We start from the raw sequence: 117510 nt of genomic DNA, 5'->3' as shown, positions 1-117510 counted from the left end.
CGTGGCGGAGGCGCTGGCACTGGGCGCGCAGCTGCCCGCGCTGCACCGCCTGCTCGGCGCGCCGCTGCCGGTGAGGGCGCCCGGAGCATGGGGCACCGGGGCGGGGAGGAGCTGGCAGTGGGGCGCCGCGGGGACACTGGGGCTCCACGCAATGGGACATCGTGCGGGACGGGCACCGGGGAACCGTGGAGACGRGCAGGGAGTGTTCCGTGGCACCCCCGGGGACCGGCATGGGGTTGTTGGGACGCTTCAGGGGACAGGGCAGAGGTAGGGACATGCAGCAGGAGATGGTCGGAGAAGAGTATCAGAGCTCGAAGGCACCGTGGGGGCACTGGCATTACGTCACCTCACCATGAAAGCCTGGGACCCCAGTACACAGCAGGGGACAGAGCATGATGGCACCACAGGAGGCAGGCACTGGGGTGCAGCGCACCAGGGAACCACTTGACACTGGAGCACTGGGAGTCTGTACAGGTTTGGGGGCCTTGAGTGCCCTGTGGGTCTGGGGGCTCCTGCCACCCAGCAGCTCTGGGGCTTGCCAACCCACATGCACAGCACATGGCAGTGTGTGCTGGCCGTGATTGGCATGGTGCTGGGAGCTAGGCAATGCAACTGTGCAGGGACCTGGGTGCTCCTGCCGGTCTTCAGTGCTCTGCTGCACAGAGTTTTAGCTTCGTCACTACCCTAAAATATAACCCTGGTGGTGGCCAGGTGAACCAGGGTCAGCCTTCCTCTCAGCATGAAACTGCAGTCACTTAGTCATGGCACTATTCTGCTGGAGTGTGCAGAGAGGACAGCTATGAACTGAATGAAATTGCCCTCAGAAGGGAGGCTAGTCCTCACCATTCCAGAAACATCTCTCCTGCTCCTGTGCATGAGGCTGCCAGAGAAGTAGGTGCACACGCCTGCCTTGTCACAGTGCTTCTTGCAACAGGTTGTGTCTGCAGTACTGTGGCTGGGCTCTGCCCCCTTGCCTGTCCTGGCAGGGACGGACCAGTCTTGGTGCCCAAGTCAYGTCAGGAACTTTTGCTTTACTGTTAAGGAACTAGCTCCACTTGTGAGCACAGTTCAGGGAGCAGTGGAATTCACCTTCTGCCCTGACAGAATGCTCGAGGGCTGTGTAGTGCTTGGACACAAGATGTGCCCTAGGCTAAATGCCCTGCCAAAGAGAAGGTTCTCAGGTGGCGTGGGGCAAAGAAAGCAGAGTGTTGAGCGGACAGTTAAAACCTGTGGGGTTTTGGCTGAGAATAAGCAGGGGAAAGCAGAGGATGAGAGCCTACAGCTGCAAGGGGGGCACAGCTGGCAAGGCTGATATCTTGCAAGGTGGAGTTTGGGAAGGACTGGAGAAAGCTGGGTTAGGATGACTTTGGGAGGATGTAGGCAAAACTGTGAGACATTCCCTGAAAGGAATGAGGGGTTGGTGAGAGCATCTGAAGGACACGGCTTTCCGTGTTTGTGCTGTGGCAGGACTTTGAGGATGGGGACACAGCTACCCAGAGGGATGGCTACAAATGAGTTCCAACCGCTGGCAGGAGCCAAGCGGTGCCTAGAGACTTGCAGAAGTGATCACTGCTATACTCATGCAAGTCATGGAAGGGATTCGTGAGCCCCTGTGGTGAGGCCATTTCTTGTCTGGCTCTGACTGAGTCGTCCTAAAGGAAGTGGATATGCTTGTTTAGACCAGTCCAATTTAGCAGGAGCTCTAACATAGCAAAAGCATTAGTGTTCACGTGCTTCGGGAAGTAGGGACAATGGCTAGGCATGAGTTTGTCTCTTAGACTGAGCTAGGAAACRTAGTATTACGTCAGCCTCCCTTTCCATACTGGCTATCGGGAGGATGACATAGCTGAGCCTTATTTAGTCTGCTTTGCCTCTCTGGCATGGAGACTGCAGTGGGCTTGGGGTCACCCTGGCACTTTTTAGCTCTGTGCAGCCACTAGGTCAGTGAGAAATCCAGCAGTGAAGGCTTGCTGAAGAAGGTGAAGGAGCTGATGTCTCCATTGTACTTTAGTGTCTACCCTGTATGGGTCAGGGATGATAGAGATGCATGCTGCCTGCAGTGGCCTCTCTAATACTCCAGACCAGAACCTAGCCTACTTGCCAGCAGCATGCAGGGCCTGAAAAAGTGATGGGGAGAATGAGACTGCACCRAGAGCTGGAAGGCCACCTGCCCCTTATCCTGCAAAAGAACTGGTTTCCTTTGGCAGCAGAGGTGAATTTGCTGCTTGAGAGCCACAAAGAAAATAACACACACAGTAAAATGTGCTGAGCACTTTCCTTTCCTTTGGTGTGATGAGCAGAGGGCCTGTGCTCCACGTGCAACCACTTTCTCTGTTACAAGAAAGAGCAGTTGGGAGGAAGGGAGGAGACTGACGTGAGGTACTGGTGCCTTGCTGGTTATCTTGCTTGCATTCATGTCTGAACTTGGACTGGTATTATGCCCTCAGGCTGGGGGACAGGGAAAGGGGGACGTGAAGCCCCCTTCTCCCAAGGGCATGGAGAGCGGAGGAGGTGGGGGACACTGCCTGCCTCTTCTGCAGGGGTTTGGGAGTCTCTTCCAAATGCATGATGCTCTCAGACCATCCCTCATGGCTGCCTCCTGCTAAGAACTGAGGTGAGAACAGGCTTGTTTTCCRTCTTACAAACATGTATGTGAGGTATAGAACCTGGCAGCATGCTTTCCCAACTTTGGAGATGGCCAAATATCTCTGTTCTGCAGCTCACAGGGCCATAAGAGTGAAGRCAAGAGAGGGGAATGGCAGGTGTCCAGCCAGGCAGAGGAGAAGCATTCCCTTCCTAGAGCCATGGCTRTGAGGTGAGGGAGTTGGAGGCAGCATGAGGGGGAAATCGGCTCAGTATGCCTGACTCCCACGCAAGTGGAGCTTTTTGGTCTGCCAGGAGAAAAGGCCTTGTTGTGAGACCTTTGCCTGCACCAAACAAGCTCCCTTTCATCTGGATTTTCATTTTTCTTGGAGCAGAGCAGCAGCGTCTCATGTTGTCACAGTCATGGGATTTTTAGTCAGTGACTAAACGGAGTTTGTATGGGAACAAACAGCCTGAGACATGATGAATGGAGCAAACTCAAATTTCAGGCATATGTTCTCCTCCCTGGGCAGGAGCTATCTGTAATGGGATCGCCATGCTGGAGCGCCGGAGTGGTGCATTGCGAGTGGCATAAGAGGCTGGAGGTTGAATGGAAAAGTTCCTGAGGGCTGGGGAGCTGTGTGTACTGTGGTGAACACCTCTGTCCAGCAGAGATACATTGGAAGTGGGGCGAAAGATCTCCTTTGCCGCACAGATTTAGGTTCTGCTCCCTGCATAAGGCAAATGCCAGGTGCTTCTTCTGTAGTTTTTCATGATGCACTCTGTGGTCCTTGACAAAATCATAGAAGGGCTACTAACACCCTGCTCTGGGCTTATAAATCAAGTTCTTATCCCCTGCTGCCTTCATTTCATGGAGCCTTCCTKAGCCAGCAAGAACTGTGTGGTGTGACAGCTGTGATGTATCCTGATGCGACAACAAGCAAACTAGGACACTTGCTAGGGCTTATGTGAGCTGATGTCTCTGATGAGCCTCTCACTATGGTCATCAGGATCTGTGTCCCATGGAGCAAGGCTACCTGAGCCATCTGTTTCAGTCCAAATTAGRAGCTGGCACTCAGGAGACTACAGGSATCATTACCCTGGCACAAGCCCCAGAAAGTTTTATTCATGTGGACATGCTCTTTGTGCCAGGTAATGCTTGGAGCTCAATTACTTGATGTGCTAAAATTAGCAAATGAACAGCTAGATTTTCCTTTCCTTTTTAGAACCTCTTCTAAAAATTCAGATGGCAATGCCCAATGCTAGACTTGTCCTGATGTGCTGTGTGTTGGGCAGTGTACCTAATGATGCTGGTTGTGGAGAGCCACCAACATACTGCCTGGAGGAATACGCCCCACAGTAGCTTTCAGGAGGATTAGTGATGATGGGCAGGAAAAGGCCAGAAGTGAGATAGCCATCATTGGCTGGTCAGCCTGGAGGAGGACTGAAATGCAGGCACTTGGRGGATAATGAACCATAGGGGAAAGACTGAGGTCCTGCAGAGGAGCTACTCTTCCTACGAACAGTGAAGATGCTCACTGAAGGAGCAAGGCCATGGGGTAAAGCTGGCATGTGCTCCAGGGCAGAAATGTGCCATTGAAAACAGCTTCTTGCATGGACATCACTGTGCATCCTTGTGCCTGGGCCTGCTGCCTCAGGCCATTGAACAGCCTCTCCTGCTCCCTGTTCAGTGACACTTAAGTGCTTCCTCTTCCTGAATGGGACCCACAGCTAATGACTTTTTCATGCTCTCCGGAAAGTGTGTTTGTGCCTGAAATACCTTCCCATTTTATTTTCTATGTTGGCCAGCTGCATTGTTCTGATTCAGACTGATCRTATCTTTTTTTTAGTTTCCAGCACTTTTGTAGCATATTTGGGTGGCATTCACTCAATTTTATTTGGATGTTTTTAAACCCAGCAAGTCTATGTAAGTGGTTTTCTACAAACATGTAACCTGCTGAGTCATGGGCTGTAGCTGCACCAGCCGTTTGTGACTGCAAACCAAATTGTGAGGGATAACAGAGATACTGTCTGCAGTCAGTTTGTTTTYCTCTGAAGGCTGATTTTGGCAGGGCTGACGTAGTACAGCTTTAGTGCCAGAAGCGARCTGTGTCTGACTACCTGCCCTGGCAGGATTCCCCGTGAGTGACCCTGTTTTCTTGTCCCCTTGTTCTCTAAAGACCACTGTGCTCCTGTGACCTGTGCGCTGCATTGGTGTCACAGCAATGCTATCTCAGCTCTGAATCTACAGATTTTCCAAACAATGGGAATACCGAGCTGGCTGGAGCCTTCCTTCCCCTCCTCTCCCGGAAACCTGGGGAAGAGCGAATGGCTCGCCTGCTTTGGTGTGATAGGTTGTGCTTCCACTCACAGAAAACACTCTGTACTGATACAAAAGAGAAAAGTTATTGGAGAGAGGAGCTCTCGGTGCATGCTGGTGGCATGTGTATAGTATGCAAACTCCATTCCACCAGCAGTGGTGAGGTTAGTTGTTCTCTGTTTCCTAATTGGCCAAAGGGAGGTTGTGAAGAGYGACTCCTGAACAAGAAAGGAGCTTTTCTGAGGATCTTTGCCCCATTTAACTGAGCTCYCAAAGACCTCACATATAAGACAGCTTAGAGAACTACTTGCAGTGGTGGCATGGAGCTTTTGTGGGTGAATGATTTGTGAATGGAGAAATCGGACCCCAAAGCTAAGGGGAGCTTGCCTGGGACTGGTTTGAGAGGGCAGGGAGGAGGCAAGTTATGTAGGGCTTGGAGCCATTATGCTTTCCTATGGATTTGCTTGGAGGGCTGTAGTTTGATATGCTCATCTGGGGCAACTAGCATGGGAGGAAAAGGCAGAGTGTGCCTGAGTGTGCATCGGAGATGAGCAACAATGAGCAGGATGGGTCAGAAAAGGCAGCATCAGTATATAAACATAGCAGTGGAGAACAGGCAGGTTACAGCCCTCTTGGAGAATTTGTTTTCAGAGCAGCCAGCAGGATGATGTATGTCCTGTTGGATGTCTGGGGAATTATCAGGTCAGCTCTGTGCTTCTGGTAGCTTTTCTGTACTTTGAAAGTAGCGGAGACTGGGAATTATCAGCAGCACTGCCTCCCCACTAATTTAACTACTTTGAAATGTTTCTCTCTGCAYCCTTTTAAATATTTAGACCAAAATCCTACTTCAGAGGAGTTTTCGGTATTCCYTGGTTCCTGACAAGGTCCTCATTGTTCACATGGGTCCCAAGGCAGGAGCTGTATCTGGGTGTTCATGCTGAGCGTTGCAGCTTACTGGATGCCTGGTCGTGCTGGGGTGGCTGCTAGGTACCAGCCGCTCAGCAGAGCTACAGCTCCCCTCCATCACTACTTTTGTGCTGTGGAGCAGTGCTTCTCGAGAGGATGGTTGAACATGGGTCCTGCAGCATGACAGACAAAATGGCATGGTATCAGTTGACARGAAAGAAGTCTATCCTAGGCCTCAGATGGAGGAGCCTAGGAGGGAAGTGCACAAGAAGGGGACAGTTCCTGGGCCTGCTTTGGGCAGGAGGCTGGGGTGAGGTAACCTCCAGAGATCTCTCCTAGTCTGCTATTTTTCTGTAATAACAGACTGGGCAATACCAGCACTTGCTCCCATCCATCACGTGGAAAAGGGCAGGAAGCAGTAACTGAGCAGCCTGGTAATAAACACTSTTGTGGCACTCTAAGGAGACATAACCCTGTCCGTTCATGCTGCTTCCAGCTTTCACTAAAAAAGGAAAAGCTGCTACTCCTCTAGCTTGGCTGAGAAAGGATGTGGGTGTAAAACCATGACCCTAATCTGTGATCCTGGGAGAGACTGGGTCAGTAAACCACCCTATTAGCCCCAAAAGCGAATCATGGCGGTTGAAATGTGAATATTCTTGCCTGCCTGGTGGGGCTGCTCCTGCAAGGACCTTCTCTTACGTCTGATGACCATGGTGCCAGCTTCAGGCTGCTGCTGACTGCAGGCTCCCTTTCACTTATTTTTGTCTGTCACCTCTGGATGTGAGGCAAAGAGAGAAGATATAGAGGGACTGTGTCAGATGCCTGTGTGGGGCAATTGCACTGCTTGGGTCCAGGTGCTGCTGTATCTGTTTTAGAGCTTTTTCAGACATACAATAGGACATGTGTCTGAGAGTGAACAGTACTGCATCGCCTAGAGTGTAAGAGATTTTTACTTGTATATAAAGTGGACAGGGGTGAATGCCCTAAACACATGGGGAACAATGCTATGAGTTATGGGTGCTACAAATATTTCTGTAGTGCTCTTAGCTCTGGTATCTGACTGTACTTTAGGTCTAATAAAATTAATCCTGAAGAGGCTTCATAGAAGTATAAACTATGAATCCAGCCATGTTTTGGAAGGATGAGCAGAGATTTGTGATGCTGGTTGTTTCTGACTCTCTGATGCCTTGTGTTTWGCAGTGCCCTACTGTCTCAAGCTTGAGTTCTGCCTCAGCTGAAATAAATAATAAATATTTCAGTAAATTCCCCAGATCCTTCCTAGAATAGCTATGTGGTGTATTTCCAAGCACTCAACACTCCAGGGCTGACTAACCCCCACCCCAGCTGGCCCTGCTCTCACGTGGCACATTTTGTGTCTGTTTTGCAATCCTGGCATTCCTCTGGCTCTCCTGCCAGCTCCACTCCACCCTAAGCCCTGGTTTCCACACAACAGCTTCTGGCAGTGTGTTTGAAGCACATTTGACCCTATGGGTTTCTTCCTAACCAGCTGAGGCTGATTTGGTTTGGAAACCCATCTAGATGCTACTTGTCTCCATCCTGAGGACAGCTAGCTGCATCAGGCCTGGCTGAGTGGCAGCATGAGGAGGCATAAAGCGGCATCTCTGCATCAAGTGTTGTCACCACAGTTCCTTTAAAAATGTGCTTCAAGGGTTGAGAGAGACGGAGAGCGGACCAGATCATTAAATAGCTCAGTAATGTTGGTAAATTGTGGTTACTGGGGAAAAAAAAGTGTTGGAAAGGGAGAGAAGTGTTTCCTTTACTGCCAGATAAAAAGGATATTCACTGTATGTCCTTGGAGTGTCCTCTCACACTGGTATACACCATGTCTTGCTGTGATAGAGGCTTAGCAGGAAGAGTATGAAGCTGTTGTGGGCTGTGGGAATATAGACATTGCTTGACCCTTTCCTGCCTTGCCTGTRAGCCTTTTCTGCTACTGAGACAGTGCTGGGGCCAGCTGTAGCTSCCAGGAAATTGTGGGGAGCAAGAAAGTGCAGAGCATGGCAGCATTCAGGGTCAGGCTGTAGGAAGTGAGGGTGGAAGAAGGAGCTGGGATGATGCTGGCTGGGAGAAGGCTTATTTCTGAGGTAGTGGCTGGTGCTGCTGTTTGGAGGTAAGTAATTTAGGAGGCGAGAGCCTGCTAGGATTTCTGCAGAAGTCATGTTCTTGAAATGAGATGGCTCTGAAGCAGCCTGTCCCCATGCCACTGCCAGTGCTGATGTTCATGAGAAGAACTGRCTCCTCCCAGGTGTACTTCTTGCTCTGTGGGAAAAGGAGTCCTAAAATGCACATTCTGCTGTGAAAGGGCAATGAATGACATGCAGGTTCATTGCCCTGGAGGCAGAGGGGAAAGAAGTCCTGGCAAGYCCTCTGTCCCTGAACACTCAACTCACTTCTCTGCCTTCTCCCCAGGACAAAGGACAACATGGCAGTGCTTCTTCTTCTGCTTGGGGCCTTCTCTGTTCCAGAGAGCTGCACTAGCTTAACTGAGCCCCAGGGTCCTTGAATTACCTTGCTAGTTACTAAGCATTKTTATGGCACTCTTGTTTCATCTTGAAAAAGTCTCCCAAGCACTGCCTCTGCAGGGGGTAAGCTGTTGTTGTGGCCAATGCTGCAAGCTTGAGCTGCTTTGGGGACAGTGGGGAAGATGTGAACAAGTCTGACTTACTGGCCTGGCAGTGAGACTCGCTTACTCAAAACCCCGACTTTTGCAAGGAAATGCATCACTATTTCTGATGAGCAGAAAAAACACCCTGCAAACAGATGCTGTGTTGCTGTGTAGCCATAGGCAATCTGGGACGTGTAACAGATTGCAGCTTGACTCATAGACCCAAAAGGGGGTTGGAAAGCACTGAGGTTTGTAGAGTCCCTGCTTAYAGGGTGTAAGAAACCAGAACAGATTTTGTCTCCAAGCAGCACAAGACTACTGCATCCAGAGGATTTTCTCTTGATCTTAGCCATGAAGGGTCCTTCCCCATCAGCTGCACCAAACTCAGGGTCAACTTATGAGCAGCCCAAAGCTAGTTTGAAATGACCACTGTGATATATGGCTGATGCATATAGAAACCGGCATTTTACAGGAAGCATTAGCTCTATAGAGCAACTTTGTTTCAGTCTCCAAAAAGAGCCAAGAGAAGCCATGTTGCTCCCTTGTGTGGTCTCACTTTTTGCTCTGTGGCAGGGTTGAAGTGTGGGTGTCACAGCAGCCTTGCTGGACTGCAAGTGCCCTGTGTAGCCTGCTGGCTTTTGCCCAGCATCATCATTTCTACCGATTTCCACAAAGGCAGATGATACCAGCACCTATTGATGTGAGCAAGTCAAGGCCAGAAAGGCAACTAGCTGTGGGGTTGCCCTGGGGTTGAGAATGGAAACTTGGGCTCACTATAACCTAGTGTTAGATGTGTCTGTTTGTCTGCCTTGGCTATAGAGGACTCTAGATATGCTTAGGTGGAGACATCTCMATTGCTTGCCCCCACAGTTTGGGAAGGATAGTACTGCTCCAGGGGAAGTAGGCTTTCCCTGAGAAAACACTTGCCAGTTATGAGTGTCCTCTCTGATCTTCAGGGTGGCTTCAGTGCTTGGCTTTACACGTGCTGGTATGATTAGAGACACCTGTGTGTTTCCACCTTCTCCATGCTTCAGGTTGGAGCCATCAGAGTGGAGAACTGGATTTTAACASAGACAGGAAAATCCTCTCTAGGCCTTTGGGAGCCTGGCTCCTGCACAGGGAACTTGTACCCCTCCAGTGATGGACCAGCCCAATCATCTTGGTCTAAAGAAGTCTTATAAACTACCCTGTGCTGTGGATGGAAGATGTCTGAATCTCTGTGGGGCTAGCTAGGGGTCCCAGGAGCTGCAAGCTAGAGGTCTGAGCATGGGATGCTCTCCCACTTTTCTGAGCTCTGGTTTGTCTGTAACTCACAAAGCCCAGGTTAAAGCACAAACTATTTTAAAAGTGTTTTATGCTCGTGATGCAGATGGATCAAAGCAGCCTTCTGGGGTTTTGGAATAGAGATACAGCTGTGCGCTGGGAGCTATCAGTACCSTGTGGCCCAAACTTGCCGTCCCCAGCAGCGTGACCACAAGGCCTGGGCTCAGGTCTTGCATATCTGTGGCATAGGCCCATGACACATCTCAAGACCTTGTCTAAGGGCCCGGGAGTAACCTCATTTCAGGCTCCTCTGGCAGTCAGTATTCTCTAGCACAGGAAGTACTGCCCCAGGAGGGTTCCTAGGGCAGCCCAAGCCTGGAACATCTTGTCTCCATCCCTGGGGRGGGGGGGGTTGGGGGGGGGGCTAGTGCTTGCAGACTCTCTCAGCTTGAGGGTTAGCATTCAAGTCCAGGGCTCTGCCTTTGGATTACCCCTTGTGGGGAGCTCCATTGCTGCCAAGCTCACGTGGGAAACTCGCAGCTGCATTCCAGGGACTTGGCCTCCACAGCCAGCTGGGACATGTAACTGGGTTCCAGTAGGAGTCACGAACATTAACCCTGACTTGTCTGGGATTTGGCAGCCCAATAGAGCTGACACTTTTGTATTGGAGCTGTGTGGGAATTGCTACTCTCTGTATTTGATTGGAGCTGGCTGCTGGTGCAAGCCACAGCACCCATGTGATCTCTGACCTTAGAAAGGTGCAGAATGATGCCCCAGGAGAGCACAGCCSTTGTGGTGGGACTTTAAGCTTTCCTTAGCAAGAGAACTTTTTTTGGTGTCATCGTTAGCAGTACCTCCTTACATAGCCAGAGAGCTCACATCCAGGAGCTCTTGCTTCAGACTCCTGGAGGGCTGGTGCAGGAAACACTGCTTTGGTCTCCCACGATGTGCTGCTGAGCAGCAGCAGTTCTGCAGGCTCTTCAGGCTGTATTGGAATGCTGGCTGGCCATATCCTTCGTGCAGTGCTGCCATGGCTGTCTGATGTGGCCAGGACTGTGGTGATTTGTTGCATGTGCTTGATGCAGCTAAGCAGCCCAGGAGGTAGCATGCGATGCTAACCGGGTAGCAGTTGTGTTTGAACCAACAGCAGTGCCCTGACAAACTGCTGGTTATCCTGAGCCTTAGTCAGGYATCAGATCATTAATTACCTTAATGCACTTTGAGCTTTTTCTTTTCCCTCTTGTTTTGAAGTTGTGCTCTTACTGAGGTCATATGCGCAGTCTTGTGCAAACTTGTGATTCAAGAAACCAGGGTTTTAATGGAAAACAAACACAGTGAGATGCAGGAGCTGCATTCAGAGGTGTTAGCCAAACTAGTCTTTGCCAAAGGTATCCTCAGCTTTCCCCGACCTCAAGGAGTAGGAGGGACAGCTGTTTGATGATAAAGCCAGAGGAGTTGTGGTTATCTGCATCTGAATACCATAGTCACAGAGGTGCACCCAGAAGTTCCTGTAATTTGAGTCTGAGAAGAGATGTATATTTAGAGGGCTGACCAGTCCCACTTCTCTTCCTACATGTAGCATGTGCTGTTTGCTCTTTTTGCAGTATTAGCTCTATTAATAGTAGGGTTTTATTCCTGTTCTATGGTCCTTGATTCCCCAGGTAGTTATATAACACTTCCGTGCAGCCTTGCTGCTCTGACTGCTTCCTGCAGCAGCAAGAGCTTAGGAAAGGCTCACAGATTACTCTGAGATGCAACAAAGGTGCAAACATTTTAGGATCAGGACCAGACACAATGCAGCAGCAGAAATGCTGGCAAAGTCAGGCAAATACTGCTATCCTTTTGGCTTCAGTCAGGCCTGTAGGGCAAACTGCTCTGTCCCAATTTCTAGTGTGCAGTGAGGCTGTGGGAGATGCGAGCTTGTGAGCATCATGAGACTAGATCTCTTCTGCAGGGCTGCTGGTTGTGCGAGCTTGCTCAGGAGCCCTGYCAGCTCTCTTGGTGAACCCAGAGAGGTGATGGGCCCATGTTAATGGGAGGGCCYGGGGGAAGACTGGAAGGAGAGTCAACATGTGGGGCAACAAGGTCTCATCCAGGCAGGCACTGAGGGTCTTGTGTTATGATGGGTTGAGTGTCTAGTGGCTCAGGCACTTTGTGGGTGCTGTGCATGGTGGCTCGGGTGCCTGGTGGCTCACCTGCTGTGGGTGTTGTGTGCGGTGGCCCAAGTGCACTGTGGGTGCTGTGCACAGTGGCCAGGAATCCTGTTCATGCTGTGCCTGGTGGCTAGGGTTCTAGCAGGTGCTGTGYATAGGCTGTCGGGGAAGATGCTCTTGCCTTATCCTAGCTTGGCCTCAGACTGTGCTTTTCCCTGTCTCACAAGAAGGTAGTGCGTAGCAGCCTGATGAGCTAGAGGCTGAGTCAGGCCTTGTGAGTCACCACTCTGCCTCYTGTGCCAGGCCCAGCATGTGCTGTCCCTCAGCTGGCTGGCCAGGGTGGGTTTGCCTGAGGCTGGCAGAGCTCTTAGTGCTGGGACACCCATGTGGGATTTGCTGTGGTACAGGGTCTCTGTGTGAGCTGGGTGGTCTGGGTGCCTTGACAGTCACCAGAGACTGTACAGTCAGAAGCAATTCATCTGCCCTATCAAGTAACCACCCCTGGGGCARTATAAACTGGACCTTGGCTGCACCTCTGCTGACTAAAGGGAGCCTGAGGGAGTGGATCAGATGCGTCAGCCTCCAGCACTAGCTCCTGGGCTGAATCAGTCGTATCCTGCCCAAGCGGGAGGTCTGTGAGCAGCAAGCTCTTCAGTACCATGGCCACTGTCTGTGCTGGGCTCATTTTGCATTTTTCCTGGCCTGGTGCTCTGCATTGCTTTCCCAATCTGGCACCAACACCTTGGTCTTCTCAGCTAGTGTCCTGGCGCCACGGGCTCCAAGGCATTTCCCAGCAGGAGACAGAGCTTAAGTGCTGGCAATGTCAAAGGGAACTAGGTAGGGACCTATGTTCATGGGTCACTTGAACCTGGCACTCATGGTAGAGCAGAGCAAGAGCCTCAAGCAGGCCAGCACTGAGTCTGATGGCACTTGGAAGTGCTGGTGAAGCAAAGGTGCAGGCAGGAGGTTTGGTAGAGGGAACTCGCTTCCTCCAGGAACCAGAGCTGGGCTGCAGGGAGGGATGTGTCTGTAGCCATTCACACTAGTGGCACATGGTGGGTGCTGGGCATGCAGGCACGAAGGCTTGCTGCTCACATGAGTTGTCTGCTTCTCCAGCTGGAAGACTGCACCCTGCAGATTTCACCGTCCGGACATTACCTAGACCTTGACCTGTCCCTGCTGGAGCARAAGGATGATCTGGAGGGTTTCTATGAGGAGGTCAGGTGAGTGATGTGGGGCAAGTGGGCCCTTGGGCCCTCCGGTGCTGGCTTAAGGTAGACACAGAGACCCTGTGTGTTCCTGCCACAGCATGCGAGCACTTGCCATTGGGTGCTGAGAGAGAGGAGCTCCAGGGGGGGGGCTGTGGTAGGAGGATGGGGACTCTTAATGTTGTTGGCRTTCACACTGCATTTCCTCTCATCCCAGAAAGGGAAGACGGCCAACTCTGATTCTGCGCACACAGCTCTCCGTCCGAGTCCATGCCATCATTGGTGAGTCAGGGGATGCCCTGCAAGCCTTGCTGCATGACCACCARCTGAACTGCTTGCGATGCGGCTGCTTGGACTGAGTGAGCCCTCACATTGTTCCTGAGGGCCAACATGAGTCCAGATGAGCACCAGCTACTCCATGCAGCTCTCCAGCCCTTCTCTGTGACAGAGCACAGGAGAGGCCTGGGAGCAGGGGCTGCCTCATTGAGTGTGGAGTGGGTGCCCCAGGGATGTGACATGGAGCTGTTGCTTGGATGTGACACTGGAGATAGCTACGTAGGGCTATTTGACCCAGCTGTAAGTAGGAATTGAGTCCCAGGAAGGGCAGGCARGCTCTGCCACCATGTTCCCTCACTCTGACGGCAGAAGTCAGTGTATAGGAGCCAGTGGCATCAGGGAGGATTTGATCTGAGTTTCAACTAGGCTTTTTGTTGGGAAGATAGCAAGCAGTGCAGTTGGGGCTGCTCCAGTGCAGGATCCACAGAGCCTGCCTGCACTGACTAAACTCCAGGGGCAGCAGAGCCTTGCTGGGGCAGGTCTGTGGGTTGGAAGGCTGGGACACATCTAGAGAGGCAAAAATTGGAGTGCTGCTTCATTGGAAACTGGAGCTTTCCAAGGCCCTGATGCTTTGTTGTGACACRAAAGGCTCATGAGAGCAGGGGAGCATGTCAGCCACCCAAAGGCAATGGCAGCTGTGGATGAGGCTGCTAGGGTCTGTTTTGCACATCTTCCAGCAGCTCCTTGCCTGCCTCGTGATGATGGCTGTCTCTGCCGGGTGGTGGAAGGCAGAACAGGGCCTGCCACTCCCCATGCCCCTGGGCTGTAGGTCCAGCASTACTGGGTGAAAGCTCCCAGCTCAGTCCATCACCCCTCCAGCACAGACCACAAAGGTGTCTGGTGCAAGCTGGGGCTGGTGGTGCCATAAGCACTCAGTGCTGTGTCCTGTGGGTGACCATACTGCTAGCCAGGGTGTCATGGCAGCCCGGGTRGGGCATGCTGAGGATGCAGGGTCCAGATGATGCAGTGCATCCCCTGCTTGGGAACTATAGGGAGAAAGTGAAGGCTGTACACACTCAGCCTGGTGGCTCCTGCCAGGACAAAGGGGCTTGTGGCAGTGAAACACATGTTTTGGCAGGAGCRGGGGCCTCCCAGCCCTGGTGGCAGCTGTCTCCTGCCTTGAAGCAGTGATATAAACCCTGCTAATGGTGTGTGAACTGGGAGTGGGAGGCTACCTGGGGCTGATGCTGCAGGTTAAACTTAGGGGACATGGAGAAAAGCAGCAGGGAGGAGAGGACCATCCTGGAAAGGGACTGTAGAGAGAAGGGRCACAGACACACACTTCCCTTGGGAGTGAGCAGAAAGCACAGTAAAGGGCATAAAAATATGGCAAAACTGCAAGAATTGTTTCTGGACAACTGTGCCGTGTTCCTGGAGTGGACGGCATCCTGGCCTTTTTCTTCCCGGTATAATTTTGCTGGTGGAGGAAACAGACTGCCAGAACAGACACCCTCTGAAGGGTCAGGAGCATGTTTCCACATGGGTGTCCTGGGTAGTGCTCAGGAAGACTAATTTCAGGGAATTTGTAGTTCAAAAAGGGAGCAGCTCCCCAGATACGGGTGTCCCAAGAACGAATGTGCTGAAAGCAGCTTGGTTGTCTCCTCCAAAATGGAGCTTGTGGGCACAGTACCTTTGCTGAGCATCAAGCTYTTGTCAAGCTTGATGCTGTTGCCAAGCCCTGTGCCATAGTTTGRCTGCCATTTGCAGAGGAGTGGGTGAGCTTGGGCTGAGGGAGATGGGGCATCCCAGGACTGCAGGTGCTATTCCTGCGAGTGTGTGGGTTTCCATAAATCTGCTTGGCCTGGCAAGGCAGTTTGGCATTTCCAGTGGGTATCTTATAGGTCTATATAGCTCAGTTTTGCTGTAAGAAAGAGGGTTTGAGTCATATTGTTGCCTTGGGCATGACGTGGAGTTGTAGGGCCCCCAGCCCCCAATGGCATGTTCCCACCTTAGCCATGGCCAGAGTGCTACACACAGCTGAAGGGTACTTTTTCTGGACACCTTTTTCTGGACAACTTTTTCCATTTTCCTGGCCCTGATCCACACTCTCAATCTATCTGTAACCCTCTGGTCCTTCTCAGAGTCCAAGTGCAGGGGAAATTTGCCCAGCCAGCCTCACGGGGAACCTATGGGTTAATCTCTTCCACCCCCAGAGATCAAGACTTGTGCTTCTTAGGCTGAGAGCCAAAGGTTCACACACTACAAATATTCTGGGTCATTCAGGCAAACTCTAAATTTAGTTTTAGAGAACACAAACAAATAGCTCGTGTGCAGAAGAAAGGCCTGGTTCAGACATCCTGTTTGGAAAACCAGCAAAATACTTGGAAGTCTCAAGTCTTTCTGTCTTTAGCATGGGAAAAAAAAGAGCATTTGAACAGAGTGTTGTCAGACAAGCATCAGCTGGCCACACCAGTCTGCAGCCTCTCTGCCTGGCCAAACAGTGACTGTGGACATGGTTGAGGAGAGGATCCCTTCCCTGCCCATGAGGCATGTCTGCACCCTTTGGTCCCTGAGCCAGGCATCGCTATTGGCAATGCTGAGTGAAGCTAAGGCAGGGAAGTGTGTGCAAGTTCTTCAGGGCAGGCACATGGATTTGTGCCTTCTGGACCCTTATTCCTTTTCAGCTCTGCAGCATCTTGCATACCTGAGAGCTGGGATTCCTCACTGGGCTTTGCCCCCCATCCCCAGCATGTATCCCCTTTTCCTTTCCTTGCAGGAAGGCTAGGGTCATGGCAGTGCTCCTTGCTAGTGGTTCCCAGGCACCGGATGAGGTCCAGGCTGCTCTGCTTTCTGTCTTTGTTGCTCAAACAACCCAATAAATAGGAGGGGGTGGGTGCTGGGACCACATGTTTTACAGAGCCCTAATCAGCATGTCTTGAAACCTTTTTGGACTGGCTTGTTTTTGGCTTGTTAAAGCTCATAATCTGACCTAAATAACTCAGGATGCTATAGAGGGGATGAGCCAGATTCCAGAAACCAGCACCACAGCTATGCAAAAACATAATAAGTCTGWGCTCTGGTCACTGCTGTGTGAGGTGAGAGAAGCAGAGGCTATGTCCAGGGTGCACTGAGCCAGCAGCACTAATGAGTGCTGTCTGGCTGATTCAGCACTCTGCGCTGGGCAGAGGTTTCCATGCTGGCCAAAGAAAATACTCAGCTGCACAAGGCCATGAGGTGAGCTTATGGGACCTCAGCACAGACCCTCTTTAGGCAGGAGGGGCAAAGCTGAATGCCTGGTCTGGAGCAGTGTGAAAGGCTGTGTGGTGGTGGCAGTCAGGGGACAGAGACCACTGTCAGCTCCATGCGGGCTCCTAATGACATCAATCTCTGCTTGTTCAGAGCAGAGGTTTCCAGTTCTTCTTTTGCCCAAAGCCCTTCTAGCTGTTGCTGCTGACTCCTGCCCACTGCTTCCAGGCAAGGAGGGAGCCAGGTCTCCTAGGAAGCATCTTTCTCCCAGCACATGCTGAGTCTGACGTCTATGGCCGCTCAGGCAGGAAAGCAGCTAAGGCGTTTTAGGTCAACAGTAGCACCTGGTCTCTCTGCCCACATGTAGTCTCCATCTGGCCTCGGCTGCCTGGAGATTGGTGGCTGTCCTGTTGTCCCCAAACAGCTGGTGTGGTGCTGTCTGCCTTCTATTCCCTTCCTGCTTCTCTTTTGAAGCTGTAAGGCTGCTGTGACGTTGGGGCACTGAAGAAGTTCCTGTATGTACCTGCAAGAATGCTAGCTACCTTGGGGCTAACTCCTGCATGAGAGCCACAGCAGGCCAAGTGTGCTGTGGCTCCTCCTGCAAGTCCCCTGGTAAATAACTTGGTTTCTGCTACCTTTGATAATGCAAAATTTGAAACATTTTCTCTGCAGCATTGCAGGTAATGCTGGTTAATAGCAATTGCTCTGGCTTCCCATGAGGGGCTGTGGTGCAATGATGATGCACCAACCTAGCCAGGACTTGCCACATCCCATGAGCTTCTGTGGGCACTGTGGCATCTCAGGGAATGTCACTGCAGGCTGAGTCACCTGGGCTGCTCCTTGCAACGCTGCAGATGTCTCCAAGACTGTTATTCATCCCTGGGGTGGAGAAGAGAGCTGATGAACACTCCTGATAAGGGTGGCAAGCTGCCTTTGCTCTACTCCCAGCCCTCAGCATGTGCATGCCCTTGGGGAGCAGACACAGCTGAGTGCTAAAGGGATGGTTCACAGCCACTTTGAGAATCCCTACACATGGTTTGGGAGGCCCTTTTTTCCATCCAGATTTGGGGACTCTCTTTCCAACTATGGCTTTGATTTGCAGAAGAATTAGCTAAGCAAACCAGCACCCTCTGTGCCTATTCTCTGCTCATTCCTTCCCTGGGGAATCACATTACAGTTTCAACTTGATGCTGTCCCATTTTGCAGCCTGCAGCTGCTCTGGTGCATGCAGCCTATTTTTTGGTTCATGAGCACCTCTTTCCATGAAATCAGTTTTGGTGACCTGGGGCTGCCCCACAAGCATGATGGTGCCAGGCTGCTCACCCTCTGCGCTGTGGGCTTTCATTGTCATAAGTGAACATATCAAGGAGTTCTCTGCACTCTTCTCTGTGCTTGTGATTATCTGATCTAGTCAACTTATTCAGTCCAGTTATCCATCCTGCTGTCCATACAGCTTTTTATGGGATTTGTGAGTGGTATATGTTCACCTGCCTTCTCTGAATGTGTTACTATGACTGGGGCAGCCATAAGGAACCCCTCTTCTGGCCATGGAAGAGAACTAAAGATGAATGTTAGAGAGGCTGTAAAGCTGTCCATAACCTCATAYTGCCAGGGCTGGACATCTGTTGAAATTCTCCCTCCTTCCAAACCTCACACAGGACTAAGCAGACTCATAGATTAATACAGTCAAGTAACATTAACCTTTGTTTTGAAATAAATCCCTGGAAGSCAAGTCTAGTCAGCATTTCACAGCCCATCCCACTGACTGTGGTGGCAGTCCTGGGCTGGATTTTGTGAGCTGCTAGGCTATCCCATGAGACAGGTGGCCCAAGGACACAGRGGTGCTCCCTTCCCTGTGCTGCACCCTGAGGTGCTGCATAATTTGTCTTTTTGCTCCTGCATGAAATCTTGTTTTTTTTTTTTTTTTTTTTTTTTTGGGGGAGGGGGGAGGATCTAGTGATTCATCCCAGGTGCAGCCACCAGTGGAAGAAGACCCTGGCCCTGGTGTAATGGAGACCTTGAGCGTGCTATATCTCTGACCTCACATRCTGGCTTTAGAGATATCTGGCTGAATGTAGCTAGAAAAGGCCCCTGGGGAAATTGAATTTCTAGTGAACTGGATTTTTAGTTCACTAGTTCCACTGACCTGAACTTTCCTGGARAGGCAAGGAGTGGGAGCAGTCTCCTCCTTGCTGCAGTACATTGGCAGCAAGAGGATGAAGCTCAGCACTCCAGAAAGTGAAGTGCTGGTCATAACAGTGTGCACCCGTGGGTGTCATCCTGCAGTCTTGTTCCTAGGCAAGGGCTGCTCAGCTCTGGGCAGCACAGAGTGGGTATCTGGGGCTGTTATCCCCACAGCTTGTGCTGGCACTAGAGCACCTCGAACAGCATCCCCACTTTAAGAYTGTGCCACAGCTGTGCCCAAGTTGGATCAGACCTGCCCTTGCTGTGAGGTACAGTTAAAAGTAGCTCTGCCTCCTGTCCAAGTTCCTGTTTCGGTTCTGCACAGGAAACCAGAGGGGATATTTATGTCATTGCTGGGCAGAAAAGAAAAGAAAAGAAAATAGGAAGGTTGTGGGGGCTGGGAGAAGCTGTCATTGTAGAGCTGCAGCTACTTCCGCCGTGCCAACTACTGTGTCTCCAGCCTCTGGGCCTGGGCGGCCACAGAAAGGCAGTGGGGCAATGGGGCAGCCCCTTCATAATGCCGGGGTCCTGGGTGATAGCTAAATGCATAAGGGTCTAGTGGGGCCATAGAGCCCAAGGATGCAGAAGGAGCTGGCACCTGCACTTTGGGAGCCCTTCAGAGGCTGCAGAAAGGTGGGAAGCATAGTGGGGGGCTGTGTGTCCAGCCATGCTCATAGCATGGTTGGTGCCAGTGCTGCTGGTGCTCCAAAACCACCTGTGGAACTTCCTTGAGCAGCTGTGCTTTTTTGATCAACCCAAAGATGAGCTTCTGTAGGCTGCCCAAGCAACATCGGTCCAGTGACACTCTCTCTCTTGCTCCCTTCCAGAGAAGCTGTACAACTCCCAGGGACCGGAGCTGCGGCGATCCCTCTTCTCCCTCAAGCAACTCTTTCAGGTATGCTCTCCCCAGGTGCATAGAGCTTGCTAGGACCCTGGCATTCTCATGGGCTGTGCCACGCTGGGCAGCCAGGGCAGKGCTGGGTGGCTTAGCCAACTCCTCCATGGCGTGCACTACCCCAGAGCTGGCTGCATGTCCTGCCTCCCAGGGCGGGGGTCAAAGCTGGACCCTTTGAAGCCTGAATAGGARGTGTGGGATTTGCACTTCTCTCCTTCACCATCCCCTTTTCCAAAGTTCAGCCTTTGATTTTGGAACAGGATACTCTGCTGTGATACTCATGTACATAGTAGGTTCCATCTGGACTGGCTTGCCCCAGTGCCCCTTGTCCCCCATATCTTCCATACTTTCCAGGGGAGTGGGATGGGAGCCACACGCAAACATGTGTGCTTTACTCCTCAGGAGGACAAGGACCTTGTGCCAGAGTTTGTGAACATGGATGGGTTGACATGCCTGATCAAAGTGGGGGCAGAGGCCGACCAGAACTACCAGAACTACATCCTCCGGGGTTGGTATTTGGCCCAGCATTGCCTAGGGGCCAGCAGTGAGCTGGGCATGTTGCTCCAGGTGGGCACTAGCACCTCTAATGCCAGGGAAGGGAGGCTCRCAATTAGGCTGGTGAGTAAGTGAGTTTGTTTGGGCTACGTTGTGCATGGGGCTCTGTAGTCAAACCTTGAACTTTACATGGGGAACTGTGTTGTGCAGGAATAGAAAACCTCTGACTCTACCTGCTGCAGCTGTGCCCATCATGCCCTGACCCTACCTGCTCTCTACCTTGCAGCATTGAGCCAGATCATGCTCTTCGTGGATGGGATGCAGGGCGTCATCAACCACACTGAGACCGTCCAGTGGCTGTACACACTGTCAGGAAGCCCAGTAAGCCCTCACTCCCTGGGAGGACTGGCTGTGCCTGCTGCCATGCCCCCTTTTGCCATCCCTTCCCAGCCTCACTGCCTGTGGCTGTCCCACTGCACCACCCCTTGAGGGATTTACCCCACTTTTGCCTTCAGACTGGGCTTAGTGGCTCATTACCTTTGGGCTTGCTAGGTCTTGTTTCCACCTGCCCTGAGGGAATCATCTGGAGTCTCCAAAGCCCCCCTTCCTCATATGACCATGTTCCTGTCCTATAAGACAGTATCGTCTCCAAGCCCCTTCTCAGTGCCCATTTGCTATTGGGACCATGGCTGCAGAGCTGAGGCAGGATGAACCCTGGCCCTCCAGGGCTGTGACCTGCCCTCTAGGCTGCCTGCAAAGCCAGCAGCACTGGGGCATGGGCATAGCATCCCTGTGCCTGGCTGTGCCACCCAGCTGCATGCAGTGCCCAGGCTCTGCTGGGCCCCTAGTTCCACAAGGGAGCACCAGTGGGCACTGGCAGGGCCCTGGTGCAGCCACCCTCCCAGCTGGCTTGCCTCGTCTCAGTTTCGCCTGGTGGTGAAGATGGCGCTGAAGCTGCTGCTGGTGTTCGTGGAGTACACAGAGCCCAACGCCCAACTTCTTATCCATGCTGTGAATGCTGTTGATCAGGCAAGAGGTGGGTGCAGCTCTATTTGCCCGCAAGGCCCCAGGTCAGGGATGCTYACTCTGCAGAACCATACTAAGCTGGGGGCTGTTGTGGTAAGGGTGCCTCTATGCTGTGCCAGCTGTGGTACATGCCAGCTGTGGCCTGTGGGACACACTAGCTCATGTAAGAGCACAGCTGGCTCATGCAGTGGCACAAAGCCTCTGGAGAAAAGCACAGGCCATGCCAGGCATGCTGTGGTGCATCAGCCAGCTTGTGTGTGGCGTGTGGTCCAGTCCAGTCTACCAGGAGTCCACCAGTTGGGACAGGAAAGGGGCAGAGACTTGGAGTTATGGGTGCAGACACTTGGGAGAGGATGCAGCATGCTACATCACGAACCCATCTGAGTTCCTACTACCCACTGTGCCAGTGCCAGTGGTGCAAGTAGGCTGGCATACCATGTCCTGTACCTGTGTGCCACCTGCACATGCTGCTCTCTCCTAGGTGCATGTCCGTGGTCAAACCTGATGGCCATCCTAGAACAGCGCAATGGGGCTGACACAGAGCTGCTGGTGTTTGCGATGACACTGATCAACAAGGTCAGTGCAGAGGAGATGGCAGGACTTCACCACAGTGCTGCACTCTCCCAAAAAACAGGCTTCCCCCAGTAGCATCCCCAGTGCACATGATGGGGCTGCAAGGGCAGCCTGGTGGCAGGGCTCAGCACTGGAAGTGCCAGTCCCAGCTGGTTCTTTCTGATCCTGCTCAGACGCTGGCTGCCCTCCCAGACCAGGACTCCTTCTATGATGTGACAGACTGCCTCGAGCAGCAGGGCATGGAGAGCGTGGTGCAGCAGTACTTGAACAGCAAGGGCACTGACCTCGACTTGAAGCAGCAGTTCATGCTCTATGAAGTGAGCTATGCTCCATCATGTGACACCTTGCATGGTATCTGGGTGCCCAAGATGTTGCATGGCGTAGGCGAAACATGTTGCCCCAAGGCATTGCATTTACTACAAGTGCCTGGGGCTTTGCACCTGCCTAATGCAAGCTGAGGCTCTGCCCAGCTCTCTCTGTGCTGACAGCCGTACCCAACTCTCCATTCAGACATGGAGAACATGCATGCATTGGGTGGGAGGCCCACGGGAGTGCCATGCGTGGGGGGTGTGGCTCACACATCCTGCCTCAGCCYGACACCCACTTCACAGAGTGCACTCAGGCTGGAAGATGGTGTTGACGAGGTGCAGCCAGGAGGACGCAAGGAGCGAAGGAAGACAGATGAAGGCCGGCGCGGGTGGCGTTCCCAGGGTGGTGGTGTGGAGCCTGGGTCTGGCACCAACTCCCCAAGTGCCAACCATGAGAGCCGGCAGCTGCTGGGGTCTCCTGGTGCCCTGGAGAAGCCCCCTACTGAGGATAGCCAGTCTCCCTTGGAGGCAAAAGTGCCGAGCAGCCTGACAGAGTAAGCATGGCTTTAGAGGATGTGTGGTAAGGGCATGTTGTGGGAGGATGTAGCAAGATAGCTCTACAGCTGTTGGCCAGCCAGGGGGGTGCACTGTGGCATACGGGGTTGTGGGAATGCAAGAAAGCTAAGGAGTCACATTAGCTTGGACACAGTTTGCCATGGGGAACCTGCAGGTCTGTGAGCCCTAGCTGTTTTTTTTTTTTTTTTTTTTGTCTCTTGGCTCCTTCATGTTTCCCAGGGACCCAAGGGTGCTAGGATGAGATGTGAGGAGCGTTCTCAGTGCCTGCAGTGGGGAGCCCCCTGGTGCAAAGGACTGTCTGTCATTCAGTGTCACCTCATCTTCCAGGCCCTGTTCCAAGAGCATCTACAGCAGTGCATCCAGCATGCGTCTGGCTCTGTCATCACCCCCAGCTGAGAAGGAGCAGCTCTTGGGCCTAGGCGAGAGAAGTATTTACAAGTAAGCAGCCAGTAGAGGATCCACCACACTGCGAAACCCTGATCCTAGGGCATGAGCAGGGGAATCCATACTACCATGTCCTTTCTGGGTTGTGCATGGGGTTCTCAAGAAGGTGCCCATCTGAGCAAGTGCCAAGGGATGGGGAGGCAGTGGGGTCTGATTGGGATCTAAGGCTGTAGTGAACTGTGACATAGAGGGAGAAGGGTGGTCTACATTTCAAGAYGGCACAGAGGGTCTAGCCAAAGCCTTCACAGCGTCCTTCAGCCCCTCACACCAGTGGGGGTCTGGCTTAGCGGGTTGTCTGAGGAAGGTGTCCTGAAGAGAAGAGCTGACAGTAGAGCCTGTTGGAGCTGTTGCTGCCTGCTCCCTCTGCAAGACTATCTCCTTTGTAGCATTGGCTCTGCCTATCACTCTGTATGGCTAAAATGTACTGGAACCTGGGAGATGGGGAGGTGGGCCATGGCTCTTCTTCAGCTCCTGCTCCAGCTCTAGCTCTTTCCCCCTCATTCCTCCTCTCTAGTCATGCTGATTCTCTTCTCTGCCCACTCTTTCTGTCTTTCCTTTGCAGGCTACACCAAACAGCCCCTGTGTGGTAAGTGCCTGGGCTCTGCATGTGTGTATGATCCCTTCTGGTATGCTACCCCTGAGCCAGTGGGAGCTGGGACCTGCCCCATGCTGCTTACTGCACCCAGCACCTTGTTTCTACTCCATGAAGTGTTTGCATGGAGCTGGACCTGTCAACCCCATTCATTCATCTCCTCTCAGAGCTCTGCTTGTACGACCCCTCCTCTGGGCAGGGCTGTGTGTGCAGAGGAGCAACAGAAGCTGTTTCTGCACTCCTGCTAACCCCAGCAGTGTAGCCTACTCTCAGCACTGCCAGCATCCTCTCCTGCATCCCCTTTTGGGTAGCATGACCCTCCAGTGCCCCAGACCTCCTGGTGTCTCCTGGGGGTGGGCATAGTGCATGCGCACAGGCATGTRCACACTTCCACACTGCCCTTCTATCTGCAGTCCTCTGTCTTTGACAGGGATGGCAGAGCCCTCCCCAGGGCAGGCAGACCCTGCTCTGTCCCTGTCAGATACTTGCCATCATCCACAAGAGCCATTCTGGCAGCAGGCAGGACTGCTCTAGCCCAGAGGGATGGGTACTCACTGGTATTGAATGCCACTCAATGACCAGGCAGGAGGTTGTTCTCCTGAGGCTCTCCTCAGTGGTGATGCTGTCCACAAGACCCTGGGACATGCCTTGGGGGACACAGGCAGTGTGGACAGAGATGATGGTGGAGCTTGAGGTGTGCTGGCATGGTGTGGATATGAGGGCAGGTTTGCACTGTGGGGTTGGCAGATGTAAGGGCCTTGCTCTTGGGAGACTCTCTACTGCTCAGTGCTGGCTCAGACCCATGGCACTGCTAGGTGGACACATGCAGAAGGCATGAGCCACGGTGGGGCTGCTGGCAGTGAGGGCTAACTCCTGTTTTCCCTCAGGCAGGAGGATACCCCATCCTTGCATGGGGACAAGCCTATTCTGAGGAAGTTTGAGTGAGTAGAGGCATGTGTGTGTCTCTAGGCATGTGCTTCCTCAAGCTGGAGCCCCGCCAGACACATCCAGCCCTTCAGGCTCTGGATGGGCAGAGAATGAGATGCAGGAGGGTCCCCCAACAAGTTTCAACCCTGCTGTGCTGTGGATGCATCCCTGGGAGCCTGCTTTTTGAACCTTTTGGATGAGAGCTGTGGTGAATGCTAGCTCCTCATGTCTCTTGGGGCTAAGGGGAGTCTGCAGGACAAGAGCAGCACTCTTTTCCGTATTTGTAGCTTCCCATTGTCCTTGAGTCATGATTGCTGACAACACTGTGAATGCTTGTGTGAGCTACAGGGATGCTGGGCACCTGAGAAGGATGCTGCATTCTTGCCGCAGTGTTACCCTGCTCTCTGAAGGGCTTGGAGGAGATGGGGTTAGTTCAGATGAAACATGCAGGCCTTTTGTTCACCATTGCAAGAGTCCAGCTGGTTTGTGCACAGTGCAATGGCACCCCCAGGGTCACTAACAAGTGCTGGTTCCACTTGGTCAGTGTGAGCCCTTCAAGCAGAAAGCTGGTTGCTGCACAAGGGAGAGAGGACCCTTGGTTTTGCTGGGCTCTGTGGCATGCTGTCAGTCCAGCCCTGCGCAGCCAGTTCTTCACCAGTCAGTGCCTTGTATATAAAATATGCCTCATTCCCAGCTACCTKTGCTGCTGAGGGGCAAACGTATTGGCTCGGGACCACAGGACACTCAATACATTGGTGCCCAGCAGCACTCAGTCTGCAATGCAGATTCGGGGGTAGCTGCACCTCTGCAGTGTGTCCCAGGTGCAGGGCAGTTGGCAGCTGGGCACGAGAGTATGTGCTGTGCAGCCAGTCTGGCGCAGTGATTTTCTGTGTTTCTGTGTGTTTCTTGCAGGTAGTTTCTGTAGCATCCTGTGGTTTGTCCAGCAGGAGGTTTCTGTGCTGGGCCTTGCTGTGAAAGTGTGAGGGTTTATATGCAGTGCAGTATGGTGTGGTTTGTCCAGTTCTCCCTTCCTATCTCTGACTTGCTCTTGGCCAACATCTGCCTCTGTTTTTATAGAGCTCGCTTTCTGGAGAACTTGGCTGCAGCCCAGAAGGAGAAGATCTCTTCCATGACCAAAGAACGACTCGATATCCTCAGTGATGCTACACAGGAACATCCTGCTGTTCTTGCTTGGGATGGGAACAGGAGCACTCCTGCACATAGCACAGAGCCACCTGGCATAAGTATGTGCAGGGCTGGGGTTGATGTGAGTGTAGCAGGGCATAAGTTTTCTCTGGACCCGTCAGGATCACTGGAGCAGATGTTAAAGTCCCCCTCTTGGCCCCAGCCCTCTCATGGGCTATCTGGAGCTGTGTGCCACTATCTGAGCCCAGTTCCAGAAGGGAACCAGCCCCAAATTCTATGTTCTGCCCAGCAGCACCTTTCCTCTCCAAGCAAATTGTCTCACCTCTCTTCCCATCTCTCTGCAGGGTCCTGGGTGGGCCAGAAGGATACCACTGACTCCTGCAGTGCCATCTCCTCTGATACCAAGTTTATGCTGGATATGCTATATGCCAAAAGCTCCTCTGAGCCAGGGCAGGAACAGGTCTTCCCCAAGGGGCCAGCATCCCCCCAACCGCAGGACAAGGCAGAGAAGGAGGCTGAATGGGGCTGTGTGGAGGGGCATGGCCACTGGGAACAGGAGAACACATGGCTCCACAGCAGGGCTCCTGATGGGCCAGTTGCTAGTGCCCATGCCAAGTTGGTACGTGCCACATCAAGTATTGATGTGGAGACTCACACACAGAAATTGGAGGACACCCTGATGACACCCATCAAAAAGGACTCAGAGCTCACTTGGGAGCGCCTGGAGGCCAGTCCCGTGCAGCTAAAGATCAAAGACCTGGACTTCACTGACCTCGGGGAAGAGGAAGATTTTGATGTCCTGGACACAGGGTCCATAACCAATGGCTCCTTCCTCCCTCATGGCATCGAGGCAGCAAATGCTGGCACCCTCATGGCTCCACCTCCACCTGTCACCAACACTGGCTGCCCACCCCCCCCACCTCTACCTCCTGCAGTCCCTGGCTGCCCACCACCACCACCTCCACCTCCACCTCCTGCGATCACCAACTGCCCTCCCCCTCCACCGCCTCCAGGGCTTCTGGGCTCCGTGATGCTGGATGGCCCTTCTCAGGCCAAAAAGAAGAGGACAGTGAAGCTCTTCTGGAAGGAGCTAAAGCAGCTGGATGGCACCATGGGGCCAGGCAAATTTGGCCAGGGAACACTGTGGGCATCTCTGCAGAGAGTCGAGGTCAATGCTGCCAAGCTGGAGCATCTTTTTGAGTCCCGGGCAAAGGAAGTGCCAACTTCCAAGGTACCAGCAAGCTTGCGGGCACCTGTCAGCTGTGAGGGGATTTACGGGCATCGGGGAAGGCAGTGTTAGCTCCTGTGTGAATTGGGGGCCCTGGTTCCTATGAATACACTGTTGTTCCTGAGGATGGGTACCCTCAGCCCAGAGGCAGGCAATGAGCAGGCCTTGGCCTGCCACCAGGTCCCTAACCTGCKCCCCTTGCCCATGGCATTTTCATGAAGGTGAGCCCTTCACCTGGCTCTCAGCCTGCATCTTCTTCCCTTTGCAGAAAGCTGTTGATGGGAAGAAGGTGGTGGTGGTACTGGACCCCAAAAGGAGCAACGCCATCAACATTGGCCTCACAGTGCTGCCACCTGTGCATATCATAAAAACAGCTGTGCTCAACTTTGATGAGTTTGCGGTCAATAAGGAAGGGATTGAGGTGAGTGTGGCAGGATCTCTGCCCTTCCAGGGTCATAATGTGGGTTGTCATGTGGGTTTTCCTCCCTGACCAGACCACAGTGCCTGCACTGCCAGTGTGGTACAGTGCAGGTGATCTGCTTGCCATTCTCTGAGGTGACAGATGATATCTTAAGAGTCTGACACATCCCTCTTTACCTGCCCTAGAAAATCCTGACCATGGTCCCAACTGAGGAGGAGAAACAGAAGATCCAGGAAGCCCAGCTGGCCAACCCTGATGTTCCACTGGGCTCTGCAGAGCAGTTTCTGCTTGCCCTCTCTTCTGTCAGTGACCTCACAGCAAGACTCCAGCTCTGGGCTTTCAAGTTGGACTATGAGAGTCTGGAGCAGGTATGAAGCAAGGCCTCATCTCCTCTTTGCCCTCCTATTGCTGCTGGTCTCAGAAGGGTCCTTGGGGTGAGCTGGGTGTGTTGCTGGGGAGGGACCAGCCAAATCTGAGCATGGGTGGTACTGTCCTGGCTGGGGACAGGATGCAGGTCCCAAAGGCAAGTGGTTTGGGTAGTTTCCCTGTGGGAGGTGGCTGTTCTCATTGGCAGGGGCAAATGCTGAAGGAATGGGAGAGGGGTCTCACTTGTCTCTTTCCTCATCTAGGAGATTGCAGAGCCTTTGTTTGACCTGAAAGTGGGCATGGAGCAGCTGGCTAAAAATCATACCTTCAAATGCATCCTGGCTGTGCTACTGGCCACAGGCAATTTCCTAAATGGCTCCCAGGTGAGGAGCAGGGTGCAGGCCTGCTTGAGCAACTGCGCCTTGTCAGGGGGTAAAAGGTCTGTCCCATCTGAGTACTGTAGGAGGAGGACTGACCATGGTACTCAAGAGACACCAAGATATGTCTGGGAGGGCACCTCAGGTAGAGGTGGCATGGGTGCTGGCATGGGCCCAGTTGTTCCTTRTCATCTATGGGAGGCTGGGAGGAAGGATGGAGGGCCCTGCTGAATCCACTGGGGTTTCAGAGCAGAGGCTTTGAGCTGGGCTATCTGGAGAAGGTCTCAGAGGTGAAGGACACAGTGCACCGGCAGTCCCTGCTCCATCATCTCTGCCAAATGGTGGTGGAGAAGTTTCCAGAAACCACAGACCTCTACTCGGAGATTGCTTCCATCACACGCTCAGCCAAGGTGAGCCTACGGCCCTCACCCCTGCTGACTTCTTCTCCCTGCTATGTTGTTGTTATGACCTGGCAGGGTAAGGATGTGGATCCTGCACCTGGGCAGCTGGCTAGGCTTCCTGGGTCCCTGGCACAGTACAGGATGGCTGACAGCTGATGTGTTGATCTCCTAGGTCGACTTTGATGAGCTGGCCAACAGCCTCGTGCAGCTGGAACGAAGGTGCAAGGCATCCTGGGACAATCTAAAGGTGATTGCCAAGCACGAGACTAAGACGGTGCTGAAGAGCAAGCTGACGGACTTCCTCAAGGACAGCACCCAGCGCATTGTTGTCCTGAAAGTTGTGCACAGGCGTGTCCTCAACAGGTCAGTCGGTCACTCAGCAGGGTCCTGGGGATGARGGAGGCCCACCTAGGTCCTGGGGATGCATGAGGGAGCAGTGGACACCGGACTCTGCTCTCTGCCAGTGGGAGGACAGTGAGTGCCCTGAGCAGTCCATTAGCCCTGTGGGTTCATCTGTGCCAGGGACAGCCCTGGTGGGACTGGTGGGCTATGGGTCTGTCCGGGCCAGGGATGGTGATGGCACTGCTRTGACCAGCAGCTCTGCATCATGGCAGGTTTCACTCATTCCTGCTGTACCTGGGGTACTCGGTGAGTGCTGCACGGGATGTGAAGGTGACTCTCATCTGCAAGCTCCTGAGGGAGTTCGCCCTGGAGTACCGCACCTGTAGGGAGCGCGTCCTGCAGCAGCAGAAGAAACGAGCTGCACATCGTGAGCGCAACAAGACACGGGGCCGGCTCATCACAGAGGTATGTGGCCACTTGGCTCACCACATTGCACCCTGCCAGGGCAGGCACCAGCCACCCACCGCCCTCACACTTGTCTCTCCTCCTGCTGCAGACCGAGAAATTCTCCAGTGTTACCAGCAACACTGAAACTGCCTCACCACCTGCAGTGGTGTCCACCAACCCTGAGCAGTGGGAGCAGGCTGAGGCAGGCCATGAGAACATGAAGAACATGCTGATCTCTCCTGCAGATGCTCCTGCACGCCGCAGTCGAGCCAGTCGGGGTAGGAGTGAGCTGGGTTTGGGAACTAGAGCATTAGAGCAAGGCACTGGGAGCCCCTCAGGGGATGAGGCTCGAGGGATGCCCAGCTGTCAGGACACGGCTGATGTGGGTGTCTGCATGCCCTTCGTGTAGGGACAGGGCATATCACCCCAGCCCAGGGGTCCCCAGCCCAGGAAGATGTTCCCAGCTCCCCAGATGATGCCTCGGATGAAATCATGGACCGCTTGGTAAAGTCAGTCACACACAACACCAACCCTCGTCCCTGTACCAACAAGGAGCGCAAGAGGTCCCGTGGAAACAGGAAGTCCTGTAAGTCAACACTGTGGCAGATGCCATGCCCTATCCCATCTTTCTCCTTGTCTCCATGCTCTGTCCCATCTCAGTATCCCAGTCCCTGTCTCTGTTTCCCTGTCCCCATGTCCTGTCCTACCTCTGTTTCCTTTTCTCTGTCCCTATACTCTATCCCATCTCTATGTCCCTGTTCCTGTACTCTGTCGCATCTCTGTGTCCCTGTCCTCATGCTTTGTCCTATTTCTGTCTCTGTCCCTGTGCCCTGGGGAGGCCCTCACTTGCTGGCTGATCTTGGCGCCCTGGTAGTCAGGGCTCTAAGTTCAGCCTAATGGGCCACAGTCACAGGGAGTAGGGGGCACTCCAGGATGAGACCATGCCACTGTACCCTACCAACACAGACCTCTCCTTGCTTTGCTCTTAACATGGACRGATTGTCCATCTCAGCATAGCAGGCCAGCTTGTTCAGGCAGTTGCTGGATATGTAGGCTTGCTCACAGCTCACACTGCTGTTTCCTGCTGTAGGATAACCTAGTGGTGTGAGCTGGGTYTGCTTGGATGTTCTAAAGGTCTCCTTTTCCCACAGTGAGGAGGACTCTGAAGAGCGGGCTTAGCGACGACTTGGTGCAGGCCCTAGGTCTGGGTCAGGCAGCCAGCATGAACGTTTGAGGCAGCCAGGGGAGCAGAGCGTGCCACTGCGGCTGGGGCTCACACTGCTCCCCTCTTCAGCTGCCAGGGCTGGGGCTGGCATCCCAAGAGAAAAGACACAGCCATTTGCCAAGCCTCACAGAGCACTGTGCTAGCACTGCTGTGCCCARTGCAGCCTGTGGTCCTCCTGACACCAGCACGGTCTGCATCTTTGGCCTTGTCTTGCTTTTCCTCAGTGACCCTGAGCTCCAGGAATAGTGGAGGGCAGGATGGGAGTAATGTCTCAGGAGCTGCTCTGTGGCAGCTTCGCACCTGCGTCTAGTGTCGACAATGGAGGGTGATGTGCAGCAGGGAGGCCCTGTGTGCTGTGGCAGTGACCATGCACTCAGGGACCGTGTGTGTGTGTGCATGGAGGCTCAGGGTTTGCCTTCTGAACAGTATTAGAGGGGGCAAGGGGTTGGACCCAGATCTTCTCCAGGAACTGGGTCTGGCCAGAGGCCACTGTGACAATAAAATGATCTAACACTGCTGCTGGCTGGCATTGTCTTTTGCACTGGCGTGTGGGTTGGCCTGCTTCTGAACCTGGAGGCCAGGAGGCTCTTGATGCAGCAAGACAGAGCAGGTGCCTCTAGGTGGTGCCAAGGACAGAAGCAGGAGAGAAAGGTCAATACTCCTTCCAGCATTCCCAGGGAAGCCATCTTCCTGGTCCTGAAGAGTGKGGGGGGGTTGAGCTGCCTCAGAGATGGAGGTCAGATCACAAGGCCCTGGCACTGCTGGAGATTTTCCAGATTGCTTGGCCACTGCAAGGGGATGGGACATGCATTGCGTGTGGATGTATCTGGTGCTGGCCATGTGTCCCTGGACACATGGCTGGGTCCTAAGCCTCGAACCTCCACAGGAGCCACGGGAAGGGCATGGCAGCCTCCACTCTGCCTAACAGTCTGCCTACCGTGAAGCTCAAGAATGGAGTGGGCACAGGCAGTGAGGAGCAGCCACAGCATTTGTATACCCATGCCAGAGGCTGGCTAGTGAAATAGACACCCATGTGCATGCAGGAGCCCTACATCCAGGCAGAAAGCTGATCATCCCTTGCCAAGACTCTCCTTCACAGAGGATGGAGGACTGTAGAGGATAGATTTTGTAGGGTGGCAAAGTCCACCCTGCTTGGCTGGCTGCTAGTCTGTGCCTCAGGGTGCTGTGTGCCATCGCCTGTGCCCTTAGCAAAGGAGTGGGGCTGAAGAAGAAAGGTACTGGTGTGTATTTGCTTCCAGAACAGCCTTGGAAAGATAGTTTTTCCTCCAAATGTCTACATCAGTCTTTGTCTGGGCCAGACTGTCAGTGTCCTGCTTCCCCTCCTTGCTCTCAGGCTGGCCTGGGAATGGTGCTCACACAGGTGTCTACTAGGGCTGGTCTGGCAGGAGCCTCTCATTGGCTTGCCTTCACTCTGAAGACCATGCTGCCACGGAAAATTGGAGAGGCTGAAGTTGTGGTGGGAGCACAGCCAAACTGCACATCCAGTTCCAGCATCTCAAGGCAGAGGTGGTGAAGCTGATGGGCAGGAAGCCACTGTGCTAGGCCCCACTGCCCACACCTGCCTGGAAAGGGCAACCTCCATTTGACCAGGCTCACCCATGGCCTCCCTGGCCCCCTGCAATATCTTCAAAGGCTACGTCAGGCCCAGAGCCCTGAAATCAGCTGGGTTATAAACCCTAGGGATGAGGAAGGCACGGGGAACTGGGTCTTTCCCCTCTGTTGTTACCATATAGCCCCGTAACAGCCAAATGTCCTGCATGGCTCTACAGCTGCTGAGGGCACCCAGCTCTTCTCAGAGCCATGGGCACCCTGCAGAGGGTACCCTGTGTTCCTTCAAGTGTGAAGGGGGAGGCAGCCCTCTCCCAGGTTTGGATGCTGCATTGCTCTTACCTCTAAGCTTCTTGGCGTCCTACAGTTCACTGTTCCTTGGGGAGCCCAGTGCAATGCTCCCATCATGGTGCTAAGYTACCCTCCTCCCCCCCATCAGTACTTTTCCCTGTGCTGCACCCTACTGCTCAGTTCTTCTGCCCTGCTCTGGGGCAAGCATGCCTGGAGCCGAAGCAACCAGCCCCTCTGCCCCACCATGGCCAGTGAGCGGGGCAAAGCCACACACTGACACACAGGGACAGCACATTCCCCATTCATTACGAAGGCACCCTGCCAGACGAGACTGAAGGCTGCTGCCTGCCTCAGAACCAAGCCTGTCTCAAGGCTGCAGTCTCAAGGGCAGGAGCAAGCTGTTGGGTCCAGAGCGAGGCCACAGTGTGATAAACACAAGGGCGGCAATGGCAGTATCCCGCTGTCTCAGGGCTTTCATTTCCCAAAATCCAGCATCTCCCTTACAAATCTCTCCCGGGTTTTTTTTTTTTTTTTTTTTTTTTTTTTTTTTTTTTTTTTTCTAGATTTTTTTTTATTTTTTTGCAGATCTGTTTTTTTTAGCCAAACGCGGACCCAAGCAGAGCAAACATTACATGACACAGTTTGAGGCTGGACTTCCTGCTCATAGAGCAGGTAATGCAGGGCATGGCAGACACAGGACCCTTACAAATGTGGGCAAGCTGTAAGCCTCTGAAGAAAATCTTCATTTACCTGTGCTCAGCAGAGAAGGGCTAGTTCACAAGGTAAATTTTCCAAGAACAGCATCTCCCAGAGATACGCCTCATCCTTTTGTGGCCTGTGAGATATCCACACAGGAACATGCCATCTTGTGGCCCAGCACAGCTCGCATCACCCAGAGCATGGATTAAAAACCATGCTGGGTGTCGAGAATTGGCTCTAAGTATGTGTCAGTGCTYGCTGTGGGTCCTATAAGCCCAACGTTTTGGCCTTTTTGTACCATTTCTGAGCTACCTGGAAGATAAGCCCTTTTGCTCCTGCAAAAGGAGGACTTCCAACAGTGGCAGCAGGAGTCTGGAAACCTTCCCTCCACAGGCTAGAGAGCATGAACCTGATGCTGAACACAAGGGTGCAGGCACATCATGGCTAAAGCATTTGGGAATTGTGGCATGTCATCCATCACAGCAGCTCCACCTAAGTGCTGCCCTGGTGTTGCCTCCAGCAATGAATCCAGCAAAGCAGGTCTTCTGAGGCTTTGAAAGAATGAAGAAAAACTCCATCTGGCAGGGCAGCTTCTTCCTCTTGGTTAACCTCTGTGAGGGGGCTTCTTCCTACTGTGAGGCACTCATTAAAGGTTAGACTCAGCCCTGTTCTAGGGGGAGCTGGGTAGTGCCGACCTGCCACAGCTAGCAGCTGAGACACCTATGAAGTTTACCCGGATGTTTTTGGGGATAGCAGGCTATCAGGTCCAGATCTGCATGTGTCCTGTTCTGTGCTCCGTAGCCCTGCTGAACCAAGGGATGCTGAAGAATATAGCCCAGTTTTCCTTGCTCCTAACCTCAGCATACAGATTTGACAACAAGAGAGGCCTGAACTGCAGGGATGGATGCTCTTGGTGCTGCGGGCTCTGGAGCACCCCTGTGTGCTGAAGTCCTGAACCCAGTGGCAAGAAAACAGAAATCTAGGGACCCTTGGAGGCAGAGCATTGRATGTGGGGAAAACAGGTTGGCTTATCAGGACAGAGAATATGAACAACCCCAGAATCAGCCAAGGAATTCAGCAACAGAATTTTCTTAGCAAGAAAAGAAAGGTACATTAATAAAACAGAGAAAAAAAGCTGCAATGACATAATACTGCCCCCCAGGGACTCCTTGGCAGCAGCAGTAGAGCTAGGAGCAGCATGAAAGGCTCTGGGGATGCATGGTCCTGCTCTTGGCATTGGGCTGCGTGCTCCTGCAAGGGTTTAGGGTATGCACCCCTGCTGCCATCCTGGTCTTTGGGTACATATGGCAAGCCATTACAGGAAGCACTGGAGGAGATCTCACGGCATGCTGCTTCTGTGGCTGGCGATCCCTTCTCAGAAGCCCATTTACCCAGGGATGAGCACCATCCTGCTGTTCTGTGGTGACCTCTGTGCTCTGCATACCATCTGAGAAAGGATTCAGCTGCCACTCAGTGCATGAACATCCTGGGAGGTTGTGTCCTTAGTGAAGGCCTCCGCCAAACCATGTTTATTTTTTTTCTGACTGTTTTGGGATTTACAGCCTTGGTGACATTTCCAGGATTTCCAGCCTGGCCCCAGGCACACACTGCCCTTGAAAGGCGCCTGAAGTACTTGGCTTGGCCACAGTGCAAGCGAACCTTGCCAATAAAACATAAGGCCCCCCCCCCCCCGAGAAGGAGAGAAGAAGATGTCACAATGTATGAGGCTCTTTCATGAATGTAGGCAGGTTCATGGGCCACTGCAGGCCTGTGAGATGCTTGATCAGGGCCCTGGGCATGTGTGGCCTCAGGCTGCACAAGCAAAACTGGCACTAGGATATTCTAGGTGACTGTCCTCGCAGGACTGCACTGGAGGAGACCACTCACAACTTCCAGGCTGGATGAGGCTAGTGCTGGTCTCTGTTGGACCACTCTGAGGCACTCACAGCCTCTCCCTGACTCCATCTCTGCCTGTGGCTGAGCTGAACCTCTGTGTGGCTCTGGCTCCAGCTGCCAGCTGAGGCTACCCACTACATCTGCCCAAGGCCTCCCATGCCTGTGGAGTCCAAGTCCACCTTGCCAGGCTGGTGCATCTCCATCCACCCTCCTGGCTGACTTCTGCTGCCACGAGGGGGCATGGCATCCACATACATGACACCCCAGAGAGACAAAGCAGTCCCACAGCTTCTATGGCACATGCCCTCATGCTTTGTGTCCTGCAGATCTTCAGGGAATCACATGATGGGCTTCATTTTGCTTTTATCACCTTCATTGTTCTGGGGATAGAAAAAACAGGCTCTCAAAAGGAAGTCCTGCAATTTGATCATCACTCTCTTGTTCTTATATTAGGTGAAAGCCACATCCTCAATCCCAAATATTCTTTCACCTATTTGGAGGTAGCTCCCATCTCCCAAGACTCTGTAGTCTCTCAGGCTTCTCAGATTCATCCTTGGACCCCATCTAGGTTTTGTCAGAAAGCAGAGGTGTGCATGGGACATCAGGGACAAGCCTAGACTGATTTGCTGTAGTATTTACCATTCTCTTTTGTAACAGTTAGCCTATTTGGCATTAGGGCAGGAGGAACTGTAGGAAGCACCTGGTCGGCTCCTTTACAGAGCTTATGCTGGAGGATGCTCCCTGCCTTCCCTATCCCACTCTAAATCTGTAAGACCTTTCCATGGGAAACTGTTCCAGCTATAGAGAGCCTTTGACATCACTCTCCCAAGGTGATTGGCCATATTAGCTCCATCCTCTGTGTCCACAGAGAGGCCATCTCAGATACAAACCTCATGGCATGGGGATCTGTGGTGGTCATGCCAAAAAGCAAGTCCTGGGAAGCTTTAGATCATCCAGCTGGAGGGCATGTATGCCTTTCTTCCAGGGCAGAAAGCCAAGGTTTGTGCCAGTAAAGCAATGCAAGGTAGGCATGTGGGTCTTCCGTCCTGAAAACCTTTCATCTTCAGGCATTGCACCAGGTGAAAATACCCAGGGCACTTCTGTAGACAAAAAGGGCTAGGCTGTGGAGCACAGTATAAGAAGATGGTGTGGGCAGAGGTGGAGCAGGGGTGGCAAGGCTTCCTTTTTACTCAGACCATGCAAAACTGTTGAGTGCTGAGAGATCAAAGGCAGGAGGAACTCCAGCTGAGTATGGTTTGCCTAGTCCATGTGCTGTTTTGCCTGTCTGCCTCTGCATCATGGCTTAGGCCATGGTTTGGCTAAATTGGGGCCTTGGGAAGGCAGGCAAGCTGTGCCCTGGGTGAGAGATGGGGAATCACTGCTTGCCCCAGTTAAACACTGGCCTTTGTCCTAATCCATCAAGGTGGACTCTGCCCACCTCACATTGCATGGTTTTTCTTAGCTGCTTGGTCTCCAATCAAGCTGCAAGCTCAGAGCACAACCATGGACCTAACAGTCTTTGTTACCCATGTTGCTGCATGAATGCAGATCACTAGCCCACAACCAAGGTTTGTGCTCAGTCAGTGCTCTCTGGGGTCTGCCTGTTCAAGCGCTTCATCATGAACTCAGCAAGTATCTTTGTGGATGCTGGCTTGTGAGCCATGTGAGGCTTCCCAATGGCCAAAGCTCTTTGGCCTGTTGCATTCCCATCCTGAAATCCGTTACAGGCTGCTCTCATGGGAATGTTTCCATTGTTTTTCCTCAGCCCAGGTGGGGAGACCTGCAATCCTGTATGGGGGAAAATTATAGACTTTTTAAAGTGCTGAAGATCTATTGCTCTGCAGGTGTGCTGGGACACACAGGAGGGGCCATTCCAACCAAGCATATAACAACTTCACTTTTGTTTATGGGCTCCAGATGCCAGAGCAATTTTTGTAACACTCAGCAAGCCTTGGCCAATTTCCAGATGCATAATTATAATCTGTCTCCCTAAAATTCCTCCTGCTGTCTCAGCTGGAGGACTCATCCTTTGCCTCCTGTCCCYAGAACTCTTGAGCAACCCTGGGCTGGCAACATGCTCTGCTGTGCCTTCSCCAGCACCATAGGCACGGAGACTTAGGATGGGAACTAGGTCACAGACGTTTTGACCTACTGCCCTCTTCCCTCCAGGCAGAAGAGGCTGAATGTCACCTGGAGCACGACATGGCAAATGTCTCCTAGATCTGTTTTGTTGGCTGTCTTAAGGCCAAGGGGAGGCCACATCTGTCCTGTCCCTGTCACACTAATAGCTAGGCAGAGGCCCTGTGACAAAGGCAAAAGAAAAGGGACAYGGTAGAATGATGTAGGGCTGATAGTATGGAGAAAAGAGCTTAGCCCTGGGCTTGACAAGGGGGCTGCCCTAGGGCAGGGGAAGTTTAGCTGGAAGTGTCATCCAGCTTCTCCCCTTCCAAGGAAGGATTGCTTGAGGTCAGAAGAGAAGTGAGCCACAGGACCCCAAAAAGCTACAAAGAAAAGTGGAAACAAGAGGAATATAGATGAAGGGGAGATGCCAAATTTGACCAACGGCAGAGAATATCATCCACATGTCAGATTAAGGACACATCTACTCCTCTCTGTCTGGACCCTGATTCAAGCAGGAGAGAGATTTCTCACTTTCTTAAAATGAACAAGAAATGAGAATGGAGGCATGGGGCAGAGGTGCTCCCAGCTACTGGCACTGGCCAGGGACTAAGTCCACAGGCTGTAGCTGTGTGGTCACGCAGCCTGGGCTCAACAGACTGATGCCATCAGGCTAGACTTGGTGCGGTAGGCTCAGGCCAGAGCATCCAGCACTGAGCATGACCATGTCCCACATTCCGCATGCAGCCAGGCACCAGGTCTCATTTGCCTAGACCCTATAGCACTGCTAAACAGCAGTGCCCTGAGAACCACATTCAAAACCCTGTCCATAAAAGGTCCCAGCTAGCAAAGTAAGCCTCACATAGGTACCAAGAGCCTCCAGTCAGATGGGGGTGCAGAGCCCAGGTACCCCTGCCTGTGATAGCAGACCTAGGAGCACTCTAGAAGGCCAATGGAGATTTCCCAGCCACAGGAAGAGAAGTGTGATCCCTGCAGTGCAAAGTACTGCCAGTTTGCTTGGGAAGTTCAGCCTCAGCAATCTGGGGAACTGCACTGCAGAAAGCCCAGCTGGTGAACGGGCTGCCAGGTCTCGGTGGACAGAAAGGCATGATAACATGTGATTTTCACCTGGTCAGGAAAGCTTAGCATCAGAGCAGGGAATGGAAAAAGATGAAACCTCTCCTGGAGCCATGAATCTGGCTGGAAGTGTAAATGTGTTTTGTAAATGCCTGAGGATCGCTCACAACCAGACAAAACCAACCAGGGCCAAGAATTTCCTGAAGGTGAGAGGATTTACTAAGAGAAGGATCTGGTGTCAGTGTTCAGCTGAATGCTAAGCTACACTTTCTTGAGTAGCAGTTCTTTTATTCCCCAAAGGCGTTTGCTGGCTGGAGAGCCAGTGAGAGCCCAGGGCTGGAGCTGCTCAGAGAAGGGCACCTCAGGAGCAGAGATTCAGCCAGACCCCATCACAGAAGTCAAAGGAAGGGCTTTTGTGTCCTGATCCCTCAGTTGCAGGAGATGATAGGGAAGCAGGAGGTTTGTGTCCAGTCCCCATAGATGGAGCATAAGGGTAGACCACAGCCAGTACAACACGAAGGCTAAAAACCTCCCAGGGGCCTGGGACAACGGCTGATTCCCACTGACACAGCATTGGTCTGGGAGATGCCAAAAGGCCAGCAGGCAAAATGTCCCTCTTTTGCTAAATCGAGACCAAGCCTGTGTCTGTGCCACCACTAGCAGCCCAGCACAAAAATGGGTGTTCCCATACGTAGTGGAGAGCTGTGCAGAGAACCTTGCACTTTCCCTGACTGAGGCAGATTTTGGTACCATCTCTTAAAAATCCCCAAATCGACAAGCTGCCTATGAAACAGTTTGAAGTCTGGTTGCCTGGCAGCTCTCTGAAAACAGCTCTGAGCAGGGAATGAGGTCTGAGCTGGTCTCAATACTCTTGCCCCTCAATTAAGTAAAACATGTATCAGTGAGCTGGGAAAAACAGGCAATCACTGCTGAGGAAGCCTACTGACAACATAAGGGTTGGAAGACATCAGAAGATGTGGTGGTTGCACAGATACTAGGGTGCATAGGATGCTGAGTGCAGTCACTTGCATTTTATGGCAGCAAAATACAAAGAAAGCAGAAAACAGCCCTCAGTCATAATCCAAAGGACTGTCCCTTTGAAACAAGACCTGAAAAGTCCTGGGGGCAGAAGAAGAAGATCTCAGCACAAAGAGTTGGCATCTGTGTATCAGGCAGCTGTGCCATGAGAAGTACATGGTTTGGTGAAGCCTACATTCAGCTTTCAGACCCTCAGCTCAGGGAAAAATCACAAGGATTTTAAAGGATTGGAAACATTTGTTGCAGAAAAGGGCTCCTGGAATTGAATCAGATTTAGCTGAATTACAGACATTTAAGGAAATGACTATCCTGTGGATGAAAGTTTTGATAACAGAGATCTCTTCATTCTGGCAGCCGGAAGTACAATCAGAACCAGTAGTACAGCACAGGCTCAGTGATATGACACAACTATTTAGTGCTGAGAGTAATTAACCATTACATTCTGAAAGATGTTTTTGGTCAAAATGAGAATGAACTCCAGTCAGTACATGGGCTTGTGTCGTATCAGGACGGTCTATGGCCCAAGATGGCAATGGGCTCCACACCAGGGCCCTGCATTTCCGCTGCAAATAAAACTGCCTCCACATCCAGCACTCCCACAGGCTTTTTGGGGAGAAAAGCCATTGCCCAGGAAAAAAGGAGCTGCTCTGCTTTAGGTAGCAAGGCATATTTCCAACTCTTTTTCCGTTTCACTATCTGAACACCCAGGTGTGTGACTGACAGCCCACAGCAGATACCTAACCCACAAGTGACAGTTAAGGGGGTCAAAACCCCACCACTCCCTGTCCCAGGACAACTGCTCCCAGGGAAAGAACATATCCTGTGGTCCAGGAAAGAGACCAAGTGCTGGCACAAGTCTCCATCAAAGCTGAATAGACAAAAGTGTCCTGTTAAACGCTTACCTGGGTGGTGTTTCCTGAGGAGATAATAGCAGTGGAAGAAGGATTTACTGTTTTGGAGAAGATTAAATACCTATGGGAGCAGTAGGGATGAATCACATCACTCATGGGCCTCGAGCCCCTGGAAATGGCTCATGGCATTTTGAAAACAATGTAATGAATCTTCTGCAGATGAGATTAGGGAGTGGAACAATTATCTCAAAACCTGTTAGTCATGGGAGGCTCCACTGAGTTATAGGAACAGCCTAGGGCAAGGGGAGCACTGAAAAGATGTGAACCCCCACGGGGATCTGCACAAGAGGCTGTACTTCAGCCTCGGGAAGGGTGTGGGAGATGGCTGAGATAAACCAGCCCCACTTCCAGTGTGAAGAAGGTCAGCTCTAATTAGCAAATTAGGTAAGGAAGGTACCAAGTAGGTCAAAAGGTAGTGAGGCTATCACCAGCATTTCCTAACCCCACAAARCAGTTGGGATGCACCCTCTGGTGCTGAGCAATGGAAAGCTTAACACAGCCAGCCACTCTCTTTAGAGGAATAGTCACCAAGTTCACCCTAACCACATGGCACTCCATACTTTATAACAGAGAGCTGGGGAACAGCTAGAGCATGCAAAGGGAACAGATGTGATATAGCTGGTCCAACAAAGAGACAGCCCCACACCACCAGACCTTTGCAGAAGACTTTCTGGGCTGCACCGTTCTGCTGACAAAATGCAGCATGCTTCACCCTGAGAGCATCCGCACAGTCTCAATTGTAGCTGCTCAAACGTGGGCTGCGCTAGGCATACAGGTTGGTGGTGCAGGTACTTCACTCCCCTCCTGGCTGTATGTGAGTTCTCCAGCCCCATGAATGGACTGTCCCTGAATAGGATGGTTAGTTGATGACTTGTTGACAGCTTCTCTGAAAGGAGTACATGTTTTGCTTGGGGAGCTATCCCTAGACACCTCTGCTTTGTCCAGTTTTCACCCTATGGGTGAAGCTTTTCTTTGGGAAGATGATAGCTGGAAAGGTGATGACAAAATCCCTCTATGGCAGGCAAGCTCTTTGTCACAGAAGGCATGATGTTGTTCTACAACTCATTTTTAGATATCCCACAAGATATCTAAAGTCAAGAAGGAGAGCTCCTGCTCATGTGTGATGTGCTTTTGAAGGAAAGAGAATCTGACATACAGATTGGCTCTGAGAAAGATGTGTGAAGTCATACCGCTATTTAGGAACAGTCACATCTGCCTTTTCTGAAACAAGGTAAACTGTTCAGTCTGATCTGGGCTGCTTTACCACATGCTAGCAGCTTCATAGGAATAGCTGGCTGCTGACCCAGGTGCCAAACATGCATAATCCCTCCCTTCACATCCGTGTAGGCTCTGGAAGTGAGCGTGGCTGGTGGGACCATGTGGAGAAGCAGATGTTTCACACAGTGTCGCCAACCAGTCCCTCGATGGGCTCTCAGCTATTTGGCCAAACCATTTTAAGTTGACTTTACATTCCAAACCCCACTCCCACATGTGTCCCAGCAGCTCTGGCATGTCCAATGTGGTGAGTGATACTCTCTTTGGAGACCATGTTTCACAAAAGCCTGTCTGGGCCCCAAGCATGCAACATTTCACCAGGCAAGTGTGACTGCCAGCGAGAGCCAGAAAGGCACTCCAGGGTACAACAAACAGCCCACTGCCCAGAGTGATCTGAGAGTAACATGGCTGTCCCCCAACCTGGGCTTTCCGGGGCCGCAGATCTGCATTAGGGTAAACGGTTCATAACGGTTTCCAGCACCACAACCTGTCCCTGAAGCCTTGCTGATAGAAGGAATTTGTAAGGTGCAGAGTGGACACATGGAAATACTTCTGCCTAACAGAGCAATGGGCCAGAGCAGCTAGACATTGTGGTGCTGTCTTTAATTGGGGTATGTGAGCACAATTGGCTGCTTGACGAGTAAACCCTTAGTATTAAGGGCTTAGTACAGGGACTTTAGTATACCTGGGTGTACATATCTTTCACATTTCAGAGTAGGAGAATCTCTAAACAATCAGAGATTATGAAAGTTTTTTAAAACCTCAAGTGACAGTACATAAAGTCTCATAAAAAAAAACTGTCTTTAGGGTTAGCTGGATAAATGGAAATTTGTCAACAATATAATTCTTCTCTTTTGGAAAGTGATCTTTCTTCAATGAGATTTTTTTCAAACTTTGGGTGAAGTTACAGAGTAGAGAAAAAAAGGGGACCAACCACACTGGTGTTAACAGACATATTCACAAGAAAAGGAAGAATGGCAGAAACATCATTTATTTTTGCATAAAATGATGCTCAAATTTAAAAGAATCCATTTCAGAGCCCTTGTGTGATTTCTATTGCTTTCACTAAAACGTTAAGCTCAGTATCTCAGGAGCTAGTTGGAGCAGCAAGAAAGATCCACTATACGCAGAAAGTGGTACTCCCTCATGTCACTACAATGTCACCATTTCCAGCCTTGCTGAGGTTCATCTGGTCAGCCCCTCTTCCATTAACTGAAATGGTACTTGTTTTYTACCACAAATGAGGGAGATGAGGAGGTAGATTTTGTACCCAGGAACAACTTCAGGCCACTTCGGAGCTTTTTAAAAAACTCCCAGCACAGCTTTATGGCATAAGGGACCCTACCAATTGTACTAACATATTAAAGAACCCAAGCACCACCAAAGGAATAATCACAGAATAATCATGGAATGAGTAAGGCTGGAAGGGACCTCTGGAGATCATCTAGTCCAACCTCCCTGCTCCAGCAGGGCCACCTAGAGCATGTTAGACAGGGTTGCATCCAGGCRGACYTTGAATATCTCCAGAGAAGGAGACTCCACAACCTCTCTGGGCAACCTGTTCCAGTGCTCTGTCACTCTCACAGTGAAGAAATTCCTCCTCATATTCAGTCAGAACTTCCTATGTCTCAGTTTTTGCCTCTTGTCCTTTCACATGGGACAACTGAGAAGAGTTTGTCCCCATTCCCTTGACACCCTCCCTTCAGGTACTTATACACATTGATAAGATCCCCGCTCAGTCTTCCCTTCCCCAGGCGAAAGAGGCCCAGCTCTCACAGCCGTTTCTCACAGGGCAGATGCTCCAGTCCTCTGATCATCTTTGTAGCCCTACGCTGCACTCTCTCCAGTAGCTCCACGTCTCTCTTGTCCTGGGGAGCCCAGAACTGGATGCAGTACTTGAGATGAGGCCTCACCAGGGCTGAGGAGAGGGGCAGGATCACCTCCCTTGGCCTGCTGGCAACACTCTTCCTAATGCACCCCAGGAGATCATTGGCCTTCCTGGCCACCAGGGCACATTGCTGGCTCCATAGTCGACTTGTCATCCACCAGCACTCCCAGGTCATTCTCCGCAGAGCTGCTCTCCAGCAGGTCAGCCCCCAGCTTGTACTGGTGCCTAGGGTTATTTCTCCCTTGCTGCAGGACTCTGCACTTGCCCTGTTGAACCTCAGGAGGTTCCTCTCTGCCCAACTCTCCAGCCTGTCCAGGTCTCTCTGAATGGCAGCACAGCCCTCAGGTGTATCAACCATTCCTCCCAGCTTGGTATCATCAGCAAACTTGCTGAGGAGGCACTCTGTCCTCTCATCCAGGTCATTGATGAAAAAGTTGAACAGGATGGGACCCAGTACTGAGCCCTGGGGAACTCCACTAGCCACAGGCCTCCAAAGACTTGGTTCGCATTCCCCCTCGGGAATACCATCGAGCCATGCAACAGGCTCAAAGGATGCAGCAGGAGGATGCTGTTGCACTCTTCCTGTGCAAAGAGCTGGACTGGACTACACCATTTTCAGGAGGGAATGATTGTTTTATTCCCATAACTGCCAGCTGCAGGCTTGCAAAATCCACTTCCTCACCGTGGATATCAGAGTAATACCTGTCAACAATGTAGACACTTGCAGTGCCCCAAAATCATCTGAAAAAGACAGTAGGGCTGCTATGGCCTGCACAGTCTGTCCAAAACACAGACACTTTGACCAGAACTGGAACTTTTTTGGCAGAATTAAGTTTGTGAGTGTCCCATAAAAAGAATGAGAATATGCAGGATTAGGAAAGAAGCCTCAGATGGAATGTGCTTTTGTGGCATGTGGCCTGCCTCTGTAGGATACTACCCCAAATCTTCCTGTCCTACTGCTCCAGAAATATTGCGGCAGGGAAATCCCCTCCTGGCCAGCCTACAATAACTGTTAGGAGCAGAGTGGGTCAGACATGCCTGGCCTTGTCATTGCAACTCACACATCCAGCCATCACCACAGCTACTCCAGTCTGCCTCAGCATTCCTGCCTGGCACACTGCTTTGTGTCATCCCCACATCTGCTCCCATCTTACCCCCGGGATGCCAGGCTCCCCACATACGCCCCTTCCCGGGCTGCATTGGTCACACTGGGGTGGCACTGCCAGTCTGCATGGCCTAGGAAGGCTTCGGGGTTTAGCTGGCTAATCCAGAACAATCGGGGGAGTCAGAGTGTTCAAGGCTCGTCATCCTCTCCAGCACGCTGGAACCAACAAGATCTGTCCAACTGTGTGCCCCACATACAGAGAAGAAGTGATATCTGCATACTTCATTGGAGCCATGACAGCAAAATTAAGCCCTGCCATGCTCAGAACCAAGGCCTGCTCCATCTCACCATGATGGATTGCATGGACTTGGCCCACAGCTGCTCAGCACGGGCCCACACACCTCTGCAATTTGACTAGCCCAGCATCCTCTACACACACCAACTCAAGTCCCATCCAGGCAACAGAAAAGTCCTGTTACCCACTGTAGGATGAACAATAGCAGAAGCACCTGTGCAAGCACATTTGGCCATAATGCAATGCCCCAATGGGGATAAGACGGAGCAGGGATCAGTTCTGCTCACCCTACTGTTGCAAGTATTATATTATCATTTTGAAGAAGGAGCAAATTCCTGCGGGAGAGCCTGCAGCCGTGCTGTTGGGAACATCCCTCCTCTTCTACCTTGCTGGCATTCCCTGAATTCCCCTGCCTGGAAGAGCAGGGCTGTGAACCAAGCCAGGTCCCACCACCACACCCCAGAAAAACCACCCCAGCCTGTTTGACTCTGCACTTCTGCAGAGCTGTGGCTGCTGCTGAAATATGTTTTTCTTCCAGTACAATGAGGGTAGATTTTATACCGTGCAGGGGCATTTCAAAGAAGGATGGCAAAAGTGTCCTCCTCTACACCTGCTGTGCCAGGTTTCAGGCTGTGCCAAGGCCCACAGCACCAGCTGCTCTCACTGCTGCTGGTGCCTAACTGCTGCCTTGTGGAGGCAGCTGGCAGAGGTGCCTAGCACCAACAGCAACCCAACTGGCAGAGGCCTGGCTGACCTTCAGAAAATTTGCAGGGACTGGAGACTAGTGTTGATCCTCACATGCAAAGGTCTCTTGCCTTCGCACACAAACACCCACGGAGGGTACAGTGTACCAGGCCTGTGGCAGGAGGCAGGAGGCGCTCCACAGCGGAGGGGCACAAAGGATCACTGAGTACAGAGACTTGGTGAAATATTAAAAAAGACACTTAATAAAGTGAATCTAGCAGGAGCAATTACCCTGTGTAATAAATGGGGAAACAAAAGGACTTTGACCATCCAGCCAGGGTGGTGTGGGGAATTCCTGCTGGCACCTGCCATATGCAGTGCAAATGTGGGGCCCTACTGGTGACACAGGTTTCACATGCAGCACCACGGAGCTGGGCTTTGCTTATGCTTTGCACTGCTGCATGCTGGTACAGGCAAGGGTGCGATGAACAAGAGCAGGTTGAAGAGCTCAAGGACAGATGGGCTCTCAGGTCTGCTCAGTCACACGTGCATTGCTACTTGATGCTGGGCTCTGTGCCCATTTGCTCGGAGGTTGTAGAGAGCTGTAGATCATCCACCCCACAGCAGAGCAGCAGTGCGCTCCCTTCCTGTGACAGCATCTGTCATCCACACTGCTTCAGCTCCAGGATGGTGCCCTCGCATGCATGCAGGGCCTCATTGGTCCACCAGCTTTCCATAGCTCTGAAATAATGCTTGGTACCCAGGCAGTGGCGTATTGGATGTTCCAGGCAGCAAACTAACAGCAGTATGTTGGGAAATGGGTTTGGGAGTGCCTGAGGGTCATTAGCCCCAAAACATGGGGCACCTGGAGAGTCACTTCCRGGGAAGTGACTCACTCATCTACCTACCTGGTCCAGCCACAGGGAAAAATCTGAACATAACCAGCCAAAATGCTGGGCCCTGACTGAGGTTGGTGCTCAGCTTAGCTCCCACACAGAACTCTGCGTAGCAGATTGGTAGGTGCTGGGGAAACACCACCACAAGCAGAGAGTCAGAGATGGAGGTATTGCAGGTGTGGGGTTCCAGGGGTGAAGCAGTGTCCTGTGCAGTGGAGGAGGCATGCAGAGCACTGTGCTCCTGCTATCTCAAAAGGACACAGGCACTGGTAACACTGCATGTTATGGCTCTGTCCTGCCCTCTGTCCTGCGCCTGAGTACATCCTTCCCCTTGTATGATGAAAAACCCTGCTAGGAAAAGAGCTGGGTTGTGTGCAGTCCACTCGGCAGCCAGGAGAAGAACTAATCCCACGGAGAAGGACTCATCCCACAGGGAGCCCTGCAGCCCTATGATGCTGCCAGAACATCCACCCATACTGAGTGAGCATCTTCAGGGCAGATGGGATGGCCACCATCGCCTTCACTTCAGGTACATAAAAGCTAGATGAATCAGCCCCAGTAAGACACCCTCAGCTCCTGCTGAAATCAGAGAAGATGCAACTGGTGGCCCTGGAAGGTGATTCATTCTCCTAAGGCAAGGATCAGAGATGGCGCAGACAAACTACTCTCTGGAGCTGACTACCTCTCTGCGTGCACTGCTAGGGGCTGAATGCAGCTCTGACTCAAGTGAGGGCTCACCACACCGTCCCCTCCACCGCCTGGGCACCTCAGAGCAAGCCAAGGACTGACCAGAGCTTGAGGGTAGGAGTGGTCTGAGGGAGGCAGGCAGGCATCTGGCCCAAATCTGGGGATGGCTGCCTGGAGTACATCCCCAGGTGAGATACTCAYCTGTGATTAACCCTGCTACTGACCTTGGTAGCTCTTCTTGCTACTGTGTCTGCATGAGAAGAGCCACTGCTCCACAGTGGGAATGCCAGCTTCGGCAAATCACTGCTACCCACCYCAGCCACCTTGGTGAGGAGGATGGTGCAGCTCCCAAGGCAAGGGCCTGGGGAAGCATGCACTGCACAGCTAGGCTTGTGCAAACATGCTGTTTGCACTGTGGCTCCAGGTTGAGCCTTCAGCCTCACCAAGAGAGTGATGATCCTCTCTGCAAGAGCACTGTTTTAGCACATTTCTGACTACTGGCTTTGTTGCTATTTCAGTCTCAGTAACAACTAATTCATCAACTTCATGCAACCCCTCTGCTAGGGGGTAGGGGTGGCAGGGCAAAATCTGTTGCTCTGAGCTTCCCTGAGCTGAAGCCAGTRCAGAAACACAAGTGGCTCAAGGAAGCCTGGGCCTACAAGGCAGCACAGTACAGCACAGAATAGTACACCTTAGCTGCCTGGGGTTGCTCACAGCCCTCTTGCAGGCTGTGGCCACCTCAGGGACCCACCACACTGATGCTGGAGCGACCCTGACAGGCTGCCGGCCGCTGGTCAGGGCTGGCAGCCTGCAAGCAGCATGCACGTGGCTATTGTGCAGCTAAGGTGGACGGYTGCAGTGCACTGAGGCGGCTGTAGCATGTTGGGGCCTGGTGCTTGGGAGGCCCAGGGCTGAGCTGAGCTACAGATGGTCCCCCTCACCCCYCTCACCCCCAGCCTGTGGGGCTGGCATCAGTGTGAGCTACCATGGGGCTGCCCGCAGGCAGCTCCCTCCCTCCCTGGGGCGCAGCGGGGACACGCCGGCCTGCTGCCCGCTCATCATCCAGGGGCTGCGAGGGCAGTGAGCCGAACCGAGCTGGGATGAACAGCACTGTGCCAGCCGGGGGGTGAAGAGCAGCCGTGCCGAACCACCGAGCTGCGTGGTGCTGAGTGGGGCTGAACAGTGAAGGTGCCGTACCGAGCCGGGCTGAACTGTTCGGAGCCAAGCCGTGCCTTGGTGGCACGGAGCCGGGCGAACTTCTCCCATTGGCAGGGCAGGAGCGGCTCCGCCCCTTTCCCACCGCCGGCGCTTTTATAAACGGGGAGCAGCGCGGCGGAGCGGGCTGCACGCGGGGCAGGGCGAGCGGGGTGCTCCCGGTGCGGATGGAGCGCTGGGCGTACGGCTCGCTATGGGCGGCGCTGGCCGGCGGCCTGGCGGTGCGGGTGGCGCGGCGGGACGTGGTGCTGGGCCGGGCGCTGGTGCTGCCCCTGGCGTTGCTGCTCGCACTGCAGAGCCTGTGCCGCGCCTGCCTCCCGCTGCCCCTGGGGCTTGCGCTGGCCGCCGCTGCTGGCTGCCTGCTGCTGCGGCGGGCTGTGCTGCGCAGGCTGCTCCCGGTGGCGGGCAGAGCTGTCCTCGTCACAGGTGAGTGCCCCGGCCCCCCGCTCCACTGGCCTGGGGGAGCCTCAGCCTCTATGCCCTGAAGGCCCCTGGTGTGAGCCACTGCGGCACTGGGGTTGCTGAGGTGGCAGGGAGCATGGCCTGTGGGTGCTGCCATGGCTTGGCCTGCAGCTGGTCCTCTGAGCTGGCTGTCTGGTGCCTGAGGTGGCCCTGAAGGAAGGATGACAGCAAGGTCTTCAGCTTACATGCTCTTCCAACCTTCTCTGTGTCCAAACAGAAAAGGCCAGACTGTATCTGCTTTTGGCTTCCTACCCCTAAATAACCAGGACTCTAGGATGTTTCATGGGCCCCTGGAAGTGGTTTCTTGACTCAAGCTCTGACTGCCAGTTCCAATGTAACAGCATGAGTTGCTTCCTCTGAAAAATGGGATATTGAATGGGATGCATGGCTAGTCTGGAGTAGAACTGGCCCTCTGGTTTGGGAGCATTTTGGCTGGCCTGGGAGCTGCTCTTGCCTCTCCTCTGGAGCTGTGCTCCTTCTTAGAATGCTGAAAGTTTCTTGTGGCATATTTGACCTAGAAGCTATGGTGAGCACCAGCTTCTCTAGGGCTGAGCATCACTGATCTGTGCAGAGATGTCCTGGGGGCAAATGAGGCCACTTCCTCTTTGCAGGGGAATATTTGAACACACCTGCTCTGCTGCTGGTGCCCATGTCCTCTCAGGGCTGCCTGGCGCATGGTGGAGTCACTGAGATGCTCTTTTGAAGGGGACATTGGGCTCTCCTAGTCCAGGATTGCACAGCTGCGACTTGGCTTGCAGCTGGATTTCTTTAGGGTGTTAGTTTCCGATGTACAAGTGCTTTACCCTCTCCTTTATCTTGGCAGTTGTGCCAGATGTACAACTTCTTCTGGGTGGTGAGGATGGTTGAGGTCAATATCTGCAGGTACTCTGCCCTGAAACAGGGGTTAGCAGGCATAAAGTGAGCAGGGAACACCCATGTCAGGGTTTTCATTAATGCTGATGTACTGGGGAGAGGACTTGCCAGCTCTCTCGTGTTTCTGTGCAATTGCAAAGATATATCTGCCCTGCAGGAGAGGCAAGCCTGTGGGCATGATGGTAGCAATGGTCCTGAGAATGCACTGCCTATGCCTTGGTGGGAAGGTCTGGACTGGCTTCAGAGAGCTCCGAGTCTGTGCTCAGAGTGAGAGCTGGGAGTTGGAGAAGAGGATGTACATGCTTTCTAGGAACTTTCACCATTATAAGATCTTTCCTATGAGAGAGAGAGAGAGAGAGAGAGGTGAGAGTCCAATCTTGTTTGCAGGTTGAAGGCCTTTGTAGTGCAGCTGGAAGGTGGAAGCAGAGCTGCTCTTAGGTGCAGAGTGGAAGGCAGCCTCTCTGAACGAGGAAGCTTAGAGGATCAGGGCAGCAGCTGGTGAATGAATGGATGATTCAGCCAAGTGAAGGTCAAAGTAGCAGTGGGGCAGGGCTGGTTGGGGAGGGCTTCTTGTTGGGAAGACATGTATGGCAACCATATACTTGTGGACATGTGTGCTGTCTTGCTGATGCACTCTGGCATGCCTGATGTGTGGCAGACCAGGTCAAGCCAGCCCTGTGTCTGTGGCACTGCCTATGTAATTAGTGAGTCAGCAAATGGAACAAGGTGTTCTTGCCCTGGTGCATGGAAATGACACCTTTGCAGCTCTGATGTTTGCTTTTAGCAGTAAATACTTTGTGGTTTTACAGGTTCAAGTTGCGGCTTGTGTTGCGGGTCAGTTTTCTTACTCAGCTGCTTGAGCAGGTGCCTTTGAAGGCAAAGGGTTGCTCTCAGGTTGGACAGCTATCCAGTCATTTGTCTATTTGCATAATAATTAGCCTGATTCCTTTGCGGATTAATTCAAGGCACATTCTGGCAACTGGATATTGAGTAGCAGCTCTTGGTGTCTCTTCTAGGAAGGCTGTGCTGTCTGCCAGGCACAAGGCAGCCAGGGAATGCCTGCAGGCACCTCTTTGAGAAAAGTCATCTGTCCGTCCTTTTGCCTGCTGGAAGTAAAACACTGCAGAGAAGAATATAGAGGTGGGTCACTGATGCTGGGCTGGGACAGATCACATGAAGCAAAGGTTCTGACTGTTGGTCAGAATGTGCCTGTGGTGGGCCTTACTCTCTGTATTGCTTTAGGCCATTTTAAAAATTGAACAGGGTTTTCCTGAGGTAAGCTGCAGGCCAGGACCAGCACAATATGCTGGACAGATCAGGATTGGACTTACCCTTCTGCTCAGGGTGGAGACTTGTAGCAGGGATGGAGATGCATCAGTGGAGGTATGCAGGCTCGAGGAATGTGCTCCTACCATGCTAGCCAGGTGTTATGCTAGACCCTACAGAGAGTAGCTATTCTGTGTTCAGCGCTTAATCAAGAAACACGATAAAGCCTCTTCCTAATCCCTTCTCATCCGTTAATGCCTACCTCTGAAACAGCATGGGTCCCAGCTCAAAAACCTGCATGCATTGTTTCTTCTCACTGCTCCTGGGCTACTTAGTCCTGTGACAGAGTTGCACAAATTTAATTTAAGAGCGCTTGTCTGGAGCGTGAGAATGTGGCTGCAGCACTGATGCATCTCCCAGTCAAAGCTTTACCACAGCTCTTCTCATCATCTGAGAAGCTCAAACTGAGCTCTACCTGCAGCACCCTTGCTCTATGTGCCAATCTAGACTTTGCTAGTCAGAGCACTCTAGTTTATAGAGCAGTTGATGGAAAAACTAGCTTTGCCTCCTAGTGAAAGATTAGAATAGATGTGTGTCCAGAGCAAAGCTGCTGACCCGGTGGGAGTTCTGAGGATTAGAAAATTTCATTCTCAAAGTGAGTCTAGAAAGTTGTGATGTTTCCCAATTGTGTTGCACATTGACATTTCAGGTGTCATCCAGCTGGCTGGGACTTAACCAGAGCAAAGAGTAGGGACAGGCATACAGCTGCTTCCGCCTATTGCTGGAGGGGAGTGATGTGACAGGTGATGCAAGCTTCTGTGGAGCATCCCCTGGGCTAGTGGAATCTGTGACTGCTAGTCTGTGCCATTCTGCTGGTATGTGTTTATATCTGTGGCTGTGACTCTGGGAGTCTTTCTGTCCTGACTGCAAGTCCTCTCTGGGAGTGTGGCTTTGGAGTATGCACCCCTGTTCGGGGCAGGGAAAATGTTAATCCTGTCTTCTGAGGAAACATCATAGCTATTTGCACTGTATGAGGATACAGAAGAGGGTGGCTGGCAGACGAGAATGCCCTGCTGTGTGCCACAGATTAGCAAGAGATAGGAGGATAGGAGAGCATGAGGAGGTGCAGAGGATTTGGCTGCTCAAGCCCTGTGCTGAGAGACCTTGGGGAGCTAAACCTGCAAGACCATGTAGTGTGTTTATACTGATGCTTTAATGAGTCTCTGACTCAGTGAGCCCAAACCTGCCTCAAAGAGAAGCCCACAGTGAGGTACCAGCTTTGGTCAAGCTCAGGTTGCTGCACTGCCCCTGGCACAGCCCTCTTGCAGTGTGGGAAGATTGTGTATGGGCAGCTGCTCTAGCTCCTTGTCTTGAGGCTGATCTGGATAGCCAAACTACCGACTCTTATCTCAGAAGGATCCAATTACCCTGTGTTCTTTGTTTATGTGTGGTCAGGCTGCCCTATGGCACTGTGACGACTCTTAGGTTGATGAGCACCCAAAGGCCAATGATGCATGTGGCTCGCTGGGAGCAGAATTGGCCTGAGTGCATCAAAGAGCTAGTCTGCATGTGCATGCACCACCTCTTCCCAAATTTAAACCGCATGAATAAGCAGATACTATTCAGTGTCTTCAGGCTGCATCAGAGTAGTTTTGTATCATCGGAGTGGAAACCACGCATTGCTTGTAGATTTCCAGTAGGAAAGAGAAAGGATGCACCAAAAGTGCTCCAGCTTCTGTAACCTTTTACCTGTGCCTTTGCACACTTTAGCCACTGCTCACACTTCTTAATGGGTAACTGTGCAAGCAAATTCGAAGGGSCAAGGGGGGAAGGGGATGAACTTCCATTTCCTGGCATCTCCAGAACCAGACAGATGGCCTTTTTTGCAAGGTCTGCTTTGGCCCCAGCACTAGTTACTGGGCTCCAGGAAGTAAACAGGTCTCCTTGACCCATGTTGCTTTAGCTATCAGCCCAGATGATCTCTTAGTCCCTTCTGGCCTTAGTAAATGTCTGTCAAACTCAATGATTCTGTGTAAATAGCCAAACACAAATGAAATCTAGGGTTTGCTAGAGATAGACTATCAGAAGCATCCTGTGGCTCAGCTGTCTGAAAATGGAGACAGCTGAAGCAGTTGTGAATCTCTTGCTGTCATGTAGCTCTACAATGTTTGATTGCTTGCAGTTTTGCAGTATTGCCTTATTTACTGGAGATTCATGGAAAGGACTGAATGAAAAATAGCCTGTAGACCTTGTGTGCATGCAGTGTTTTGCTGGAGCAGAGGGAGGATCAGAGTTCTGTGCAGCAAAGTATCAGTTCTCATGCTTTTCAGTTTGGTTGAAAAGTTGAAATAATTAATCTGTTCCATTTGGAGCTCTAAGTAATGCAAAGCTGTAGGGCTGTTGACTGGAGATAGTAATTAGGGTCCCTTGCATCCCTGTTTCTCCTTTGGAGAGACCAGACTACAAAGACGAGGCAGGCAGTCCTGCACGTGCAGACTGATCCGCCCCTGAACAAATCATTTTGGAGAACAAAAGCAGTTAGTAGGGCAGACTGAATCAGAACCAATCCTGATGTCTGTTCTTACCCTTTCTCTTCCTCCTTTCCCTACAAAGGAAACTCAGTTTTCCTGATGAGGCTCTCTTGTTGTAATTGCATGCTCCATTAACAATCTGAAATGGGTCACAGCTTAAGATCATTTCCAAGGTTAACAGAGCTTTTGCAACATGATCATATTGTCAAACAGAGCCTCAAACATTTCCCATGGATTCAACAGATGTTGCAGCATCTGGTGACTGCAGTAGATCTGTGAAAGTGATTCAGTCCAGATGTCAGGACTCTTGTTCTACTGTGAAGGTGAATCACTTTCCTTGTTAAAATACCAGTATTACTTCCTGTCTCGACTTTGCAGGCTCCAGCTTCTGAAGAACTTTCTGATGATTTTCCTGCTGCGGGTAGCTATACTGGATGATCAAGAGATGTAAGGAGTCAAGATCTCAGTGGTGTTCAGTAATGCATGTACATAATTAGGAGATTTCCTTTTCTCTGCTAGCTGTTATGGCCATGGTCTGGAGCTATCCTGTGGCTGGCCTGTGAGCACAGGTGAGTTAATGTGGGAGTGGGTGTTGCCCCAGCCTGGTGCCTGCCCACTCTGAGATGAGTGCCTCTGCTACAAGGTCTGGCCCCTTGAGACGGGTAGCAATTGGGCACTGCTGCATCCTGGCTGGCTGTATGCTGGAGCATYAGTCGGACATGCTTCCAATCAGTATTTGACACCGAGCCTCCTATCAGCCCCTGGCTGCACTCAGCATGGAGATAATTGGATTAAACAGGATTGTCCCAGGAATGGGTTGCTCCATGCCCCTTGGCTAATACCTAACTGATAACTCCTGTTCAGTTATGCTCTTGGACCTACCTGCTTGTTTCAATTCACTTAGTAGCTCTGATTCCTTTGAAGTGCAAATAGTCTAAATGAAGGGACTGTGATAAAGCAAATAGAACTTGCAGAAACTGTTACTGATTTTTTAAAAAATAGTTGCAACAATTCAACTGTTAAATGAATACTCCTTGATACAACTAAAGCATGTTGTGATAGTTCTCTGTAGATAAGTTCTTAGAGTAGCTGTTCTAATCTGTTTCTAGAGTTGTTAACAGTTTTAAAGTACYGAAGTTATTCTATGGACTATCTAAATGCAGGAAGAAAATCAGTTCTCTGGAACATCTCTAACTTTCCAGAACCCATTAAAAATTAACGGTAGAGAACTATTTCTCCAAGTTATGTTTGTTGGGGCAAAAGGAAAGCAACACCAAAACCAAGCAGTCAGACTCCAGACCCTGATGTATGATCAATCTTCTGCAGATTAAATAAAAATAATAAAACCTTAACTCTCCAGGTGAAGAAGTATTTAGTTATTTTGTTGCCCATCTCTGGGTGCGGAGGGAAAAGCCACCTTTCTCTGCTTCTCTCTTTAGCACCGGTAAAGCTCTTGCTTCATTTTGTGAGTAGGTTTCCAAGATTTTAGGATTCTTCCCCTTGATAAATTTCTTAAAATACCTATCTAACCTGCTCACCACAGACATTTAGATACATATGCTTAACTCTTTCTCACTGATCTATTAAATAAGCACCCTTGAAGCCCTCTAACAATACAAAGACTTGGTGGGTTTTTAATGCCTTTAACCAAAAGCACTGAGTACAGCTAATTAGGAGGAAAAGCACATGAAAATTGCACATTGATTAGAGCTCAGGATTAGGCAGGGATGTGAGAGCAGCAAAGCAGAGACCATTCTCTGCCGAAATGAGAATGTAAGATGATAATGAATATTTCCAAAGTAAAGTGTAGGTGCTTGCTATCCTCTAGTCCAATGAGCAGCGCATCTTTAATGAAACCTTGTATAGTGTTGTTCAGTGTTGAGCTTAGCTTTTCTTAAACAATGATCTAACTGCAAAATAGTTAAGCTGCCTTACTAATGGCAGCACAGAATTGGTAGGCTTGCACAGCCAGGCTTATCTTTCATTTGATTGGGCTGAGGGTGTCTTGAACATGCCTATATCAAGCCAGTTCAAACTATTTGCCTTTTCCAGATATTGCTCTCATTGCTGGTCCAAAACATGCTTAGCTGGAGACATCTAGGTGGCCTCTGTTTTTCTGTGCTTGTTTAGCTGATAGTTCAGCAATGTCTCCTATGAGAGGAAAAACTGCAGGGTTCTTGTGCTTTTCAGCACTCATGCTTTGCACATCTTAAGATCCATCCTGAAATCTTGGATTCGAGATACTGACATGAAGCTTGCAAAGTGGAAAATGGATGAGAACCTGGGAGTCATGCTGCTGATGTGTTGCTATAGATAGAGTTTGGGGACTTCTTTTTTTTTTTTTTTCTCTGAGGTTTGCCAAGTGTATGCCTCAGTGTTTCCTATTTCTTCAGCTTTCCCTGGCTGCTGTGGTATATCTACTTTTTTTATAGCAGCTTCCAATTTCTCCTCTTCTATCTCAGCCTGTATATGCCTTCATGTGCAGCATAACACTTCTGCTTCCTTCTTCCCTGAAGAGCTGCCAGTCTCAAGCTTTATCAACTTTCTTGTTCAGTGCTATTGTGTCACATATGGTGCTGTCACTGGATCTGTTATCTGTAAGGCTATAATCTTGAGAAGAACTGTATAGTCTTTGTAACATAGCCTCTTACCATGCTGGTGACCCTTTAGAACCTGCCTGTAGACAGAGAGGAGAAACAGACTGGTGACCTGAGTTCCTCGGCTCTAGTGGGAGACGTCTCTGCCCTCAGTGTCCTCTRTGGGGGCTTTGAATGTCTGGTCTCATTTTTCCAAGCCTTTCTCCATATGTTCTTCTGCTGGTGGTGATTTCCCCATCACCACTGGGTATCATCATCTACCTGAAATACTCTTAAGCRGACCTGTAATCTCTCTGCTCCCTCTTCTGAGCTAGTGGTCAGGCTTCAGTCTTGTGTGAATGTCATACAACATGCATCTGCTTCTCACAGTTCTTTCCAAAGACACCATGGCTCAGTGRCTGCTCCCTTCCAAGGTCCCATATACCCAGTGGGGGCAAACTCCCTAACCTACAGTTTGCAGCCTTCCTACGGTGATTTTCCTTGCATTTTAGGTGGCACATTGGGCTCTACTCATGACAACAATGGCTTGCCCCAAGCAAGTGTCGTGTGGGGTGCTGGCCTGTGCTGTGCTTCAGCTCAGGCAGTAGCTGTTTAATATGACTATGCCCAACCTAAGCAATGTGAAGGGACTCCTTCCCATGTGTGAGAGAAAATGCACTAAGGTAGTCTTATGATATCCAAGCTCTGACTTTGAAGAGCTGGTGGGAAATACTGGTAGTAGATGAGGGAGAAAGGCCTCATAACTTAAACTGGGTATAGAAGTGGCTAGTGTGGCTTGGGGTAGCCACTGGGGTATGGCTCTTGGCTGTGAACAGCCTGGAGATCTGCATAGTTCAATATATTTAAAAAGTTGTCTTGGCTGAAATTCAGATAATGCTCACCCAAATGTATTTGCTTAGTTTCTAAAAATGTTTTTCTGTCTGCCTGGGCAGGGGATTGTAGGATGTGATGGGTTATGCAGGAGTTTATTCTTGCAGCAACAGGAGTAGCAAGATGGCATCTTATAAGCAATTTAGAACTTAGTTGCATCAGACTGGGAATATTTTGTTAACTCCAGTGAAATCYGCATAGCTTCAGTATAGTGTCACAAGTGCTGCAGACCAAGGTGCATAGAATCAYAGAATCAGTAAGGTTGGAAGGGACCTCTGGAGATCATCTAGTCCAACCCCCCTGCTCAAGCAGGGTAATGAGCCCCTGCACTTGCTCTGGAGGGACTGCTTTGATCAGCAGCGCAACAGARCGGTAGCGTTGTTGCAAGTGGTACTTGTCCTCGCCTTGTGATCTATTCAGCTCCACTTTGTAGTTCATAGGGTGACATTGCACTTCTTCGATGGCAGTTCATATCTGGACTGCTCTGGAGCAGGACTCTCCCCACCTTGGACCTGATCTACCACTTGGCCAGCTTGACCTCACAGAGGAGGTCYTACCTTTCTTCTTTTTTCTGCAGTTGTTGTAGTGCTTGGCAATCTTTGCTAGAGATATATTAATTCCCTGACATGTCCTGGGAGCCCTCTTGCCTCTATGGCAGTGTTAGTGGCTCACAGTGCTCTACAACAGAGCAGTTCATTTTTCCCTCCTGCTACATATGAATGGGTCAACTCTTGTTTGTAGCAGACCACAACTGTGACTTTGTGCTTCGCATGCTATGTACCCTCTCTTTGCTGGAGTTCCTGTTCTGGAGCGGGGGTTGTTGATTTGTTATTGGATGTGGAAGATGAGTACAGATCTCATTWAATACTTCTCCAGCCTGCTGGAAATACCTGGGGAGGCAACTTTTAGCCTAGGGATGTTCTCCGAGCAGTGCCTGTAGCCTCCACCTGGCACCTTGCCTAGATGTGACTGCTGCTGGTGCAGCATGAAATCTTTGAACCTGTTAGGCTCCCAGTGGCTGGCCTTGCTCTCTTTAATCTGCAAGATTCCAACCTTCACCTCATTGCTTGGAGGCATCTTTAGTACTGCTTTGTGATTGTGGCTGGCAGAGCTTTCTAGCCATTTTAATTGCCAGCCTGACTCTCAGCATTTCACTCTTCACACTCTTATGGATTCAGAGTCCAGGCATACACAGACATTGYAGGATGCTGAGCCAGATTAGAGATGAGTTTGATCTGTTTGCTGGTGCCTGCTTGTGCAAAGGCTCTGAACTTGACTGCACATTTCCTAGGCTAGGTAAATGCTGGCTTGCAGCTATCTCAATTGCCATGCTGTAACCTGGCTGGCCCTAGGATGGTAGGTATCCTTCCCCAATGACAGTCCTTGCTGATGAATCTCTTGTTTTGTAGTTTCTGTGTTCCTGGTTCATCATGTTCTGTTTTAAAGTGATTATTCATCCAGTTATCTCTGAAGTTTTTCTTTACAACTTTTTCTTTGGGGGGACATAAATTCTAGATTAGCTTAATGAAAAGTACAATTTGTACCATTTTCCAGGCAATATTTGTACAGTAATCTTATCCTAGATGGGCAGGATGTGAACTCTAAGCTCCTTAGTGGGATGGATGGCTTATAGCCACACTGTTTCTGGTTTCTAAATCTAGTTTGTCCCTACCTGGTACATCACCAATCCCACTGTCAACAGCGAAGCGTGGGAAACATGCAGGAAGGAGATTCAGCTCCTTAAACTTAAGTCCCACTATTGTTTCTTCTCTAGGAGATGATTTCCCCTCTTGGAAGCTGTCCACTCCAGTTCAGCCTGAGACAACTCATGATCACTTCTTGTGGGAGGAGGTGGGGAGCTGTTGATTCTAAGAAATTCCCTGCATGCTTTTTCTGCGAAACCCTGAAACTTCACAGTAATTCTTGCTCAGAGGATAGTCACTTCCTCYGTGATGCTCAATTCAGCAGTTGTTTTCAAACCTCTCTCCAGCCGTGGTACAGCAGTAGCACACTGAGGCCTGACCTCAGCGATGGCTTGTAGCATTTCACCTGCCACAGCAACATCTTGCTCAGGCACAGTCTTTTGCAGAAGTGTTTRGTGTAATGGCTTGGGATTAGCATGTTCTGGTGCTTGCTGATGGGGATGTGCTTGGTGGTGTGTGCCTTGTCAGTCTTTTGTTCCACTGGATGGTGGTTAGTCCTCACTGATAGCCTGTGACTGGTTGTGTTGCCTTACCAGGGTTAGGTTATCTCCTAAGATGCTCCTACTCCTCTTGCTGCTCTGTCTGAGGAAAACCCCAGTGCTTTCACACAGACATCTGATGTTCCCATGGATGCAATACATTAGCCTGAGCTCAGTATGCTGAGATGATCCAGGTTTTAAGCCACCCTCCTAAAAGCATGCTCTGAGRCACCAAGGCTGACTGCAACTTTCTTCAAGTTCCTGGGGAAATTCTGTCCTTCAATATCTTACTAGGCAGTGCTGTGAAATACTGCTCACTTCTTCCTACACACCTTCGTGGAAAGGTAGATGGAGATCACTTCTGTCCGTGTTGTTCTAGAGCAAGTTGCAGTATAACTGGGCCTTATTTGTCTTGCCATTTTATTAGCCCATGTTTGTACCTGGCTGGCATGGGTAAAATGAGCAAGCTGAAAACAGTATGCACTGTTCAGGTCGGGGACAGAAAAGTCATCTGGTTAGCTCAGTGACTTTTAGTGATAGTGACAAGGAAAACTGCGTCTCCCTACTGTGATTTATCTCAGGCCTGTTTGTGTGATGTTGAGTCCACAAATTCTGGTGCATCAGAGCCAGCACCTGCTTCTGAAAAATTTGCTTTAATTCAGGAGTGCTGGTCACAACTAGGCACAGTCCTCAAGGGCTTCTCTTTATCTTCTGTGCAATGCAGGAGGCTGGGCACCACTTTGAGTTATCTGGGCAGAAAATCACATTTTCCCCTTCTCTTTGGTTTGCTAAGTGAAACGTATCTCTCTGTGTGGAGGTTACAGCACATAATGCTTCATAAACACTTGGCTAATCCTTCATAATTCATACCATCTGGCACTCGAAGGCTCTGTGTGCTGCTCCAGCCAGCACCTCCAGCAGGGCCATGTGCTTTCTGTCCTGCTGCCCATGGCTGCAGGTTTCTTGCAGTGTGGGGACTTGTGGAGAAACCCAGCTGCAGCCATGCTGTAGGGCACTGCAGCCAGGAATCTTGCTGAGAGCCCTGTGCCACCCCTGCTCAAGGAGTATAAGGCACCAAAGAGCCCCAAGTTTTTTTTTCTTCCAACTCAGGAGAGCTTTGGGCAATGGGATGCAGAGGCCCTGGAGTATCTGGCTGGTGCATCCCATGGCCATGCTCAGGAGGGGAAAACTCACCCAGCCCTAGTAAAAGGCACCTGCAGCCTGTTGCAAAAGGCTGCCCGAGCTCTTGATGAACCCTGGGGAGGAGGGTGAGCAGCCTGCTGACAAACAGCCATCTGTTTCTAGTAGGACCGGTTGTACTGACTGCTGCTCTATGCAGACATGTTTTTTTGAAAAAGGCTAGTGACCTCTTTGTGGCTGGGACTAGGACAGACTTGAGCCAGGGTCCTATTTCAAAGGGTTCCCTATTAAAATAAAAGTGTAGTAAAAGGAACTATGTGAACAACTTTAAAGCCTGAGGGAGTCATGTGGACTGCTGGGCCCCACACCCTGCCCTTCCTGGAGTTTTGGGTGCCATGGGGAGTGACTCTGCTCTGTTGAGGCAATGGACTCGGAGTGCATGGAGAAGCTACTGCCTTCTGGTTCTGTATCTGGCATCACAGCCGCAGTCTGCAAACCTCACAGCAGATCTGGTCCTGCCTAGCCCCAGCATGCCTCTGCCCGAGAGGTAGTGGCCTCCAGACAGCTCAAGGGTCACAGGTGTGGCACCTCATCCTGGGCTCTAAGGTGGGCTCGGAGCAGTCAATACTCAATCTCCCTGCTACTGCATGGGCCTGCACACTTGGCTCAGGGCAGTTGGGGGCCCCTTGGTGGTGGTGGGATACCTTCCCTGGCCAAGGCCCTGCCAAAGGGAGGGCTGACGGGGAAATGCTGTGGAGCAGCAAAAACACTCACCTGGGCCACTGAGAGGGTTTGTGCTTGACTGTGTCAGCCCCTCACCTGGCAAGGGCAACAATGGGATTTAGTTTGTCTCTAAAGGCTTCTCCCTCAGTTTAGTTTGATTTATTGCTTCCTGAAAGCACACTTTGAGGACAAGCAGCGTGAGTATGGGATGGAGTTACAACAAGCTCCTACCACACTGGCCCCATCCACTAGAGTGTTGGATGTTAAGGTGATACCAAAGGGAGAGGTGGGGAGAAGTCCTCRACCCTGCTGCCTGTGCTGCATGCTTTTGTGTGAGCCATTGACCAGGGTGTGGTATACTKTTGGTTGGAGGAGCATCCAAAACCATTGGGTGCTATGGCATGGAATCTGCTTGCACTCTCCTACCTAGCTCAGCCTTGCTGGGAGGGTCAGGCTGCTCTCCTTGAGCAGGGCAACCTGAGTGCCAGGAGGTGTTCCATGCCCAAATTCAGCTGGTAGCAACTGTTTCCAATACACAGCTTAAGGAAACCCCTGGTAGGTGGAAGGATACCCTGTCTTCTTTGTGCAGATGTATCCTGGCCTGCAGGTCACATGCCTACACAGCTTTTTTTGCTTCCCTTCTGCAGCTTCACAACTTGCTGCAAAGGGAATCAGTCTTTATCAGGAACCAAGCACTTCCTGCTCCCTGCAGCTGATGCTACTGGCCACCTTCCAGCAGATCAGGCATGCCATGGCCCTATTGGGCTCCTGGCACTCCTCATTTCCCAGGAGGTGGCTGATAACATCTGCTGAGATGCCCTGTGTGCCTGGTTGCAGACCCATGCCATGGGGGCGCTACCAACTCTGGCTCAGGCTAGCAGAGGTGCTGGCCTGATCAGAGCCTGTGGGCTGGTGAGTGATGTTGCAGTTCAGCTGCTGCAGGCACAGGTGCTCTTCCAGTCTCCTCCCTCCATGTGACCTTGCCAAGAATTTGTTCTCTCTCATTTCAGGCTGACATCACCTGTTTATCACTCCTCTTTCCAAACTTGCATGGCATCCAGGAGGTGTTGGCTTTGGGGCCCTGCCCCAGACACATGGCCTTTTGTTCRATGCTTCCTCCTGACTGGGCCCTGCCCCATGATTGGAGACCCTCTTCATGAAGGGTGTGCTTCATGCTAGCATGCCATCCCACTGAGTGTGTTGCCTTGTGCCCTCTGGGGAGCTACTTCTTGGGTCCGTTTGCAAKGGCGGGATGACATGGGTACATCAGCTTATGGCCATGCAGCAATGTGCAACTGCAGCCTGGCTATGAGGTCAGTCTGTGTGGCTCCTCTCCCCTCTCCCAGGTGTTTTGAGCATCAAGGGTACTTTGAGCATCTTGGTGCTAAAGAGCAGAGGGAGCAGCCTCTCACGGGCTGTGGGGCAAGCAAGGTCCAGGGTAATGACGTTCCTGAGAATCACATCTCCTCCTAGCACAGAATCACTGTGGATAAGCAGTGGGGATCAGTAAGTCTTCTCTCCCAGACCTAGCTGCTAGAAAGGATGGTGTGGGAGCAGGAAGGATGTCCAGTTCCTCTCTCATCAGGTCCTAGATGTATATGAATCTGTTTGTTCTGTAATTAAATCTGCCACTTCTTGCTAGGCTGTTTCTAATCCCTCACTGTTCTTCTGTGCCTCTCTGTCTCTTCTCTCTCAAGGCAGCAGCACCAGGTCCTTCAGCTGAGCTCTTGCAGCCTCATGAGCTGGTTGGAGGAGCTGCTCCTGCTTGGGGCAGAAATGGCTCCCAGTGAGAATGAACCTCAGTGCAAGCCCATCATCTCCAGCCTTCTCACCCCCTAAACTAATGTCTGTGCTTGACCCAATTGCTTGAACCCTTCCAGGCAACAGCCTCTGTCTGGGACTCCCCTCTCAGACCTCTTCTCAGCTCCTGTTTCCCTTGTTGCTTGTTGCTCCATCAGCACATTCTGCAAAGGAGACATGTTCCCCTCCGTGACCCTGTAGGCTCCGTCTGCTTCAGACATTCCAATCTAGTTTCAATCTCTGACGCTTGTTCAACATCTCTAGAGTATCCCACAGCCCATTGAGGCTTAGCAGGAGCAGATCAGAAAGGTGAATCTTCCCCTTCCTCCATCAGTGCAGGAGACATCGTGGTTCTTTCTCTGATCTGAACAGTCTTGGCATGTCTCGGTGTGGAAGGCTGTGGAGCCTATAAGCAGAGCTGTCTGCAGCTCCAGCTCTTTGTGCGCCCAGCCAGTCTCCTATCCACACTCTTTATATCTTGCTTAGTGCTGCCTCCTCTTTATCAATTTGAGCTATCTTGCCTTGGGCTTTTTCATCTGGAAGGTCTCTGTGGAGATCCTGGCTCATCCATACCTTACCATGTCATGGCATTCCCTGTTCTCTCTGCCAGTCCCCCTCCATTCGCTGTTACTTCTGACCAGACCTGTCCCTGCTCCATGTGTTCAATAAGCATTTGCAGTTTTTTCCCAAACTGCCATCRTATCTGTGAGTAGTTTCCCAGAGATGAAGCATCCTTTGACTCCCAGAGAAGTTCCCCTTTTCACTGTGTCAAAAAAAGACTCAGTAGTTGTCATAGCAGTCTCGAGGAATTGGGTGAGTGGTGCATATGAGGAAAAAAAAATATCAAGGGTCCCTTGATTTCTTTTTTCTTGCCACTGGGTTCAGGACTTGAGCACACAGGGGTGCTCCAGAGCACCAAGAGCATCCATTCCTGGGGTTCAGTCCTCTCTTGTTGTCAAATCTGCATGCTGAGGTTAGGAGCAAGGAAAACTGGGCCTGTTCAGCCTGGGGAAGRGAAGACTGAGCGGGGATCTTATCAATGTGTATAAGTACCTGAAGGGAGGGTGTCAAGGGAATGGGGACAAACTCTTCTCAGTTGTCCCATGTGAAAGGACAAGAGGCAAAAACTGAGACATAGGAAGTTCTGACTGAATATGAGGAGGAATTTCTTCACTGTGAGAGTGACRGAGCACTGGAACAGGTTGCCCAGAGAGGTTGTGGAGTCTCCTTCTCTGGAGATATTCAAAGTCTGCCTGGATGCAACCCTGTCTAACATGCTCTAGGTGGCCCTGCTGGAGCAGGGAGGTTGGACTAGATGATCTYCAGAGGTCCCTTCCAGCCTTACTCATTCCATGATTATTCTGTGATTATTCCTTTGGTGGTGCTTGGGTTCTTTAATATGTTAAATGCAATTGGCAGGGTCTCTTATGCCATAAAGCTGTGCTGGGAGTTTTTTAAAAAGCTCCRAAGTGGCCTGAAGTTGTTCCTGGGTACAAAATCTACCTCCTCATCTCCCTCATTTGTGGTAAAAAACAAGTACCATTTCAGTTAATGGAAGAGGGGCTGAYCAGATGAACCTCAGCAAGGCTGGAAATGGTGACATTGTAGTGACATGAGGGAGTACCACTTTCTGCGTATAGTGGATCTTGGTTGCCTCTGGGCAACCTGTTCCACTGCTCTGTCACTCTCACAGTGAAGAAATTCCCCCTCCCAGCTTGCACAGCGAAGACACAGCCCAGGAACCACTGGTCCCTGGAGACAAAAGCCAGGTGCCTTCATCACGATCCCAGGCAGTGACTGACTCTACTCTCAGGCTTGCTGCTTGCCCAGGCTGTGTGTTGAGCTGTGGCTGCAGTGGCTTGAACAGTGTTTGGGACAAGAAGGACCMTATTCTGCATTGCAGCTACTGCTGTCTGAGGTGGGGGGTCTGCTTTGAATGTGGGCAAGCACCTGAGCATCTGGCTGGACCAAAGGCCTTGCTTCCCCCCCCCCCCCCCCCATGCTGGGATCAACCCAGTTGCTTGTCCTGACAAGTCTAGCACTGGTTTATCTGCTTCTCAGATACCAGCTCTCATGCCATGAAGCCCCCATCTTGGTACTGCATTTAGTCCTTGTGCCCTGTATCCAGCTGCAGTCTCTCATTTGGCCAGCCATATGAAGGAGCCGCTGTCACTGAATTGAATCCAGCAATGGTGAATTCTGGTGTGCAGGAAGGGAACACCTATGAGCAAAATATCRGCCTTGTTTAACTTGGTATCTAGGCAGGATTTGAGCTTGGGCCTACGGAAACAACAAATCCAGAGCATAATCCACTTGGCTTTGTGTCTCAAGATCTCCTGTGGCTGATGAGTGTCTCTGAGGCTGATGCCATCCTGGCCTCATGCCTTTCTTTCAATAAAAACTCCTTTGGCACAAACATGAGATGCTGTTAGAGCCAAAGGCAGAAATACCAGCCTACTRTGATCAGCAATATGGAGCAGCTGTGAGGGGAGAAGCCTTGGATTTTCGTGGCTGTGGGCAAGCAGTGACTTTTGYTGCCTCTTTGCACCTTCTAGATCTGTCACATCTTCCAGATTCAGCCATGATTATCTGGGTCCATCTCAGGCTGTCTTTCAGAACACAGCCTTGGATGGTGCAAAGGCACCTTCAACTCACTGGCCTAGTCCTAAGTTGGTTATAGGGCTCTTGCAAAGGAAATRTGGAGATGGGCAGGACATGAGACTGGCATCATGACACCAGTGCAGTCCAGTAAGCCTGTTGTCACATGAGGGAGCTTTGTCATACTCCARCATAAGGATTGTGCAGGCTTGTAGGGTCCCAGAGTTGCTGGTGATGGACAATTCTTGGGAAGGTAGCTCTAGAAGGCAAGGCTGGTGGGGTATGCAGCCCAAAAATCTGTGTGATAGGTAGGAATCTGGCAGAAGCTGCTGGGATTGATGTCTTGGGATGGTTCTGGGATTTTGGGACATGGGCTGCCGCACCGCACCCCAACCATGCAGAGCAATGGCAGGCTTTCTCGGGGTGCAGARGGTGTCTGGCTCAACAGCAGAGCACTGCAGAGCTGGGGACAGAAGATGGTGCTGCTCTGAATGAAATAGCTGTGCATAGGAATGAAACCTGACGTGATGATCTACCAYGAATGACACAGTGCTGACAGGAACTTGGTCTTCTCTGGGTTTGCCTGGAAATGGAGTACCCCCAAAGGACTGGTCTTGCCTCAGTTTTGCTGGGCATCTGTTGAGATGCTGGTCAGGTGGGATGGAGCTCCRTGGCAAGGACTGTCCAGCCCTTGGGATTACCAGCTCATTCAGACTGTTGACTCCAATCTCTGCCAGACTGTTTAAGATCAYCTCTTTTGCCCATGGAGCATCCACAGTGGGTAGAGTGGGAGGTTGTGGTCTGGCAGCGTGATGCCTGTCTGGTAGCTGTGTTATCTGCTGYCTCAGAGCTGCTCAGCAAACTGCTGTGTTAATTTTTAACGTGTCTCCATACAGTGAGTTTGGTGCTAGTGGCAGGAGCAATACCTGATATAGTAAAAAGCAAGTCTGGTGTTCAGCCTGACTTGGGAAAACATGCCTGGACTAAACTGGGACTGTGGCATCAGTGGGTAGTATGATGTGAGCTGCTGAAACAGCTTTGAGTACAGCAGCAAAATAGCATAACAGGTACCTGCTGCTCACCTTAGCCAAGCAGAGGACGCTGCAGATGGGACAAGGCTGGCCAGGAGCTGTGCCTAGTTGATTTGTCTTGTGCCAGCACAGCTCAGACCCTCTGGAGTTGCTGCTTTTGCTAGCAAGAGTAYCTCTGGTGCTGTACAAGGCAGCTGTATGTGACTGTTCCTTTTCATCTTCCTGAGATGAGTGGGAGAGAGGCCATCCCAGAAGGGATGCCAGAGGATAAGCCTTTCAGCTTATTAGAGAGACAGTTAAGATGGGACTTGCCATGCAAAAATACCTGCAGCGGATGGAGCCTTCTTCTCCTGGAGGAAAAGCTCTAGCTAGATGCAGTGGCTAGAAATCAAAGTTAGCTTTGAAGAGGTCTCTGGCAGTTACCATGACTCTGCTGCTGACTCCTATGTTAAACTCAACCTGGATGTGTTTGATAAAAGCATGTCTCTGTTCCAGGAAGAACTAGATCAGGGATGGACCAGAGATCAGAACGATCCTTACTGGCTTTCCTGGGACAAAGCTGAGTCCTCCTGAGGTACTCAGAGCTAGCTGGGCTCAGCTGCCCTCCCAACTGGCCTGAGTGCTTGYGTCGATGCATCTCATCACTGCTACACAGCATGTCCCATGGACTGGCAGACTGGAACAGGCTCAGTTTTTCCAGTGCCCAARCACATTCCAAGGTACTGGTCAAACTTTCTGAAAAGCCCCGGGGGAATTGCTGCAGAGCCTTGTGGGGGACCTACAGGTTCAGCAAAAGGTGAAGGATGGAGAACCCTTTGGGCATACACTTGCCCCTATTTGCAGTGAGACTGACAGGTCCCTGCCACATATGTGCAGGAGTGTGGAGCAGAGTGTCTCTGGACAACCCAGATTTGAGCTCTTCCTGAATTTTCAACCCAGATTGGCCTCCACATGGCCTCTGCTCCCAATTCAGCAAATGCTGAAGTATGTGCTCAACTGCTGCTGGATCAGGGCCCAAGTGTGGGGAAATTGTTTGGCATTGCAGGCTTGGGAGAGGGAGGGAGGAGCTGCTGTGGGCTTAGAGCCCTGATGGCCCTCCTCCGATGCCGTGCCTCTCTGTGCTGGCGGTCCCTGCAGCTCTCGGCTTCTCCCACTCCTGAACTCAGCAGTGTGGTGTCCGGATTGAAGGGTTGATGCGGTCCTTCTTCTATCCCAATGGAATGGAAGCAAAACCATTTGGCACGTGAGGAAGTGATGGGGGTGGGGAGGTGCTAGCTGGCTTCTGGAGCCTCCTCGTGATGAGGCGCTGTAGCATCCTCCAAAGGAAGCGTGCCCAACTCCAGCATCAACAGAGACAGCTCAGACTGTCCGGCTCCAGAGCTCCCTGAAGGAGCTGTGGGAGCTCCTCAGAGCTCATGCTGAGCTATGCTTGTGGCCAAGCTAGCGTCTGTGTGTCTCCCAAATTGGCCTCTGCAGCCTCCCCACAAATGGGCTAGCAAGTCATGCTSTAGTAGCCACATAGAGTAAGCATGGCCCTTTGGCAAAGCTCTGTGCTTTTGGATCAGGTGCCTTGGGCCCCAAGTTTTTAATTCTCTCTCTCTCTCTTGCATCCTGATGTTTCTATTCTCTGTGATCTAATGTCYTTTTAGCATGATACTGGAGCAGGTCCATGAGTGATGCCTGGACATGCTCCTGCAAGCCCGGCAGACATGTGGCTCTCCCTGCAGCTTTCCTCCCACTCTTCTTTGGCAGTGTTTCCCCATCGTGGTGTCCCTGGTACATCTGGGGATCAGCACTCACTGTCACAAAATGGCTTTTGCTCCAACTTTGAGAGAATGCATTGACTGAAACAGAGTTTGTCTGTCTACTTTTCCAACACTCCCAAAAGACAAAGCCACAAGAGAACTGCAAAACCAGGCAGTGGCTCCAACTTTGAATAAAACCAGCTGCTGTGAAGCTTCCCTTGGAGAAAGGAGGAAGGGTGGCCCTTTGCATCAGCTAGGTGTCCACTGGGAGTGCAGGTGCTGATGCAAACTGAGCAGTGCCCCAATAGGCTCTGGTGCCAGCGGAACTGACWTTTGGATGGCTACTTTTTGCAGCCCGCTTTCTCTGCCTGTTTGCTTCCTGCACTCCCTGGGCTGTCCCCTGCCTGTTCAGGCACCTCAGCTTCCTTCCTCCCCCAGTCTGGGCTCTGGAGCCACTTAATTTGCCTTTTCTCACACTGAATTTTTGCTGCTGCTCTTTTCCCATGTCTCCTCTCCTGGCTACTTGTGGTGTGTCCCTGCTCTGCCAGCTCAGCATCAGCTGGGAATTTGAGCAGCGTGTTAACCTCCTCCGCCAGACATCAGCAAAGACCTTAAATAACACCAGAGCATCACCGCCCTTGTCCCGCTGCGCTCCTGTCCCTGGGCCTTCTGCCAGCATCCAAGGAGTTTTTTTTTTGTTGGTTTTTTTTTGTTTTTTTTTTTGGTGAATAAATTAAAACTTCCGAAACAAATCCTCTGGCTGCCCCAGTCCTCTATGGCAAACAAACCAGCTCTAGTTATTCATCCTACTGGGCCAGCTGCTGCCTGGTTCAGAGGCCAGTTCCAAAAAGGCCTGACTTTGACATATGGATGTGGAAGGGCATCTTCCTCACAGAATTTGCTCTCTACTTGATGGGCACAGCCCAAACAAGCCTACAAACCTGACTCTTGCTGTGGCTTCCTGTGCCAGCCCTTGGGGAGGTTTCTACRTATTTTGAAGGTTGGGAGTATGGCCATGAGGTGCCAGCTGGCTTCTGTCCTTTCCCTCAGGAAGCTGGTCCCAGCTTTTCAGGAYGTGTGCTACATCCTCACATGTGCAAGCTGCTGCTTGGGCTACTGGGAACACTCCTGTTCCCCTGAGAAGTACAGCCAGGCCCCATTGCTCCCACTGCTTCCTCCTACACTGCTGGGAGAAAAAAAAAGTAGGGCATTTAATGCTTTAGTCAGAAGCTTTTCCCATCCCACAGAGCTCAGCCCTGTGCCAGGAGGGAGGCAGCATGGATAGCCATGTCATGGCAAAAGTGGCAGGAGCAGGCAGGACGCAGGCTGTGGAGTTCAGCCTCCAGGGACACGGCCAAGTACAATTTTATTTTTAAACCTTATCTTTATTGCAGTTTTCTCCTGCCCTGTTGGGAAATGCGAAATGCACCTTATCTCGCCGACTGCTGGCAGCACGACTTGTTCCCATTCCTCCTGGGGAGGGGAGAGGTGGGTGTGCTGCTTGCCCTGCCAAGAGATGGCACGGACATCCTGCAGCACGCATGGCAAGCTGATGGCATCTCTGGAGGCATCTTCAGCCCTCTCTATTGTTGCCCACTGCCCAGTCCTGGCAGGTAGCCCTCTGCCATGCTGAGCCAGCTCTTTGAGATGCTCTGTCCAACATCGAGCTGGCCCAGCTAAACAGTCACTTGTGCCCCACCTCAGGTGCTGGGCCCCTTGTGGCCATGGCCATGCTGAGAAGARGGGGTGGGGGGAAGGGGTGCTCAGAGGCACCCAGTGGGTGCCTGCAGCAGGTTGACCTGCAGGGTACYCTTGGCCTCCAGCTTCCCACATGCTGGATCCCGCTAGGAGCCAGGCCTCAGAACATGGGTTTCCCACRATGCAAAAGGCAGGCACAGATCTGGCCTGAATTTGCCCAGGTCAAATCTGCGAGTCCAGCCTGTGGCTTGTGCCCAGCCTGAGACACCCCAAGGTGGCTCTCTGCCAAGTTTTGGCAAGAGACCTTGTCTGAACTATCCCTAAGGCTAAAGTGGTGTCATGCACCTGGGAACCCAGCTGCAACAAGCTCTGGGAGAAGGCCCAGGGCTGAGGGAGCCACTGTGCCTTGTGAGGCATGAGGCCAGATACTTGCAGTGCTCAAGGGTGCAAGGACCCTCTCTGCCATTGTGGGTTCCCATAGGGCTGGGGTCCCTCCAGGCATCTGTGCTGACAGCCATTTCCTGCCAGGTAAGCACCTCCTTGGCCATCTCTGGGGTGTGTTATCACCCTGGCATGTGTCCAGGGTCTTTATGGGTTTATGACGCAGCAATAAGGTAAATTAGAGCCTGGGACTGGACCACAGGCACTGAACTGAGCACAGCTTATCTAGCTCCCAAAGCGCTGGAGCAGGCAGCGCCCTGTTTCCAGCTGCAGCTTGCTTGATCAAGGGAACAAAGCTGGCACCCAGTCTCCTTGTCCACCCTGAAGCCACCTGTGTGCCCTCTGCACTGCACTTCTACCCCAGGAACTCAGCAGGTCTCAGGTGCAGGAAGGGCTCTGGCAATAAGGATGCTGGTTGGGTCCAAGCTGGGGAAGCCAGAGCTGCTTCGGGGCACATTAAGTCCCGTAGAGCAGATGGCAATTCCTGGACCAGAACAGAGGGGCAGCAGACCCCAGCATCCCACTGGGTCTGAAAGTCATGTGCTGGATAAGGCCTGCTCTAGTTGTCCTCCTGTCCCACCTAGTGCAGGTCATGGGGTGCTTCAGGGAGCACCTGAGAGTGCCAGGGGCCAGGTGGGATGATGCATGGCAACAGGGCCACGGAGCTGGCCTTGCAGAGTTTGTGCGTTCCTGGTTTGCCCACAGAGCTCTCCTGTTAATGGTTAATGTGGCCAGGCAGCCACGGTGGCACGGGCTCCCCCCACAGAGCTATCAGCACTGCCATCAGCCCCAGGAACACGCTGTACCTTGCTGGCTTTGTTTGTTTTCATCCCTCCCTCTCTTGCCTGGGGCCACAATCCCTGCGGGTTCCTGGCTCCACTGAGCCCTGAGCTCTGCAACTGTTGTCATCTGCTTGACTTTGCCACCACCTGAGAACTGCTACTCCTGGCCCTGGGCATCAGCCAGGGACATGCCCCTGTCACTGTGCTGCACCTCCCAACAAATCTGTGTCTGAGGGGCTGCACTAGTAATTTAGGGCTATTTGGCAGCCACAGGGATAAAGAATCAAAGAACTTGGGGGCAGTGAAGGAAAGGAACAGGCAGGACAGGCAGCCAGAGGTGCTGCAAATAGCATGCCAGCTATAAATCTGTGCTGAAAAGGSCTGGAATACCAGGGGCACCGCTGAGACTTGGAGGTGGGCTAGGCTGGAGGTGGAGGGGAATGCCAACATTTCAAGCAGTGAGCGTTGCCCACGTCTCTGCCTCGGAGGGGATTTGTTTARTCCCAGGAGAGCTGCACAAACCTCAGTTCCCAGGTGGGGAGTACCACAGGGAGACCATTAGTGCTGAGTTATGTCTATTAGTGCCAAGTCAGCTCTGCTAGTGCTGTGTCACCTCTACGATGGGACAAGCAGTAACATCATGCATGTCTACCTGCACACACWCATTCATCTCCCGTACAGACCTGCATGCAGGCAGTGTAGTTACAGCTGTGGAGATGGTGAAATTTTAAAGGCCGGTGTTGATCGCGCTGCCAGGTAAAACTATGATGAAAAGGAAGAGCAGAAACTTTCAGGGCACAGAGAGGAAGGCAGGCATAGGCAGAAACAGGCACTGCAGAACCAAGTGCTCCCATGTTCCTGTGGGATGTTCTCATGGGACTCAATGAAGATTGTGGAGTTGTAAGAGCAGATCAGGATTGCCCATACTGTCTTTTTTTTTTTTTTTTTTTTTTTAATGATGCCCCAGCCAAGTGTGCATGTGTGGGGGTTGCTGTATATTTTATCCCTCAGGCTGCATCACAGGAGCACCTCTGGGAGGCTAAAAGTGTTCACAGAAAGGCAGCATCTTTCATTTAGGCTTGTGTCAGCTTGTAATGATGGCTCACGAAGCCATTGCAGGCTGGAACAGATGTGACCTGGTATTGGTTTTATTGGTTTCAACCCCATCTTGCAGTACCCTGTCTGAATTCCTGAGGCACAACAAGGCCCAGAGAGCAGCTGTGCCTGCAACTGCCGAGCTTGCCCTCTGAGGCGTTATCTGCAGCTCACATCAAAGCCATGCTCTGGGTGATTGGTTTGCAGATAATGGAGTGTTTTCTTCCTCCTGCAGGAGGTAGAAAACAGCAGCTAGGTGACCTGCAAACACCCTAGGCCAAGGTCACATCCTCCCAGTAGTCAGAAGTCATGCCTCCAAAGCAGGGTGGAGGGTTGGGGCTGCTTTGTTACACAGAGTGGAAGGGTGGCCCAAGACAGCAGCCAGAGAGCCTGGGAGGGCCACGTGCACCTGGAGGTGAGCCTTGCACTCTTGGCTCCTGCTGTTGGGCCTGGGGGACCACGACCACCTGGGCTCATCGTGGGGGAAACAGTGAGCCAGAAGAAGGCAGAGAGGTCACCTTGGGTTTAATCCCTGGAAATGCAGATGCAAAGTGAGAGGGTTGTGGGATTCTCAGAGCAGGGGACACCAAGGCTGAGGTAGCCATCACTGACCACTCCAGGGATCCTCTTGGCTCTCACAGGCTGCGACTCTGGCTTTGGGCAGGCAACTGCACGTCACTTGGATGCCATGGGTTTCCGAGTGTTTGCCAGCGTGCTGGACCTGCAGGGCCCTGGGGCCCAGGAGCTGCAGAAGAGCTGCTCGCAGAGGCTTACACTGTTGCAAATGGACCTGACCAAGCCAGAAGACATCCAACGTGTCCTGCAGTACATCCAGGCTCACACCGACAGCACAGGTAGGAGTGAAGGCATCTGGCATGGCCCTGAAATTGCACACAGCTCCTCAGGCTCTCAGCACTGCAGCCTGAATCTGGGATGGCTCTGCCTGGCCTCCAGCCCCTCCTTGTGGGTTGCATTCCTGCAGGTACCCCTGYCACAGCCTGCACCCTCAGGAACAGCTTCCTTTAAATAGGCATGTCCATAGGTACCCCATGGTTCCCCTGGAAGGATCAACTCAAGAGGAGCAGCAGCTGGGACCCCTGGGGTGGATGTCCCACTTGGGCCATCACTTTAAGCTTTCCATATCCACAGGGCTCTGGGGTCTCGTGAACAACGCTGGCTTCAATGACATCATTGCTGACGCAGAGCTCTCACCACTGGGCAAGTTTCGCGCCTGCATGGAGGTGAACTTCTTCGGTTCACTGGAGCTCACCAAGCAGCTGCTGCCCCTGCTCCGCTCTGCTGGCGGCCGCATYGTCACTGTGAGCAGCCCTGCAGGTGAGCAGCTCCAGCACTGCAGACATGGAGAGCTGGAACTCCTCTGGGGTACAAGGCCACATAGCACAGAATTGGGTGGTATGCCACAGCTTGCCCGGGAGCTCCAATAATTGAATGCAGAAGCTAGGCTGCAATAGGTGGGGGTTCAGGCCCTCTCCACCAGTCACAGCTGTCTCAGGTGTCAGTAGGGTGAGAAAGCAGGAGAGGTGGTCAGCAGCACCTCAGAGTTCCCCAGATGGACACACTGTCCCTCTGTGTGACCTGTGAGTACCACGGCACTCCAGTACATGTGGCAGTGGTGCATTACAGCATGGCTCCCATTCCGTAGGCCCATTCCCTAGGYCCCTAGGCCTTGTCCTCTTCCCCATCCCACTCTGGCTGGTGACCTTGACAGCTGAAACCCAGAGTCAGGGTGTTGTGGGTCTGTGCACACATGTTCTAGAAGCAGAGAGCCCAACAGGACTGGGAGGTGGCAGCACACTGAGCTGTTACTCCCTGGGGCAGGGTGCAGAAGGGCATAGGCAACCTCATCACATCTGCCATGTGCCTTGATTAGAGATACCAATCAACAATTTGGTAGACTGAGGAGGGAAAACCAGCCTACTCTTCCCCTCACTTTTTTTCATCTTTTAAAGAAGCTCATTCATTTGGAGCAAATTTGAGACGCTTTCTCAGCAAAACAAAGCCTAAGCCTGTTCTCTGCACAGAGACCAAAAATGCACATCATGGCCCTGCAAAAATGGCACTGGGTTTGGCTGGCCTGCCCACGTACAGAGTCACTCACAAGCCTGCTCACTTGCACTTTCTCTCCTCCAAGGTGACCTGCCATTTCCCTGCCTAGCAGCCTATGGTGCCTCAAAGGCAGCACTCAGTCTGCTCATGGACACCTTTCGCAGTGAGCTCCAGCCCTGGGGCATCAAAGTCAGCCTCATCCTGCCTGGCTACTATAAAACAGGTAAGAGGGTCAGCATCCACTCGCATAGCAGCACTACCACAATTGGCCAAGCTAAGCTGCCTGGGACTCGGGGCTTTGCGGCACCTGCCAGGTTACTTTTGCCCTTACTCCTAGCCATGACTCTTGTCCTGGTAGTGTTGCCACACGAGTGATGCTGGAATGCCATCTACTCCCATAGCCTTGCAATCAAATATCATTAGAGTAGCACAGATAGGCCAGGAGCCCCTGGGAAGGCATAAAAGGCAGTGATAGATCAACAGCAGCAGAGGGAAACTAGCAGTACAGGATATATCTTTTGGGCCTACCTATAGATGCATATAACCAGCATGCATGCACAGCAGAGGGTTAGCACTCAGTGCTGCCCCCTGGATACTCCTATCTCCCATTAAAACCTTTTGCTCCCAGCATGATCTGTGCCCACATTGGCATGACAGAAGATTGTGTGTGCCTTGCTGTAGTCTGAATAGCTCCCCACCACGACTAGCCTTGTATGGTCTCATCTATCCCGTGTGGTGCAAGGTGTACAAGACCACCCCTGGTATCTCTCAGATCCAGAAGAACCACATGGAGGGACAGTGACTACAGCAAGTTGAATGCCATGGTGGTAGGAGCTCTCTGTGGCCTTTGGGTTCTCAGGTGGCAGCATTACTCTATGAGATACTGGGTCAGAATCAAAGCCAGGCCCTGCCAACCACAGGAGCTGACTAAACCCAGCAAGCAGCAGCTCAGCCAGYCACTTTTACAGTAGTGTCTCAAAGTCAGGCATTTGACCCTGGCAGAGCTTTGGTTGCCACTGAACAGGCACATCGAAGCACTCTAGATTGCAAGCTGTCTCTACTGTATCTGGGCACCAGAACCACCATTTCCCTCCCACACCACTTCTCCATGCTGTCTGGTAACTGTCAGTGTTTCAGAGAGATCATTGCTCCATGCAGATACATGCTCTCCTTCCTGGGATGCTGAGGAGTAGGGGCTGCAGGCATGGGACTCGGGGTGTAGGTAGGGCACTATGGGACAGGGCAAGAAATGCTGTTGGGCAAGTGCTGGCACACATAGGGCAGGAGTGAGGTCTGCTGGGCACCTGGGCTCAGCATGGCTCATCAGTGCCTATGTCGCTGCAGGGACAACATGTGATCCTGCATTCTGGAACCTACGTAAGCAGCAGCTGGTGGCCAGCCTGCCTCAGGAGCTGCTGCAGGCCTATGGTGAGGAATACGTGGAAGAGATCAACCGGCAGTTCGTTCAGTTCATGAAGGTGGCTGTGGAAGACCTCAGCGCAGTGGTGAACAGCATCACAGATGGGCTCCTTGCTGCCAACCCAGCTGTGCGCTACTACCCGGGGCAGGGCCTCGGGCTCATGTATTTTATACACCGCTACCTGCCCTACTTTGTCCGAGACTTGTTCCTGAAAGGATTCTTCATCAACCCCAAGCTGCCCCGAGCACTGCGGCAAGAGAACCACAACAACAAGAAGGCSTGACCTTGGCCTGCATGCAATTGTGGGGCAGGAGGGAACCTTCTCCTGTAATCTCCAAGCATCACAGTAGATAGCCCCTGAGTGTGCACACATCTGGCCCTGCCCCCATGCGCTGCAYGGGAACAATCAGCACTAGATACAAAACCAAATCACTTTCCAAAATCAGGCAGATCTATTTTCTATTGTGTGAGAATCATCATTTTCTAGAGACCTTGTTTTTGTATTTTTTTTTTCTAGTCGCGCATTCTGCAATGCAGCCATTCCTGCCTGACTCTCTGGGTTTCTGCATGACACATTGGGATATACCTTGGGTTCTTCTCAGCTGTGTGACATTTTCCTTGCCGCTGCTGGAGCTGCAAGCATTTGTCTCCGTTGTCTCTTGGCTGGGTCAGGCCCATTACCCTCTGCCCGCTGCTATGTCATCCCTTGTGTCTGCCTCATCACCGTTCATTACACACTCCACGTACTCCCAGGGACAGTGGGGTCCCAGGCCAGGCTGCAGAACTCTTCACAAGGTGAACTATGTGATTATCACTTTTTAAATAAATCTGTTCTTAATATGCCACTGGGTCTTGCAGTCAACTTCCATGGCACAGCAACACAGTGCTTGTTCAGGGTTGCCCTGCTATACAAGCAGGAGAACAGGGCTGGTCTCCGGCTGTGCACTGAGGGTAGTTTTAACAGTCTGTGGGGTAGTAGGGCCTGGAATGCCTCAGGTAGTACCAGAAGAGGTGCATCCAAGGGGATGTTAATTGGAAATGCATTCCCTAAGTATAGCCAGATAGGAAGAATAGGCACCTACACTTTCCTCGATCCTCCTCCACCCTGAAGGCTACATTTTGCTTTGCTCTGATTCCATGTGCAGCTCTGTGTGTGCAGGAAGTCCAGGCTCTGGACCAGAGCTTCCTGGCCTATCTCTGCTACTAGTGCCAGAATAAGGTTAGCAAAACCAGGGAATCTGCCACACAGTCCCAAGGACCCTAGCTGTATTGGTTCACTCCCATGCAGCCTCTAATTCAAGTACAGGCAACAAAGGCTGCATATCTTCTCAAGCACCTACTAGCTCAGTACCCAGCTGCACCCACAGACCTAGTACCGGGCACTGCACGCTGCTTGTGCTGTGGTGTCATTAAAGCTCTGTCTTGTCTCTCCATAGCAGGAGCAAGTGCCCCAAGTCAGCCAGGGCCATTCCAGGGTCTTCTACAAACATCAAAGTACTCTRGGTTAGAGGCAAAGTAGCTGAGATCCACACTTAACCAGTGAGACTATGCCCTTGTCAGCCTAGCTGAAGGCTGTCTAGGACACAGGGCAYGCACAAAGTTACACAGAAGTTGTGGAGACAGAGCTCCCATAGCAAGCACTAATTGATGCCTCCAACACTAGCCCTTTGGCTGAAGCASGCGCCTGCTCACACATACCTGAGATCCAAGTAAGCAGGGAGAGCACAGTGCAGTAGGCAGATATTTATTGGTGCAAAAAGGAAGGAAGGATGGCCAGGATAACAAACACTGCAGAAGTTACCACAGCACAGGCTGAGACAGGGCCACTCTTACCCATCAACCCTTCCCAGTGGCAGCACAGAGCACACGTTTCCCATCAGTGAAGCTTCTTTACTGCCACACCAACACAGGGCATCTCCAAGCAGGGCCAAAAAACTTCGAGCACAAATGGGAGCTAGCCATGATACAGATCAGGAAGGGAGCTGGACTGCCACACCATGGCTCTGGCTTGGCTCCAACCTCCTAAAAACAGACCACAAAAGAGGCAGGGCCTGGACAGGACAGAAGACACCTCTGCCAACATGCCTTCTGCACTAACACAGCAACCAAGTGGAGCGAGACCCTCAGGGCTGCTCTGCAGAACAGTCAGGTTTGCCCACATGGCTAAGCGACAGTGCCAGCTCAGACGCCCCATGTGGGGCAGGAGGACTGCACCAGTCTGGACACCTGCCCTAAGCCAGTGCAGAGGCTCCATCATAACACTGCAACAACCACAGAGCCAGAAACAGCCCTGACTCTTGCATGGTTGTGATGGACACATCTGGGGACTGCAGGTAAGCTCCAAGCCAGGGGCAYTTGGGGAGGGAGGAGCTCAGACAGGCTGTGGATCCTCTCCAAGCTTAAGTGCAGGATGAAGACTAGCCAGAGCTGCTTCTGAGGACATAGTGGGGGCTGCAAAATGCTGCAGGAGATGGAAGGGGCACTCTGTATGTGCTCTGGCTCTGGCTCTGCCCTCTCCTTCCCATAGGCACTGTCCCAATCGCAGCCAGGGCTGGTCAGCCTCTGCCATGACAGGGTTAGCTACAGGGGGATGCAGGGATTACACAGCAGCACTGGCTATGCTATAAATCACACTCAGACTAAGCCTCACAGGGACAACACTGACTAGGAGGCATTCTCAGAGCACTGACAGGAAACTCGGACATCGCAGATCTGATGCATCTTTCTGCAGTAGGAACCACTTAGAGGCAGCAACTGCTGGCTGGTGCTTGCTCTGTGAGCATAAGCGCGTACAGCAGATTAGTACAGTGACACAGGTACTACTAGCTACACAATGGGAACCCTCCTGACACACAGCTGCACAGGGTCAAGCCTGTGCCACTGGTTCCTCCGGACCCCTCACAGTACACACAACTCGAACAATTTCAGCTTGTGAATAATTTAACTAGTAACTGTACAGTTTCCCATCTGAGCCAGTTCCACAGATGAGACATCCCTGAAGCCTGGGCAAGGGATAACTCAGGGAGCATGTAAAGATGGACAATGGTCCTTCTGGACTCCAGGAACAGGAGGGTCATATGGGAACAGGGCAGGGCTAAAAGATAGGAATGTAGTTGTCAATCTTGGTCCTGTGCCGCTGAGCAATGCACTCTGCAATCCACACAATATTGCGGCACTCCTGCTCCTTCAGCTTCACGAAGGCATAGAAGACTCCAAAATGGAACTGGTTGAGGAAAGCAAGCTTGTTCAGCTTCACCTGAGGAAAGCCAGGAGGAGAAATCATCACTTGTCTACCTCTGCTAGATTCTTACAGGAGGAGACAGTCAATGCAAGTGTGGAGCAACATGGAAGTTGCATGACTTCCCTAGCAAGCTAAAGGGCTCAGGCACAGTTCATCTGCTCTGTGCCAGCTCTAACCTACAGAACATGGCTCAGACAGGACARGCTCTGACATTTGAAGGGGAGGCATTTATTCCTTGATGTGCTGTGAGCATCCTCCCTCTGGCTCCTTTCCCAAGTAATTACCCCCTGCTTTTGCTATCTATAGACCAAATATCCATCAGTAGCTTGAATATGCATCCCACACTGCCCTAACTTGTCTAGGGAGAGCATGGACTGAGCACCTGCCATGTGGTCACAGCCATCAGGAGCGAGCACCACTCCCTCACTGGAGCAGAGGGCTCTTTCCTTCTTTATGGTGATCACTTTACACTCTCCAAACATAGCATTGATGCTCTGGAGCTCTGCTGACAGGGCTGCAGATGAGCTTGCTGCTACCCTGAGCTTTGCAAATGGCACAAGCAGATGTCTATCAAGAAATGCCTCAGGTACACACTCACCTCATGTTCAAAGAACCTGTCTTCAAGGGTCTTGTCTCCAGGGTTGCTGCCAGCACCTTCAAAGAGCAGCTTGTACTCCTGCAGGAAAACATCATAAGAAGGATGCATCCAAATTCCCAAATTTTCCAAGATCATCAGCATTCCTTGGCCACACACATCAGACAGACACCCCAACCACTATGTCTGGTCAGCAGAGGACACAGAAAAGCTGTCAGTCCATTCTGCACTCATATGAGTATTGGCAACAAGACCCTGCCAAGTCTGCACTGCATACGCATCACTCTGGGAGTTGGCTGAAGGCAAGCCTAAGAAAGACAGAGCAAACATCTGCTTGTCCAGAGATCCTACTCCTTCTCTGAAATGTGCAGAGCTCAAGGCTATATAAGTACTAAGTCTGCAGGAAGGATGCATGAGGCATGTCCCCACCAGGTACAGACCAGAGTGTTCAGGCCCCCATGTTCATGCAGACTAGCACATATCCTTGCTGCTTAGTAGGGAGACACTGAGTACTCTGACTCCAAACAGGTTCCCAGCCATGCACATGAGTAAAACTCAGACACCTCTAAAGTGTGCCACCCTCCTCGCTGCTCAGTTAGCATCTCCCGTTTGATGGAACCAGACCTCAGTCAGACAACCTGGCAGTGGAGATTCGTGTCTCCAGCGAGAAATATTGTGTGTCATTTTCCTCCACTAGTCAAAGAAGGTGGCACTGCTGCCACACTGCTACGTCAACGGCATGCGGTGAGTGTAGGCCCACGATCCTGGAATGGGGAACATGGGGCAGGGACCCACACCTGGTCTGCCTACCACCACTGCAGTGGCAGTGATGASTAACAAGCCAACAGCAACTCAGGCACTCAGAGTCCAGACAAGGCCAACTCCATTTTGGCCGAACATGGCACAGAAGTAATAGTATTTGTCAGCTGAAAATGGGCACCCCGTACCCAGGCTGCCAGTCTACAAATTCCCCCAAACCTCAGGAGATCCGATTTAGAGCAGCTTCCTATACCAGTCTTCATGGACCTCAACCTGAGATACTCACAGGGTAGTAATCAGCAACATTTTTGACTTGTTCATAGTCATCTGCTCTGGCCAGCTGAGCCAGGCCCTCAGGGTAGAGCTTGCCACAGTGAGGGAACAGCTTTGCTCGGTCCTCCTTGGAGAGCTCAGTACCAAATGAGTTAATGGTGATAATGAAGGCCCTCCGATCAGCTTCGAACTGCAGGAGAAGAGKATTTTACCTTCAGACACAGTAACTTTGTCAGAAACCAGCAGATACTGACACCACTCTGAACAGAGACACATCAGTAGGCAGCGTGAACAAGCCTGGCTCATYGTCTAGGAAGCATACAGCTATTCTGTGCTCAGCCAGAGAAGGCTATCTGCATAGGCCCCCAGTATGATCAGTAGTTGATGCCTAGCATCCAGTCAGGCGAAGAAGTTCCCACCTCAAACACAAGCCAGCTCACTGAGCAGCACCCTGTCTGGGTCAAAGAACAATACATTTCTCCCAGCTCCTGTCCCTGAGCCCCGTACATCCAAAGCTGGCSCTGACATGGAGACTTGCTGTGAGCAGAGCAGCAATGACTGTTCTCCTGTTTCTCATCCACGCAAGAGGATGAGCACACAAAGGTAACAGACATGTAAGTAGCTGGCAAGATCAGGACTGGGGCACCAAAGGCACCCAAAGCCATGCTCAGGCAGCTTCTTCTTAGATCTCCCAGTGAGACTGAGAATATACACTGGGCTGCTGAAGAGTATCCTGGGCATCCTTAATATTGACAAGCAGGCTGGTCCAAGTACAGAACAATGAATACCACTGCAACACAGCCTCTCCCAGGTACAAGGGTTCCCAGACCTACCTCCAGGATTGGGCACATAGCATCTGCTGTGGTACCCCCCAGCACCTTGCAGAACTTGTAGAAGGACTCCAGGTATGCCTGGAAGAGAAAGGGCAGAGGAACACTCTTCTATGCTGCTTCAGCTACTGCCTCATATGTCCATTCAGCAGGGGGCTGACAGCAAGCAGGGATACTCCTAGATGCTTTGTAACAAGGCACACACTAGGGACAGTGTTTCCCCAGGAACTGGAGATAGGGTTGTGATTTGGTTTGTTCATGTGACTGGGCAAGCTTATTGTAGGCAAGATCCCCAGACATCACAGATAAAGTCTAATGGATGTCTATTTTGTTCCTTTGAGTGGTCTAACTTTAAAGCATTTACTATAGTCTTACACAGTTTCCTAACCTTGCTACGGCATGACAAGCCACAAAAAGTTAGCTGCAGGACTTCAGCTCAGTAAGTACTACTTGGTTAAGTGGAGTTAAGAGCTTAGGAAGAATCTCTGTGAAGTGAACCAGTCATTCTCTGTAACTCCCTTTTTCACACTGCAGCTGCTTGTTCTCCATCCCAGCTGGAGCACTGCATAAAACATATAAAGCTAGGCACAGTTACGCTATTTCCTGGAAATGTAATCCTATGTGGAGACACACCATCTTCCWTCGGGAAGATGACTAACTCCCAAGAGGAGCCATGATGGCAGTATATAATGCTTGGAGTGCTGTTCAGCAAATTTTTCTCAAAGAAGCCATCATGTGATACAACATCTGAATTAGAATCACATAAAAGAGAAAAAAAATAAAATGACATTGAGACTTCACAAAATAAACAAATAAAAATAAAAAAAAATCAAGAAGTCTTGTCACAACACCTCTAGGTCTGGAGATGGACCAGGAACACAGGTGTTGGAAACTCAGCCTCTGCACTAGGAAAGCACCCAGATTATTGTGTTTTGCAAATATTTACTACTACCTAGTGCAAAAGGCCTCTGCCAGGTGAGCACTGCACATAAAAAGAGCATGACATCCAGGAGGTTGCAAGTTTCTCCTTGCTGCTGCTCAAGTGCAGGTAAGCACTGAGCATCTGTCTGTAGAGTTATCATAGATAATGGATAATGAACTAGGACATGGATAATGAACTTTGCTTGAAATCCACAGAAAAGGGATCCTGGGTAAGAGATTCTGGTCACTAACTTTGCCCTTCTCAGAGTTCACGCACAAACTGAAGGACTTAAAAGCAAAACTACATGAATTCAGATATTCAGCACTGAAAGAGGATCCAACATCAATAACATTGCAGAAACTCACACACTAAGAAGGGCTGCACTGAATCCCTCTAGCTCATTGTCTTGTCTCCCACAGCAGCCAACAGATATCTAGCAAAGCAGCARTGTAGATAAGGATCCACAGAAAAGAGGACATTGGCTAGAGACCTTTATCCCAGAAATGTCAGTGCCTTTGCCTTTAATAACCCTCAACGGATTTTTTTTCTTACATGAACCTATTTGACTACACCCTGCCTCCTACTAATCTCATTTGTTTTTCACATCCAGAGCTACGGGAAATCTGTGCACTAACTCTTTTAAAAAACACCACCATATCTAGAAGGTAGCACTTACCTTCCCTGCAGCATGAAAAGTATTCTCCAAGACAGGTATCTATTCTAGGTATCCACCCGCTCTGTTCTTCAGAGTGGCTCCACACAGATACCAGGCCTGACCTTACCTCCCTAATTTGCCTCTGGAGTCCATTTGCATTGTATAATCCATTTTGCAGGCCGTGGGGAGAGACAGGCCTTCAAGTAAGAGTCTGCAAGTGGCGGATACTCATTCACCTCTCCCACCCTCACATCTTGTTATGGAYAGAGTGAACAGCCTGTCCTCAGCGTCCATCCTCTAGCATGAACTGGTGCCAGCACCCACTGAGAGGTACAGATGCCCTCACTACAATTTACAGTTGGAAAGAATGCAAAGGAGTATCTGACTCATAAAGGAGATGGGAAAGGATATCTAGGCATCTGGGACCCAATCACACAGCACCCACCAACTTGCTTTGCTGTTTACTCAGTTCTACTCCCTGCCCCCCCCCAGCTGCTCCATTCTCAATATAGATGCCTGCAGCCTGCAAGAGTGGAGGTATTTACGCAGACAGCTATACAGTCCCCACTAGAGCAAGAAATCAGTGTATGTCAGGAGCTACAAACAGCTGGGCACAACTGCCACCACCACAGCAGCTCCTCTTCTCCTTCCACTCTCTTCCCCTCAAGCCTAGCTTGTTTTCCACCTCTCCAAATGGACCAAGGCTACCTTAGGAAGTAAAGGTCACACACTTATCCACTAGCTGGCTATGACCAGTCGAAACAAGGTTGGCAGATACAATCTGCATCCCAGCCTTAGTCCAGAGCGTCAAGATGAAGCAATAGCTACAGCCTGCACATAAACACACACTCTTACATTGCCAGCTGAAACCAGACGGTGCCTGCAGAGGAGAAAGCAGTTTCCCACACAGACTCAGAACAAGGAAAGACCTCCACACCCCGTGCCCCTGTGCCAATACTCTCCCCAGCCAGCATGTCTCCCTTAGTCTAACTGTAGCTCTCTTAACACTTCTCTACCGAGAGCATCTAACCCCAACCATTGTTGCTAAAAGTTTGAGAAAACTGTTGGGAGACTTTTCTGAAAGAGTCCAAGACAGAGAACCAGGCTCGTGAAAGTCCTTCAGTCAAGTTTAAGGTCAAAATGCTTTAGCATTTTGAGTGCAATAACTCCATGTCAAAACTGTGTAGTTAAGAAACAACCTCCTGGGGGCTGCCTGAGGAAGTTTACTCAAAGCCAAGACCTTTGGCAAAACCTCCTGTGTAGACTCGTGACAGCCTGACAGCCCCCAGCTAAGTCTATCTCTGGTGCCCTGACTGTGCACTGCAAGGTGATCAGACCCCAGGTCTATCCACAAGCACTATCTTTACCTTCCAGTGGACACAACTAGTTCTTAATCACACTTATACCATTGCCATTCCAGGAAAGAAAGCAGGGAGAAAGCACATTTATTTTTCATCTACTCTAAGAGGAGAATATCCTCTTGCCTTGGTCTAAGAAAAGCCAGCCTAAGCTGGAGCTCCTGGAAGTGTTATGGGATGACCTAAGACAAAATTGTAGTCACATGAGGAATAAATGCTCAACAGGGACATTAACAGCTCTTCCCCTGCCCACCTAAGAAAGACTCATTTACCTTATACAGTGTGTTTCGAATGATCTCAATGTTCATTTCATCAAGGTCCTGTTCTGATATGCAATCTTGGAAGAAGGCAGCTGAAACAGACACAGACAAGAGTTAGTGTGGCCCTAACCAGACCCTTTACCAGCACTTTCCAATGGGAACAGTATCAGAGTCATCAACAGTACCAGACAGAAGCAGACTGTGCTGAGCTGGCTCTTCCTAAGCCTAACCTGTATCTTCAGTAGCCACCAGACTGCCATGACTCAAAACCTCAGGCTGCACAACAGCTCCCCAGGCTGCTGTCATTTTGAGGCTCTCACTTGGAAGTCTTTCTTCACCCCTTAGTCCTACAGCTTGGTTAACAACTCATTTTTAGCAAAAGCCCTCAGCTCAACCCCTCAAGCATCAGTGCCAGAGCAGCCAACATAAAAGAAGCCAAAACTGTTCCCAGATGCCTGATCCAGAGGTGACAACACAGCTTCTGAATTGCCTGCTACAATACAGTAGCAATGCCCAAGCATCCAACTGCAAGACAACAGCTAAAACGTACTGAGGAAGCTGGCTCTGTGCTTTTCCCTCCTCCTCCAGTATCTCAAGTGCATCAAGGAGACACGGCAATACCACAGATCCTATAGCCTGTGACACTCCACATTTGAAGCCAGGAAGAATTTCCCCCAAGGCAGGTCTGTCCTATTTTCCACTTCTTCCAAGGTTTCTCTAGTTGAAAGTGAGCTGCAGCAGACAGGATTAACCACTGTATTTTAGCAGGAAGCTTGGCCCTACAAATTTTGCCAGAGAGCTTGAGAAGCTGTTGCCATCTAAAGAATACAAATAGGTTTCCATCCTAACATACAGTACCAGAAACATCAGCACTTCTGTGCAAGCTGTACATAAAGATGAGTCTGCTCCTGCAAGGTATTGGCCAATTGATTGTATTTGTACACCTAACAAAATGCCAGGATATTCCACCATTCATATGTTAGCAAGAGCACAATAAAACCCATTGATGGAACTTTTCTGACCTCTTCAACTCCCACACAGCAACACTAATTGTGCTGAATTTGCTACATATAGAAAAATGTGGTCTTCCTCAGCTTATGCACACCAGCTGTGGGAAATGGACACTGCACTCATGCCTGACAGTTGACCAGTGCAGGACTTTGCATGCCAGAAACAGGTATCACATAGTTTTACACCTCTGGTGCACACCATGAGCTCCCTGACCCACACAGCAGCTGCACTGGGGATCAGCAGTCTTGAACAGGAGTTAACTCTCACAGAAGCTTCTTTACTACTCYTTGCAACAGCATCAGAGACCAATGCCACGTAGCCAAAGGAACACTGCTCACTACAGCTGGCAGAAATGAAAACGGAGTGTGCCAGGACTGGTTTTCACTGCAAGACTTGCTGGCCAGTTGAGCAGTGCTGTATGATTGAACAGTGCTGTATAGTTGAGGAGTGGCTACTTCAGAGTAGAAGAGGCATGAGAACACCGCTATTTCAGTTCCCAGCCCTCCAGTATCCCAAATTAGGCTAGCAGTTAGCTCGRCTAACGAATGAGAGCCATTTGGGTTTAGGCATTCGTACTAAGCCACGTAGTTTCTCAAGTACTTTTATGAGATAGAGCTGCTGTTTCTTTGCGTGTGGTCACTGGAAAGAGTGCAAGTTAAACAACTATAGCCTGTGCGCTTGCTTGTTTAGGCAACACAGCTACTCCCCACAGACCATGGCTGAAGAAATGCCATGGTAGATGGCACATAGTTTCAAGGGCATGGCCAGGGCAAAAGTCTGGAAGAACTCACACTAGCCAGGACAGAAGTTGGCAAAGCTCATCATGTACAAGTGCATGGCAAGTGGCAAAGACCCTCAACTTCACCAGCACCAGGCATGTTCTTCAAAATCACTTTGCYAGAGTAATGAGGCGTTTTCACTGCATACACAACTTGAAGCTTTAAGGTCTCTAAGGGTTAWTACTGTCTTGGAAATACTCAGTTCTGTCTTATTTCCCAGATGGGAACGTTCTGACTTATTCATGAAGATGGTCTTCCCACATATCACCCCTACAATGGCCTCCACTTGGGTTGTGTGCAAAGTCTTGGTTCTCCTGCTATGCTGCCCTACTTAATGCCACCACAGCTACACTCATGGCCCACATGCAGTGAAATGTGAGGTCAGTGTTTCAGCCTTGCTACAGATGCTCCTTGCACATTCAGTGGTAGCCAGATCTCTTCTGATTTGTTTTCCCTCCTTTGTTGGGCTCCACCTGGCGAGTAATCTTTCCGTTACAACTATTTCGCTTGCCCCATTACTAGAGAATATTTGCAAAAAAATACTTCCAAAAACAACTACTGCAATCAAACACAATTTGATGATTTAAAATGTTTTGTTCTTTCTAGTAACTCCATGATTAATCACTGACTCAGTCATACCTCATTACTTCTGCCTGCAGATGCTAACCTAGAAAATCTCCCGTGAGTATCTCCCCTACTACTGCAGAAAGTCTTCCATATTTCTGCAGAACCACTTCCCACATGTTTTATCTTTAGAGAAAAGAGCAGCTGGTTAGGTATGTGTTAAGACAATTGGTTTTTACAGTGCTGTGTGCCTCATGGTAAAGATTTGTAGCTCTAAAGCCATGGCTTAGTTTGTGAGTTACTGTGACTTAATTACACTCCTGCAAAACCAATCTGCTTATGTGCAAGATTCTAGTCTATAGAGAGCTTTTAGAGTTTCTTTAATTTTTTTAAGTGCTTTTCTTGGTCTAGAGCTGGTTTGATTAATCTCAGAACAAGATTGGACATGTGTAGAGCTCCATAGGTATCCATAAAAACTGCCTAGAAGAAATTGCTCAATAGTCCAACTAGAAATGCTAAAAATTAAGTGACTTCATTCCAGCAAAAGACTTTAGAGGCCTTCACTAAGGGAGCATATGTGCTATGTGTCCAATAATAATTATTAATAGAGCTCTAAGACTTCTTAGACTTTCTTCTTCTGCATTAGTTTCAGGTCATGATTCCCAGAAGAGCTGGTAAATGGGCATATCTATCAGATCAGATCTAGTTACATCTGTACAGCCATGACAGGCCAAGGTCTGGCTCACAAACCAAATTCCCCAGCAATTTGCATTGCCAGTGCACTGGATTTTCTGTTTGTTGAAGCTTGCTGAGAGCCAGCTGGCCCTCCACACAGTAAAACCAGGCACAGGATAGATGAGCCTGAATCCAAGCCCAGCCACCATAGGCAGTACATTGCTACAGCAGGGCAACTCGTACCTAGTGGGATCTAGTTAGACCATGGGGGGACAGGGACATCTGCTCCACACACAGCTAAGAGACACTTTGAAAGGCTCTGCTCACCCAGAGGCGTGTCCACCAGGATTGCATTGTACAGCTCCGCAGGTGTTTGAGCAATGTTCACAGCTTCCATCTGCTCAAAGCTTCCCAGAGGATGGCACTTTGGCACCAACTCAGAAATTGAACGTTGGTGCAGAGTCCCAGTGATCAGCAGAATGACGTTGTCAATCATGTAGCTGTACCTGCAGAATTGCAAGAGAAAGTCTATCACAAATGGGTTAAAACAAAAAAAAMCAAGCACGTGGCATCAGACAGTACCACTTCTTCAGTCTTCCTGAACATCTCCAGAAAGATTCAGTCTTCTCACAAAGGACTAGCAATCTGCCTCCTCAATGTCTCCATATTTTGCCAGCCCAGAAAAGGGAGTCAGCATTGTCTCAGGCTGAAATTTATGCTACAGCCCAGCTGCTGCAGTTGGGCATCTCCCACCTGTCAYTGAATAATATTAGAATAGAAGCGACTTCTGGAGGTCTCTGGTTCAATATCCTGCTAAAAGCACAGCCAGCTCAGGTTGAACTTTGTGCATTTCCAAGGACAGGCATCTCACAACCTCTCAGGGTTTCTGTTCCAGTGTCTGATCACGCTGATGGTAAAAAAAAAATCTCCCCAAAACAACTTTTCCTAATAGCCAATCAGAATTTCCTTTGTGCCTATTGTTTACTGTCTCTCACCTTAATCCTGTGCATCTCCAAAAGGAGTTTAGCTACAGCTTCTATATGCATTTGCACAAAGTTGCTGGAAACAGACGTCCTTTCAGGCTTCCTGCTGGTCTCCTCATGTGTTCTGTAGAGAACAGGTCACGTGCAAAAGTGTGTTTGGTAGGACCACAACAAGGGGGAATCGGAATAGTTTGACTCCCACTGGGTTTTCAGTGCTAGCAGCATTGGTCTGTCTTGTCACTATGCAGAAAGGGTCACGTGCCTGCAACTCTGCACCTTTCCTAAAATATCAAAGCTGGCAGCTTTGCTGTATGAATTTGACATGAGCTTTACTCACATCCTCAAGAAATCACATGCATGTTTTTTCACACCTTTACCAATCAAAAGCTACATGTTCTGGCATTAGCCCAAATTACAAAGTTCCTCACCAACTTCTCTGCTTACATTATATAAGATTAGCAGATTTTTACAGTCTTTTGCACTGCAGTGCTAACAGACATATGTGGTTGCATTTTCTCACCAGATTTCAGCTCTGCCTGGAGCACCTTGCAGGTGGAAGGACAGAGGCTCAAAGCAGAGCAGAGGAGAGGAGAAAGAACAAAGTAAGGAGTTGAATTTCTGATAGAAGCCAGGTCTGTACACAATGTTTTCAGTCAACAGAACTGCTGGATACAAGTGAGCTCCTATAAACCCCCTCATCTGCACATCCACAGCATTTTAAAATATGCTAAATCAGCATAAAAACCTGACCTGCTAGCTTTCTTTAGCAGAAGGAACAAATCTACAGTGTTAGCCTACCATGGGAGAGGGTGTGTGGAGCAGATGTAGCATTGGAGCAAGGCTCAAATGGACAGCAAAGACTAGTGCAACAAATCAGGAAACGGCCCTTAGTGCTTTGAGCAATCAAGCCACAGAAGGAGGTATGGCTGGCCTGAGGACTGGCAATGTGAGAGCTGGTAGCCTTATCCATGCAAATGTAGCAAGAGTTCCTGGTGTCATGTAAAAATGAGGAGCTGAGAGGAAGAGTGCCCCCAACAACAGAAGTGGTGCCCTATGCACCTTTAGCATGGGCTGAATCATGAGTCAGCTAAGAGAGCTAGGAACATGAAAAATATTAAGCAAGATGAGGTATTTTTGGCAGAGGAACAGGCAAATGTTCCCTCGTTAGTATGGGGAACAGGCACAAATGCTTAAAGTGCAAGATGTTTGGATTTTTACAAGTCTCCCTTGCTCTACAGTCAGATCTAGCTACAAAGTTGGCTGGCAGATAGAGAAAAAGGCTTGAAGAAGGCCTTGGCAAGGGCTATTTCAAAACMGGCAGGATCAGGCCTAAATTAGAGCTGCAGAAAGGGCTGTGCAAGTCTGGCATTAGGCAGAGCAGCCAACTCTAGGGAGGTTCAGCCTGGGCTTCCCATGTGTGAAGCAAAGTGAAGAAAAAAAAGGGAACTTAAGGCTGGCACATCCGCATTCAGTAAGGGCAAAGACATGAAGAGTACAGCTCTGCATACATGTTTTTCCAGACAAGCATTGGAATAATGTTGATTTTTTTTTATTGTTTGTTAACTAACAAGGAGGATATAGCACAGTTGTTCTTCCCTTTGAAYCCCAAGAAAGACAAGTGAGGAGAGCCAGTTAAAGGCAGATTTCAGTAGTTTTTATTAGATGGGCTTTTCACCTCTCAAATACGCTCGAGGGCCATTTTCATGAAAAAATCCACACTTCARTGTGTCAACAGGTGCTGTCTTTTTTATTTCTCCACAATGCTGGGGTGGGTAAGACACTTCCTGGCGCCATCATTTTTGCAGAGAGCTTTCTATGTGACACTCAATCTAGAACAATGGCAATCAGAGCAGGTTTCATGGTAGTAGGAAACCTACTTTCACCCTTTAATTCACAGGGTCATTACTCTTCCTACTGTTTATGCAACTCTCACCATGGAGATGTCTCCAGGACAGGAATAAGAGCCTGTTTATAAGAAYTGAAGGCAAGTCCTTTGCAGCAAGCAGCTGTTCCTGGTAAACAAGCATCTGCAGCCTCACACAGATTCATCTCAGTGAGGTGTGCCAGGACAAGGATACAGAAGATCACTTCCAGCTCTGTCATCTGCCCTCAGATGCAAGCAATTTCATTCAGTGACACACCAGCCTTTAGGAAAGGCCATATAGCAGGAGTCTTGCCAAAGCAAGGCAACAAAGTAGGACAAGACCAAACTCACTTAAGACTTGGTCTACAAAGAAGGAACAGGCTAGGGAACATGGTCACTTCACAGTATGCTAGCACAGCTCTTTCCTAGTCCCAGCTTACAATGGATTTTGCTCTCCATAAGATATTGGCAATTTGCAAAGACCAAAGTCAACCATATAAGAGGAACTGAGAAAGATGCCTGAAGCTGTTCGGAGGTCTTACAAGCAGCCTAGCTCCTGGTTTGCTTGAAGCACATTGATCTTATCCTTGCACCTCCAGTCCAGCTCAGCTTGAACACCACAGCCAGGTTTGGGGAGAGCAGCCCAAGACTGACTTGCTTCATATGTGGGAAGCTGCTGCTTTCAGACTGATGGTCTCAGGAAAGACAACCCAGCAGGTTTCCATCGCCAGAGTTCAAAGCGTAGCTCTCCCCATTTCATTTATTCCTCTTAACTCACTTTGGTTTCCTCATCCTCAGAGAAATTAAGGAATGTACAGATTGCGGACCAAATGCAAAGGCTTCTATTAGGCCCAGCAGTAACTTTTTGAAAGAGTACTTTATCTAGCGAGACTAATCAAATCTTGCTTGTTGGAGAAAGATTTATCTCTACAAGACAAGGAGCTATCATGCACAAAACATASGGAGATTGCCACTGTTATAGTGTTGTAAGCCTTTATGCTAATGAGAGCGCTGCAGCAGAATAAAGATTTTCTTGTGCCTGCAGAGGCCAGATAGACATAATCACTACTACATAAGCTTTCTGGATAGGATAGCTAGCTAAGGATGAATCCCACTTCCTTCAAGCAAGGCCAGACTGGGCTCGTTCTCTCATTCAAATGCAATCTCTAATTAATCCTAGTTTTTTTTTAAAAAAAGAAAGGAAAAACAAGAACAAAAACRGAGGGATACAGAAAGAAAGAGACAGAGAGGAATAAATCTTACCACTTCCTTTTCCTGGAGAAAATAGTTATGGCTTAGTCAATTTTGTCCAAGAGATTAGTCAATTTTGACTAAGAGACTATARTTCCAGTACCAGGATAGCTGGAAAAGCATCTCCTCACTTTTAGAGRATGCAACACTTGTTTTTCTGTGCCAGGCCCCAAAAAGAATGCATCTGCCCTCATTAACACAGTTGTACTAAGACCATAGCAGAGGTCCTGGCTACTCTGCCATTTCCTCCCARGCCCAAAGGATTAGATTTATTAGGGTGGTAGCAGTTTGCTCAGGTACCTCCAGCCACTTGTTTAATAGAGCAGCTTTTGTCATCCTTCTCCTCATTTCCTATTAGATTCTCACCAGCCTCAAATGTTTTCAGCATGCTCTGATTCCTCCTTGAGAAGACCATTAGCCTGCTGTGTGTTTGAGCACCAAAAGCATTTTTAACCTTCAGTAGCTCTCAATGCAGCTAGTAAGGGGAGCAGACTATAAGGCATATGTCAGAACACAGGAGCTGGTCACAAGTCTTATTGCAGTACACTTGACATGGAAAAGAGACTGAGACATAGGATGGCTGGATGGGAGACTGGAGACAGGCAGAAGAACTGACAAGCTTCCTAGTGAGGGCAAGTCTCTTGCACTAGCTCACTGGGAACACTCAGTAGGACTTTAGAGGAGAAGGCACTGCATAGAGGCTCTATAKAAGCTACAGGTAGCAATCCAGGGCTGTAATTAGAAGGTGGCACCCAATCTCAAGCCTCCAACCTAGTTTTCACCAAAGCTATAGCAYAACTCTTGAGCAAGACCATACACTCCTGCTTTGGGCTGCTATCTGCTGATAGAGGGAGGAGATTATGAAAAGACTGGCTGTTCAGCCAGAATCAGTTTCACATATATAGTTACACCCTGCCTCATTCTTCCTTTCACCCACTATATTGAGGTGTGTTACTTTCCACAAATTCACATTCACAGAAATACAATTCTGGTTGACATTTAGAAGTGTCAATAACATCTCAGACTAAAGTAGAACTTCTTAATAAAGATAGAAAAGCATCATCAAGTGTAGAAATACTCACAGCAAGAATCCGTCTATATGCAGCTGTACTTTAGTACTGGCATGCAATCCTGAAGTAACACAGTTCATCYGGTATAACTCCTGATCACCCACAAAGACAACAGTAGTATTTGTAGGTGCTTTCTGGCACAGGCACACAGAGACAGAAGTCCTAAGTCAACTCTAACTTCACAGAAGAGAGATGTTACCTTATAGCTTACTGGAGTCCAAGACAACCAGGACTACTCTCAAGCAAACTYGCACTCTCCAGCACACCTGTTGCACAGGTAGCATTCAGTGCAACACAACTTAAACTGGGGAACATTCACAGAACACAAGAACAAGGTCAGGCTAGGACAATGCATGCAGAACCCCCCCAAAAAGGGGGGGGGGGGGGCGAAAAGGGGTTTGTTCTAGCAGTAGTATATTAGAGAGAGACCATTTTCACTTCCAGATTTGTTTTGGTCTCAAATAGGCACAGAGATACTTGGAGAAGACACAGGAGAACCAAGGTGACCAACCTTGGGGATAGCTGTCCATGGATGCTGGAATCAAGGAGGAAGAACAAAGCACACACATGCAAAAGCAGTCTACAGGTACTTGGAGAATTTATGTTTTCTTCCTTTTGGAATTATTTAGGCACAGCCACTGATAAACAAAACATGCAAAAAAAAAATTACAGTGGCCCAGTGAATACTAGGAAAGTCTTTTTGTTGTTTAAACAAGGGGAGCACATAAAATATATGAAAGCTCATCACGTGGGAGCTTTACAACTTGGCTCAGTGGTATTTGGGCAGAGCCCTAAAGGGCCACCCCAAGACAGTTAGGGYTTCTCCTTCCCCCACTTACTAATCTAATCATAAAGAGTCATTGTCTTACGGCAGATAGGTTGGGTTTTTTATTGCTTTCTGCTCCAGGATACTGAATAAACTGTAAACAATACTGCAAATGGTCACAAAGCATGACTAATGACAGAACATTGCATGACCTGCGTTTCTCAGGAATCCTCTGAAAGGCTTGCCAGACTGTAGTTAAACAGCTGCTCTGTGAAGGGTCATGAGGACAGCCCTCCATGTCAACAGTGAAAYGCAGGGATCAGCAGGCTAATAACAAAAAGCACAGACCCCGGAAAGCATGTAGCAAGGAAGAATARGGCTGTGGTTCAAGTAGTTTTGCTTCCCCTAATGCCCTGACTACTGGACTGTTCGAAAGGAGATAATAAATTATAAACCACGAGCCTTCCACATGCAGGCAGAAGGCTGCATCACATCAGGGACAATGATCCAGGGACCTGCAATTTTGAGTGAATGAACCAAATCATTGAAAGTTATTCAGAGCACAAGTGACTAAATCCACAGTGCTCTGTGTCAGTACAGTCTGTGCACCAATTATAGCAGCATTATTCACTGTGCATCATGCACACTTGTTACATGATCACATCTTAAAGCACACAGAATGGATCAAGGTATTGCTCAAGCAACTTTACCCTTTTCCAGAGCCAGCATTAGACTTAAATGCCTCTTTAGCCTGGAGAAGAGAAGACTGAGGGGGGATCTTATCAATGTCTATAAGTACCCGAAGGGAGGGTGTCAAGGGGATGGGGCCAAACCCTTTTCAGTTGTCCCGTGTGACAGGACGAGGCGAAATGGGCAAAAACCACAGGAAGTTCTGTGAGAGTATGGCGGGGAATTTCTTCACTGTGAGAGTGACAGAGCAGTGGAACAGGTTGCCCAGAGAGGTCGTGGAGTCTCCTTCTCTGGAGATATTCAAAGCCTGCCTGGATGCAACCCTGTCTAACATGCTCTAGGTGGCCCTGCTGGAGCAGGGAGGTTGGACTAGATGAGCTCCAGAGGTCCCTTCCAACCTTACCAATTCTACGATTCTATGACAAAGCAGGGCAATTAAGCCAGCAAGTGGGTGCCCTATTAAGCAGATCAATGAGAGTATTTCACATTAATAATTTACAACTTCACAGTACTACTGAGGCTGCAGTAGCCTTTCAAATCCAAGTAGCCAGGAATATTCTCAGCATTAATCTATATTTAGCTGCATCTCCGCATGATTTTTACTATCTTTTAGTTAGTCTAGGTCCCTTGGGATACTGACCTCAGATCCCAGCGGCATCATCCAGAAACATGAGCGCTCATTCAGCTTACTGCTAGCTGTGTTAAAGGCTAATGGGGGCGGAGGGGAAGCTAGATGAAGTGCTTTAACTTTGAGGCTTTATGAATATGATGCCATGTTCTAGACACACAAGCCTCTTTAAACCCTAGAGAGAGTTTTAACACCTTGCAGCCTTGTGCAAGAGTCTCCAGTTGCTTAACACTTGCTGCTCTAAAGCTTGATCTTAGAGCTTCAGAAATACTAGGCTAGTAAGCAAGGTTGAGCCCTAGCACTCTGCAGTGGGCTGAGCAGACTTTAGTACTAATTACATTTTAAATATTGACCAGAAGTATCTAATCACGTTGCATTCATATAAACCAGTCTCAGAAGCCCGACTTGCACAAACTATTTTCTCACCTTCCTTACATATAAATCACTAACATTGAGAATGTAATATAAAAATCATTAGAGCATATAAAAGGAAATAAGAGGAAAGGCTGCATTGTTGCCCTCAGAACTGACTGAAACAGTTAAGAAAGCTGAAAGACTTTAACAGCCAAAACCCACTTTTCAGTGAACACATGACCTAGGTCTGGTCAACATGCTGAACATCACTATGAACACAGATCTACTGTTAGCACCATCACTCAAGCCTGACATGTAGTAAAACATGCCAGGTGGATACATGTTTTTGCTAGGCCTCTAAGCATTGCAATACTTCATCACAACCATTTGTTAGACTTGAAACTTGCATGTGGAATACATCTGGAAGAGAGGACTAAGACCTGAGAAGCACGAATCCCCCAAAAGAGTTCAAAAGCAGCATCTTGGCCTACCAGGCCTCCTTGCCAGTCTAGAGCACTGAGTGAGGCTAACTGATGGAGAGGTAGAAGAAAAATGAAGTCGCTAGGATCCAGCACCAGAGGACCCTGAGAATAGCTTCATTCAGGGAGTAAAACACGTTACAAGGGGACAGGAGTGCTGGGTTGAGTGCTCATTCAACTTAAGGCAGTGTATGCTTGTGGCCTTCTGGAAAAGTTGCAACCACACATAAATCCATCTTCCTTCCCTACTTTATATCTCTAACAGACAGGCTCTCCAGCTTACGGCAAGGAAGACTGCAAGACAGAACACAAGGAAATTTCAAGAACTGTTCCTGCAAGCTGTAGAATCAACACTGAAACGCAGTTTAAATGACATCTGAAAAGATGTCCACACACTGCTATTGTGTGAAAGGACTTCAGCATAGATTGGGATGCTACCCAGGGGGCCATATAGTCTCACCTACAACAGCTTGCATGCTACAACCTCTTCTCAGGATTACAGAGCTTCATTGCAAAGACTGACCTTTCTTAATGAAACATGGTTTTACATACAAAGCTCACCACTAGCATTTTTCTGCTCCTTTACTATTGCCCATAACATTTTGCTAGCTCGTCTAATCATTACTACGCCTCATAGGGCTTGCTAGGCACCATGCTAAAAGCTTCCAAGTGAAGAACAGGCCCAGTCAATGAGAATACCATTATGCTGTTCCAGTTCATGGCAGCTGGCCAAGGGAAATGTTTGCTGGATCCTAGAGGCTTAGAAAAAGAGGATCCTCCTTAATGTAATACAGCATTATTCACCTCCTTTCAYAGAGTATGCTGCCGTTTCTGATTAGGGCACCCAGAGTCACACAGTTTTGAAAGACGGACTTCCACAGCCACCACTTTGGCATACAGTAAGTTATACCAGTTTCCTTTAACTGATAAAAGAATCCAGAACCAGTATGCAAGCAAATGAGACCTGCATCCATTGGGTGGGCACAAGAGCAGCTACATTTCTAATGCTACTACCCAGAGTCTGTAACCATTTGCACACCATGAGCTACATGCTCTCTTGAGTGTTGTATAATCCCTTTAAGAACTTGGCTTATCAGTTCAACTTTACACTCCCTTCAAACAGGGAAGCTGTTCGATGCCTACACTTCTCTGCCTAAACCATTTCTGCTAGAAAAGGCTTGTAAAATGTTTATTGCAGGATCCCCAGAGCTAGTGTAATTTTTGCTACCTGATCCCCCTGACAGCCAAGGATTCAGCAACTAATTGAAAATAGTATAGTGCAGTTTTAACCACAGCAGCACTGGGAAAAAATCCTTCAGATTGTTGCACTTGCCCAAATAAGCTGCAAGTGTCTATAATGCTGATGTTATTTCTTCTGTAAGAGAGAACTTCAAAAGGATGTTGCTATATTCTCTAATCACATGCACTGTGGTAGGATGCATACTCCAGTATATCTAAAATAAAACACAAGCAACTTCCTACTCYGCAGAAGAGTATTATTGCTCTTCTAGAGTCAAATTATTACAATCACTGCTTAAGCAGAAAACTGCTATTGTAAGATTAAGTTTGAACTCAAAGTCATGCAGCAGAAACCAGATCTATCCAGTGCAAAGGAGAGGCAGAACAGGAACAGGTCAGGGAAAAGGCGGTAGAAGAAAGTGCCATCTATGAAAAGGCATGTGCAAGGGGGAAAGGAACATGCAGCCTCATCAAAAGCAGGTTTCGTGACCACAAAGACCCAAAAGCCAAGTTCACAGCTTCATCCTCAGGGCAAGGAGGACCCTGTTCCCAAGATATAGCAGACTGGTAAGGTAAAGGCAAATAATGATCTTGTCCGACTCTGATAATGGACTGAAAAGATGTGTTTAAAGTGATATACACTCACCCAGGTCCACCCTCACTCTGATGGTAGATTCCTTGAAAACTGTTTTAGCAGAGTTACTAACAACTCCTCCCAGCCTGAACACAAGATCAAACACCTCTCTGCTGCATGGCTCAAGGGGCCAAACAACTGCAAGAGTCCTCAGGTCAGGCTGCTGTGAATCCACACTTTCAGAACCTGGGAAAAAGCTGTGCTGAAGCAAGGGCAAAAAGCTTTTTGTCCCCCCCTGGAAAAATACTACCTTAAGCAGACAATCTGATCAGACTACAGCTGACTAGAGTTAGGCCTGATCCTGTGACTACAAATAAAGATTCCTATTGAAGCATATATAAGGACACTGTAAAGAAAGAGAGACAGAACACGGCATTGTGTCAGGCTAACATAAAGAACAAAGACTTCACAGAAAGGCAGGACAGTAGATCATAGAGAAGAACCTAAAAACCACTTCAATCCCATAAGTCAATACGGGCTTGTCGAATTCAGGAAGTGGGTTTTGCTGTTTCAAGTACACTTAATACCTGTTTGTTGCTGTCCTACAGCATGTCTTTACATTCCCTCAGCCAAACAGTCAGTTATTTGTGTTGGAGCAGAGATGTTGACAGCCAACATGTGTCTATCAGTCAGAGCTATTATGAGTGGTATAAAAACATAGGGAAGTACAAGCAGTCATCCATCGGAGAGCTGCATAGCAAAACTGCCCGATACAGAGCTAGCAGGTGTTTTATAGAGTCTACAGCAGGTTCAAAGAGTATCTCAAGGTGAGCTTTCTTGTTGCAGTATGCAGTGAGAGAGAAAGCCCACTACAGCCACTGCATGAGAAAACAAAAGGGAAATTAGCCAAGATGCTAAATATTTTGGTACTAACAATGCTACCAYGGGAGAGCTCCTAGACAAAACTGGAGCTAGGAAAGAGCATGGTGCCAGGAGGGAAGGCACAACAGGACAGACAGACATCAATGACAGCAAGGGGCTTGTGGAATGGAGATCTCACTTTGAAGATGTCATATAGCTGCCCTCCTGTCTCAGTTTTCTTTGTGTGCTTTTCAATACTGCTCTTTCCCTTTAGCTCTGCAGGCAAGTTAATTCCTCTCCACCTGCACAGGTGCTCAGTCCCTGCATAGGGCCTTGTGCATGCCCTGGTGCAGGCAGACACGGAGCTGGAGTGCCACCTTCTGGCAAGTCACAGGCAGCACTGCAACACATCTCTGGCCCTCCTCAAAGCACAGTGGTGAAGGGCACATGAAGAACATGCATCCTCTTTGTGCTCCAGATCTCTCCCACTGCCTACTCACTCTCAGTCTGAAGTCAGAGCTTTAGATGTCATCTAACTGTCATGGCAACACTGCTGCTTTTCCGTCCCACGTCCTCACTTAGTTCATGGACCACTTGGAAGAGGCAGGAAAAACTACATAACACAATTCCACGCMGGGATAAACTGCACAGCTTTGGCAGGCTGGCTCTGGAGCGATCAAATGCAACAAGGACTATACCCGGCCCTAAGATCGAACAGTTCCCTAGATCTTCTCAGCAACATGCCCTGAAGTCAAGGTCTGAGCACCCTCCAGAAAAAGGTAACTCTGGAGAGCATACATGTGGATCAACTCACAAGCTCACAGCGTCCAGCAATACACTCATTAAGAACGAAGCCTGACTTTATGCTTGATTCACCTCACRGTACCAGTCATCTACAGCCTGTCCACTTTCAGCAAGGCATTATCCAAGCATTTAAAAAAGTCTTGATGTGCCTGTCTTGTGTGAGATTGTCCAATACTGTTACAAAGGCCAAAAACAAAGGCATTCAAAAGCATCCTATAGCACCGAACTTCACAGCTGAACTGGGCAYGCTACAAAACATTTTCTTTTGTTTAAGCCTGATATTGACTCCTCACACCTCAGTCTGAGTTAGATGAAAGATACTGACACAAGTACACGCTGCTAGCCTCTTAAGAGCTATTGCCACCCTAATTATTTGGGACGTGAATGGAAAGCCTCATGCTGTCAGTAATACAATGCACTGTGAAACTTCTGTTAGGTGCAGAGGATTCCCCTCTCCCAAGCCAAGACCTACTAAAACCATAGGAGCAGTTTCAGGGAACAGAACACAGACTGGAATGGACTCCAAGAAGTCATCTCTCGTCTGCCCTTTTTCCTCAAGCCCAGATACTAACATGTTAGGATTATCAACAGAAAGTTTTAAGACCACCTGAGCAAAAGTGACACCCCTCCAAACTCTCTKCATTTGCTATCCTCATTTTTCTGTTTTGACTCATTTGTAGTGTCATTAGATTAGAATTTCTAGTACATTGCCAGGCTCTTCAGCTTGGACCAGCTGCATCTGATAAGCACATTCTCTATTTCACTCGTACGCCATTAGTGTGGTAAGTGCAAACCCAGGGGTGATCCCTCAATCCTTTCACTGGCAGTGCAGCACTAGAACTTCTGACTGGAAAAGCCATGGCATCTCCATACTCAGAGGTTTTCAAAACACCTATACAAGACTGAGCAACTTGATTTAGCTTTAAAGTTAGCTCTGTTCTGAGCAGAAAGTTAGACTAGAGATCTCCTGAGGCTAYGGTTTTCCTGCAATTTTGTGAACAGCCAACTTCTTCAAGTACACTTTCCAGGAAACTGAACAAAAATTTCATCAAGAGCAAAACAGATGGAGACCACATGACTCTTAAGCCATGCACAGTGCTTGATCTGTTCAAAAGCAAATTATGCTGCATGACTGGTAATAAGACTACCAGGGATTGTGATATAGCTTTGCTGCAAGAAATTACTGTTCAGGACTACTAAAGTGATGATGCTCATCTCCCCAAAATAACAACCCACCCTGAACAGTAGGTGTCAGGAAGGAGGATTTTTGGAATAAACTTTGCAAAGGAATTTGTTACCGACCTGAGGCAGCAATCTCTGCTGTCAAGCAGAGATTCCCTTACTACTTATTATTTTAAATGACTCCGAGATGTATTTTGACTATTAAATACCCTAACAATAATAAAGATTATATTAAAAAAGCACCTCTTTAAGTTAGATATTTAAAGCATAGAATTAGTAAATGCAGATAAAGACTGTTTGTTTCACAGCAGAGCTTTGCTGATCTCTTGAACAATATTTCAAAAACAAGATCATGCATCTTCCCTGGATTTCACCACCACATTGTCCCATGACCACTGTGGCCCTGTGGCTGCCTCCCACACTTAAAAAAAGTTCAGTGAGAAGTGATCCTTTCCATGGAAACCCTTAACAAAAGGACAAGAAGTACTTCAAACTCACAAATGGAACAAGGCAGGCACTTACAGGATGATACCTAACTTAGGCAAAGCAAATGGAGTAACCAGTATAGGGCTATCAACAGAAACTGAGAGCAGTCAGCAGGACCTCCTGAGAACTAGGTTTGAAGCAAATTTTATGGTGGCTGCAAATCTCAAGCTTCACAAGGCACACAGATTTACCATGAATACCAGTATAGCCCTGCTTTTGCAAGACAAATATCTAACTTAAGGGGGTCAAAAGCTAGCCAGAACTCAAAGTAATTATCAAAAGGCATCATCCAAGATGGTAAGATTTCAAGGATTGACTCCTGTTTATGCAAGACTAGAGCTCTCTGTTTCTAGCCAAACATTTGAAGATCTACAGCAAGGGGTTAAGAGTCAATCAGTTAATTCCTGATGCTTGCCACCGCAGTGATGAGCCATGTAGAAACCATGAGCATGTGCACTGCAGTATTAGGAGACCTATGTATCATGGCTAAATCTAGGATCAACCGAAGTAGGACATAGTTACAGGAGGAGGGCTTGTCTCCTTGTCAGTAGCAACCTTGACCAGAACTATGATGAAATCCAACTGAACTCTTAGATTTTTTGCAGAAAAGGCTCCACAAGAGGGTCACGCTTTAGGAACACTGCTTTTCTGCTTCATCTTCTGCCTTCCTTTAGCCAAGCACTGCAGGCAGTGGCACTAGAAAAAAAAAACTCTTTGGGGAAAAAGAAGAGATGAGAGAAGAAAACTCAAGGAAGAAACAACTTGTACCAAATGGGACCAGTATGCTCAAGAAGAGACTACATAGTAGCAAGAGATACAGATACCAGCACAAAATTGTGTTTTGTTATAAAGGGTTCTTCAAAATCAAGGGGACAAAAGCAGATGATGATCAAAGCTAACTGAAGTTAAGCACAAAGCAACAGCTGTTAACAGTTTTAAAGTTAAGTCATTCGAACAGCTGATGAGAATTAGCCTATCACTTCACCGGAATGTGGACAGTTAAGGTTTTCTGCACAATTTGAGGTGTATATAACATACTAGATAAAGGTCACCTGGACTGCCATAACAGGTGACTGGATTTCCACAACCATCTGAAGGTCTCCTAGCAAAACATGCACTTTGTCATCAAGAGCAGGCATAGTCTGCAAGAGCTTATAATTTATCTTTTCCATGCATTGGTTTTCAAAAGACTATAAAAGGAAAACCATAAGCATTTTAGTCTGCAAGATATTCATGGGTTATGCCGAAGGTACTGCCTTCAAAAAGGTATGACAGAAGCTGGATGAAGAGACCATTAATGATAACTGACGACAGAGACTAGACATTTTTTCAATGTCTGAAGGGCAATACAGGAAAATCATCAGTGGAGGACAGACTACTCAGTATGTCCAGTCTCTAACAGTACTGTTGTCTTTACAGCAAATGCAAAACATTCCAAGAAGTGTTTCAAGTGTTTTGAAAGCTAACCTAAAATAATTAAGTTTGAGAGAGTAGAAGAGATTGCTCTCCAGTGGTTCCAACAACTAACACCACAAGCTAGAAACTGCTTTAATCATTGCAAATGCACCTGCAAGACAGGGGCATGGCCATGTCTTGCAGAAAGTCAACTGCTAAATCCAGATATGGAAACTCAATGCGTTTTAGTGATAGGTATACAGGAAAAAAAGCTCCCTCTTAAAAATAGACTATCGTTTTAGTACAATGACCTAAAAAATTACAGGTATGAGGCACTGGGCTAGAGCAATGAGATAATGGTGCTGTTCAGATATACAAAAGGACAGAATAGGAAGGACAGTGGTAGAGACAGATCTTTAACCAATATTTGCATGTGCAGGGATATCACAGAGAGGCTAAAATTTAAAAACATTCTTGAACCATGTCAAAAGCCTTTCCACATCAGCCCATATCATTTCAAGAAACTCCTGGTGACTGGCAAGGTAATACATACAGTACCGACCACAAGTGCTAGAACAAGTACCACTTGCTAGGGTGCTTGTCATGATCCGAAGCTCATTGTGTCAAATAAATGAATGTCGTATATGAGAGTAGTATGAACTATGCTACTTGAGAATAGAGTGAAGCCTTCTTCCTGAGATGCAAGCTGAAGTCACATCCTAGTGAAACACACACAGAAAAATCACTTTTCTCCATGAGATATTTACTGATTTGAGAAAGCCATTGGTTACGGAGCTTGCAAGCAAAAGTAGAGCTTAAAGGAATAAACTAAGTCTACAGGAAAGGAATACGGTTTTGCTTCCACCTTTCAGATGCAAACTAGCACAACTGATACTTCAGATTCCAGTAATTCCATTTCATTACTGGAACTGACTAAAATGAGTGCTGTACAGGGGGAAGCAGATCAGGAAGGTACAGGTTGTATAAAAAGCTCCAAGAGAAAACACCTGCAAGAACACTGTGCTATTTCAAGACTTCTGCATCAGCTGAACCTATTATGGAAAAGCACATTGAAGAGCGCAGTGTGTTTTCATGCACTGACAAAGACATGCTGTGGCTGCTGCAGCTACATCTTCTCCAGCTGCATGTTCTAGGCCTTATCTTGTTCTCACGGTGGCGTTCATTGCATCCCACTAAACTGGCTAAGGAAACCAAATCTGCCAAAGAGTAACCCCCCAAAGGGGTGGTGGTTCAACTTCTGGCCAGCTCAGCTTCATGAACTGGTTTATGATGGGGCTTAGAGAAATGTTGACTCAATCACTGGGGTGGGATGGCAGGATCACAGCAGCACTGAAGCCTGCAGTGGGAGCAGAAGCCTTTGACAGTCCACTGACATTGTGCAGCTGATTTGAGATCTTCAGATAGGGTCATGAAGAGTTTTACTCATGAAGTTGTAGAAAATGTAGTAGCTACAGGGCTGAGTATGGAAAGCCAGTCTAAAAGCCCTCAAATCTGAAAGAACATCAATGTTTCTAATGTTGTTTATGAACTGCTGGTACTCACGTGATAAAGTCCAGAAAACTTGCTAGTGGCTCATATGCGTGGTTCCTCATATGACGAAACTCCACCACCATCTTCTCTTTCAGCTTGTCATCTATGACAGACACAGTGAGGGGGGAGGCTTCATTGGCCAAGAAATTGCCATAGTCTGTGCTCTGCAGGTGCAGTTTCAAGTCTAAAAAGGAAAGCACAACCCAGTTTTACAGGCTTTGTTTTTTCGGAACATAATTGAGGAAGTTGGAGCTCAGCAATTCTCTAGGCATTCCCTCTCTGAAGGATCAACTAGACAGAAATCATGGCTTACATCATGCAGTTATATGTGCGATCAGTTTTGTCACTGACAACCCCAAAACACAGGAGAAGATCAGGTGTTTCACAATGCTAGCCTTGCCCCATCTTGAATGGGAAATAGTTTTTCAACTAACTGAGTGTATACCTATACTAGCTGTCCAGTGTGCTACACTTCGATTAAGATGGAAGGCTACTACTTTTTAGGAAGTACTAGCTTAAGTTTCTTTTTTTTTTTCTTTTCTTTTTTTTTTTTTTTTTTTTCCTCCGAGATGTTAAGGGCATTAACACTTCCTGTAGTCAGGAGGGCTCTGGTCTCTGGTTTCGCTGAAGCAATCATAGAATGCTAGAATCGGTAAGGTTGGAAGGGACCTCTGGAGATCATCTAGACCTGCTCCCGCAGGGCCACCTAGAGCATGTTAGACAGGGTTGCATCCAGGCAGGCTTTGAATATCTCCAGAGAAGGAGACTCCACAACCTCTCTGGGCAACCTGTTCCACTGCTCTGTCACTCTCACAGTGAAAAAATTCCCCCTTACATTCAGGCAGAACTTCCTGCGGTTCAGTTTCTGCCCATTTCCCCTTGTCCTGTCACATGGGACAACTGAAAAGAGTTTGTCCCCGTCCCCTTGGCACCCTCCCTTCAGGTACTTATACAGACTGATAAGATCCCCCCTCAGTCTTCTCTTCTCTAGGCTAAAGAGGCCCAGCTCTTGCAGCCTTTCTTCATAGGGCAGATGCTCCAGTCCTCTGATCATATTCGTAGCCCTACACTGCACTCTCTCCAGTAGCTCCATATCTCTCTTGTACTGGGGAGCACTTGCTTGAAGAACTGTGTGTCATTGCCTACAAATCTAGGCTGCAGAAAATGAATCTGACGTGGCTCCAACAGGAACAACACTTGCTCAAGATGAAGCCCAAAACAGAGTTGGCTTAACCCAGCCATCTTTGGGCAAATCTGGAAACCTCACTTGACACTTCTGCCAACGTGAAACTCTTCAAAGACAGAAGGCAACATGCCACAAGGCAGGGAATAAGTCAGGAATCCAGTGGATCTGATATTTGATCCAGTAGATCAGACATTTCAAAACTGCTCCAGTTTTCTGCCTGAGGCTCAATTGGAAAATTTGTAACCTTCCCTGTAAGTCCCTCCTGTCCTGCTCCCCTCACCTCAGAGCCTGTTATGCTGAAACCTCCAGTTCCTTTTGGTGTCATCACTGCCTACAACTCAGCTGTTATTTCTGAGACTGCAAAAAGCTGCCTTGCTATTTGGTCACTTCAAACTAGAGACCCACTGCCAGCAACGAATCTACTCAAAAAGTGGGATTTGCTGCACCATCTATTTCAGGAGGTGAGAGATGCATCACATTTAGTCAGATTATAGTCATACAAGTGGCAAGCTATGCCTTACGGCCTCTCCTTCGACAGCTCTGAGCAAAATCCCACGAACTGCTTGGCCACAGCCTTTTGTCCTGCTTGGGAAGGGAGTCAGCCTCAGAGTCTGCACCACAAGAACCAGCACATCGTTACGTTGTAACTGGAATCAGTAACCTGCTTATATAATACTCAGAAATAAGTTTTATAGAGCTAGCCACAAACTTCAGGAACTAGACTTCTCTGCATATCTTAGCATCCAAGAAAACAGAACCTACTTTCCAAAAATTGGACTAGATTTATAAACTCTGACTAAGTGCATCCCATAGCATATCAGTGCCTTAAGCAAGTCTATCCTTCCCCAGTCACTCAACTAGTCACCAAACCCAGACAGCCTGTTTTCATGTAAGAAGGTTCAGGAGTTGTTAGTAGGACTAATTGCATGTCAAGCTTCTCAGTTAAGAACTGACTAATCCTGTGGTTTCACATATCTCCTGCCAGAGAAGGAACTGTCCCAGTAGTGCTATGACTAATAAGTAGACCCACTGCTGAGCAAATCTCAAGCTCTCTAAAAGTCCAAGTTCTTTGCTTGTAACGAGTTCAAATTGAGGTGGAGTTGACCTCTGGCAATGACAGCAGCACCTTAGCAGGGGCAGCTGCCAGAGATCTCGCATACTGCAGGCTGACAAGATGCTGGCTGTTGTCTTCTGCAGCACCTCTTCTCTGGCTGCCTCACATTGCCTGTTGAAAGCAAGAGGCTTAAAGCTAGACACAAGCAACATCTGATGAACTTTTCCAGGTGCTGACTAACAAAAGCATGCTGCCCCAACATTTCTGCCATGTCTGCAATTGTTTTGAGAGGCATATTTGCCTGTTGTGGCGTTTTTCAAATGGTTTCAACACTTTAAGAGACTGAGACAGCATTTGGCAAAGGAGTTCTTCTTGAATTACAACAATACTTTTGTTTTCTCTCCTCCCTCACAAACCTGGGAAGATAGGACCAGGTCACAACTTCCAAGAAACTGCCTCTTGCAAGAACACCATAGCTTGTCAGAGCATCCTCCCCTCTCCCCCCCCCAAAAAAAAAGTCAAGTCAAGTAGTAGATCAGTAAGCTTAAGATTACCAAGACATGCACTTATAGAAACTTTCTTTCAGCTTTCTTTCAGGCATTCCAGTTTTTATGTAGTTGGCCGTATATGTTTAAGGCATAAATACAATTGAAGTTTAGTTCAACAAACTGCTCTGCAAACACTACAAATGGACTTTTCAGTTAACAGAACACATTCCCTTACTTGAGAGACTTCAAGTCCATAGTAATATATCCTTTCTTAAAAGTTTGCTTTGTCCAAAACCATCAAATCAAACCATTATTCAGTATTTYGGGCATCTTCAGTCACAAAAACCTGCCCTGTAAGCATTACTCAGATACTTAGTCATCCATGGCCCCATCAGCTTATGTTTCTGCACTTTCATTCTTCAGTATCTGCCCATGATTGCATGTCAGAGCTTTGGATCAAGTTAAAAGCTTCAAGTACCTTCCAGGAAAGTACTAATTTGTCTTTGCATGCACAGGCGTGAAATTAGCTTTCATATCTTTGAGTTGATGTCTTCACACAGTTGTGTTGTAATCCCAAAATCTCAATCCCAGTGCCCAGGGGTCATCACCGAATATATAGGATTAAAATACGGTATCATGTTAGCCATCTCACTGGCCTAAGGTAGCAAAATAAATGAGCAAGGSATTACATCGCAGTTCACAGATCAGCTGCATCACCTGTATGCCCCTTCAGAACACTGCAGTTTTTACTGTTTGGTTTGTCACTATTTTGTCTGTTTATAACTACTTCAGACACTTCTGAAACTGATTCTCTGTGCAGTATCTGAAGAAAGGATCTGACCTGGGAAACACACAGAAATGCTTCATTCCCTGCAGAATTCAAGAACTGTTCTGTGGTTGTACAAAAGTCCACACAAATATCAAYGACATGCCATCTTCCCATAGCCAGTAGGCAGCAAATTCCACTGCAGCATATTTGGATACATGGAACYGACTTCTATGGTCATTTTTCCCTAATCATTATTGTCTCTTACAGCTCTTCACCTTCTCTGTTCCAAAACTAAGATCTCAGGTCCAAGTGGTAGCCTATATTTCTAGCATAGTCCTTTCTGGGGTTGAATACACCCCTCCCAAAGCTTCTCACTAGGCACTACCAGGTCTTGTTGCCTTAGGAGCCTCCCAACCAGTTATTCCTCTTCTGATCCTTCCCCAGAGATGTGATGACCCCTTCTAGTCTAGCTGCATCTCCACTAAGCTTTACCTCTACAAATCCTTTTCTTCAGCCTGAAATACACTGAACTAAAACATTGCTGTAGTCTTAGAGGTCTGGTATGCTAACAGGCTATTGGAATGAAATTTAGTGAAGCTGTTTAAGGGCTGGGCAGCAAATTATTCAAAAGTTAAGAAAATGAAGACAGTAGGAGTCTCATTTTGCAGGAATTAAGACTGGAGGAAGAAAGGAAGAAATACAGGACATAAATCACCGACAAACTGAAACTTGACGGAAGCACTGACATTGTCAGAAGCACTGACAACGGAGGAGGCTGGACAAAGCATAAAGTTTAACACAGCAGCCTTTGCCTGTGGTAATTCTGCTGCATTAGTGGCCAGTGTTCACAGGACAGGAATGTGCTATGACTCTTCTGCAGGTCTCATTGTTCCCATATACTCTGCATCTATTAGATGAAGTCTTTTGGGAGCACGGCCAGTCCTCCTGCAGAGGCACAACATACCCTATCAAACAARGTCCAGTTCTTCACAAAGGGCTCCTAGATGTCAGGAGCCATCCTCATACCTTGAAAAGTTAGTTCCTTGTGTACCACGTTAAGGCTTGCCTTCTATGTCTTGCAAGTTTGGGGCTCAGACTGGACCACTTCAGAAATTCAAGATGGATTTAAGTACTGCCACACTTCAGAAGCATCAAGCAGCCTCTCCTTGCTCAGTAATTCAGCAAAGAAGCTGCACAGGAAAGGACCAGTACACTACACACCCTTCCCCAAGACAAGATTATGTAGGGTGCTCCCCCATGGGCTGATGTGCCAAAAATGCACTCGGACACAGTCTTTACCTCTTCTTATAGTGTTACTTCTCTAGAGAAGCTGTCTGCAAAATACTCCCCCTAAGACAGGACATATTGCCAATGMAATTAAGCTGAAAGAGAAACTCAGCTCCAACCCTTTGTGTCCAAGCTCAGCAATAGAACTCAAGAGAAAAGGTTAGCAAGCCTCTTCTGCTCCTCCTTCAGAGGACAGAGATAATGGAGAGCGCTTAGTATGCAACAACATAAAGCATACATAGCCTCCAGGAGGCGAAAAAATTGATTAAGAAAAAAAAAAAAAAGCAACGGGAGCAAAACAGTAAAAGCACTGCATTTGGAGGAAGCCTGTAGCACTCCTTGACATCCAGCTGTTGAAGCCAAGCAGATCACATGCACCCCTCTCTCAGGTAGGTCTTGGCTTTGGTGCATCTAGCCTTCCTTTCACCAGTTAGTGGGAAGACCGACACACTTCACCCCACAATGGCTCAGCTGCGTGTCTTCTGCACCACCAAGCAGACAACAAAGGTAAGACAACATGGATTATCAGAAATGGAGTTCCTGTGAAGAAAATGGTGCATTTCTAGCAGAAGAGTTCTCCTTTTTTAACATAAGAAGCCAACAGTCTGCTTGAAAAAGCAGTCACTGCTTTCTGATCTCTACTTTGTGTATCAGGCAGCCTGTGCTTCAATATCTTTCACCAATCTCTCCTCCATACAGAGAAGAAAGAAGAGGAGAAGGTGGGAGCAGAAATTAATGTCTTTACACTAAAGAAGCATTTAAGACAGCAAGTCTTTAACAATCCACTTTTAGCTGAATAGTCTTAAAGCAGTGCTCACTTTCTGAGCAGCAAGGGCTACACAGAGTAACCCCAGAACCACTCTTCAAGGCTCAGAAAAAAACAAACAAACAAAAAAACACCACCTCAGTAACCCCAAACAAAGTAAGACCCCTCCTGCCCCCCCCCAGCGTTCTAGTCTTATCTTGCTCCATAACATCCAGCCCTGTATCAGTAGCTGTTTAGAGCACATACTTTGTATTGTCACAGACAGATTCATTCTACATGTAACAAGGTTCTGACATGTATAAGGATACCACTCAGGGGAGATCACTCTGTCCTGCAGGAGGTTTAGTGCCAAGTCATCAAGGATCTTCCTTAACTTTTTGCTACTTACCAGGAGCTCACATTTAGGATGCTGTGGAGAGGCTGCTGAGGCTTGCCAGCCCTCAGACAATTACCCTCAGCTGCTCTTCTACACAGGTACCAATGATACTGCCAGGTACTGATACTGAAGTATCAAATGTGACTACATGACTTTGGGGGTATTGCTCAAAGGCATGGGGCCCAGGTGATGTTCTCTCCAAATCTGATCATGGGAGAGAAGGGCCTGAAGAGGACTGAATGGATCCTGCGGGTTAACAATTGGCTACTCAATTGGTGCCAACAACCGAGTTTCAGGTTCTGTTACCATGGGACCCTCTTCAAGGGCCAACAACTGCTTAGTAGAGATGGGATCTACCTGACAAAATGGGGTAGAAGTATCTAAGCCAACAGGCTGGCCAAACTGGTAAGGAGGCCTTTAAACTAGGAATGAGAYGGGCAGAAGAGAATAAGTTAAGCAAGGAAGTATCAAACATGGTTGCAAACCAAAGAGCCTGGGGTGACATAAACCAAAGAGAACTGCTAATCAATAAAATAGAGCTAAGGTGGCATCATCCCATGTGTATGCATGGAAATAAGGAAGTAGTATCTATGCTATCACATTATAGGGAAAAACACCATGCCCCTTCTAGGAAAACAGAATCCCAGAGTGCCTCTCTGAAGTTCTTGTACGCTAATGCATGCGGCACAGGGAACAAATAGGAGGAATTATAAGTTTGTGTGCAGTTACAGGGCTACAGTCTCACTGGGATCACAGAGATAAATGGTGGGATAACTCACACAACTGGAAAGCTGTGATGGATGGATACAGGCTTTTTTGGAAGGACAGGCAGGAAGGTGAGGAAGGGAATTGCCTTTTATGTAAGGGAGCACCTGGAATGCATCGATCTCTGCCTGAGGAGATGAGAGGTTAGCTGAGAACTTATGGACCAGGATTAGTGGGCAAACGAGCATGATCGACATTGTAGTGGGCATCTGCAACAGACCATCTAATCAGGAAGATGACCTTCTTCGGAGAGTTGGAAGAAACTTCACTTTCACAGGCTCTGGTCCTCGCTGGGGACTTCAAGTACCCCGATACCTGCTGGAAGAACACCACAGCAGGGCACAGTTATTTCAGGAGGTTTCTGAAGTGTGCTGATGACAACTTCCTAACACACGTGATAAAGGAGACAACAAGGAGAGGCACTCTGCTGGACCTCATATCTACAAACAAGGAAGAACTGGTCAGAGATTTGAAAGTCAGGAGCAGCCTTGGGTACAATGACCATGAGATGGTGGAACTCAGCATTCTGCAAGGACTGATCAGGACAAAGAGCAAGATCACAACCCTGAGCCTTAGGATAGCAGACTTCTGCCTATTCAAGGACATGCTTGAAAAAATACCATGAGATAYAGCCCTGGAAAAAAGAAGTACCCGAAAGAGCTGGCTCATAGTCAAGGACTACCTCCTCCAAGCTGTAAAATGGTCCACCTCAACAAGCAGGAAATCAAGTAGAGGCTGCAGGAGGCCTGCATGGATGAACAAAGAGCTCCTGACAAAACTCAAACATAAAAAGAAATTGTAAAACAGGTAGAAGCAAGGACAGGTGACCCAGGAAGAATATACAGACACATGCAGGGATGTGGCTAGGAGAGCTAAAGCCCATCTGGAGCTGCAACTGGCAAGGGACATGAAAGGCAACAAGGAAGGCTTCTGTAAGTACACACACAGCAAAGGGAAGGCTAAGAAAAATGCAKGCCCACTGCTGAATGGGGCAGGAGCCCTGGTGACAAAGAACACAGAAAAGACAAAGGCCTTCTTCACCTTCTTTACTTGTAAGACCAGCTCTCAGGAAGCCCAGGCCCTTGAGACCARTGGGGATGTCTGGAGCAAAGACAACTTACCCTTAACGGAGGACGATCAGGTTAAGGTGTACCCTAATAACCTGGACACATACAAGCCCACAGGCCCTGACAAGATGCACCTATGAATGCTGAGGAAAGCTGGCTGATGTCATATTAAAGCCACTCTCAATTACCTTTGAAAGGTCATTGTGATCAGGAGAGGTTCCTGAGGACTGGAAGACAACAAATGTCACTTGTATTTTCAAAAAGTGCAAGAAGGAGGATSCAAGGAATTACAGGCTGCAGGCTGGTCAGCTTTACCTTAATCCTTGGGAAGGTGATGGAGCAATTAATCCTGAATACTGTTTCCAGAAATCTAAAGGACAGGAAGGTGATTGGAATAGTCAGCATAAAGACAAAGAGGAAATCATTTAACTGACTTGATGGCCTTCTATAATGAGATAACTGCTTTAGTGGATGAGGGAGAGAACAGCAGATGTTTTTTACATTGATCTTAGTAAGGCTTCTGACACTGTCTCCTGCAACATCCTCACAAACAAGCTGAAGTGCAGGCTATATAAACGGTCGGCGAGGTGGACTGAAAACTGGCTGAGCTGCTGAGCTCAGAGGGTTGTGGTGAGCAGCATCGAGTCCAGCTGGAGGCCCTGTCACTAGTAGCACCCCCCAGGGGTCAATCCTGGGGCCATTACTGTTTAACATAACGACCTGGATGACAGGATAGAATTTGCAGTAAGTTGGCAAACAGTGTAACACCAGGAGGAGTGGAACATCTGATGATTGTGCTGTTGTTCAGATGGACATCGACAGGCTGGAAAAGTGAGCGGAGAACAAACTCCTGAARTTCAACAAATGAAAGTGTAGACTTTCACCTGGGGAGGAATAACACCATRTACCAGTACATGGTGGGGGTTGACTAGCTTGACAGCAGCTTTGTAGAGAAATATATTGGAGTCCTTGTGGACATYGACTTGAACATAGGCCAACTATGCGCCCTTGTAGCAAAGAARGTCAATGGTATGCTGAGCTGCATTAAGAARAGAGTTGCCAGCAGGTCAAGGGAGGTTATTCCTCCCCTATCCTCCCCACTGGTGAGGCCACATACATACTGTGTCCAATTCTGGCCCCCTCAGTGTAAGACAGACATGGATTTACTGGAACAAGTCCAGTGAAGGGCCAAAGACAATTGACTGGAGTGTCTCTCATATGAGGAGAGAGAGAGTTGGGACTGGTTAGCCTGGAGAAGAGAAGGCTCGGGGCGGGGTGGAAATCTTATCAATGTGTATAAATGGAAAGATGTAAAAGGATGGGGATATATTCTTAGTGCTGCCCAGTGACAGGCGATGGGCACAAACAGAAACACATCTGCAGTAACTTGCATTGTCCAATCTAGTTCACTGCTTGAATTTCAAAGCTTATCTTAAAGCAAACTAAAGCTCTCACACAGAAGTACTCCAAGACGCAAAGTGAAAGGTTTCAGGGAAAGATTATAACACAAAGGGAAAAATGAAGTAGATAAGGGGGATTRTGGGCCTGAAAGCCTATCAGTATCTCTGAAGGCTCCAGTTCCCTTTTTTGAAGACGATATGAAAGGAAGCTATTGTTGACAAGATGCAGAGAATTCATATTACCAGAGCAATTTGCATTAACTGTTCATACTCATCCTCCAACAGGAGTGGGCTGCTCTTATTTCAAACCATCAAATTTACTCATGCAAGTCACTTTATCCACAGAGCAAGTCATTTCTATGGCTTTGTAGAGGCAATATTGAGCTCATGGCTCCCAAACTCCACTGTTAGGTCTCCTGGCAGGCCTGCCAGGATCCAGCGCAGAGAAGAGGTRTACCAGCTTACCATATTTATACCTCTCATCAGGTGTGATGAGGTTCTGCTTATCACTGTCAAAAAACCCAAGGACTAATTCCYAGTAATGATGAAAAACCATCATATTGCTCCATGTTAAAACTAGACATTTCTAACAGTTAGTAACAAGTTGAGAAAAGCTATTAGAAGTGAAAACAGTGGGAGAGTAGACCCCAGTGGAGAGCAGTGCTACAAACTCACTATATGGGGCCTCAACAAGTTCCATAGCTGCAACAGCATTACACAGGGAGCCAGATCTTTAGATGGATATAGCTGCCCTAGAGCAGATGCGACATCAGATTACYGTAATCCACAACTACCTCAGAAATCACTGAATGCAGCACTGTAGAAAGCAAGAATGAAAGACCAATACAATTTGTATTTCCACAGATTACAGCCACCTATGTACCAATCTCTAAGGCAAGTGATGCCCAGGATGGGGTGAAACGTCCTGCTGCCGGGTTTTATCACACCAGTCARCTTCCCTACACTGGCATATCAGAAAGAAGTCTGTGACCCAGGTTGAGTTTCCTATACTGTTGCTGTGGAACCAAGAGGAATATTAGAGCTGAAGAGCCTGGAAATAAGAGATTAGTGAACACTGCCTTGAAGATAAAGGAATTCCTGTTTCTAAAGAAGATGCTTCTGTTCACTTTCTTGGCTCCATATACGTTTTGTAGTACTGACCATGAAAKATCAACAATAAGGCTTGCTTATAACCTATATATTCCAACACCTGACTGAATTTCATTTCCTAAAGTTGCACCACTGTTCAACTCTATCAACAGCTTTTTATTCTCAAGAGCGGATGCCGAACCTCTTGTTGGCTACAACAGCTTTTAATAGCTGGAGAGAGCTCTGTCTCCTTTTGGCTAGGTGACTCATAAGTTTATCCAGGACAGATTCAAGTCAAGAACAGATCTGGTTTACACAACTGAACTAGAGGTAGGCAGCTAGAAGCCCTTCACTGACACCTTGTGTCAGAATTAGGAAGTAGGCTAAGCAGCTACCAAGAACTATCCAACACATGCCTAGAGCACACAGGAACTGTCTCAAAAACAATTAGTGTCAGGCCTTCTGGAGCTGAAAGAAGTGATTAAACAATCCTGCACAGAGTTTCAAGAGAAAACTGAAGCCAAAACATCTCCTGTGCCCTCCCTTCACTCCTGGTCATGTGCTCCAGCCCCTTCTTCAAGCCAGCTTAGGAGCCTGCCCCATCACACTGAGTTATTTGGCTCCCTATGACAGCAGTTAACTGATTAAACAAGAAGGAAGAGTTTCAGTCAGCTTACTTTGTGATCAAACAAGCAGAGATGGCAGGGCATCACATGGAAAAGCATAACCTACCCCTTCTGGCAGCATCAAGCTGTCAGCTCAAGCTCTGAATCACAGTCAACTCTGTCGTGTTTCCAGATCATCACAGGCACACAAGAGKGAGCAGGATTTCAGACCTGGAAGCATCTCATTCTCCAAGCAATGTCAAGACCAGCGAACTGCAAGGAAAAGGCCCCATGCAGACCAGCCAGATGCCCAATTCCCGTGGCCCGTCCTGGAACTGCATTGGACCTTTAGGAGTCAAGTTAGTAATCTGCTCTAAAACTGTGACTACTTGCAAAGCTGGAATAACATACAAGAAGAGGTAGCAAAGACAGGAGAGGTAGAGAAGAGTGTAAAGTACTTATTTTGGCTGTCAGTAGGCTCACCACTACCTAGATTTAGTGAAGACAAATAGCTGGCAGAGAAAGAAGGGGCTTTAAAGTCTACTGAATACAGAAARTAGGCATCGAGATAGAAAAAGTAAAACTGAATGAACAGAGGAAGGATATGATCTCACCAAAGTTCTTCAAATGYGATCAAGAGCAACATTCCTTTGAAGAAGAAACCTTCTACAACTGCATCCCATGCAGGGATGAAGAAAAAGCTGAGGAGGATTCAAATCAGCAGTGATCTCAGAACAGCCTTTAAGCTCTGAAAGGAGCTTGACTAAGAGCACAACAGCAGTCACCAGAGAGCTGTCACAGATGTAACAGTTAACAACATCAACACAATCTTATGGGAAGTCCAAACCAACTCATTCCAGACGCAGAAAACCACTAACCAGCTAAGTTTATGCAACTTGGTTCAAAAGGCAAAGAAGGGAGAAAAAAAGGGGAAACTATAAACATAGAAAGACTCCAAAGAGGAAGTAATCTATGCAGACGATGACAACAAAGTGACAGTTTCAGGCATGTTGAAACTTCTGACAGCACAGATACCCTCCTTCAGATCCTGGGCTCTGTGCTAAGAACAACAAAGATTGCTGCAAGCAAAGAGCATAGGAAAAGTCTGCAGAAAAGAAGCTTCTGTCCTAAGTAAAAATATCCTGGATATTTTTAAGGTAGCGACTGCGGCAAGCCTCAGCATTCTGTTCTCAGAAATGGACTTGAATGGAAGAGTCCGACTAGCAGCAGGAATCCCCATTTTCTACAGTGGTCTTCAATATATGATGTCATTCTTATTACAAATGCTGACATTTACAAGCAACTATTTCTACAAGCTTTGCCCGCATAACAAGATAAGAATAATAAGAAGAATGAAATGATAAGAATGGAACTGATCTTAAATTCAAATACAGAGAGAAAGAAAAGATTAACAAAGAGCAATAGAGAGAAAGAAGGCAACATCTATTGAAATATGACAAGCTCTGTGGTCATCTGAGTTCATCAAAAACAAGCAGTTTGACTACTGCAAAATAAGACCTCAGCTGTATTTAAAAGCCTAAAGATATATTGTATAATATAGATATTCCTGAAACAGCTCAAGTGAATATTCAACCTCAATAGCCGTTGTTTAACGATTGATTTTGCATTCAGGATCCCTCTAGATAGTCAATAATAATTTGAAACACTTGGTAACAATCCTCAAGATAAAGCTGATATTTAAGTAGTATTTTAAGATGTCTACAACAGAAAGATCTCAATAATCAGAGTCCCACTCACCAAACCAACCGACATCTCTAGACATTYGTGTTTCTAGCCTATTTCAATAGAGATCTATTTTTGATCTTCGTGATTAATCAACAAATCACTGATCCACGTTCTAGACRTCACTAAGTAAAAAGAAAACGTTAAGTGAGTCAATGATACAGAGGAATACGAATACCTTAATGCTGACTGGTTTGAAGACAGGGAGAAAGTTAAAAAGTCTCTATCCTCATTCTACCTTGGGAAACAGAACAGATCATAGACAGATCATAGAAGACAAATCAGCAGAAAAAGTCAGAAGTGCTAGCATGACCTCTGGCTGGGTAAGCAAGGGATTACCCTTTTGATGGTTCTATTTTCTTTTTATTTTGCACGATGTAGCTACTTGATGCAGTTCTAGTGGTCACAGTTCTGGGAGGATGCAGACAAACAGGCATRGCTTAAGTGCTGGGCAAGCGGCTAAGAGAAGCAAAGCTTCCTGAAGTTCCTTGAACTTTGTTTTATTTGTTGAAAAAAAAAACAGCTTAAGATTTTAGCTGATGAACATCATACAACAAAACTAKCACAGATTTCCAGCTTTATACACACTAATCTAGACAAGAGGCAATGAGTGGCCAAAATTAGTCTAGAAAGAGAGCTCAGGATGACAGGTGAAGAGTATTCACTGCTGAAAGTACCAAAATCCATAGTGCATTTCTTCACTGGCAATACTTCAATCAATAGCAGTTACTTTCCTAAGTGACTTGGTCATCTCAAAAAAATGGTTGCTTTTATCAGGAATCAAGTTAGACTGTCCCAGTAATCTTACTTCTGGCCTCAAGATAATAAAAAGGTTTCCTGCACTGTGTGCCATTAGTGCAGAGAATGCCAAATGCAAGACTTATCAACATTTCTGACAAATCCATTTGGCTTCCAACAACCTAAGGACGTGCACCGTGGTTACTCAGCCACTTTAAGGAAGCCAAAATCTGAGTGGGTGCTTAAAGTGCTGCGTCAGATCTAGCATTTGTGCAATCACACAGCCAGACAGATCAGGAAACTGAGTCAGTTAAAAGCTTAAGAGGGTTGCAGGGTGCAGCTCAGATGGGAAGATCCACCRCCAGGGGAACCCAGAACCCTGCCCAGCAGGGGCGGCTATTTAGCCACAGCCTGAGGATGCTGGGCCTCAGATTTGCCAGGACTGTGACCCCACACCACTGCTGTCGGCCCCTGCTACCCAGCGGGCCCCCAAACCCAGCCCTCCAAACTATGACATCCCCCTCCCCCCACTACCAGGCCCCTGTGCTTCCCACTCGGT

At 49.3% G+C, this 117510-nt stretch overlaps 3 protein-coding genes across 3 annotated transcripts; 2 read left to right on the top strand and 1 right to left on the bottom strand.

The window, feature by feature from the left end:
• Window position 1: 1 nt before the first annotated feature.
• FHOD1 (formin homology 2 domain containing 1) lies at window positions 2-31070 on the top strand (the record flags this gene model as incomplete). The annotated part of the gene is made up of 22 exons (XM_085314515.1): window positions 2-70; window positions 12968-13074; window positions 13277-13341; window positions 19593-19660; window positions 20063-20168; window positions 20442-20536; window positions 21080-21191; window positions 21663-21757; window positions 21928-22071; window positions 22366-22616; window positions 22966-23076; window positions 25679-25845; window positions 26092-26978; window positions 27244-27396; window positions 27582-27764; window positions 28026-28145; window positions 28388-28549; window positions 28713-28903; window positions 29155-29347; window positions 29439-29607; window positions 29739-29915; window positions 30481-31070. Coding segments are annotated over 22 exons (3708 nt in total), but the record flags the coding sequence as incomplete, so codon positions are not given.
• A 17275-nt stretch (window positions 31071-48345) lies between these two features.
• Window positions 48346-76360, top strand: HSD11B2 (hydroxysteroid 11-beta dehydrogenase 2). Its single transcript, XM_085314525.1, has 5 exons — window positions 48346-48624; window positions 72674-72886; window positions 73182-73367; window positions 74185-74322; window positions 75444-76360. Exons 1-5 carry the CDS (start codon window positions 48366-48368, stop codon window positions 75800-75802), a joined length of 1155 nt encoding a protein of 384 aa, XP_085170651.1. The 5' UTR covers window positions 48346-48365; the 3' UTR covers window positions 75803-76360.
• Window positions 76361-77247: 887 nt separating this feature from the next.
• Window positions 77248-110549, bottom strand: ATP6V0D1 (ATPase H+ transporting V0 subunit d1). Its single transcript, XM_085314526.1, has 8 exons — window positions 110530-110549; window positions 103631-103802; window positions 87769-87947; window positions 84425-84504; window positions 81221-81298; window positions 80401-80577; window positions 79359-79436; window positions 77248-78775 (listed from the first exon to the last, which is right to left on the bottom strand). The coding sequence occupies exons 2-8, from the start codon at window positions 103699-103701 to the stop codon at window positions 78614-78616; spliced, it is 825 nt and encodes a 274-aa protein (XP_085170652.1). The 5' UTR covers window positions 103702-103802; window positions 110530-110549; the 3' UTR covers window positions 77248-78613.
• Between the last annotated feature and the right edge of the window lie 6961 nt (window positions 110550-117510).

Source organism: Rhea americana, unplaced genomic scaffold, assembly GCF_003343005.1.
Source record: "Rhea americana isolate MKP2758 unplaced genomic scaffold, rheAme1 scaffold_406, whole genome shotgun sequence".
Lineage (NCBI taxonomy): Eukaryota > Metazoa > Chordata > Aves > Rheiformes > Rheidae > Rhea > Rhea americana.
This window is presented reverse-complemented; position numbering and strand designations above follow the sequence as displayed.

What these genes read in the sequence shown, in the direction of transcription:
- ATP6V0D1 (XM_085314526.1), bottom strand. Translation starts at nt 103,701, where the DNA reads ATGGTGGTGGAGTTTCGTCATATGAGGAACCACGCATATGAGCCACTA. An exon ending in CCTGGTGGACACGCCTCTGG is followed by an intron (nt 84,505 to 87,768) that starts GTGAGCAGAGCC and finishes TGTCTGTTTCAG; the next exon opens with CTGCCTTCTTCCAAGATTGC. An exon ending in CTATGTGCCCAATCCTGGAG is followed by an intron (nt 80,578 to 81,220) that starts GTAGGTCTGGGA and finishes CTTCTCCTGCAG; the next exon opens with TTCGAAGCTGATCGGAGGGC.